At 49.7% G+C, this 144,179-nt stretch overlaps 1 protein-coding gene across 1 annotated transcript; it reads left to right on the top strand.

Moving 5' to 3' along the window:
- The first annotated feature begins 44,297 nt into the window (after positions 1–44,297).
- On the top strand, positions 44,298–105,665 carry LOC144269612 (antigen WC1.1-like). Its single transcript, XM_077825430.1, has 15 exons — positions 44,298–44,382; positions 51,605–51,916; positions 85,309–85,626; positions 91,774–92,091; positions 92,171–92,485; positions 95,066–95,380; positions 95,954–96,016; positions 96,092–96,406; positions 96,829–96,863; positions 97,169–97,370; positions 99,666–99,761; positions 102,227–102,310; positions 103,427–103,516; positions 104,155–104,298; positions 105,517–105,665. The coding sequence occupies exons 1-15, from the start codon at positions 44,319–44,321 to the stop codon at positions 105,663–105,665; spliced, it is 2,820 nt and encodes a 939-aa protein (XP_077681556.1). The 5' UTR covers positions 44,298–44,318.
- Positions 105,666–144,179: the final 38,514 nt, after the last annotated feature.

The following is a 144,179-nucleotide window of genomic DNA, read 5'->3' on the forward strand; positions in this document are numbered from 1 at the left end:
AACTTTGCCAGATGTTACAGAGTCAAACCCCTGACGGAGCTGAACGCAGGAGATCGGGTGTGGCTGAAAGGCTCTGCAGAAGAAGGAATAGTACAGGCACAGCTGAACACCCCTCGATCTTACCCTGTTCTAGTTCCGGGGTAGCAGTTGCCATCAGTTTGTTTCAGCAGCTAACTCTCTGGAGCACTCAGATCCCTACCTGCAAGCTAAACCTCTGAGTAATGATCCCCCTGATCATACAGTTGGTGTTGGTCCTGCTTTGAGCAGGGGGTTGGACTGATGACCTCCTGAGGTATCTTTCAACCCTAATATTCTATGATATACACCAGCCACCATCTCCTCCACACCTGACAGGCAGGGGAACCCGGCTGGGTCTAACAGCCTCTCTCCTTCCTGAAAGGCTAGGTCAGATCTTGGGAACCTGAGGAACTCAGGGATTTAGTAGCCAAGTGTTTTCCCCGGGCAGAACAATCCCCTGGCACGAGACTGACGGGTCAGGCAGTCTGCCCAGCCTTCAGTGGGCTGTTTTGAGTAGTCTGTGCTGATGTTTAGAGAATGGTTGGAGGAATGTTTTACTATCATTTCTGCCTCACAAAAGAGGATTTTGTCTAGGGACACTTTTTAGACAGGCCACTAGGGGGCCTTACAGAAGAAGTACACAGCTGCAGGCAAGGAGGAAATTAAGGTTGTTCTGTTATTCACCCTCCCCTTAGTGTCCTCTGTAAATTCAGTCAGCTGGGCTGGAAGGCTGCACAGCACCAATGAGATTGATTCAGGTCACTGGGATCAGGCAGGTGTTGAGATGCTAATGGCTCACGCTGCTGAAACTCATGCACAGGGGTGGCAGGTTTGTAGAAATTTTGGTGCTGCCCAGAACACCCGGAACCCCCCCCCCCCACACACACACACACACACCTGCCTAAGGCTCTGGGAGGGAGTTTGGGTGGGGGAAGGGGTCTTGGGTTCAGGTGATTGGGCTGCACAAGGTGGTGGGGGTGCAGGCTCTTGGAGGGGGGTTGGGTGCAGGAGGTGTGAGGGGTCGGGCTCTGGAAGGGAGTTTGGCGGGGGACGGGGTCTGGGGTGCAGGCTCTGGGCTGGGGCAGGGGATTGGGGTGCAGGAGGGGTACAGGGTGCAGGCTCTGGAAGGGAATTTGGGTGCAGAAGGGGTGAGAGGTCAGGCTCTGGGAGGGAGTTTGGGTGAGGGAGGGGGTCTAGAGTGCAGGCTCTGGGAGGGAGTTTGGGGACAAAAGTAGGTGCAGTGGAGGGGTGGGAGTACAAGAGGGAGTTACGGGGGGAGGGGAGGCGGAGTGCAGGCTCTGGAAGTGGATGGGGGTTCGATGCTTACCCGAGGCACCCCCTCCGGCAGCGGCTCTTAGGCAGGGCAGGGAGGCGGCGGGGGGTGGGTGTCTCCAGGCACCACCCCTGCAGCTTCCCATTGGCCGCAGGGGCATTTGGGGTGGGGGCAGCGCGCCAGGGGAAGCGTGGAGGGAGTGGTGGGGGGAAGGTGGGAACTTTGCTGGAGCTGGGCCCGTGGGACAGGAATATTCCTGGTGCCTGGGCGGCACAGGCCCATAGAACTCGCCACCCATGCTCACGCAGGAGGCTTTAGCTGTCTGCCACATCAGCCATCTCTCCTGCAGGAAGCTGAGACCCTGCATTCACTATGGTACTAACCAGCTGTTGGCATCAGCACATCTGTGACACTGGACTAACACTGTGAACTTCCTGAGCCCAGCCTGGATCTGTGCTGTTGGTCACATGCACAGAAGGCGAGGAGTTCACCAAGTGCAGCTGGGGAAAGAAAATCATTATAAATGTAACCCTTCTGCCAGGTGGAGCTGGCAGCAACCAGAGCCAGGTTCAATGCAACACAGAACAGGCTCAAGACCCCACCCAGTAACCTGGGAAAATTACACACCACCCTTGGGAGCCTCTGAGAGGCAATACTTCCCCACTCGCAAGCAGAGTCTGAGTGTAGAAAAGAAACTTTTAATGAAAGGAGGGAAATCACCAGACATTAATTAGGGAAAATGCCAGAAGCAGGAGTCATAAACATAAAACTATTAGCAGGAGACCCACCCCAGCATGCGTGGGGCAGTGCCTTCCACCTCATGTTCTTGAGTTCTACAACCAAAAGTTCCTTTTCTGTGCCCCTCTCTGCTCTCTTACCACACCCCACTCACAGTAGTTGTCCTTGGTCAGTGAGGACTCAGGGCTCAGACACGCATCTGTGTGAGTTCACCTCCCACCCAAGGAAGAAGGCACCTTGCTTCCGCTTGCTCAGCTGGCCACCACACCAACTACCTGGCCGCCTTGCCAACCGCGGTTCCTTGCTGCAGCAGAGAAGATGGAGCTATGGCCTTTGTGTGTATTTACTACTGTGTCAGTGACAGGGAAGGGAAGGGAGAGCTGTCCCTGGCCAACAGACACAAAAACACCCAAGCCCCCAAATCAATGTCACCAACATAACCCCTACGGAGTGTCAAAGGGTAGAAGGAGGATAAGGCGAAGAGGCTGGGAAGTGGAGTTATGATAAATGAGGTGGGGGGGTAGCTCTCCTTTATGAACAGCCAGTTATCTATAAAATCCCTATTAGTAGCTGTACTCTACTTGCTTTCCTGTAAAGGGTTAAAAAAGTCCATAGGAAAAAGAAAGGGAGCGGGCACCTGACCAAAAGAGACAATGGGAAGGCTAGAACTTTTTAAAATTGAGAAAAAACTTTCCCTTTGTCTTTCTCCAGAGAGAGGGGACAGAGCAGAGTCATGACTATGCTGTAAAAAGCTTTTTGCCAGGTATGCAAATCATCAGATCATACCTAGAACTACCCAGATATGTAAGCAAATTAGAAAATGTCTAAAAAGACGCTATTAGGTTTATTTCTTTTATTTCCTTATGGCATGCGGACTCCTCTGTGCTAACCCTAAATGCTTTTGTTTTGCTTGTTTTGCTCCTTTAAGCTGGACCTCAAGGTTATTCTTGAAGTTTAATTTTTGTAAGTGGATTTCTTTAAATCTAGCAAAAGCCGAAGTTCCAGATGTATTTTCTTTCTTTTTGTTTTTAATAAAATTTACCTTTTTTACTAACAGGATTTGGATTTTTGTGTCTTAAGAGGTTTGTGCACGTTTTTTTAGTTAGCTGGTGGCAACAGCTGATTTCTTTATTTTCCTTTTTTAACTCTTCCCTGGATGGGGGGTGAAACGGCTTGAAGGTATCCCACAGGAAGGAATTCCCAAGTGCGCCATCCTGGGTTCCAAGGGGTTTTCCATTTGGATCTACCCAGGCAAGATCAGAGAAAAGCTGTAACCTTGGGAGTTTAATACAAGCCTGGAGTGGCCAGTATTAATTTTTAAAGTCCTTGCAGGCCCCCACCTTCTGCACTCAAAGTGCCAAAGTGGGGAATCAGCCTTAACAGGAGTGCAGCCCAGCCACCCTGCAGGGAACCAAAATAGCAGGTGCCCAGCTCCACAATGTACAAGGCCTGCGCAGGACCCTTATGTAATGGAAAGGCCAGCCAGGTAGCTGCAAATTGCAATGGTCAGGGAGACAATCACCAGCCCCAAATCATTTCCCTATGCCCAAAGATGTCAGGGGGAGGCAGCTGCAGCTCAGCTGCTCTATTGGGAACCTCAGAAGCAGATGGTCAGTCTTGTACTGTTTTTTGGCCTAGTGCCAATGCTCATCACAGCCAGAGCAACAGTTCACCCTGTGTGACATGCAGGTCAGCTAAGGCAATCACACGTTCTCCCAGTGTGTGTGGGAACACTCACCAAGCATGGAAAACCTCCTGGGAACATGGGATAAAATTTGCTCAGCAAACTAGAAACAGAGAGGGAAAAAAATATGAAATTAAAAATAATCAAACATTTGAAAAGAGGAATGTTTAAAAAACACCAATATTTTTATGTTTGAAATGTTGTCACAAAAAGGAAATTTCTTCCATATTTGCTTTCTTCACAACAGCTATTTTGATGTATCTTTTTCATTAGAAAAGTATTTCACCAGCTCTCCCTGACATGCTCAGCTCTTGCAAAAGTTAATACTTTTCTGACTCTCCATAGAAATGTATGAAATGGACTCTTTGGTGCATACAGGAAAGCACACGCAGACACACAGATCCAGAGAGATTTGTCCCAAGGTGCGTGTTTAAAAAAAAATGTGTCCCAACATTCGCTCATTTGAGGTACAGAGATGAATCCTAGGGCTGTCAAGCAACTAAAAAATGAATCGTGGTTAATCATGCGATTAATTGTGCTGTTAAACAATAATAGAATACCATTTATTTAAATATTTTTAGATGTCTTCTACATTTTCAAATGTATTAATTTCAACTACAACACAGAATAGAAAATGTACAGTGCTCACTTTATATTTATTTTTATTGCAAATATTTGCACTAGAAAACAAAAGAAATATTATTTTTCAATTCACCTAATACAAGTTGTCACAGACTCACATGTCATGCCCACTGTTGGCCCCATATAGTCCCTGGGGGGAACCCACTTCAGTGTGACAGCCCTTCTCGGGGGTCCACTCTCTCTCCGGGATTAAGCCCCTCTGCCTCCTGGAACCACACCTCTCTGAGCCTTAGCACACCTGTCTGTCGCCATGGGCCCCCTCAGGGAGTCCACTCGCTCTGGACCCCAGGGGCCTCCACTCCCAGAGGGAATAATGTAATCCCGTTCTCTAGACCGGAGTGACTCTCAGCCAGCGTAAAGCAGGAAGGTTTATTGCATGTCTGAACACAGCATAGGAAACTCTCAGGGCCCTGAGGCCTGGTCTCCCTCAGCACAGTACATCTAAGTCTCTCCTGCATCCTGGTGACCTCTGCTTGCTCTCTCTCTCCAGTTCAGAGACCCTGCACTTTCCAGCTGGGCATCCGATATCACTGTCCCCAACAGCTCCTCCCCTCTCCTTTGTGTCCCATCCCAGGTAAACAGGTTGCTGGGGCCCTCTCTCTTCCGTCCTTTGTTCCCCTCTGGCTGGAACTGGTTGGTCAGGTCATCGGGGTCCCCTCTCCTCAGCCCTCTGTCCTCCCACTGGCCAGAACCAGCTGACGGCCAAGCTGGGGTGGGTCTCTTAGTCACCAGGTCACCAGTTGTTAGGGTTCCCCATCTCCAGGCCATTGTCCAGGGGTCGCGGGTGTGACATTGCACACCATAATGCTTTATGGAAATATGCTTATGAATATAAATATGATATAACTGGAATATGTTTTATGCTACATATGCCATGTAACATATCTCTGTAAAGGTTATGATCTACTGAATATATTCATTTTATTTGTATGCATGTATCAGTTTTGTATTCGAAGTTATGAATATTGGCTGTGTACTTGTTTGCGTTTAGGTAGCCTTAGTAAAACATTTGGTCAGCTTCTTGAGAAAAGAATGTGCAAATTAAGTGCCCAGTCAAGAAACACTTAACTAACAATGGCTCTTGGAAGACTCCAATCCACATAAGATGTCCTCCTGGGGACATTCAAGATAGCATGTGAGCAATGACTGCTGTCTGTAAAAACTGAGTCATATATGGACATGTGACTTGCCCATGTGTCTCCAAAACTCCATCTTGCAGCTGGATTTTGCATAGGAGAGGGGAGGGGGTCTCCACCCACAAGAGAAAGTCTATTTAAGCCCCTGGGAGACCCCTGCATTTTGTCTTCAGCTGGCTCAAGAAATAGCTTCTCCACCCCCAAAGGATACCTGAAAGTAACTGGAACAAAGGACAGTAACTACGGGGGTGTGAGTGATTGCTGGACCCAGACTAGGAGACTAGTCTGTAAAAGAAGTTTACAGACAATCCCCAATTTACACAAGCATTCCATTCTGGAACGCCTTGTGTAAGTTGAAATTTGCGTAAGTTGGAAACATATCTCTGGCCATTAGGCAAAAAAAAAAAAAACCCTCCTATTTCTAGCTTATGGAAGTTTTTCTGTAAACTCGGATTTGTGTAAGTCAGGTTTGCGTAACCCGCCGAGCGTCTGTGCTGGAACATCTCTGAGGGTGAGATTTCATCTGTAATCACTTTCTTACTGTATTAGGTGTAGACTTACGTGTTTTATTTTATTTTGCTTGGTAATTCAATTTGTTCTGTCTGTTATTACTTGGAACCACTTAAATCCTACTTTTTGTAGTTAATAAAATCACTTTTTACTTATTAATTAACCCAGAGTCTGTATTAATACCTGCGGGGGGGAGACAGCTGTGCATATCTCTCTATCAGTGTTACAGAGGCCGAACAATTTATGAGTAAAATTGATTTATTTGGGGTTTGGACCCCATTGGGAGCTGGGCATCTGAGTGTTACAGACAGGAACACTTCTTAAGCTGCTTTCAGTTAAGCCTGCAGCTGTTGGGGGATGTAGTTCAGACCTGTGTCTGGGTTTGTAACAGGCTAGCATGTCTGGCTCAAACTGGTAAGGTTCTGGAGTCCCAAGCTGGCAGGGAAAACGGATAAGAAGTAATCTCAGCACATCAGTTGGCAGTTCCCAAGGGGTTTTTCCAACCCATCACACCGGCCATTAGGCAAGGTCACACCTGGTCCTCTGCAACAACAAACCCTCTCCCACCACCTTGTTAAACATGCAGCACACAGGGAAACTGAGGTGCGCACATGCTATTCATGTAAAACAATACAAAAATCCCCAACTTTGTCACACAAGTACTGTAGTGCAATCTCTTTATCATGAAAGTTGAACTTAAAAATATAGAATTATGTACAAAAATACCCCTGCATTCAAAAATAAAACAGTGTAAAACTTTAGAGCCTATAAGTCCAAACAGTCCTGCTTCCTGTTCAGCCAATTGCTCAGACAAACAAGTTTGTTTACATTTGCAGAAGATAATGCTGCCTGCTTCTTGTTTACAATGTAACCTGAAAGTGAGAACAGGCATTTGCATGGCATTGTTGTAGCCGGCGTTGCAAGATATTTACATGCCAGATGCGTTAAAGATTTGTATGTCCCTTAATGCTTCAACCACGATTCCAGAGGACATGCATCCCAGTTGATGACTGGTGCTGCTTGATAACAATCCAAATTAATGCAGACCGACGCATGTTCATTTTCATCATCTGAGTCAGAGGCCACCAGCAGAAGGTTGATTTTCTTTTTTGGTGGTTTGGGTTCTGTAGTGTCCGCATCAGTGTTGCTCTTTTAAGACTTCTGAAAGCATGCTCCACACCTCATTCCTCTGAGAGTTTGGAAGGCACTTCAGATTCTTAAATCTTGGGTCGAGTGCTGTAGCTATCTTTTGAAATTTCTCATTGGTATCTTCTTTGCATTTTGTCAATTTTGCAGTGAAAGTGTTCTTAAAACAAACAACATGTGCTGGGTCACCATCCAAGACGGCTACAACATGAAATATATGGCAGAATGTGGGTAAAACAGAACAGGAGACGTACAATTCTCCCTCCAAGGAGTTCAGTCACAAATTTAATTAAGGCATTATTTTTTTAATGAACGTCATCAGCATGGAAGCATGTCCTCTGGAACGATGGCCGAAGCAGGAAGAGGCATATGAATCTTTAGTGCATCCGGCACGTAAATATCTTATGACACCAGCTACAACAGTGCCATGCGAATGCCTGTTCTCACTTTCAGGTAACACTGTAGTTAAGAAATGGGCAGCAAATGTAAACAAATGTGTTTGTCTTCACGATTGGCTGAACAAGAAGTAGGACTGAATCGACTTGTAGGCTCTAAAGTTTTACATTGTTTTGTTTTTGAGTGCAGTTATGTAACAAAAAAAACTACATTTGTAAGTTGAACTTTCATGACAAAGAGATTGCACTACAGTACTTGTATGAGGTGAATTTAAAAATACTATTTATTTTGTTTATCATTTTTATAGTGCAAATATTTGTAATAAAAATAATATAAAGTGAGCACTGTGCACTTTGTATTCTGTGTTGTAATTGAAATTGATATATTTGAAAATGTAGAAAAACATCAAAATATTTAATAAATGTCAGTTGATATTCTATTGTTTAACAGTGTGATTAATCATGATTAATTTTTTGAGTTAATTGTGTGAGTTAACTGCGATTAATCGACAGCCCTACTTTTTATCACAAAGTGAGTCTCATGTACCATTTCCAGCATGTTTAAGGATTTTTCGCATAAATCATACACATTGTACATTTTTACAGATTTTGACTTCAACATTGCATTCATACCAAGACTTATTAGTATCAATATTAATATTGAACCTATCACAGGTGTGCTTTCACAAGAATGTTTGTCAGTTTGCTCAGTGCCCTTCTGGGATATTTGCACACAATTAATCAGCTTCTTTTTTACTTTAGTGTTTCCTTTAGTATAATTTTTTAGGTTGTTTACATCCTTGGGTCTTGGTATTTTAGGGCAAAGTGGGGTAAGACTGTAAGGGCATTCTGGCTTTCAAGGGTTAACTTGCCTTCCTTCTTTCCCCTTCCTAGAGAGTTGAAATTACAGCTTTTAGATTCAACAGAATCTATAGGCTGGCCAGCTGCATTCTCACTGTCGACAGCTACAGGCAAATTTGTTCCTCCCTTGTCAGCTGGGTAACTTGCATGGATACCAGGACTTAAAGAGACACAACCAATCCCTAGCATCATGTCTGAACTACAGTCCTTCTGATTTACAATGACAAATTTTTGCACCCATAAGGCATCTGATGCATTAGAGTTCACCAAGAGATCACAAGACATATCCAAAGTGTCTATGGGTCTATTAACAAGGCTGCTCTGCTGTGTAAAGGCAGGAATCCAGCCTTTCTGCTGAACCTAAGACACTAACTGTTTATATATATATATATATATATATATATATATATATAAGCTATCTAGGCTTTTCTCTGTTCCCCTCTCACCCTCACTCAGATTCCTTCCTTCCCTATTTGACAGCCAAAATTCCCTTTTAGACAGCCAAAATTCCCCTTCTCTTTCAAATATATATACACACTGCTCCTTTGCTCCCTGTATTTGTAAACAGACCTTCCCTTTTAGAGGCCCCCCGAGCTTCTTCGTGCTCCCCCCACCCCCCCGTGAGGAGCTGCCTTGACCCCAAGTTCCTTTGTTTGGCAAAACTGGGCATTTGCTCCCTTTGCTCTTGCCTGCTGATGATGGACAAATGCCAAATTTTGCCAAAAAAGTCAGGATGTCCAGGTGAGGGCTTAAAAAGGGGACTGTCCTGGCCAAAATGGGATGTATGGTCATCCTAGTCTGTACTAAGAGCCACCCGGGTAGCTGTGGGGAGCCCCGGACCCTCCACCTGAACTGGGTGAGGAGCCGGGGTGCGTGAGAGAAGCCCCCAGCCCGTGTCCCTGCTCCCAAGGGTGCACCACCCTGGGCAGGTGGAGGGTCTGGGGCTCCACACAGCAGCCCAGGCTCCCTGAGCATCTCTAACAATGGCCTGACTTCCAGCTAGACCAGGAGGCAGGGCCATGAGGGGAAGGAGAGGAGCAGGGGGTGGGGCCCAGTGGTGGGGGTGGGGACCGGGGGCCATTGTTCTTTGTGCCCAGGGCCCCAATAAAACGTAATCCACCTCTGCTCAGCTGAGACACCCCGGTGGCCAGGTCCCTCTCCTCCTCCATCCCCCTCCCCTGAGACACGTGCCGCATCCCTTCCCTCCTCCACTCCTGCTGCTTCTGCTCAGGCACAGCCTCTGTCTCCATCCTGAGCCTGACCCCCGCTGATCCATTTCACCTTCATCTTGTCCCTCTTTATTAAGTACAGTTCAATATGATGTCTGGTTACAGGGGCTGAGGCTTTGTGAAAAACACGTGGCAGGCGACAGGCACCTGAGGGGAGGAGAGGAGGGACTCAGCCAGCGGCGAGCAGCAGGTGCCTTGGGAGAGGGGAAGAGCAGGGAGGAAGAGGAGGTGTGCGAGCAGGGCCATGGTGGAAAAGCAGGAGGTGACCCTAGCCTGGCCTGGCCTGGCCTATGGTTGGAGGAATGTTTTACTATCATTCCCTCCTCACAGAGGAGGATTTTGTCTAGGGACACTTTTTAGACAGGCCACTAGGGGGCCTTACAGAAGAAGTACACAGCTGGAGGCAAGAAGGAAATTAAGGTTATTCTGTTATTCACCCTCCCCGTAGTGTCCTCTGTGAATTCAGCCCGCTGGGCTGGAAGGCTGCACAGCAGCAATGAGATGTCACTGGGATCAGGCAGGTGTTAAGATGCTAATGGCTCACACTGCTGAAACTCATGCAGGAGGCTCTAGCTGTCTGCCACATCAGCCATCTCTCCTGCAGGGAGCTGAGACCCTGTATTCACTATGGCACTAACCAGCTGTTGGCATCAGCACATCTGTGACACTGGACTAACACTGTGAACTTCCTGAGCCCAGCCTGGCTCTGTGCTGTTGGTCACATGCACAGGAGGGGAGGGGATCACCAAGGGCAGCTGGAGAAAGAAAGTCATAAAAAAGGCTCGCAAATGCTGAGTACTCACGGGAATTAGTTGGGCAGTGATGTAGTGGTAAAAAAAGAAGGGCGTAACTTCCAAACTAAACTCCATATCCCCCAAATGAGACTTTGGTAAACTCTATTTACCCTCGTTTACTCCCAACTACACGACTGTAGTTGCCGAAGGATGGACTTCAGAAGACTAACTCAGGCTGCTATTGTTGAAAATCAGGGACTGAGCGTGTTCCTCACAGCTCTCGCTGGTGCCATCATTTACCATTGGGTTAATTAACAACCGGTTGTTTATGGCAAGACTGGCAAGTGTATCTGCCAGATGAGCAGCTCTTAGACTCTATCACCATGAGATGTGGGGCAGTGGACAAAGCACCAGGCTGCTAGACAGGAAACCGACTTTCTAATTCAGGCTCTGTCACCCAGTTCCTGTGTGGACTTAGCTTCACCTTTCTGTGCCTCAGTTTCCCTGCCTCTTGAAATGGGAAATTTCAAAAGCTTTTTTATTCTAACATAGAACAAAATGTTGAAATTTCCCATAAAATGTAAAATTCAGACAGTTTTGAACTGAAAACTAGAGAGGAAAAGTTTGGATATTTTCAGTTTGAAGCTAATGTAACATTGAAATCTCAGGTCAGCAGAGGAGATGGAGTTGTGGCCCTTTGTGTGTATTTTCCAATGTGTCAGTGATGGGGAAGGAAAGGGTGGGCTGTCCCTGGCTGCTAGACACACAGACACAAAAACTCCCAAGCCCCCAAAACAATGTCACCAAGATAACCCCTACAGAGTGTGAAAGGTGGGGTGAGGGTGGGAGAGAAGAAAGAGGTGGAGGGGGAGGATAAGGAGGAGAGGATGGGAAGGGGTGTGCAGCCCAGACACCCTGCAGGGAACCCTGCCAGCAGGTGATCAGTTCCACAGTGTACAAGGCCTGCACAGGACTCCTATGTAATGGAAATCCCAGCCAAGCAGCTGCAAATTGCAATGGTCAGTGAGACAATCACCAGCCCGAAATCATTTTCCTCCGCCCAAAGATGTCAGGGGAGGCAGCTGCAGCTCCATAGGGAACCCCAGAAGCAGACAGTCAGTCTTGTACTGTGTTTCGGCCTAGTATCAATGCTCATCATAGACAGAGCAACTGTTCACCCTGTGGGACATGCAGGTCAGCTGAGCCAATCATACATTCTCCTAGTACATGTGGGCACACTCAGAAAGCATGGAAAACCTGGCAAGATAGGACAAAATTTGGTCAGCAAACAAAAGAAACAGAGAGAAAAAAGTGTGAAATTAAAAAATAATCAAACATTTGAAAAGCGGAATTTAAAGAAACAACACCAATATTTTTGTATTTGACATTTTTTCACCAAAAGGAAATTTCTTCCAAATTTGCTTTCTACAAACCAGAAGTTTTGATGAATTTTTTTCATTAGAAAAGTATTTTACCAGCTCTCCCCTGACACGATTGGTTCTTGCAAAAGTTAATACATCTCTGACTCAGGGCTGTCCTTACCCACAGGCAAAGTACGCAGCTGTGTAGGACACGGTGCCCTATGCAGCTGCATGCTGCTCCAGCCCCTGCTCTACCTCTTCCCCATGGCTTTCCCCACCCCTGCTCAACCCCAGCCCCGCCCCCATTCCACCCCTTCCCCAAATCCCACACCCAGCCCCCACCCTGACTCTTCCTGCCCCTGCTTTGCCCCAGCCCCACCCCTACTTCACCCCTTCCTCTGAGGACCGAAGCAGGGGTCGGGTGCGCCCTGCACTCACCGGGCAGAGGTAAGAGAAGCGACCCGGCCCCAGCCCACTCCAAGCCGCCGGCTCCCAGCCACGCCGCTGGTAAGTGCTGGTGGGGGCGGTTCCTGCACTCCTCTGTTCTTTCCTCTCATGTTGGAATCATGATCGTAGCTGACAAGAGAGGTCAGGACTATCTCAATTCCCGTATCTTCCAGCTTTTTAAGAAGCACATTTGTCATACCAGCTCCTGTAGTATCATCACTGTCAATAAATTCTAGAAAATGCTCTCTGACAGTCACCATTGCAGGGACGTTTTCAGTAGGTTCTATTGTTGTTACAAAACTCACCATTAAAGTCATTTGTTCCGTATGGCTGATGTCAGGTGTGCAGTCCAGAATAACAGTCATATCTTGCTGACTTCAGATCTGCCACAATCTTCTGTTTGACTTTTGTTGCCGGTAACTGTATGATCTCATTTTGAATTGTTTTTCCAAGGTAGTGGTGTGTGTACATTTCTTGGGTGGTGACTCTTCTTTGATGCTCCTGGAGTACAGCATCAAACTCAGCCATCAGCTCCACAGTTTGAGGGAAGTTTCCATTGTTTGGCACATACAGCTAAACTGAAGTGCCACCCAGTGCTAGGTTTTGGGTAGCAAGCATTCTCACAATGGCAATGAGCCTTTTCAGAACATTTTGCCAATAAAGAGACTCTAATGCAATCTTCTCTTGATGCTGATCATCTATGGTGTCCTTTAACCTTAGCCTCATCTCAACCTCTTTCCTCCTGTGGAATGCTCTCTGGTGATTTGCTGCCTTCTCATGGCATGCCAGATTTCTAGCCAGATTTTTCCAGTCCTTTGTTCCTGTAGAACCCAGTGTGGCTGGAACATTAGACTGGAAGCGTTTGCAATAAAAACAGTATGCAGCATTCTGGGTTTTTGAGTACATAAGCCATGGCCTCTCCACTTTCTCACCATTGGGGATTTCACGCTAGCAATGTGTTGGATGGAAACTTCTGTTTTCATTGTCTTTGGGGAACATGAAGTTTTTCACTTGCTGTGGCCCATGCAGTAGAAGGAAGTCCCTCAGGCTACTGCTCAAGTGGGTCCACAGTCCTGGATCATCTAGACTTAAGGAACTAAGCTCAGCAGCTGCTGTTTCTTGTGCCTCCATCACACTCTTCTCTGATCTACACTTTTCTTCAGGAATGTGCATGGTTACATCCATCTGAGATGGAGATATGGGTGCTGCAGTAGCTGCCAGGTCATCTGCACTCTGACGAACTGCAAGATCAGGCACCTCCTCACCACTCACTTCCTCACTGGGGCCGGAAGGCTCACCCTGAACATTTGTGTCTATGTATCTCAGGAGAGCTCCTTCCGGCTTAGATAGAAAAGCTTCCTTTGCTTTCTTTCTTTTTCTGAATGCTGCCCCAGAGGGGCGTTTTCTTCTTTCACTCATGATTGCTGTTCTGTGCCAGCTATAGTGGCTCTCAACACTCAATTGAAGGGGACAAATAAGCAGGCTGGAAGCAGGGCCTGAGTGTGGGAAAATATCAGCGTCTTAAGGGCCTAACTGGCTCCTACTACTTCAGTTGACTGCCTGTTCTCCTCCAGTGGGTTCAGGGAAGCAGCAGGAAACAGGAAGCTCCCCGAGAAGCTGGTTTTAATCAGTCCAGGCTCCTGGGGGTGCTAGAGAGGTACATAAGAGGTTCCTCCTTCTCTCTCTCCCTGCAGCTCCTGCTGCTTTCTGTTATTCCCTCTCACCTTTTCTCCTGCCTGCCTGTTATGTCTCTTGTGCCCTCCTTCCTCCAGCACAGCACTCCACCATCTCTGTGCATCTGGAGCAGAGAGAATACATACGCACCAGCAGCAGACACAATTTTCTACACTCTGGGTCCTAGTGGTGCCCCTCCATAGTCTGGCACCTGAGGTGGCCGCCTCAGTTGGCCTCATGGTAAGGCTAGCCCTGACTGTGACAGGGGGATGGGTGGGACATGCAGATTTTACATGCAAAGGCCCATGTCCACCCTTATTAGCTGGCTCAGCTCCCAGTGGTGTCGGTACGTTGGAGACTGATGGCAGTTTATGGGGTAAACTTTATCAGGAGAACACGTAACTATTGTAACAAAATGCCTTTGTGGAGCAATCCCTCTCGGCTAGATCCCAGTCACCTCTTTCTAGAACTCCCCCTCCTCATCTGGGAGCTCTAGGATCCTCTCAACTGGCTCTTGAAATGTATCAAATCAATGTGATATGTGAAATGCCCCGTCGGAGGGTTCCAGAGAGGGCTCCTCTCACTGCCCTGAGAGATCCCCAGGGACCAGTGAAGCTAGTGCATCTGCAGCTTGTAGTTTAACTCTATCTCCACTGTGACTATTCTCTTAATTACTTCACATCTTCACATCAGATGCCCCTGCCCTGCCTGGAGATGTCCCAGGGGCTGTTTACGATGATGTCAGAGAAGTGTCTGTCCCTGAAGGTGACCCTGCTTCAGGGCAGAATGATGAGCAAGGCACTGGGGCGAGGGACAGACACAGGGATTCACAGACAGGTGAGTGGAGAACTATTTACACTTTGCACTGTCTCTGCAGAGTGGGAGGGCTGGGAATGTGGGGTACACAGCAAGGGAACAGCTCTGGACAAATCAATGCCTGTGAGAAAATCTCTCCTCTCGTCTCTCCATTCCCTGAATGCCTGCCATGGGGGGAGGAACAGCAGGGTCCCTGCTGGGTGGTACTTCATGGTCAGACCAGCAAGATACCTAGGATCCTTCTGCCTCTAGGTTCCAATCCTTGTGTGGCTGCCACGCCCTGGATGTGCTGGATTCCCACCACTTCACTGCACGTGTATCTTTTGAGCGGAATCCTATGAACCAAAGTCCTGTTACTGCTACGCAAATGTTAAAGAGCCCATGACACCTCCTGTAAAAGTTGGGCTTTGCCTATTGTCCTTGGCGAAAATCTCCCCTCCCCTCCTGATTTTTCCGTGAGCAGGGAGACCATCGGCCACCCCAGAAGAGGTGCAGTGCTGATGAAATGTGCATTGCTTAGTACTTGATAAGAAGAATGTTCTTATGTTCATTGTTAAGGCAGAGTGAGTTATGATCTTCTTAACTAAGCGCTCCTGGCTGATAAGTACTTGGGTTTTCTACATGAAGTAACAGGTAAATAGAGTTCTCACTGGGCAGTGTTAGCTGGTCTGGAAACCAAAGGTTTTAATTTCCAGACTATTTACAGAGATGATGGATTAGAACTTGTCATAGACCCGCCAGAAGACTGAAGGGGGAACAATTCCTAACCATTACTGTAGAGCAGAGATTCTCAGCTGTGGTGCACGAAATGTATTCTGGGACGGCATGAGAAGCCAGAGCAGAGAGCGGTGACTCCTTTCCGGGCACCCAGCTTTGAAGGCAGCTCCGCCACCAGCAGCAGCGCAGAAGTAAGGATGGCAGCATATGGTGTTGCCACTCTTACTTCTCCACTGCTGCTGGCGGTAGTGCTGCCTTCAGAGCTGGGTGGATGGAGAGCTATGTACTTAAATGGCTCTTTGTGATTCAATGCCCGACTGCTGTTCATATTTAGTGAGAGTTGCATGTTGATTTTTTTTAAATCGGTGTATGTACTTGTGTGGTGGGGGTGGGGGGTATCAACTATAATGGACACAAAGAAGGGGGGTGATCAAATAAGTTAGAGAACCACTGCTATAAACTCCACCTTGCTCTGTTCCTGCCGATCACCACAGAGTGGATCCTCTGACTATGTGTCTCCCTTGGTATTTTCAGGTGGGAGTCTGCACTCACTAAAGAGTGAAGTTGTCTCTGGGATGGACAGAGAAACCCCATTCCCGCTTCCTGGAGACACAGGTTACGATGATGTGGAACATGGTGACTCTGGGGGATCAATATCAGAATGATTTGATTGGGAAAAAAATAACCTTGTGATGATATAAATGCTTTGCCTTTTTCTCTCAGAAATGCTCCCTCTGCTATGATGCCTAGAGACAGTCCCTGTCTGGTAGACAGACAAAGCAGGTGTTTTTATAAGATTTGTGTGAAGTTGCAGGAAATACTAGTGGGAGTTGGAAAAGGTTCATAAACTTTCTTTGTGTAATTTTCCACCATTTGAAGGGGGGTTGAATTTTCCTGCTTTTTTATGCCTATAATTTCTTCATCTTGTATTTTGCCTTTTTCATATTAAATCCTTTCTGAAAGTCTTCTCCATAGTGGAAGTTTTTCTTGCCAGATGAATTGTGCAGTTTCCAGAGTTCATCACAGGGAGGGGCTGAGATACAAAAACCAAGAGACAAAGGCGGGCCACCTCTGGGTATAGCAGGTTGTTTGACGGTGTTGGGGGGTTTACACTGAATGTTCTATCAGGCATGTAGTAAAAGTGAGACACCAGCAAGAGAACATTCTGAGATGAGCAACAAGGTTGTTCCTAAACCTAATTCAGATTTGTAACTTTCATTGAATCCAAGGAGATAAATGAGAAATTCTCCCTCATAATTCACACCTGAAATTAAACAAAGAGTGAAAAGAATTCCCCATTAGCAATAAATGTGCAGGATGAATATTTCTGCGAGGACAATAAATGAATTTTATAGAAAATAATGAAAACCAAACTGCTTTAAAACCAACTTTTAAAATCTATTTTAGTTTGAAACGCATCAAACCAATAGTTTGCAGCCATATACTTTTTTAAAAAAACACACTGATGTTTTGCACACACACACACACACACCCTAGCAGTTTAAAACACCAAACCAACAGTTTGCAACAAAATACTTTTTTAAACACCCACACTTATATCTAGCTTAGTCCCCTGAATCACTAACAATTTAAACGTTAAAGCCAACTCTTTTAAGAAGACAAACAACCCCTTTTTAATTTTTTTTGCAGAATAAAAACCAAACTGCTTTTAAAAAACAACTTTTAAAAACCATTTTAAGGCCCCCTCCCTAACATTCCCTTTTGTGATCTGGGGTGGGGGAATTAAGTTGTCTGCACAACAGGGCTGCTTTTGGCTTTTTTTTTTTTTTTTTAGTTAAAATACATTTTTCTTTGGGGCCTTCTTACAGTATTAAGCAGTAAATCACCATACACAACAATCCTTAACGTTACTGTACCCATTCCCAAGTGTGGGGCCCCTTGCAGATATCAGTGAATGTCTTGGGGCTTGTTTGTTTGTTTTTTAACCATGTTTCTTTCATGCTTAAAGTCTGGGGGTTGTTTTTGAAATAAAATGGGTGTACCACAACCATAGTAAGCACCCTAGAAATACCCAGAGCTTTTAAATGTTTGATTGTCTATAGTGCAAATGTTTGTTCTAAAGTATGGTGGAGGTTTGTGAACCCTTGAAACATTTCAGTTTTGGGTTAGACCCATTTTTAGTTTTGTAAATATATTATTTTAATGACTTTAAGTTGCTAGAAAGAGTGACCCATAACGTTCAATGAACTCCTGGTTTATATTTAAACTGTCCAATAGCATTCTACCAACTGCTGGGTTATATTTAAACTGTCCAATAGAATTCTACCAACTTCTGGGGTCATATTTTTAACTGTCTAATAGCGTCTATCAACTCCTGAGGTTTTATTTCCTTTCATATTAAATCTCGCCATCCTCACCCACCCTCCTCCCTTACTGTGGGTGTACCCCCGTCAAATTTAATTTCTAATACGATTACCCCTGATGGCAACAAGGGTGGGTAATGTCAGTCACCCTGGCTATTCAGTGGGGGTGTGGTTAAAACCATTCAGTTCAACAGGATGGGTCAACTCTATTGTACTCAAACACATGTCTGAACCATCCCTGGGGTTTTTTTTAATTGTAAACACATTTTTAGGGTTCCCCCCACCACATGATTCTACAACTACATTTCAGTTTTTTGCTGTAAATGGGTCTCTTTTACACAAAGACATAAGAGCTAGGTTCTCACAAACTATTTTTTTTTATTAACAGACATACAGCTCCTTGAAAACAAACCAAGATGCTCCTTTAAAACTTTTAGCTCACTTAAGGGCCACTGAGACCTTCGAACAGAAACACAGATAGTCACAAAGCCCTTTTCAATAGATTTTTTTTACAATTGACAACTACCAAGTTTTATATCACCAAGATGATCAGGGCCTGCAACCCCATACTCTGCATGTCCCTAAACCTCCAACTAACAGAAGCTGGGACTGGATGACAGGGGATGGATCATTCAAAATTTCCCTGTTCAGTTCTTTCCCTCTGGAGCATGAAGCACACTGGCCACTATCAGAAGACATAATATTGGGCTAGATGAACCATTGGTCTGACTCAGTATGTCCATTCTTATGTAAGTTATGAAGAGTAGAATATGGATAAGGGAAGCTAAAGACATTAGGGGAAACTCCGTGGCTTGCAGGACTAAGGATAATAAGGAGGGGGTTTTTTTAAGTGTATTAGGAACAAAAGAAATCCTAGCAATGGTGTAGACTCATTACTAGATGGAGACTGTTTAAAAGGATGCAGTAAAGGCGGAAGTGTTCCTTTAATATGTTTTCTGTCTTTGGAAACCCCATGTCAGTGTATTTAGAAAGGACAAGGGTCTCCAGTGCTCTTACATTTTTGCCGCAGCATGAAGGAGTAGAGGTGGTGAAGTCCATCCACAACCCATCGGAAGATCTGCTGCTCCTGCTCAGCACAGCACAGAGTGGGACACCCCACCAGCTGGCCCAGGACTCTGAACTCCTCCACTCCCTGACGGAGAGAGGGAGCAAAGGGAGTCACTTGCTCCTGTAGGACTGGTGCAGTGTGTCCCCCTGCCGTTGCACTAGCGATGGGTTAGAACCAGGGGAGGCAGAGCCCAGCGTAGAGAGACCGGGGACAATGAGAGCAGGAGGAGCCATGGGGCTCAACACCGGGGGCTGAGGAAAGCTCAGCAGGGACAGGAAATCTGGGTAGCAAAGTCAGCAAACGTTGCCCCCAAGTGAGAACCCTGATAATGAATGAACTAACATCCAGTCTCCATCTCAAGGGCAAGCTCCTCAACCCAGCCCCTTCTGTCATCCCCCTCCCTCCACTGACCTCAGGCCCAGGAGCTTGGGGTCACCTTGGACTCCGCTGCTCTGCATCCTTCCTCTCTCACTCCATCCTGAAGCTCCCCAAAGCCCCCACTTTCTGCACCGTGCCCAGCTTGCTGGCTCTCTCCTGCAGCCTTGTCCTCTCATCTCCCCCTCCTGCCAGACCTTCCCTTGCCCCTCCTGCAGCCCCTGCGCTGGCTCCCTGCTCTTCCCCACATCGCACCAAGCCCCTTGCGCTCCTCTCTTGCTGTCTGCACAGCCTCCTCACACCCACTCCCCATTGCTCTGGCTCCTTTGGCTCCTCCCATCCCTTTCACTCTGCCCCCCCCACCTCCCTCCTTCTGTTCCGCTGCCCCAGCCTCTGGGGGCACATCATCCAAGCGCCCCCTTCCAGCTGCCAGAGGGGAGGCCCTGCCACAGAGGGGATGGAGCAGCTGGAGCAGCAAAATGGCCCTGAGCACCCAGAGCAGGGGGCATTCATCTAGCAGCCTGGCAGAAGCTGATGCCAAAGTATCTTGGGGACAACTGACAAAGGGGGTGAACAGACACTTGGTTTCGGAGGGTGCTCTCAGGGTGATCCTGTGTAAATGTACTGACCCTGTGGAGCAGACTTTGGTCCTAGGGGAACAGCGGAGAGAGTCCTTGGAGATAGAATTATGGGACTCAATCCAAAGCACACTGGAGTCAGAGGACAGACCTGTCGACATCAGTGCTCATTAGACTGAACTTCTACCGAGGATCTTGCTGAATCACTAGTCTAGACCCGGGTTTTCCCTGCCAGGAAGCGCTGCACCATGAGGCTGCTCAATGCAGTTAGGAGGCGGCCAGGGTCAAAGGCTGCTCACCTTGAATTTGTGATGCCCAGCAATGAGTTTGATCAGCCAGCTGATCCTTACCACTGCCCTCAGCTGCCCATGCACCTCCTTGGACGTGGTCCCGGGGAGCAGGAACTGAGAGAAACAAATTGGGACAAATTGCTAAGGAGAAGTACCAAAAAATAGCACAAGCACATAGGGTGAAAATCAGAACAGCTAAGGCAAAAATGAGTTCTATCTGGCAAGTGACATAAAAGGCAATCAGAAGCAGTTCTATAAATGCATTAGGAGAACGAGAAAGACAAAGGAAAGTGTGGGGCCACTACTCAGCAGGGAAGGAGAGCAAATAATGGATGACACAGACAAAGCCAAGGTGTTTAATGCCTTTTTTCCTTCAGTTTTTGCTAAAAAGGTTAATGGCGACAAGATGCTTAACACAATATTAACAACAAAGGGGAGGAATACAGGCCAGACTAGGGAGAGAACAGGTAAAAGACAATTTAGGTCAGTTAGATGTATTTAAGTTGGCAGAGCCTCATGATATTCACCCTAGATGTAGCTAGGCTAAGTAATGTCTGAACCTTTAGGAGGGCTGTGGTCCCAGAGGACTGGAAAAGGGCAGACCCAGAACCTATCTTCAGAAAGGGGAATATCTTCAGAAAGGAGGCCCCAAGGAATTAGAGATCAGTCAGCCTAACTTTGGTACCCAGAAAGATACTGAACAAATTATTAAAGAGTTTGTAAGAACCTAGAGGAGATAATAGGGTGATAAGGAATAGCCACCCAGGATTTGTACAGAACAAACCATACCAAACAAATCTAATTTCCTTCTTTGACAGGATTACTTGCCTAGTGGATGCAGGGAGGCAGTATATGATGATGGATGTGAAGTTCAGTAAGGCTTTTGACACAGTTCCACCAGACATTCTCATAAGCAAACTAAGCCAATATGATTCAGATGAGATTACTATAAGGTGGGCGCACAACTTATTGAAAGACCGTACTCAAAGAGGGGTTGTCACTGACTCGCTTGCAACCTGGGAGGGTGTCTCAAGTGGGCTCCCCCAGGGGTGTGCCGGATCCAGTACTAGTCAATATTTTCATTAACAACTTGGTTAACAGAGAGGAGAGTACGTTTTTAAAGTTTACGGATGACACCAAGCTGGGAGGGGTTGCAAGCACTTTGGAGGATAGATTAGAATTCAAAATAAGCTTGCTAAATTGGAGAGTTGGTCTGAAGTCAACAAGATGAACTTCAGTCAAAACAAATGTGACGTAATGCACGTGGGAAGGAAAAATCAAATGCATAGAAACAAAGTGGGGGATAACTGGCTAGGTGGCACTGCTGCAGAAAAGGATCCGGGGGTTATCATGGGTCTCACACTGAATAGGAATCAACAGTGTGATGCTGTTGTGAAAAAGGGAAATGTCATTCTGAGGTGTATTAGCTTGGAGCACTGTGTCCAATTCTGGGCACCACGCTTTAAAAAAGATATGAACAAACTGGAGCCAGTTCGGAGGAGAGCAGCAAAAATGATCAGTGGTTTAGAAAACATGACCTCTGAAGAAAGGTTGAACGAACTGGGCATGTTTCCTCTTGAGAGGACAGATGGGGCACCTGTATCAGTCTTCAAATACGTTAAGGGCTGTTACACAGAGGATGGTGACCAATTGTTCTCCATGTCCCCTGAAGGTAGGACAAAAAGTAATGGGCTTAATCTGCAGCAAGGGAGATTTAGGTTAGATATTAGGAAAAACTCTAAGGGTGGCTGAGCACTGGAACAGGTGACCTAGGGAATCACAGAATCTCAGCGTTGGAAGGGATCTCAGGAAGTCATGTAGTCCAACCCCCGGTTCAAAACAGGACCAATCCCCAAGTAAATCAGTGGGGGAAGTGGTGGACTCCTCATCATGGAGGTTTTAAAAAACAGGCTGGACAAACACTCCTCAGGGATGGTCTAGGAATGCTTGGCCCTGCTTCAGTGCAGGGGGTGGAGTAGATGACCTCTTGAGATCCCTTCGAGCCCGGGTCTTCTGTGATTCCCTCTTCCCAGGTTCCAGGATCGAGGAGACCAAGTCTCTGCCAAGAACATTTCCCTCTTTTTGGACCACAAACCACCCACAGAATCTACTTCCTGTGGCCCCAGAACTAGAACGTTGGGGGAAATCTAGATCTGGGCTCTGGCCAGGTGGGTGGGCCCATGAGTGATGCTCCGGGCCCACAGCCCAGGGATCCCAGTGTGATTGCTGAGAAGGGCTGCAAGAGATTTGCCATCACTCTGCAACCCCACCCCACCCCCAGGCAGCTCAGCTGTCGTGTTGATGGGCTCTGGAGGCAAGGCCCCGCGCTCAGCCAAGGGCAGGGCGTGAATGCCAGGGTCAGATGGCGGCTCAGTGCAGATCACAGCAGATCCCGCACCCTTCCACCCTCCATGCAGACGTCTCCCAGATATAGCAGGGGCACTTGGTTCTCCAGCCCAAGAACCTTTATATAGAACGTACTCTCAGGAACAGAAGGCACGGGGGTGTCCCATGCTTGGGATTAAATGGAGCCTTGGTCCCCGAGCCCCACCCCAGCTACAGGTCTAGTCCCCTTCCTCCCCAATGCCTCCAGATCTTCAAGATGTTCTGCAGCACCACAAGGTTGGGCTTCTGATCCTCGCACACCAAGGCCTTTTGCATCTCATCCATGACTTTCAGAGTCTGCGTGCAGAGCAGAGGAGAAACCAGAGCAAGTGGCATTACTCAGCCAGGCGATGAACCAATGCCCTGGCATGTGACATGCCCCAGGTCAGGGCAGCCCCTGGTATTCCACCTCACGCACTCACTTGTACCCGCAGGGGACCTACTGCAAACTCCTCCTGGCAACAGGACCCCACCTGCCTTTGCTGTCCCCAGGAAGGCCACTGCACACAGTCTAACCCACTGGAAGAGTCCAGAAGGACTCCGCATTTGGAGGGGGAGGAAAGATTTCCAGCCAAGCTTCAGTTCCCCTGGCTTGTGTGGGTCTGAAGCAGCCGATCTCAGGCCTGTGCCCCCAGCCACGCACTGGGGATGAATGTGCTTGTGAAGGGAGTGTCTGTTCCCCACTAATTGCCGGTGCATGTGAAGGATAAATGCCTACTAGTGCTACCCCATGAGGGAGTTACTCCTTTTTCTGCGGCCGTGGGGCCTGTGCTTTGCTGCCGCAGTTCCTGAGCTGAAGTCCTGCCAAGGAGCTGTGATCATTACACTCTTATGCCAGTGCCAGGTAACCCAGGGGGCAGGTACACGAGCGACTGGCAGGATTCCCACTCGGTTTGGGGCGGCTCCTCACAGCCGGTTTGGGGCTTACCTTGGTGTACAGAGCAGCCTCCATGCCCTGGATGGTCTGTGCTGGAGGCAGGGAGAAGATGCTGGAGAAGCAGGCGGCGAGCAGGTTGGATTGTTCCATTCCCCACGCGGTGCCTTCACTTTGCTAAGAGAAGAGACACGTGCGGATTGGAGGGCTGAGGCGAGACTGACGCACGAACGTTGGCCTCAGGCTTCCAGGACATGGAAACACCTGCGGGGGCCCTAGCTGGGGGGTGGAGGATGAGAATAGGCCAGGGGGCAGTGGAGGGAGCTGGTACTGTCTTCTCTCATACCAGCAGGCTGAGGTGGAGATCACTGTGCTTTGCCGTAAAACAACATCCCGTAAACGGCATGGACGGGAGACTAGAATCTACTGGCACAAAAGCGCCTCTGAACCCAGCGGCCACAGTGCAAAGGAGTCTGCCAGTCCTGCCCCGCTGGGGGCAAGGGACCCTCCCTCCACAGCCGTCTGGACTGCAGCTGCACAGTCCGGGCCAGCAGAGAGATGCTGCATCAGCCCTCAGCAGGGCAGAATCCAGGCAGGGATCCAAGACCTGCCCCTGCCTATTAACTCTCAGCACGGTGGACAGGGCACAGGGAGGCAGGAAGGTGGGGACCACCCAGACGGCATTAACCCCTTCACCTCCACTGCCAGAGCATGGCCCCAGCACATGCCATGAGGTGCCAGGTGACTACTCGAGCTGCCCCCTGCAGGACACAGCCGCGCCTCTCATGGCGGGTGGCAGCCAGTGAGGAACAGCTAGGCCCACTGCTGACGCAAATCACCACCACCCCTGTCGACCCCGGCAGAGACGGGATCATGGCCAATGCTGTTGCCTGCTCCGATCTCAGGAAGCCCGTGCCCAGTGGGGAGAGCCACTCCAGCACCTGCCCCGCCTCCCCTTCCCTTTCCTGGGGAACCTATTGAGCCAACTGCGAGAGCCAAGCTCCAGCCCGCAGCATCCGCCACCCTCCGGATGCCTGAAAGGCAGGCTTCTGGGAAGCTCAGAGCAGGATGCCAGCGGCACTGAGAGAGAGCCCCCCATGACACAGACAGTGCCACGTGCCAGGGCTCAGCCTGCCCAGCCTCTCAGCCACAGGGAGTCGCTGAGCTGCCGGTGTGATGCAGCTGGCACAGCTGGTGGCGATTCCGGTCGCTCCACTTCAGTAGCACCCAACTGCCCCTCTCCCCACAGAGCCATCGCCTACGGGGTCCCAGAGGGGACCGGTCTGAACCCCCTCACTCCCTCCCCCACATCTTCATAAGGCCACTTGGAGAGGTCGCCAGGCACTGAAGGATCCTCCACCACCAACCCACTTCTGCCAGCGCCCATGCACCAGCGCCATCACCTGGTGCCACGTGCCCGGGGGAATCAGAAGACGGGGGAGGAGCAGAGGGGAGAACGCCCTGGAGAACTGGCCATGCCAAGAGGCTGGCCTGTCTGGCTGCACACAGCACTGGCTGGGGCTGGGAGGGCAGGCCGGGTACCTCAGCTCCATGATGGCGAGCATCACTTGCTGACGCACCATGCCGGTCACGGAGTCGACGGACTCGTGATCAATTAAGTCCTGGAGAGACAACGTGATGAAATGCCAGCCGGGCTCCGAGCTCCTGCCAGGCTCCGACTGGGGAGCAAAGTGCAGGGCCTGCAACACGTGGGCTCGACATCCAGGTCGTCCTACTGTGGACTTGATGGCGTGCAGGGCTCCAGCCGGGGAGTGCAGTGCAGGGCCTGTGGTCAGTGCCCCAGCGTCATGCACCAGTGCACTGCAAAGGCTCCATCAGCATTAGTACCCAGGGACTCCACCTGAGATCAGGCCCCCTTGTGCCAGGTGCTGCACACACACACACAGAGTGAGAGCCGGTCCCTGCCCCAGAGAACTCACGAGCTAACTAGATGAGACAAGGCATGGGAGGGAAACTGAGGCACAGAGGGGGAAGTGACTTGCCCAAGGTCTCACTGCAGAACCGAGCCCTAGCCCACTGGACCACTCACCAGCCCACACTGTCCCACGTTCAGGGAAGGGAGGTAAGCTCTGGAAAACTTTCTGCAGTGATGGAGAGCAAACACTTTCCAAATCTACAGAACAGATTTGTTGCTAGTTCCCTAGTGGGCACTGACTGCGCAGTGTTGGGGCTCTGTGCAGGGAAACTGGCATATACAGAGCAACCTGGTGACTTGGGAAGCTGGGTGCAAGGGAACAATATATGTTTCGATACAGTTCTATGTTTAGGAATAAAGAATGCAGGCCACACTCACAGCATGGGGGGCTCTAACCTGGGAAGCGGTGACTCTGGAAAAGACTTGGCAGTCATGGGAATCAGCTGCACATGAGCGCCCAGTGCGATGCTTAGGCCAAAAGGGCTAATGTCATCCTGGGATGTATAAACAGGGCAATCTCCAGTTGTTAGAGAGGTTATTTTCTCTCTGTGTTTGGCACTGGTGCGTCTGCTGCTGGGATCCTGTGTCCAGGTCTGGTGCCCACAAATCAAGGAGAATGTTGATAAATTGGAGAGGGGTCAGAGAAGAGCCACAAGAGTGATTGAAGGACTGGAAAACACCCCTTATAGTGAGAGATTCAAGGAGCTCAATCAGTTCAGCTTAATGAAGAGAAGCTTACAGGGTGAATTGATGACAGTCTGTAAGTACATCATGGGGAGCAAATACTTGATAATGGGCTCATCAGTCTAACAGACGATCCAATGATTGGCAGTTGAAGTTAGACAAATCTGCAGAGATCTCCAGGACAATCACTAAACCCGTCAAGTAACACAGCCCCAGTGTGTGTTTTACTCACCTTTATCTTCTCCACAAGGAGGGCTTTGCTGAGAAAAGCAGCCAGGTTTCTCTCTGGGCTCCTAGTGAGGACGGCTCTGCTGAAGGTGCTGACGCAATCCAGGAACTTAAGTTTCTTGGCCTCGTCCTATGCCCCGCAGAGATTAGACACAAACACGAAGGTTAGCGTGGAAAGGAGCTGTCAATGGGAGAGATGTCAGAAATCCTCCCCCCTAGCGCTGCTCAGGCTTTAATATGCCGAATACCAGAAGGCCATTCATCTGGCAACAGGAGTGACTATCTGGGGAGGGCAGGGCAGTGCTGTGTGGTACCAGACCAGAGAGGGAGCAGATCTCAGGGGTAGGTGTCCAAAGAGGAACTGCAACATGGGGGCTAAGCAGCCAGAGAGCCTTACTGGGGATGTGATAGTGTGGGAGGAACATCTGGGTGTGATACCCTGACACCCCAATATTTGCTACTGTCATGTAATTAGGATATGTTTGGTACAAGGTATGTCTTTTGCCATATCATTCTAAAAGTCTTGATCTGCTAGACATTAATGTCTCATTGGATTGTATGTGCTATCGTTGTATGTGACGTTATGAACTTCAGCTATGCATGCATTCCTGAAACACATTGTGAGGTTCAAAACAGCCTTTCAGGTACAACAGTAAAAAAGCCAAACACTGGCTTATTGAGGAAATGCACACAAGCACCAGGGTTACCCCAATAGAAACCTCTCCGAGATAACGTGACACAATGGGACCTGTTGGACCCAGGTCACAGCAAAAGAGTTTTCCAGCAGGTGGGAAGAGGAGATAAAAGGGGAACAATGACATCGGTGGGTGCGGGGGAAGACCCTCACACTCCCTGCAATAAGATACCTGGAAACACCTGAGGGACAAAGATTGAACTATGAGAAGTGATGGTTCCAGGCTGGAGAGAGATTCCTAGCCTGTGTAAGAAAACATGGGAAATCCAAGCTGCAAAGCCAAGGCAGCTTGTGCCTTTAGAATCTGCCAACCTGTTTATCACTCAGGGGGAGAATCTGCAAATGTATATCCTATCTATCTAGTGTGTAAAGCTTCGTTTGCGTGGTTTGTTTATTGACTAAGGTAATCTGCTTTGGTCTGTTTGCTATCTCTTATAACCACTTCAAATCTACCTCTTGAAGTTAATAATCTTATTTCTTCTTTATACCACAATCCAGTTAGTGCAATTAGTAACCGGTGGGGAAAGGCAAAGAGTTGTTCATACCTCTCTCCACATCGAGGGAGGGGGTGAATTTCATAAAACCTTTGGGTCTGTACTCCAGAGGAGGTGGGCAGCACAATACTGGGACAAGCCCCTTCAGCTGAGTCTTCCCACAGCTGATCTCAGTGTCTGTGTCTTTCTGCAGCTGGGCATGGCCCTGCCTGTGTGCATGGCTGGAAGAAGCTTGTGAGCCTAGCCCAGCAAGACAAGGTAAAGGGGGCCCAGGCTGACAGAACAGGCGGGCTCAGTGGAATTCCAGTACATCAGGTGGCACCTCAAACGGGGGCAACCCGTCACACTGGGGACTGGCCAAATCCAGTGTGCACAAGTGGCTGCAAATTGAAGCAAGACACATTGAAACTGGAAATATACATTTTTAACAGAGAAAGTAATAGACCATTGGAACAACTGAGCAAGGGGCATGGTGCGTGATCTTTTGTAACTCAAGGTGGGACATTTTTAAGATGCGCTAGTTTAAACAGGAAGTATTTGGGGGCAGGTCTCTGGCCTGTGTTATACAGCAGGTCACAGTGGTCCCGTCAGGCCTTAGAGTCCATGTATCATCCGGAGAAGGCCGGATGGTGCATGTGCACAGGACACTAGCTGACAGATCAGAGGAGGGCTCTCGGTACCTGTTCATTGCCCTTGAGAAAGCCGTCGACGTAGTTCAGGGCCTCTTTCTCCTCCGAGTCTGGCCCCATAAAGCAGGAGGTGTTAACAGGTGTTAGTGAATCTGATCGAAGACAGAGCGGTGGTAATACCTGGGGCTGCCAAGCTGCAGGCTGGGTGACAGAGATCTTAGAGGAAACTCTTGCCCCCTGCTCCTGCCCCAGCAGGGTAACAGCCCTGAGGCACAACAGGGTCTGGCACAGCGATCTCTGGCTTCCCCACCTCATTGCTGCCCAGCCCAGCAAAGATCCAGTTGCAGCCCTGGTTCCCAGTGGCCACCTCACTTCCCCGCCCAGCATGCAGGCTCAGCCTGGGGATTGGGGGAGAGCCACACTTGGAAGGAAGGATGATGTCAGGCTATGAGTGGTGTCCCCGCTCTCCGGGCCATTGCTGGAAGGGGCAGAGGAACTGGCAGTGAATCAGTCTACTCCCCGCTGCGGGAGAGGGAAGAGCTGCCCAGTCTGCGTGGGATATGGGGACCCAGGGCCTGCCCGTTCTGCTTGTTCCAACTGCCTCTCCTGCCATCGACAGCCAGCCAGAGCCACCGGGTGTAATCTGGGCAGGCCCTGGGCTCCGATCATCAACCACCCCCCAAACGCCCTGTGCTGCGACATGCGTGGCCCCCCTGCAAAGGAGCCAGCAGATGGGGCTGCAACATCACGGGGCATCTCATGCTCTGACCGGCGCACTGCAATCCTAGACTTAACAACCCACCATGCACCGAGCATTCCCTTCGACTGGTGGAAAACATCCTCCGACCCTGCAGAGTGACGGATCGGGGTGGGCAATTCAGTCAGTCTCCACCTGATGCTTCTGCTGCTGCCCCTAATGCCCCGATCAGCTGTAGAGGCTGCAGCTGCTGCCAGCAGGAGGAGCCATTACCCCTCTGCCTGGGTTTGGCTGTCTCTCCATCCCGTGGTAGCCCAGAGTAGTAGAAGGTCTATGGAGTCTTCTCCCCCAGTGACACCCTGGTCTTACAACCCCAACCCCCAGAGGGGCCAAACCCCACTGCAATGCAGGGCTATGGCCCCTGCCATTTTTACAGTCCCCTCCACCCACCGACCCAGGAGGCACCCACTCACCAGCATGGAAGGGCTGAGGCACACACAGCTCTTCCTGCTGCTGTGGGCTCTTCCGCTTACTTCCCTATGGGAAGTTTCGTCTCCTCCCAGGCTCAGATGGGCTTCGAGGGGCCCTTGGGAACTTCCTCAGCCATCCTGCAAGAAGCCAGGACAAGGCATTGCTTGTGAGTGATGAGAGGCAACTGCCCTGTTCAGCATCAGGGCCAGCCCAGTTATTTCTGTTCCACCAGCGCCTACAGATGCCAGCTGAGATCAGGGCCCTGTTGCACCAGGTGCTGCAGACAATCCCTGGGCCGTAGGGCTCAGACTCTAACTTGCCAAGGCAGCCAGCAGGGAAACAAGGGAATGGATGTGCTCAATGTCACCCAGTCGGTCAGCAGTACAGGCAGGATTAGAACCTAGGTCTCTGGACTCCCAGGCCAGCACCACATCCCGCAGGCCAAACGGCCTCCCCTGGGTCACTCCCGCCTCTCCTTCTGCTGGTTCACAAGCTGCACAGCAGACAGGCTGAATCCAACCACTCAGGATTCTTCCTTCCCAGGGAAATTACCCTGATCCCTTCTCCCAGGAATATGGGGGTTGTGGCAGATCCCAGGTGGGGGAGGCCTGCGGGGTGGGGGAGCTGGAGGCGGGCTTGTGAGCAGCAGGAGTTGCTCAGACACCACCGTGAAGGGGAAGGAGCAGAAGGCAAGAGAGCCGCAGGCAGGCTGGTACCTTTTCTTCCAACCTCCTGCCTCCTTCGTCCCTAGTTCACTGTGAACTGTGGGAGCTCTCTGGGGCACAGGAGCTGGCTGGTGCCCAGATGGAACGACGTTGCTTATTGCACAGATCTCGTTTTTCCCGAACACTGAAAATGCTGCTACAATCATACCAGGGCCCGCCAGGATCCTTGCAGCTGGTCAGTGCTAAATTGTGAACTGTGCCCTGGCCTCCCCGAGGGGGGCAGTGGGAGAGGGTGGGGCTGGCCGAAGGCCCTGCTGGATTGCAGCTGACGCGTACGGGGTCCCAGTGCTACAGAGCTCTGTGCCAGGGGCCCTGCTTTGTGGGGGTTTCACAGCTCATCTCTCGAAGGCCTGTGTGGCAGCAGCTACTGCAGAGAATCCCAGGCCTGATTCCCCCCACACTGGGTCTCCTGAATGGCTCCTGCCCTGCGGGGCTCCATTCCTCACCCAATGTCTCCTGCTGACTCTCCAGCAGCTCCACGGCAGGTGTCCTAATGCAGCTCTAGCCCCCTCCAGCACTCAGGGGGACTGTCATGGTAAATAGAACAATGGTTCCTAACAACCTGAGAATGCCTCTTCCCCCGTCAACCTCAGTGCCATTCCCGATGGAAGGGATGGTGTCAGCAGAGGTGATGGAGGTGGTCAGGCCTAGTGGTTGGAGCTGGACTCAGGAGGCCAGGGCGTGGGTGGAGCAAGGCTGGAGGGAGACCAGGGCTGGAGTAGGACTAGGAGCAGGGCTGGAGCAGGCTAAGACTGTTGCCAGTGTCAGGCAGGAGCAAGTTCCTGGCCCTGGAGTCATACTGAGCAGACTGAGCTGCTGCTGTGAAATTGATATACCTGCTCTGGGAGTCACGGGTCCAGTTCCTGGCTTGTGAATTGGATGGAGCCAAGCACAGGAGGGACTCAGCGCCTTACAGATGGCTCTAGGGGATGCTTGGCTCCCGGCCTCGCTGGGTACTGACATGCCAGGTGCAGGGGGTGAGGTGCAGCACCAGGGAAGAAATTGGGGAGGCAGGAGTGGCATTGTGTGATCTGGCACAGGCGGGAGCTTGCTCCCCACATCTGAAAGCTCCGCAGCGCCGGTGGATTCAGATCCAAACCCGGATCTGGCTCCAAATTCACAGCTGGTCCCTCTCCCAGATCTGGAGCAGCTGAGACTCCAGCCCTCTGAGGAAGAGGCCAACAAACGCCGGCTCCTGGGGTGTGCTTCCCCCGCCAAGGCAATCTCATGCTGGGAAGGAAGATTCCCAGAGCTGGCAGCTCCACTACTCACACTCCCAGCTTCCTGGGAATGAGCCAGGATTAGCGCTCGGGGTAGCCAGGGGTCTCCAGACCCCCAAATGCAAGAATAAGTTCCATCCCGGATCCTCCTTCTCGTGACAGTGCAGAACGGGGATTCACAAACTCTCCCCACCGCCACCTCCCAGCCCAAGCGGGCGGCTCTTTTCACCTGCCCAAGCTGCTGGGTGCCTTGGCCGTGGGATGTACAACGGTCCCGTCTCTGCTTCCTCTCCCACCACTGCAACTACGCAGAAGCTGCTTTAATAGCAGTCGCCCCGCAAAACTGAGTCTCAGGCCTTGCTAGCCTCTCAGTGCCATGGCAGCCCCAGGAGATGATTGCTGTGGGGGTCTCGGCCCTGGGGACGCAGTAACTTCTAGAAGCAGGGAGAGCAGCACCACCATAGATCAGGGAGGTCTGGCAATGCCAGTGGCTGGCTGGGGTCTCACAGCCTAAGAACTCAGAGCAGATTGTCAAAGGCCAAACCCCTGTCACCACTGGCTCTGTAGCTCCCCCTTGCTTTCGGTCTGTCTTAGGCACCATCCTGGTCCTCATCCCCCTTGCATCTGAGCACTGCCCAACCTCTATTGCATATATTCTAACCGCCCCCTGCGGGGCAGGAACTGGCTGCTACCCCCACTGTACAGACAGGGAACTGCAGCACAGAGGGAATGAGGGACTTGCCCGAGGCCACGCAGAGCATCTGTGGCAGAGCTGGGAAATGACTATGGGTCTCGTGGGTCCCAGGCTGGCACCTTCTCTTCCAACCTCCTGCCCCCTTCGTCCCTGGTTCAGTGTGAGGTGTGAGCTGGCTGGTGCCCGGATGGAACTATGTTGCCGATTGCACAGATCTTGCTTTTCCCAAACATTGAGTCTCCTGCTATAACCATACCAAGGCCCGCCAGGATCCTTGCAGTTGGTCAGGTCTAAGCTGTGACCTGTGCGACGTAGGGAAGACGAAACAGATCTTCCATCACTACTGCAGCTCTGTGTTACATGGGACTCACTGCTGGCTCAAACCAACCAGCCCTCCTAAAATGGAGCCTGTAAATCCTCCAGCCCTGCTGTTCTCCTTTGTATTTCTGTAGTGCCCAGAGGCCTCGGTCCCAGATCAAGGCCCCATGGTGCTAGACATTGTACAGACACAGCCCAGTTCCCCTCACGCGGGGTCTCCTGGGCAGAGGGGCTCCATTTCTCGCCCAGTGTCTCCTGCCAGCAGAGATGTTCTGAGAGACGTCTATGCTCTGGGCTTCCCGGGCTGGGAGGCAAGTGTGGCTGTCACTGGGCGATTCTGCTGACTCTCCAGCAGCTGCACTTCAGGTGTCCTAATGCAGCTCTAGTCCTCTCCAGCGCTCAGGGGGCCTGTCCTGGCATCAGGCTGCCCTGGTAAATAGAACAACAGCTCCTGGCAACCTGAGAATGCCTCTTCCCCCAGCAACCTCAGTGCCATTCCCGATGGAAGGGATGGTGTCAGCAAAGGTGATGGAGGTGGTCAGGCCTAGTGGTTGGAGCTGGACTCAGGAGGCCAGGGCGTGGGTGGAGCAAGGCTGGAGGGAGACCAGGGCTGGAGTAGGACTAGGAGCAGGGCTGGAGCAGGCTAAGACTGTTGCCAGTGTCAGGCAGGAGCGAGTTCCTGGCCCTGGAGTCATGTTAAGCAGACTGAGCTGCTGCTGTGAAATTGATATACCTGCTCTGGGAGTCACGGGTCCAGTTCCTGGCTTGTGGATTGGCTGGAGCCCAGCACAGGACGGACTCGGGGCCTGACAGATGGCTAGAGGGGGCGCTTGGCTCCCGGCCCAGCTGGGTACTGACATGCCAGGCACCCCAGGGCATTATCACCAGCCCGTTCCCAGTCTTGGCATGGCAGTATGTTTCCTTCCCAGTTGCCGTCCCCTGGCATTAAACCAGGAACTCTGCACTGGGGATGTGCACCTGGCAGCATGCAGCCTCCTGAGAACAGACAGGCCAGGGTGCAGGGCGAGGGCTCCCAGAGAGAAACAGCAGGAGGGTAATGCTGGGAACCCCCAGGCCATCTTCAGCTACAGCATGAGGGTGCCCCGGCCCCCTGGAGAGCATGAATCTAGCTTCAGCTCAGCCTTTGTGTCCCCCCGTTCTCTGCGCTAGATGGGTCGGTCTCCTGGAGGGACAAAGTGACGATCAGGAGTTCCTGGCTTATCCAATGTCAGTTTCCAGCTCTTGTAAAAAAACGGTGACTTCCCGAACACAGGAGCTGGCCTTCTTCAGGCTGTGCTCTGCCTGTACACGTTCCACTGTAGGGGCGTGTGTACCCAGGGCACGCGAGTCACAGACGTTTGCCAACAGTACCACGGAGCGGTGCCTATGCCCCTGCTCTCCCCGTGTGCTCGGGCTCGGGCATCAAAAGGGCACATCTGCCACCTCCCTCTCAAGGCCTTCGCACCTGCGTGCTGCCAGGTGAACATCCCCATTTCTACTGAGGCCTCAGGGACAAGGTTTATGAGGAACTGGCTGGAGTTGATCCCCCACTGTGTTGCACCCCAACGGCTAGCTGGGGATCCAAACTGACACTCACGGGTTTGAGCCCCTGCCTAACCAGGCCCTGTTCCATCCCGCCAGGCAGTTGCTGGCCCTGAACTCCTGCAGGCAGCCATGACACCCAGGCACTCGGGGCTCGAGAGAAGGGCTATCGCCGGCTGAATGACCCCTGCCCGTACGGTGGGGATTGAGGCCACTTTGCCGGCAGGTGCCCCCCAAGTCCTGTGCTATGCTGAGAGATGAGTGAATATGTACGGTACAGCGCGCAGCACCCCCTAACGCTGGGCAGGAGGACTGGGAGATGCGTAGGATACAGAGCACAGTGTCCTCTAACCCCTGGCAGGGGGGCTGAGAGGTGTGGGGTGTAGGGTACAGAGCACAAGGGCATGGTCTCCTGCCCTGACAGGCTGGGAGGGAGCCACAAACACCCCTGGTGAGCAGAACCGGGACACCCATGGCCGCCCTGCCAGAAGCAGAAGGGCAGGACAGGAAGCAGAACTGTGCAAGGCCGGCCCTCCAGCTCAGATGGGAGAGAGCTGCCAGATGAGCAGGATGTCTCTTCCCCGCTGCGGGAGCCCAGACCTGACTGAGAGCACTCTCCTGACAGAGACCCAGAGGGGCTGCCGGAGCTGCCAGATGCCGGGGACTCCGAGGAGCTGGTGGGGCTGCCACTAGCCATCTGCCCAGTGAAGCGAACAACCCTGGAACCCATGTACACACGGAATGGGCATGTAGGAAGGAGCCCAGGGCAGCCGAATAGGGTTCAGCCGTGTTATTGACTACAAGCCGGCCAGTGTGTTGCCGTCAGATTTTCCCTGCTGCCCCAGTGGCGGACCACTCCACCGCTGTTAGGGCCCTGGGCTGGGACACAGTGGAGCGGGAAGGCCTGGGTTCCCCTGCCCCCGCCACCCCACTGTCAGGAGTGGCAGCCTCCCCACCTGGTTGTCAGGAGGCCTGCATTGGTCTGGCACCTGCCTGAATCAGGATGCCAGATGGTTGTGCTGACTCTCCCACCAGAGAGCTAACCTCCCCTAGATTGCAACGGCTCTGCCGGACTGCAGGCCAGAACCCCCCTACTGGATTGCTGCCCAGCCCTGATCAAGGGCTTTGCAAATGGACCTCCTGCTGTTCTGTTTGTAGGCCAGAGCTCCTTCTCGATTGCAGTTCTGCCCTGATTGAGGGCCCCAGGCAAACAGACTCTCTACCATTGCTTGGCCTGACTGCAGGCCAGAACCATTAATACTGAGATAATTTTCCCCTGAACCAAGGTACCCCGGAAGTATCGTAGTGAGTGGAGTGGTCTCCCACCCAGACGGATGGGGAGGGAGCTGCAAACCCCTTACAGCCTCTTTCTACTCGTTCATACCTTTCCTCTAAATATGTCAAAACACAAGCACGCAACCTTCTCCTGGCCAGACACAGAAAAATAATACAAGATAAATTTTCAAAATGTCCAACACCACCAAAAACGTACACGGCCGGAAACGGGAATGGAGGGTGGAACATAAACCCTACACGGGGCACGGAAAACTGTCAAAAAGTACATGGTGATAAAAGCTATCAAGCAGTTAAATACTCCCATGGCTGGGGAGGGCAGGCGGCCAATGGGGAAGAAGCCATGGTCTGGCACGAAGTGCTCCACCCTGCTCCAGGCAGGCTCTGGTTCTCCAAGCCCCCAAAGAAGGGAGGTTGGCTTTAACCAGAGCTAGGGCAGCTGGGCAGCTCCAATGACCGGGCTCTCCCTAGTGCACATCACTGTCATCCTGTGGAACAACGTCCATAGGCTGGAGCGGGCTGGAAGTTGGTTCTTGAAAGTATCCGGGATGAGGATGGTTTGCGAAGCCAGACATCGGACCAAGGACTTGCTGTCCTGTCCTGAAGGAAATGGAGGTCAGAGCCACGGCACTCTGGAAAGCCCCGGCAGACCAAGCCAGCGCTGTACCTCTCGGCCTGCGACAAGGAGGCAGCAGGCTAGAGGCAGGGGACTAGCGGGAACAACCAGCAACCCTCACTAAACATCCCCGCCGCCCTCCACAGCTGGTGGAGCCTCCAGACACAGGGAAGAAGTCACAATGAATCCCATTCACTCACTATTTCTAGGACTGCCCCATCCCTGCAGTATCTGAGTGCCTCATCCCTGCCTGTATTTACCCTCCCCCTTCCCCCCAATGCACAGATGGGCACTTAGGCCCAGAGAGGGGAAGATTCACAAAGGGGGCTTGGGCACTGTTAGGCTACGCCTAACTTCAGGTGCCCTGCTACCCTCCAGGAGGGAGCTCAGCCATTCTCTAGCTCCAGTTGGGAGGCCCAGCTGTGAACCTGCTCTGGGAGTGAGGAGCCTGAGCTATGTCACCCCTTCTCCCCCTTTTCCCCCCAAAAATGTGGAGGAGACACTGCTCTGCCCTGCGCTGGCCCAGGGGTCCGGGCATGCAGCAGGGAGGTAGATGACCAGACATCACCTCAGCTTCATTTGGAGCAGTGGCTTGACCCCAGGCACCCCATGTGGAGGTGACTGCCCCAGACACTGGGCTAGTGAGTGCAAGGGGGGGAGGCAAGACCCCACCTTGGCTGTGTTTTGGGGTGGGGGGGCAATCATCTGTGAAGGCCAGGCAGCTCAGGCCCAGTTTGGGGATCTGCCAGGCCGCAGCTCTGAGGTCAGGGCTAAGTGCCTGGGCACGTGCCAACCAGCAGACACAACAGGGTGAGCGGACAGCTGATCAGGGGTTGGGGGATCTACATTTTGCATCCCTTTGTGGTTCTTGCTCATGATCACATTGCTGGCATTGGAGATTGAACCCAGCCCGCGGCTCTGGGCCATTCGTCCCCCTAACGCTCAGGGCTCAAAGCAGTTACCACTCACCATTGCAAATGGCATCCAGCTTGTCCTGGCTCCTCTGGTCCAGCTGCCAGGCAGTGAGCCCTCCACACACACACACAGCTCGTCACCTCCCTACATCCCCAGCGAGGGTGTCAAAGCGTCTGTCACCCTCCAAGCAGTGGGGCTTTCCCCTGCCCCTTGCTGACCAGGATGTGCTCCTGAGTCCCCAGAGAAAGGGAGAGGCCCCAGAGATGGCTGTGGGGCTGGTTGCCAAAGGAGAGCATAGCACCTTGAGGTTCCACTACCAAGAGCCCATGGCGGGCCGTGGGGGGACGGGTACTGCATGGGAAGCAAGGGGGTTAGAGGGGGCCCATCCGCCAATCAGGGCAGTTTGGGTTGAGCTTGCTCCTGCGGGTTTCTGATACCCCTGAGCCTTCATTCAGCAATCAGGAGCCCAGGGGTTACTTCTCACTGCCGGCAGGGATTGAGCAGAGCCTGGGACCGGATCCAGCCCCCCTGCTAAGGGGAGCCCTCTGCTCTGTGCTTACCTAGGAACCTGATGGCCACATCTCTAACTGGAGCCTGCGTGTTCTCCAGAAAGGCCATAGTCTGACACAGGAAGGTTTCTGCTCTCCCCTTGTAGTGCACCACCGAGGAGCCAGAACAAGGGAGCACCAGGTTATGAAAGGCCTTTCCGTCCCGCAGGCCGGGTTCCAGGTCTGTGCAGTGTCCTGCTTTTGCTCCTCCTTCCTGTGCCGGGGGATCACGGAGAGGGACTACACCCCGGGCCAGGTGTGGTCCCGGGGCTGGGGCTCGGTGTGGGCACAGAGCCGGGCAATGGGGGGTGCCCTATCCACCGATTCCTCCACTCCTGCCTGCAAGGGCTGAGCAGTGAATTACCCGAGGGCTCCCTCACCCGGCAGTCACAGCTTTGCCACCGCTACTTTTGCTGGATGAGGGCACCGAGCTGGTGCCACCTCAGGAATTGCGCAGCACTGCTGAGGGTGTCCCAACACACCTGCAAAACAAGAGGGGCCGGAGCGAGCCGGCCACGATTACGGGAGCTGGAAGCCAGGGCCGCCCCTAGGCATACGCAGCTGCGTAGGGCACCTTGAAACTTGCGGCACCAAATTGCTCCAAATTTCATGGTGCCCCTAGGCAGCTGCGTGCTGCATACGGAGCAGCCCGAGCCCCAGTGACCAGCCCCATCCCTCGGCCAGCCCCACGCAGGCTGCGCCCACTACAAAGGGCAGGGCAGTCCCGGGGGGGGCAGGGGAGAGGGTCCCAGACAACTCCCTCCACCCTGCCTCTTACCCTTCCCCCTGCTCTGCCCCTGGCCCACCCCCATTCCACCTCTTCTCTGCAAGCCTCTTCCCCCAGCGACCCCACACTCACCAGCAGTGGCAGGAAGTGGAGCAACCTGGTCCCAGCCTGCTGTACTCCGCCAGCTCCCAGCCGCGGTGCTCCACTTCCCTGCGCTGGTGAGTGCGGGAAAATGATCGCCCCCCACACTCACCCAGAGCGGGAAGCGGAGCAACATGGGCCCATCCTGCTCCACTTCCCTTGCCCCGGCCTCAGCCACGTCACTCAGGTGGGGAAAGGACTGCCCCCCAGCTCTCACCAGTGGCGGGAAGTGGAGCGCCACAGCAGGGAGCTGGCGCAGTAGAGCGGGCTGGGACCGGGCTGCTCTGCTTCCCGCTGCTGTCAGTGAGTGGGGGCGGGTAGGATCCCTTTCCCGAAACCTCTTCCCCCAAGTGACATGGCTGGAGCTCGGGCGAGGGAAGCAGAGCGGGCTGCTCCCGGCTCCCCGCTAATTCCCCGGGCCACTCTGGGCCTGTAGGGCCCCCAAAAGTGGCCCCCCACAGCTCCTGCCTCCCAGACCCTGGTGGGGGGTGGAGGGGGAGGCCTGGGGCTTCACACATCCCCACCTCAGGTGGGCTGCATAGGGCACCCAAATGGCTAGGGACAGCCCATCTCTGCTGGACTAACCCTCCTCAGTCTCTTTGGGACAGGACTCTTAGTCCGCAAGGAAAAAGGAAGAGGGTCAGGGATGAGATGTTCAGCAACATGCTCTACAGCACTGATGACCCGCTGGAGTAGCGGAAGGAGAAGGAGGAATGGGACGCCCAGCAGGAGGAAGGAATACTGGCTCAATTCCTCAAGCATGAAGAGATCAACTGGGACCAGGACCAGTTGCTGATGGAGCAGTTGATCGACCTGGTGGCCATTGGGTACAACCTCCACCTCCAGTACCAGGGCACAGCCCACTACAGCACCAACTCCATGAGTACAAACTTCCACTCCAGGGCTGCACTGTTCTGCAGGGTACCACGTCCTGCAGCCAGAACAGGCCCTGGAAAATCTGCGGATGGGTGGTCAGTGAACAGCTGTATGCGCTGGTATGGACAGATGTTCCCTGTGCACACCACCTGCATCGCCTGTACAGCTATGCGCAACATGGGCAACACATTCTGTTGGGGGCAGGAGAGCAGGGGCCAGACTTCTGACAGATTTAGTGCAACAGTATGAAACCTTCCTGCATCACATTCCCCCAACACATGCGCCATTACTGCATTACAGGCTCCTCATCCCTGCGTTGCCAGGACGTGGGCACACAAGGCATCCCTCATTTCCCTTGCTTGCCTGGATCCAGCCCCAATGACGATAGGAGCACTGTCTGGTTGCTAGTTGACTGGGCAGGTGAATCAACTGGAAGCTCCCAGCTCAGTCAAGGAGGAGCTCAGCTGCTGGGAGGCCAGAGAGCAGAAGAACTCAGCTAGCGCACAGCCCCTAGGAGGAGGGCCACGAACCCTGATCTAAAGGGGTGAAATTACAGGCTGGACATGATTTGAACCACAGAGCCCCAGAAGGCAGATTGTGGAAACCGTGACCTGAGGGGCTCACTTTGGGGAGCTGAACTCGGTTGAATATATTAGACCCCAAGAGAGGAGGAATACTGCTTTGAAGACTTCTTGCTGTGAGTGGATTATTTTTGGGAAGCTAATGGGAAACTGATGGGCCACCCCAGACCACGAAGCGTTGCCCTGGGACACCACCTGTCTACAGTCCCAATTTGGGATGGGATCTCCATTTTATCTTTTGAAAATTTGAAAACCATCCCTCCCCCAGCTCTACTATTTAGGTTTGCTTCTTTCCTGTGTCCCTGTAACGGGATTGCTGCTTCTGAGCAGCGATCATGGCTGGGGATGTCTCTGCAGGTGCCTTTGCCTCAGTTTCTCCTCACCAGGCTTTTCCATCTCTCCCAAGAATTCACATTGCTCAGCCCTCCGGCCAGGTCACTCCCAGAGTTCAGCCCCTTTCAGGGTACTCAAAATACAAAATAAACGTGACCTGTGGCAATAGTCTCAAGTTAACATGAGGTGACGTTATGAGTGTAATACAATATCTCATTGAAAGGTGACAGGGCCAGAAAGAGTTAATTAACTCCCAGATTGACCTGACCCATGGTGGAACTTCAGAGACTGGTTAGGAAGAAATGTAAATGAATAGAGCTTTGAAATGCAGCCTGTACTGTTAGAGATAGAAGAGTTGCTTACATCACAAGACCTGAGCAAACAGCTAACAAGTCTTGTCTATGGCTATAGCTTTGATTCAAAGATCAAAAAAGTAATATTAACATTTAGGAAGACACTTGAGTGAAATAGTATTATTGTCTATATGTCTCTTTGTGATATATGTGATAACCTGTATCTGAACTGTTTAATGGATAAATTATCCTGTGCTAATTGCCATGATGTTGAGAAGAAGAAAAGTTAAGCCTATCATTTTCTCAGGCCAAAAGGCTGCTGGAAATGTATAAAAATCTTGGGACACAATCCTTCATCTCAGATCCGCTTTGGGTTTCAAGAAGGGGAAACCTTAAGCCATAAGGATTGAGATCCCCAGTCACTGACTGGAGTCACCCTGAATATGGACATTGGACTATAACCTATGGGCTATTTCTAAAAGGACTTTTGGAAACTACAAGCTCATCTCTGCTGTGTATCTGGACCTCAAGAATTGAATTCAAGTCTGTCTGGATATTGATTTTTTAACCAACACTCTTTTCTTCTTTAATACATTTTAGTTTAGTTAATAACAATTGACTGTAAGCGTGTATTTGGGGTAAGATCTAAGTTATTATTTGACCTGGGTCTGGGGCTTGGTCCTTTGGGGTCAGGAGAACCTTTTCTTTTATATGAGGAAATAAGAGTTTCAGACTTTATCATCATACATTGGACATGTGTGCCTAGATGGAGGCCTGAGGCTGGGTACTTCAAGGGAACTGCATTGTTTGGACTTCTGAGTAACCAGTGAGATAATACAGAAGTTGTTTTGTGCTGGCTTGGCAAATCTAAGTATTGGAATATCCACCAGCGTTTGGCGTTTGTCTGCTCCGTTTTGTTTGTAGTTCACCCTATTTGAGTGACCTCAGCTGACTCCCACGGGCAGCACCGTCACACATGAATTAAAGGTTTGCCATCCCTCCTGTCATGGAGTCCCCAGGCGATGCTCTGGAACTGCTCTCTATGAAGCCAGGCAGGACTCTGGGGAAGTCTCCTTTCTGTGAGCAGACTGTCTTCAGGACACACAGCTCACACAACTTCCACCTTCCTGAGTCTGACCTCAGAGCATTCAGCATTCTCTGCCCCTCCGTGCGCTTCCCACGTCAAGTCCGCCCAGCTGGGGTCCTGGGGAAGCCAGAGGGTCCTGCACCCCAACTTCGCAGTCAGACGTGACTCTCAGCCAGCCAGTAAAATAGAAGGTTTATTAGAGGAGAGGAACATGGTCTAAACCAGAGCTTGTAGGTGCAGAGAACAGGACCCCTCAGCTAGGTCTATTTTGGGGGTCAGTGAGCCAGACAACCACATCTGCACTTCACTCCAGGTCCCCAGCCAGCCCCAAACTGAAACTCTCTCCAGTCCCTCCTCCTCTGGGCTTTGTCCCTTTCCCGGGCCAGGAGGTCACCTAATTCCTTTGTTCTCCAACCCTTTAGCTCTCACCTTGCAGGGGGGGAAGGGACAGGTGCCAGGAAACAGGGTGTTGGCCATTCTGTGTGTCCAGACCCCTTCACACACCTGCACTCTAGGGCTCTGCAATGATCATACATCCTTATCCCACCACCTAGATACTTAAGAACTGCATAGGGGAAATTGAGGCACCTCCACAATATTCAGAGGAAACATTAAGAACAGTCCCATTTCGTCACACCTCCTGAGCTCAACTCACAGTTCTTCTCTCTCTCATGGGAGCACTTTCTGGGGTTTCCTACTGGGAGTGCAAGTACAACACAAACAGAAACAGCCTCCTGCACCCTCCTAGGCTTCACACTCTTCTTAAACAAACTTGGTCTTAAACCTTACCAGAGCGCTGACTCCCAGAGCTTTTCCTGGGGCCTGGCCTCTTCTCTGCCTTGGCAGGTCACTCCCAGCCGTACCTACCTGGAGACCTTTTCTCCCCTGCAGCCTCAGGGTCTCCTGCAGGAGCCTTCTTCCTTTCTGCAACTTCTGCAGCCATCTGCCACTGCCCCCTTCTGCCCAAACTGCTAGGCTAACTAAGGCCAGATTGTGTCATGTGACCCACTGTCATTCTCCCCACATGGAGAGAGTCACGGGTGGGGCTGGGCCCATTTCCCCTTAAAGGGGCCAGTCACTCTGCAATAAATCCCTTTTCCTTGCCACCTCTTGCTTTCAGGGAGAGGAGGTAGGAAATATGACAAGCAGCTTCTTCCCAGAACCTCACTGCTTATAGACATTGGTGTCCTGGGAGGCAAAAGTGGAGCAAATTTCCATTGATCATGTCGGTTGATGGCTGACCCACAACACAGAGACTCAGAGATTGTAAGGCCAGAAAGGACCATTGTGATCATCTAGCCCAGGGGTGGGCAAACTTTTTGGCCCGAGGACCACATCAGGTTGCGAAACTGTGTGGAGGGCTGGGTAGGGAAGGCTGTGCCTCCCCAAACAGCCTGGTCCCTGCCTCAGCCCCCTATGTGCCCCCTCCCACTTCCCGCCCCCTGACTGCCCCCCTCAGAACACCCGACCCATCCAACCCCTGCTGCTCCTTGTCCCCTGACTGCCCCCTCCCAGGACACCCACACGTAACCGCCTCCCATGCGAAAAAGAGCAGCCCCTAAAGTCCTTTTCCACAGCTCAGCGCCAGATGTCAGGGTAGAGCTCATTCTGGCTCTGCTTACATATATATGTTTTCGTATAATTACACTTATGCTTGGATTTATTTGGATTTTAAATAAATTTAAACAAAGTCTTCCTGTTCCTATTTGTGTGATTCACCAGTCTCACTTGATAACAATCTTAGGTCGCTCCCTGAGTAAGGAACCTGTTATTAGTGACCCATTCAACTTGCACCCTAAATTTATCAAAGGCTACACCTGTCAGGTAGCCACTTTTTAATCCATAACCAAATTGAACATTATTTATCAACAAAATTTGTAATCTCACCAAAAAGGGACGTCTAGTTAATTTGACAGGATCCATTTTCCATAAACCCATGTTGTTTGGCATTAATTAAATTATACTCATTTAATTCTCTATTGATTGAGTCCCATATCAGAAGTTCTATTATTTTCCCTGGAACCAATAACATAAAATAACATAAAAGCAAATTCACATGGTGATGATTGGTACAATTTCCTGTTTTGTCGTTACTGTTGTTTAAGTAGCAGTAGGGCTGAGTGAGGGGGAATGGCAGGATTGGGGAGTGGAGGTTGTTTAAAATAAGGAGAGGGAAGGAAGGGCAAAAGGCACACCCAGAGCTCCTCACCTGCCAAGCTAGTCACTGTCAAATCTTTTTCCGGAATCACAACAGAGGGAGGAATCTCAAGAAGGGATTCAAAGGAGGATCAGGTGTTGGCTGCACAGATTTTTTCGGGGAGTTTTCTCCATAAAGAAAGGGCAGCATGGTAGAAAAGGGAGAGGTAAAGAGTTAAAGATGTTTCCCTTAATCCAAGTATTTGTAACATTTCTCTTTAGGAAGAGCCTGAGGTGATGTGATGCCAGCCAGTCATTATTCTGAGCTTTCTATGTCCCTTGCCTTGTGCTTGTTCCATTAATTGTCTGTGTCCCAAGAATCAAGTAAACTTCTTTCCAAGGAGTCATCCCCCTACTGACAGCACTGATGGGCATAATGTGTGCCAAACATCCTGCTACCGCAAGAGAGGGTCATGGCCTACTCAGGAAGCCCTAAGATCTGCCTCTGCCACTAATGATCATGGTCTTGGCAGGATACCCCAAGGTCTATTAGTTGGACAACTGTCAATATTACAGGTGGTGCTGGGTAATTTATCTTGTACAACAGCTGATCTGAGTGACACAAACTGGTTGTAGTAACATGTCCTTGTCTACAATTGGGCATGTCCTATACTGGGAATTGGTCTTGTAATGATCACCTTTGGCACAGGGGATTTCTTCCCTAGTTTATAAAATAACCTGCCTCTAATCTCTCTCAACTGATGTCTAATACAATATAGAATCTATGAGGGTGAGAAACAGCTTAGATACATACAATTTGTACAGCAGTTTTTCTTCCCGCACCAGAGATGGGGTTAGCCGATGATCTGAGGCTGTGGTAAACCTGACGTCAGGAGGGGGCTCATCACTCATATATGGTGATGTTTGTTGCTTTTGAGTTTTATTGGATGTTTTAGCTTCATACATTCACAGATAAAACCACTGATAATAACTAAAAAGGCAGATGGGTTTGCTATTGGTTCCTTCGCACAGCTGATGCCAGACTCTGAATCTATATATTTCCCTTCCACTGCTTTGTTGTCACTTGTCAGACACAGAGGAGCCCTGGCAGGTGTTTAGGTGCAGCCAGTGCAGTGAATGAGGGGACAGCAAGTCAGGCTGGCAATGAAGGGACATCTCTCCACTCCGGTGCTGTGGCTTCTTCTCCTCACAATTCAGGACATAGCAGGTAAGTCTCCTCTGTGTTTCACCAGGGGAGCTGGGTTAACTGGAACTAGGGTGGTAACTTTTACAGTCTGCTTTTTACCATCCATGTCTGGCTTGGAGGTTGTGACTTTTCCTTTTGGGATTGGACCTTGCCACTGTTACCGAGGCTTTTACTACTTTGAGATTGAACTAATACAATGACCTCTGTGTGGGGCTGCACCTTAAAACCATTCAGAGAACAAAGCTGGTGCAAATGGCAGCGACTCACTGAGCAGCGCATCTGGCTGGGAGCATGTTACAGCCATTCTGCAGGGTCTGCACTGGCTGCCCAGCTCTGGGTGGAGGTTAAGGCGTTGGTGATGATTTATAAAGTCCTAAATAAATAAAGTCCTGGGACCAGCCTCTCTGAGGGATCACCTCTCTCCCTGTGCCGTATGGCCAGAGCTGTGGTCAGCAGGGTACCCGAGCTTGTTCCCCCTTTTATAAAGGAGAGGGGTGGCTGGCAGGGTGCTCTCTGTGGGGGCTCCAGGACTCTAGAACTTGCTCGCCCTTTGGGCCAAAATAGTGCAAATTTGGTGATGACCTTTTGGGCACACTGCAAAATACACTTGTTTGAGGGGTGGGGGTTGGGAAGGACACAGGCTGTGCATCACATAATGAGAAAGGGGTGGAAGGAGTTTCTGTAGGTGTCTGGCTAGCTGAGTTCCTATTGAAATGGTCACTTATGCTGCTGGAATTTGTGTGTTATCCATGCCATCCGGGTGCCTAGAGCCTTGGCTAGGTGTCACTTTAGTGTTTTAAATCCCAAGAAATACATCAATAATTTGGGATCCAACAGAAATGTCTGTTGGTCCAGAATCCAACAGCTCCAAGGGCCAAGTCCTGGCTCCTCACTCCCCTATTCACTCACTGAAGCCAGGAGAAGTTTTGCATGTGTGAGATGAGCAGGATTTTCCCAAATAAACCCAGAGCTGATTCCTGCCACAGAGGGAGTGAGGTGGTGTGAGGTAGGGTGCAGTGTGCAATACCCTGTGTGCGTGAGGGTACTGGAAGTTCTGCCAGCGGGAAGATTTATGCTGTGGGACCCCTGCTTCCCTCCCTCCCTCCCTCAGGGTTTCTGCTGGCACACAGAAGCTTTGAATCCGAGCTGGAGTCTAGAGAAGCCCGACCAGCACAAGCTGATGGCAGAGGTGCTGTATCAGTGCCTCTGTCATAAATATAAAGGGAAGGGTGAACCTCTTTAAAATCCCTCCTGGCCAGAGGAAAAAATCCTCTCACCTGTAAAGGGTTAAGAAGCTAAAGGTAACCTCACTGGCACCTGACCAAAATGACCAATGAGGAGACTTTGAAAGATACTTTCAAAAGATGGGAAGAGGGAGAAAAACAAAGGGTCTGTGTCTGTCTGGGTGATGCTTTTGCTGGGGACAGAACAGGAATGGAGTCTTCGAACTTAGTAAGTAATCTAGCTAGATATGCCTTAGATAATGATTTCTTTAAATGGCTGAGAAAATAAGCTGTGCTGAATAGAATGAATATTCCTCTCTGTGTGTCTTTTTGTAACGTAAGGTTTTGCCTAGAGGGATTCTCTATGTTTTGAATCGAATTACGCTGTAAGATATTTACCATCCCGATTTTACAGAGGTGATTCTTTTACTTCTATTAAAATTCTTCTTTTAAGAACCTGATTGCTTTTTTTCATTGTTCTTAAGATCCAAGGGTTTGTTCTGTGGTCACCTATGCAAATTGGTGAGGATTTTTATCAAACCTTCCCCAGGAAGTGGGGTGCCAGGGTTGGGAGGATTTTTGGGAGAAAGATTTTTCCAGACAACACTTTCCTAATAAAATAAACCCAGATAAACATTTGGTGGTGACAGTGGAAGTCCAAGGGCAAAGGGTAAAATAGTTTGTAGCTTGGGGAAGTTTTAACGTAAGCTGGTAAAAGTAAGCTTAGGAGGTTTTCATGCAGGTCCCCACATCTATACCCTAGAGTTCAGAGTGGGGAAGGAACCTTGACAGCCTCTCACGGCCACATTGGTTTCATTCCCTCAAGGCTGCCCCGCCCAGGGCTGCTCTCCTTCCTCCAGCACAGAGGGGGCTGCAGGCTCTTTGCCAAGCTGTTTCCCAGCTCCAGGCAGACTTAACACTAATGGGGGGCCTAGACAATGTGTTACAGCAGCATGTGCTCGTCAAATGCAGGGAGTGAATCTGGCCCAAAGATTCCAGAAATGATTAAATATAGGATTAAAATCAAATGTGAGACCCAGATATAATTTAAATAATACAGTGATTGGAACCTGTTGGGCTGGTATTAATAGCATGAGAATGATCCAGGTGTTTGGCAGGGGAGCGAACGCCTCAGCAGTAGCTGTTTCATGGGAACCCGATGTGCTGCTGCACCAGCTTGAGAAACTGAAGTTGAAGCTGATAATGAGAAATTTCATTCTCAATTATTGCATTAGAGTAAAAACAGCCCAAATGTATATTTCACAGACAGCTCAGTAACTGTGTGGTGATTAGGGACCTTAGACCCTGAAAATCCTGAGCAAACCAAACCATCTAGCAGGTTACTTGGCGTTTATATTTCAAATTCCCAAGAAGCTGAAATATAATGTGCTGGGGCTAGAGCCCATGACAGAGCTGTACATGACCAGAAAGCAGAGAATTTTGTGGTGACTCCTGGGCGATCACACTGGCATTGCAGGAGGTGGACAATTGTTGCTTTGTGAGGAATAAATTACGACATGATGGTGGGACAGTGTCATATAGTGATGCCAAGCACATGTTCAGCTCAATGCATTTTTGTTGGATTTATAAGCAAATGTGCATCATCCCGTAGAAATTTTTTATTTTCTATGGGAAATTTGAGTTTGCTTCGCATGACGCAAACACAGTGTTGCAGGGGAGTATACAGGATAGGGGATATCACCATGTAGCTATTTTCCCTTTTCCTCAGTGCCCCAATCCCCCTCCATTAGCTCTGAACAGAGGCTTGGACAGTCTTTGCCAGAAGATCATTGTGCAATGCACCCCATATTTGTTACAGTGATATTATTATGATCTGATTATGACATAATTATGATGGATTTTATCCTACATAAGTCATGTGAGGTGTCGTTGGAAAAGTTATCATTTGCTGAATATGATTATCCTATTTGCATGCATTTATTCTTTTTTGTATCTAAAGTTATGAATACTGACTATGTATCTATACTTCACATGTAGTTACACCTGGGTAACACCCACTAGACAAGATGCTTTCAGTCTAGATAGTGGGTGGGAAAGGGCCTATTCAGGTTAATGGGCCATTCGGAAAAACAATAGGACTTAGGAGAAGCTTATTCTCCAGCTGGTGAGCCCTTCTGAGAATGCTCCAGACAGACTGTAAGTAATGGCTGCTATGACTCTACAAAGACATGTGACCAGGCCACATGATGCTGGACTCCATCTTGGGATGTCAGTATTTTTCCATAAACTGGTCTGGGAACCAAGCTTTGAAACAAAGGGTTTGCACCATAAGCAAAAGCTATATAAGGCAGGGAGTGACATCATTTGTGGTCTTCACTCCCCACACAATAAGACTCCTGGAAACTCCTGAGGACCAAAGACTGAACTGCGGGAAGTGCTGGACCCATGCTAAAGAGATTTCTAGCCTGTGTATGAAACACCTGGGGATTCCAAGCTGCAAAGCAAGTGTAGCTTGTGCCTTAAGACTCTGCAGCCTGTTTGTATCATCTCTTAGGGTAAGAATCTGCTAATTCATATCGAATCTATCTAGTATATTAAACTTAGGTAGCATTTTTGTTTATTTGCTAGGTAATCTACTTTGATCTTTTTGCTATCACTTATAATCACTTAAAAGCTATCTTTCGTAGTTAATAAACTTGTTTTTGTTTTCATCTAAACCAGTGAGCTTTGACTGGAGTGCTTGAGGAAAATCTCAGCTTGGGTACTACAAGTGTGCATTGTTCTCTTCACATTGAGGGAGAGGTGGACCAGGTGTTAAACCCATATACTGGTCAGATTTGACCAGGGCAGGATGGTGCTGCTCTGGGATCCTAGGCTGGGAAGCTGGTGATTAGAGAGCCTGTATGTGACTACAGCTGGGTGTGTCCCTACCTGTATGAAAGCTGGTGAAAGCGCAGGCTGGAGGGCTTTGCAGTTTGTCACCGCAGTACAGTGTGAGAGGGAGCCCAAGCTGGTGCATCAGGGGGCTCAGTGATACCCTAGTTCCAGGTGGCACCCCGCGGGGAACCCATCACAATAGTGATTCACCATTATTGATCCACCCCAAATATGTGGGCTCCAGGCAAACATTATACAATTCTTTGGGATCCAGGCAAACAAATAAGAAAATATCAGGGATGGACAAAAGCCACAGATTTCACTCCCAGACCGGGATCTGAATTTACCCAATGTTCAGAATGCTGGGTGGGGACATTATTCCAAGTTGGGCCCAAGTGGTGCAAGCAAGCATACGATAGCAGTATGTAAATGTAACTGTTATCCTGAAAGGTGCTAATGGCTGCCATCACGGGGTCTTGGATCAGAAACGAATCACAGACATCATGACAGCTAATGGCTGGACCAAGCACACTCTATTAGGCTCATTAGACAGAACCATCAAAATCCTTTATGTAGTAAAAAAATCTCCAGACACTGGGGGCTATTGCCCAAGTCACTGGCCACATGGTCAGGGCAGAGCTAGCCAGGGGTTTCCCTTGTTGCCAATGCAGGGGCCAGGATATTGGTGTTGGACTATGTCTGTTGGAGGGAGAAGCCAGTAGAAGGAGTTGTGACTGCGATCCTAGAAGGGAGCAAAGAACCAAAGCCTGTTGGAGCTCGCTGGAGGTGCAGGCTGGGGATTTCTGAGCATTGAAACTGCTGGCTGTTGTTAGGTTCAACTCTATTTAGGGAAACAGAACTCTGTGTGCACTTAGCCTTGGGTCCTACCACAAGTGAACGTCACTGAGTTAACTCGATTGAAAAAAGCCCCTTTTTTCCTAGTGCAGACCAGGCCCAAGGGGTTTTCTTTGTGACTCGACTGAACAGAGCAGCTCCTAATAACCTTCCCTATGGATTGCAGCAAAGTGACTGTTTTGTATTTACTTGGCATTGAAGGAGCAGGATGGTCTGGCCACGTACTGGTGTGAACTGCACCGTTCTCTGAGCTCCATGGAGGCTCCTTAAACATGGTGTCCCCAGCTCAGCCATCCACTGCTGCAACCAGCCTGTTCCATGGCTCACAGTGGAACTCTGCATGTAGCTGTAGCTTCTAGGAGTAGTAATGATGCCTGGACTTGCTCCCAGTCTCAGGAACAGTCCAGGGTCGTCAAACCCTGTCCTGGGGGCCAGTTCTCCCAGGCAATATCTGAGGACTGTGTGGCAGGCAGTGGCCCCACCTCACACTCCTAGTAAACTGTCTCTCTTCCAGCAGCCAGCTTTGCCTCTCCACAACCCCCAGAAATGCAAAGAGGCCTAGAGACAACTGAGGGCAGGGGGTGAAACTCAGAGCAACTGGGAGAAAAGCAGCTTGCAGGGAGTGGGGGCAGAGTCTGCTCCTCATCTGGGGAAGGAGCAGCCTGTACGTGCAGGGCAGAGAGGCCAGGTAGAAAGGGGAGAAGAGGAGGGGGAAGAGCCCAGGGGAGGAGGGTGGGAAGAGACCAGTGGAAGAGGGAAATGTGTGGGGCAGGTGGGGAGAGGAAGCTCCATTAGGGAGCACAAGGCTGTAATGCCAAGCGCCACAGAACAAAAATTGCAAGGTTAAAAAAAACATCCAGTCTCATTTTTCCATCTGTCTTTGGACTTTAGAATCCCCGTCTACACCTCTGCCAGCGCTGGGGTGAGAATCGCAGGCTGAAAAGTCACCCTTTGTGCACCCGAACTGCACGACTCCCCCTGGCTGCTCAGCTGGAGACTGCACTTACCCTCCCCTCACCCCTGAGACGGGGAACTGCCCTCCATTGCCCAGCACTGCCTTCGCTCTCCCCTCCTGCTTCAGTTCCTCTGACAGAAGAAGGGCTGGCTGGGAAATAGCTTGACAGCCACTGAGCTAATTGATGCAGCATGGTTCATGCTCGCACACAGAACTTCTGTCACTGGTCAGGGGTGAGTTACAGACAGAGATACTGGAGACCTTCACACTGACATCAACCATTCACATCAGCTATAATGTCACCGTATCACAATGGGATTGGTTTAGCCTTTTGCAAATAGCAACACTTCTCTGAATCCCCCCACCCCACCTGCACAACTTCTCTGTCTGAGGCTGTTAAGCACTCTCCTCACTCTAGAGGCCCCTCCTCTTCCCTTGCCTCCTTCCAGCCTCCTCTTCCAGACCCCCTCTTCCCCTCTCCACCCTCCCTCCTGCCCCCTACTACAGTCCAGATTCTTCACCCCACTACTCCCTCATATCCCTCTGCTCCAGACCCCCACCTCCCTGCCCCTCCACTCCCCTCACCTCCCTCCTTCCTGCCTCCTTCTCCAGACCCCTCCGCACCCTCCCCAGCTCTCCCTCCTACCTCGCTCTAGACCCCCTCCTCTCCCTTCCTCCTGACCCAACTTTCCAGGCCCCCTCCCTTCCCCTGGTCCCCTGCTCCAGACCCCCCACCCTACACTTTCCACTCCTCCTTTCTGCTGACATAGCACCTGCACCCCATTCCCTTGCAACCCCCGAATCTGCCTCCAGCCCCCAAGTGCCCTGCTCCCCTCACTCTTCCCCTCCTCCTTGCACAGGGTCTCTGCTGCTCATCACAGTCCATGGGTTCTGTCCAGTCCCCTGAGCCATTCAGGGGAAGCCACGTACCCTGTGGGCTAAAGTCTCACTGAAAACAGTGGTAGGTGGCAGCCAGCTTTACTCAGGGAGGCCTCACTCCCACATGCTGACAGACTGTAGGGAGATGGCGGCACCTCGCTGACTTCAGCCCCAGTGACAGTGACAGGAGATGGCGCCATTTGGAATAAGGGAAACTCAGTGAGTTGGCGCCTTTCATCGTGTTCTCACGAGACATGTAAAAACACCCCAAATTGCCAGAGTGGGGATAAAATGGCGAGAGCTACAGCAGTGACAGCCCCGAGTGGGAGGCCCTGAGACAGGATCAGGTGGAGTCATGAGGCAGCTCTGGGCATGTCCCATTCTCCTGGCTCTGGGCGCGGATCCCCTGCTGCCGGGCATGGACTCTGCTGTGATAACGCTGGGGAGGGGGTTCCCTGCTCACTCTGACCCTGCTCTGTGTCTCTCTTTGAAGGTGCCGACCAGCTGAGGCTGGCGGATGGACGCAGCCACTGTGCCGGGAGAGTGGAGGTTAAACACCAGGATCAGTGGGGGACGGTGTGTGACACCAGCTGGGACATGGAAGATGCTGAGGTGGTTTGTAAGCAGCTGGGATGTGGATCTGCTGTCAGTGCCCCTGGCCGGACTCATTTTGGAGAAGGATCTGGACCAACTTGGCTGATTCTAGTTGATTGTGGTGGTGACGAGTCAGCTCTCTGGGACTGCAATCATGTAGGATGGGCTGCATTCCAGTGCTCTCATTCTCTTGATACTGGAGTGATCTGCTCAGGTAAGAACTCGGCCAACTTGCCCCTGTAGGAAACTCCCCATGAGGGAGAAGGGACTGAACACAGTGAGTGACATTCCTGGTGACTCAGAACTGGACTGTGCCCTGCACTGGGGTCAGGGTGGAACTGACCAGTCTCTCCCTGAGCTCCCTTGGGCAGACTGGGGATGAGCAGGCTGCGCCATCCTCTGTGCCACTAGCAGGGGGCAGCTGGGGCAGTTGTTGTGGGGTGTGGTGTTGGCCCCATTAGCAGGTTTGTGCTGATACATGCCTGGGTACAGCCGCCCAGAGTCTCCCCAGGGCTTCAGCAGCAGCTGCAACCCTGCCTGTGGCTGTGGGAGCTGGGACTGGAGCCGGGGGGGGCGAGTGCTGTGGATTTTTCCCCAGAGTTCCCTGAGGCAGCAGGAGAGGAGCCCTGAGCCTGCACTTGGCAAGGGGGAGGGGCCAAAACAGCTGGGGTAGGTGCAGGGGGCAAAAACTGGCTATACTGCTCCACATGTCTACGCTCCTTCCCCGAATCCCCCTGCAGGGAACTCCCACATGATGCGTAGCTCTTTGCTCCACAGCCTGCCTAGCTGTCTTCCCATGCAGGGCGGGCTAGATTTACCCCCCAGCGCAATGTCATGGAGACTGCACCTTGATCCCTCTGCATTTGGGAATTAATGTGTATGCATAACCTGGCTTCATCAAAGCGTGTGCAAGTAAAATGCCTGGGGACAGGGGTTTGCACAGCGTGACGAATGCACTGAGAGAAACAGCCCCTGAAGCAGGTAAGACTTAGGGTAAGACCATGGATCGCTACATCTGGCTGAACAGCAATAACGCCTCTTTGTTCTGATTAGCTCAGTTTGCACCTTGCTTCTAGTCCCTGATCACCACCATTGGTGAGGTCACACCTGAGCGCGGGGGTCAGTGCTCTGTGTGTCTCCCCCTCACATCCTGCCACTCACTTACTATCCTCATTGTAGGATCTCCAGAAACTGTCGAGAGTGTTCACCCCAGCTCTGTACCTTCTGGGCCCTGGCTGTGTCAGCACAAAGGAGCCACAGTCACCGTAAGCCCCAACCCTTCCCGGGGAAATATGCCTGGCACGGTGGTGGCCTCCTCAACGGGCTCTAAACGGGAGTAAACCCCAGCACGTGGAGGTGCATTTGTAACATTGACAGACCCTGATTGTTGGCAGGCAGGAATGACCCTGGGACCTCTGAAGCTTAGTGCTATGGGCCTCTACTGCATAAGCTAAAAAAGCACCTGCCTATTAACCAAGGCTGTAGCAAACTCATAAAAATCTAGGTGATTTCGGTGCCACTAGAGGGAGACCGAGCACCACACCCATCAGGCATGGGTTACGCATTGGCTCCCCTCTCAGTCCCTATGCCACTGGATGCTTGTAATTTCTTTGAGTTGCTTGGTGATTGTTTTTTTGGGCTTTCTGGCTCTTTAAGTGGCTTGTTGCTTGTTGGAGTTGTTGCTTGTTTGGGCTTCCCAAGTGGCTGCTGCTTTTTAAAAATTTTCTGCCAGAGAGCGTGATTGGCTCCCGGTGGCACCATCCCTCCAACCAAAAGAAAGGATCTGGAGGAGACTGTAGAGTGACAGTCCCAGGGCCAATGGGGAGAGGCCAATGCTCCAGGTGAGCCCGATTGACAAGGCACTACAGGTGAATGAGGGAAGGGAGTCAGGGAACCAAGAGCCAGGGCCAGCAGGTTCAGCACTGATGCAAGGAGCTACCAGGGCCGAGGGTCTCTTTCTGGGCTTCATTCTGGGTTTCCCACATAAAGTGAGTCCTGCAGCCGCAGTCTCTTAGCTGATCCTGGTGTAAGTGACTGAGCTGCACCGTCCTTATTTCCACTGTTTCTGTACCAGAAATGCACAAGCGCAGAGAGGAGCCAATTTGCATAATGGGAGGAGCCAAAAGCAGTAACCTGGCAGCCAAAACCCCCATTCCCTGCTGGGCCAGTTCTTGTCTCTTCAGCAGCTCTAGGATCAGAGGGTGTGTGTGTGTGTGTGTGTGTGTGTGTGTGTGTGTTGGAGGGGGAAAGGCACATGACCCAGATTTCTGCCACAGTTTCCCAGCCCAGCTCAGTCACATGGTGCAGCCAGGCCCCTACTCCCTGCATGGCGGCTACCAGAACCTGTGAGCTGCAAGCTGTGCCCCACGGGGAGAGGCAGGAGCAACAGATGGGAGCTGCAGGGAGGTGGGCAGTGCTTTCTGGGAGGGGAGACTGAGGGCCAGGAGGGGGCCTGTCTGGAGGAGGGGGAATAACTTGAGCTGTTCTGGGGGTGGTCAAAAGTTTAAATTGTGCCCCTCCACCCCAGGGTGACCAGATAGCAAGTAAGAAAAATCAGGACAGAGGTGGGGGGGGAGAGAAATAGGCGCCTATTTAAGAAAAAGGCCCGAATATCGGGACTGTCCCAATAAAATCGGGACATGTGGTCACCCTACTCCACCCCCACACTATCAGCAGTTATGGGTCGTCTCTGCCTGGGATGGTAAACCCTGAACTTCTGGACTGTTTCCTGCTGCTTGGGGGATTTGGGAAGTATTCAGAGCGTGCAAAGGAACTTGACCGACTGTCTGGGAATTAGGCAGGCACAAGCAGTTCCCAAGGTAAATGCAGAATACACAAAAAGTGGAAACCTACATGTCTGAGAAACCCTCACTCCAACCATCCCAGTTACCCGGTTTTGAATACGTAACTCATCTTGGTACCAAAGCGACCGATGAGCCATATAAATGGAGTGTCCCTTCATGTTTAGTATTAATGACACTAAGCTGGGGGGAGAGGTAGATAGTGTCCAGAGTGACCTAGAAAAATTGGAGGATTGGGCCAAAAGAAATCTGATGAGGTTCAACAAGGACAAGTGCAGAGTCCTGCACTTAGGATAGAAGAATCCCATGCACCGCTACAGGCTGGGAACTGACTGGCTAAGAGGCAGTTCTGCAGAAAAGGACCTGGGGATTACAGTGGACGAGAAACTGGATATGAGTCAGCAGTGAGCCTTCTTGGCCACAATAGGAAACGGCATATTCGGCTGCATTAGTAGGAGCATTGCCGCAGATTGAGGGAAGTGATTATTCCCCTCTATTCAGCACTGATGAGACCACATCTGGAGTATTGTGTCCAGTTTCAGGGGCCCCAATACAGAAAAGATGTGGACAAATTGGAGAGAGTCCAGTGGAGGGCAACGAAAATTATCAGATTGCTGGGGTACATGATTTATGAGGAGCGGCTGAGGGAACTGGACTTGTGTAGTCTGCAGAAGAGAAGAGTGAGGGGGGATGTGATAGCAGCCTTCAACTACCTGAATGGGGGTTCCAAAGAGGATGGAGCTGGGCTATTCTCAGTGGTGGCAGATGACAGAACAAGGAGCAATGGTCTCAAGTTGCAGTGCGGGAGGTCTAGGTTGGATATTAGGAAACACTATTTCACTAGGAGGGTGGTGAAGCACTGGAATGGGTTACCTAGGGAGGTGGCGGAATCTCCATCCTTAGAGGTTTTTAAGGCCTGTCTTGACAAAGCCCTGGCTGGGATGATTTAGTTGGTGTTGGTCCTGCTTTGAGCAGGGGGTTGGACGAGATGACCTCCTGAGGTCTCTTTCAACCCTAATCTTCTATGATTAAAAACTATTTACCTCATAAATAAAGTATTCTTGCCCTGAACTTAGAGACATTTACACTTAACGAAAAAATTCCTCAGCACTTTAAATTTCATGCATGAATGCTCAGTGTGTGTTGTTCATTTGAAGTCTTTATCACATGTTGGCACCTGTCACGGAGTGTGGGGAGGTCAGGGTCCTGCACCCCACTCTTCCTGCGATTCACCGTGACTCTCATCCAGCCAGTAAAACGGAAGATTTATTAGACAACAGGAACACAGTCCCAAGCAGAGCTTGTAGGTAAAACTAGGACCCTTCAGTCAGGTCCCTCTTGGGGGCAGAGAGCTTAGACCCCAACCCTGGGGTTCCCTCCATTTCCCCAGCCAGCTTCAAACTGAAGCTCCACTGCAGCCCTCTCCTTCCAGCCTCCCCAGTCTCCTCCTCCAGCCTTTGTCCGTTTCCTGGGCAGAAGGTGTCACCTGTCCCCATCCCCCTCCCGGCTCAGGGTACAGACTCAGGTATCCTCCCTCAAGTAAAGTCACCGCCTGCTATCTCATCCCCCATGCAGATAGTCCCAGTAAAACTAAACGACATTCCCAGGTCAGTCCGCCCCGCTCCCTACAGGTACAGCGTCACAGCACCACACCTGGGCCTTGGCAAGTGTCATAGATTTACAGGATCTGTGCTATGCCCCAGCTTTTAAACAGTCCCTTGGAGGAACGCCTTCAGTGTGCCAGACCCCCAAGGGCCGCTCTCTTTCTTAAGGTGGATCACATGGCCTCAATCCCTCTGTGGCAGGGCAGGGGCATAAACCCGTTGGATGCCCTGATAAAGGGATGACTCCTCCCCTGTTTCCCAGCAGGGCAGCCGGATGCAGGGGCCCAGACACTCAGCAAGGAGCTCAGCTGCAGACCCTAACGAGGGCAGGCTCAGGGGAATCAGCTGAGCCAAGTGGAGCCAGCTGGGCTGGTGCCTGGGAGGAGATATAAGCCCAGAGATAGGCTCAGTGGGAGGCTAGCTAGGGGAGCAGATAGAGGGACTGCAGCTCTGTCTCTACCAACTACAGAAAGCCTTGAGGCCGGAAGACCCAGGGAAGGGTCAGTGTGGGGGATCGGTGTTGGGGGAATTGGGGCTGCGCTAAGCATTGTAAATGAAAAGACACCGGTGAAACAACTGAAAGAGGCGTTGGGACCCCTTCTTTGACCAGCCTAAGCACAAGAGCACAGGGATGCGAGGCCAGGAACTTGTGCAGACCCTGTGACCGCCTCCAAGACTGAGCCTCTGTGCTCCAGCACTCCTGTTTCACACTGTGAGCTCTGCCCAATGAGTCCAACTGAGTTAGACCTCTGCTCAGAGACTTTTCCATTCATCAGGAACCAGTGTACCTCAGCAAGTATCTGCAGTGACTCCAGGCAGCCTTTTCAAAACACAGCAGGATTTATTCGTCAACTGGAATACGGCAGCGGGAAGTCCTATGGTTAAGGTTACCATGTGTCTGGGTTTTCCCAGACATGACCTCTTTTTCTGGTCTGCCAACATCTGTCCGGGTGGATTTTCCAAATAAGAGAAAATGTCCAGGATTTTTCCAGATGTTGCAGCTCAGAAAGAGCCATCTCCACACCCTGGTTGGTCCCTCCCCTGAGCATCTGCACCTGCTGGATCCTGCCAGGCCCCGTGCAGCTTGGCCCACCAGGTAAGCGGAGCCACCAAGCACCTCTCAGCCTGGCTGCCTGCCCCACCACAGGACCTCAGAACCTGACCAGGAGCGGTGAGAGAGTCAGGCCCCAGCTCCCAGCCCAGGGAAGGGGGAGAAGCCAGCAGGGAGACCTTGACTGATGGGCTGGCTCTGCGTCCCAGGCATGCACCAGCTGGCCTGCCACCATGACAGGAAGCGCGGCACTGACCCCCACCTCGAGAGTGAGACTTCAGGTACTCCCTCCATCACTCCCCAAATACTCCCTCCCAGTGCACACACCCCTCCAGCATCCTCCAAATACTCTCTCCCAGTACACACACACACACACACCCCTCCAGGACCCCCCAAACATCTCCTCCAGCACACCTGACCTGTAACCCCTCTCCAGTGCCCCTCCCCCACTGTATACTCTATTTGGAAACTTGAAATAGGGTAACAATACCATGGATTAGCACAGAGAAGAAGCAAAGGTTAAGATATGGTCCATACTCGCCAAGTCCGGGCTGCCGTGAGCCATGCTGCTGTGGACCCATCTTGGTTTCCACTTTGTCTCTTTGTCTCTCAGTCCCAGGTGAGCTCTCATGTCTCCCCAAAGGCCAGCTCTTATCTGAGACTCCTGTCGCTGCTCAGTCCATGGTCCTCCTCCTGCCGATTATGGCCAATTATCCATATTGCACCAAAGCAAACACATCACAATTCCCATAGTCTACATGCCAAGCAGCAATCCTGTACCTACAAGGCAGTACCAGGAGGGGAGCATGAAAATGGACATGCCCCAGGTGAGAACAGCAGAGAGGCCAGCACAGAGCAGATTGAGTACGGTCCCTGTACACCAGCTTTGCACGTACAACAGCCACTTACACCGAATTTGCCCAGGCTTGCACTGGAGAATATGCACAATATAGATTTTGCTGAACACTCCCTTTTTTGCGGAGCCACTGTCCAAATTCTCTTTTGGAGCGTGCCTCTTGTCTCACCGAGCCAGCGGGTCTAGTTGCAGCTACAGCGACTTCACTCAGCCACCAATCACCTCAGAGGTGGCAAATGGGTGCAGGGCACTCGTGGTGATGGTAAAGGCCCACTTCACACCAATGCAGCTGCCCACACATAGCGCTATGGAGACCTGAGCCCCCTGCGTGCACGTAGCCCTGCAGTCACTACTAGAGTGAAACTTTTCTCACACTGGTGAGCTATCTATCGTCACTGGAGCTCTACGAGTCCTGCCCGAGACAGGAAGCCTTTGTTCATTCATTGCAATGAAGGCCAGACTCTCCTTACTGCCTCTGGACAGACAGCTGCACATGTCAGAGGCTGTGGAGTTAAGTTTAAATTCGCTGACAAAAAACTTAATTAACACAGAGTTCATGTTGCCTGGAGGTATCTCGTGCCCTTCTAGGATATCGAGTTGGGAAAACTCAGACCCCTGAAAACCAGGCAATAGAGAGTTATGGTAAATGCCAAGTCAGCCTTAACTCTGCCCCCTGGAGCTGGCACTAGCCACTGGCACTGGGAATTATTTGCCTGTGCTCCAGCTGCAGTCCCTGTGTTAGGTGTAGCTGTACTGAATGGTGGAGGCATGAGTGGGAGCACTTTGGCAGAGCTGTGACTGTGATGTGAGGAGGTCTGGGTCTAAGCCACCCTGTGATCAAAGGGAAGAGGTGCCTGTGTACCCTGGGGGATCCCACATACCTCATTTCAGCGCTGTGTTCTGCAGGGTGTGTCAGTGGTGGAGCACAGGCATCTTCTTGCTGTGGGGATTGCAGCCGTGAGGTGAGAGATGGACGCAGTCTGTGTGTTTAACGATGGGTAGGTGAAAGGACAGTGTTCGCTGGAACCCTGTGAGTACGGTTGAAGGGGTTGTAAGGGGGGCAAAGGGGCTGTAAAATGTAACAAGTGTGGGGTTGTTTCTGACTGGGAAGTAGAGTCAGTGTTTGGAGGGCACTGGCCACTGAGGACCCCCCTCTGTGATTGTTAAATGTTTTCATTGTCTTGTTTGCAGATGCTCCTGTCCCAGGCCTTTCCTTTCCCTTGCAATGGCTCCCATTTTACAGTTTGTTTTCTGAATGTGGGTCAGTGTCATGGAGGGTCTCAGCCCAGCTATGGGACCCATGGCTGGGGTGGAGGCTTAGGTGGGAGGAATCTCTGATCCGTCCAGGAGTTAGCCTGCTCTGTGGGCTGGAAGGTTTCGTGTTGATGCCGTCGTTCGTCAAGGCAGTAGTGATGCTGGTGCTGTCTGCCCCACGGGGCCCTGGGACTGGGGCTGCCAGTTGCCACTATTGGGGGAAAATATTTGGGAAACTTAGTCATGGTCATAGAAACATTTAATGAAAATCATTGAATTAGTGAATTTTCCTGTTGGCAAATAATGTTTATAACCGTTAACTTCTTTTCAAAAAATTGCATATGAATTTACATTGGGATTGCCAAAGAGGCTAATGGGAGTTCAGTGACACGTTTAGTGAGACGAGGGATCCTATGTGCACAAGGTCCACGTTTTAAAAGATATTTAGGTTTCTATAAATGCAGATAGGTGCTCAGTGGGATTTTCAGTTGTGCCTGGTGCTGAACACTGAGGAGATTTGGAAAGTCCCAGTAGATGCCTGTCTGCACTCCTAGGGCCTGAATGTCCTTTAAAATCTGGCCCTGAGTCACTTTTGAAAATGACACATAGACTCCTAGGTCACTGAGGCACATCTGAAATGTTTCCCCTTAGGCTAAAATCCCGACCCAGGCACCCAGCCAGAGTAGCTTAGGAGATGCACAGGAGACAGGGTGTTTATGGGGTCCCTTTCCCACCCTCATAGGATGACCAGGCAATGGGTTGATTGTTCCAGCTCTCTGATACCCTGTAGACCTGGTGTAGCATAGAGGGATCAGCCAAAAGCATATCTCAGCCTTACAGAGCACAAAAAATATCATATTATGGAGGAATTTCCTGTGACTCCATAGTTAACGTAACAACTATGGGCCCATTATATGTTTTATTTTTAACTCTTCACTTTTAACAGTTAGTAGGAGTAATAAATTCCTATGCAAAAGACACAAGGAAGAGTAGAATATTTTCCTTTTGAATTTCAAATGTTTTAACAGCTTCCCCTGGCAATGGGAACTAAAGGTAAGTGTTTAATCTTAACCCTCTCTGGATTGTGAGCGGTTCTATGCAAAATCTCACCATCCTTTTAACATGGGGGACGCGAGGGCAGGGGGGCGTGATATGCATTTCCTAGCATTGTTAAAAAATAAAGATGATGGGCAGGACTTTATAAAAATGAGTTTCATTGCCAATACTTTGAAATTCGGCAGAAAACAGACTGGCCCTTGCAGATATAAATTCTCTAGTAACAACAGAAACAGCCTAGACTCCACTAGTTGGGCATTCACGGTGCCATTTGTGTTGAGTTCCCTTCATCAATAGCACTGCAGTTCCCATGCAACAGTCTGTGTACAGTATCCTCTGTGTTTTTGGCCCTCTCGTCAGGACCTGAGGGAAAGAAAGATTTCTCTTCCCTAAGACCTTTCTGAGACTGGGCTCAGCTCGCCCTGTTCCTCTCTCTTTCCCTACCAGGGGCATCCTTCCTGTGCTTCTTTATCAGATTTGGTCTGATGGGCTGCTTGGCTCTTTATCCACCCAGCCTGCGAACCTTCTTATCTAATTACCTCAGTCAGCTTTCTTTGGGGGACTAACTGACATCTAAAAGATCAGTGTCACACTGTCCGGAGGGGGCATGACTGTGAGTTCCTACCTCAGGGCAGATTGTCAGAAAACAGGGTAGACGCTGCAAACGGATGGTGTGTTCTATAATTAGATTTCACCAGGTCAGTAACAAATGTGAACTCCTGGATTCATAGGCACTGACTTCATGGAACAAATTAGCAGGACTTAGCACCCACCAGAAGCCAAGCTCCCCCAGCACCTCCTGCCTGCCGGTGGCTCTGGCGATCAACTCCTCCCCCTCCCTCCCTGTGCCTCCCACCCACCACGATCAGTTGTTCAGCGGCATGCAGGAGGTGCTGAGTGGGAGGGGGAGGAGCAGGGATGGGGCGCGCTTAGATGGGGGAGGGGTAGAAAGAGGCTGGGCGGGGGGCATTGGGGAAGGGGTGGAGTGGGGGCAGGTCTGGGGGTAGAGCGGGAGTTGAGCACGCCCTGGGGCAATTGGAAGATAACTATAACAGTCTTACCGTGGAGTCACAGACCCTTAGACCAGTAGTGGGCAACCTGCACCCTGCAGGCCGCACACAACTGCCTTAGACTCCCCAGAAAAGCTGGACTATGTGATCAAATGGTTACTTACACCAAAAATCACACCACATTCACTTTGCTCCCAAGAGACCAGTCACTTACCCTAGATCAGTTGGTACCCTAGATCTTACACCAAAGACAACTTTGGTAGCCAATTGTATAGTAAACGAACTAAAGATTTATTACCTAAGAAAAGGAAATAAGAATTATTAGAGGTTAGAGCAGTAAAATATATGTACAGGTGAGTCACAGTCTATAATTCCAAATGATAGCAGAGATGTAGTCATCTGCCAGTTTCCCAAAAGTCTCTCAGGGCTACCCAGAATAACTCTGGGGATCTCCATCTTTTCATTCACTTATTCCATCCTGTTAGAATCCAGACAGTCCAGAGATGAAGGATCTTTACATAAAACTGTACTTATGGCTTCTTCTTACAGAAAACAAGCTGACAGGATCACTACCCAGGTGGACTCTTCCTCTGATGACAGAGAGTGAGGAATGCATTTAGAGTATTTGCCTCTGATCATCACACACAATGACCACTTGCTTTGAAATTAGTACTTTTCTGTGAAAGTTCTTCATTTGCATTCCACAAGGCTTCTTTCTCATTCGATAGGTTATTTAGTGACAGGGCTATAAACAGTGTAAATGTTTGCTATTGCATTATAACGGGATACAGATAAGTGAGAACAATGCAAATAACATACTGTTGGTTTTCTTGAAGATTAAACACTCTTATACATTTACACATTTAATAATCACTTTTATCAATACAAGTACACACATGAATTGGCCAGGCTGTGCATTTGTAAGCATTCAATGAGACCTGAGGCTTTGGCATGAGCTGGCACCTGGTCTGCTATATCACAATCAGACCAGATTACAGACTCTTCTGTTCACTCCCCGCACTCTGTCCCAGGGAGACTGTCTTCCTCTATCAGGCCCAGGCAGTGCAGAAAGGAAGCCACCTGAATTGAATGGTGAGGAGACAAGAATCAGACCTGAATGAGAGGAGGAGGGTAGATTGGGACAAGGAGCCTGTGGGGTGGCCGGGGGACAGACGGACATTCTGAGACTGGATACTGGTGGGAAGCGAGAAACTGGGACTGGGAGAGAAAGGGGGAGATGGGAACTGGCAGGGCAAGGGGACTGGGACTAGGAGGAGGGAGGGGGAGAAGACTATTACAGGCTAGGCAGGGTAAATAGAACAAGAGTTGGGGGACAGAGACTGTGACTTGCTGAGCAAGGAGGCTGGGAGCTGGGGGAGACTGGGACTGACTGGAGAAGGAGTCTGGGACTGGGAACTAGTGGGAAGGGACTGGGGGCTGGAGCTGCACGTTTGCAGTGGGAATAAAGTTTGGGTTTGTAACAGGGCGCGTGAAGGCCTGCGCTGCCTAGTGGTTGGTGCCCCTGACCTCCAGCCCTTTGTTTTCAAGGTCAATTTGTCTCAGTCTTTGGATCTTTGGTGGCACTGTGCTGCAGTCCCAAAGTTTTTCAGATGGGGCAGCCACAAGTTTGGTGAGACTGAACCCCACAATGTCTCTGGGCTTCAGGGAGCCAGTTACCTCAGTTGCCGGAGGCTCCTAGGTCTCCTCCACAGTCCCCCTTGGCTGGGGAGACAGTGATTACTCCCTGGTGGCTGCCTCCGCTGGTAGGCTAGTGACCCTTCCCCCTCAGGTAGGGAGGCGGATAGCTCCCGCCTCTTCGCCAGTCAGCCCTCAACTGAGCCAGGCTCTCTCCTTTTCTCCCCCCAGGCCTGGCATTGGCTGCAGGTACAGCGGGGTGGGGCTAGTCGGGCCCAAAGGCTCCCTTTAACCCCTGCCATGCTGGCAGAGTAGTTCCACATGCCTGTGCTGAAGGTTGGACAGGAAGATGAGTCTTTCCATGGTCCTTATAGTTATGGCCATTCTTGGCACTAATCCCTGTCTTCCCTGGATAGAGGCGCAGGGCCAGCTCATAGGCCAAACCCAGGGTTACTTCCTCAGGCAGTCAGCTATTGACTGTAATGTGAGTTTGCTTTGTCCAGACTGAGTAGAAACAGACTAAAGGACTCAGGATTGGGCCCATTCAGAATTATTCCAGAAATAACCAGTCAGCTGTCTACAAACTGCCCTGTGCACTGGATATCACTGAGAATAAACTCATGTGGTAACCGTGATTCTGCACCAAGCGATTTTTGAGAGATGCTGTCTTGACTGAATACTCGAAAACTTTCCAAAAACTGACAGTCATCTTCTGATATGCAGTATTGTTGAAGGTGTGTTAGTCCCAGGATATTAGAGAGACAAGGTGGGTGAGGTAATATCTTTTATTGGACCCGTTTCTGTTGGAAAGAGACAAACGTTTGATCTGACAGAGAAGAGCTGTGTGTAAGCTCAGAAGCTTGTCTCTTTCACCAACAGGAGTGGGTCCAATAAAAGCTATTACCTCAGCCACCTTGTCTCTCTCAACCCCTTCTCGTCCAGCTTTCACTTCTCATTTCTGGTTGGATTAATACCAAACTTTGCCAAAACATTCTCCTCTGCCAAGGTCCCTGCCTCAGTCAGTGCACGGGCTGGACGGTGACAAGGGAGTGAATCAGGGATGCACAGTGACAGAGGCTGTGATCTGTATGCCCACAGCCTCATTGGCTGCAGCAGCAGCATCGCCATCTTCGGCAATCCCTCCATTCGAGGATGATCTCTACCACAGATTTACATCTGGGTCCTGAGACGACTCAGGAATCCGATCCTGGAATCATACATCTGCACGCAGTAGGTACAGACGTTGCCTGATGGGTCAGCTGCCTGCTGGGAGAAAGTTCTTTCTTTTTCCTTCCTTCCCTCTCTCTTTTCAACTTTGAGGGCAAGGCACTTCTTCTTGAAGCTGGCCACTGCCTGCTGGAGGATGTTACATCATTGAGATTGGTTGGTTGCTTGCTCCTCCCAGCTTGTGATGTCCACATGAGTTTTCTTGTGTGGAAGAAAACGAACTCCACTCTCAGGTTGGAAGCAACAAAATCAGAGACAGCTTTTTTCAAGCAATTGCAAGGGAAGAATACAGCTGGCAGAGAGCATCTCTGCCTCAGTTTCTTCAAAGTACAAGCAAAATCAAACAAGCATTTATACCTCTTTGTGACATGCATAAATTAAAAATGTCTACGTTTTATTTAGGCTATTTACTATCTATTCCAGTATTTTCTCACTTTCTCTTCTCAAAACATCGTTATCTCAAGGCTAGGTCACACTGACTATTCTACTGTTTCCCACTTGCTTCTGACATGAGCCCTGCTTCTACAGGTCTCGCGATATTAGGCTAAGACTTAGCTCAACTGTTGCTCTGTCTCTGACACTTAAATGACTGTGCTTAAACCCTCTCTTTCTTTCCCTGCTTCCACGCTCCCCACTTTTGTGCTTCCTTTAGCACAAATAACATTCTTAAACCTCCAATTGCATGAAGCCTTGTATTTCTGTTTCTAGCTCAGGAGGATCAGAATCAGCCCTAAAAGTCTTAACTGGATATAACGATAATGCATGGTTAGTATGAACATGAAAGACATTTTTGTTAGTACATCCCTTACAACAACAATTACATATTCCTAGACTAAACAAAAGCAATACAAGCATTAATGTCCCCATTGTAATAATATGCTGGGGTTGTTTCATTGCCTTAGTTACATAGCACATTACATCATAATTAGTACACAAAGTAGACACTCTATAGGCTGTATGAAAAGCATGTTTTTCAATTTGATATATATTCTGAAGCACATGGATTTGACCCTGTAAGTCAGAAATTTTCCGAACCTCTGGTAGGAGTGAGCATAAATTTTGAAACTGGTCGGGTATCAAAGTGGTCCAATTAAAAGAAATCTGATACTCGAGGTCCAATTGTAGGGTTTTGTCTGCAGGCCAAGAAATAATGTGATTTCCTGCGGCCGTAGTGAGATTAAAATATAAGTTGTCAAGGTTCCTCCCCCACTCTGAACTCTAGGGTACAGATGTGGGGACCTGCATGAAAAACCTCCTAAGCTTATCTTTACCAGCTTAGGTCAAAACTTCCCCAAGGTACAAAATATTCCACCCGTTGTCCTTGGACTGGCCGCTACCACCACCAAACTAATACTGGTTACTGGGGAAGAGCTGTTTGGACGCGTCCTTCCCCCCAAAATACTTCCCAAAACCTTGCACGCCACTTCCTGGACAAGGTTTGGTAAAAAGCCTCACCAATTTGCCTAGGTGACTACAGACCCAGACCCTTGGATCTTAAGAACAATGAACAATCCTCCCAACACTTGCACCCCCCCCCCCTTTCCTGGGAAATGTTGGATAAAAAGCCTCACCAATTTGCATAGGTGACCACAGACCCAAACCCTTGGATCTGAGAACAATGAAAAAGCATTCAGTTTTCTTACAAGAAGACTTTTAATAAAAATAGAAGTAAATAGAAATAAAGAAATCCCCCGTATAAAATCAGGATGGTAGATATCTTGCAGGGTAATTAGATTCAAAAACATAGAGAACCCTTCTAGGCAAAACCTTAAGTTACAAAAAAGATACACAGACAGAAATAGTTATTCTATTCAGCACAATTCTTTTCTCAGCCATTTAAAGAAATCATAATCTAACACATACCTAGCTAGATAACTTACTAAAAGTTCTAAGACTCCATTCCTGGTCTATCCCCGGTAAAGACCAGCATATAGACAGACACACAGACCCTTTGTTTCTCTCCCTCCTCCCAGCTTTTGAAAGTATCTTGTCTCCTCATTGGTCATTTTGGTCAGGTGCCAGGGAGGTTACCTTTAGCTTCTTAACCCTTTACAGATGAGAGGAGCTTTCCCCTGGCCAGGAAGGATTTCAAAGGGGTTTACCCTTCCCTTTATATTTATGACATAAGTCTTGCAAAGTGGCAACCTTAACATATATACAGCTATCATTAGCTTGGAAAATTAACTTTCCTTTCAGGGTAGTTCCTTGTCCCATACCTTCCCAACAAACTTTGTCAAATACTGTGACAACTTCCCTTGCTTCAATTTCCTTACGCACTGAAGCTGCAGGGTTTCTAAGGGACATAATGTCCACTGATTCCCTATTCCAATCCAAATATCGGGTGTTATTCCAGGAGCACTAACAACAAATCAACTAGACATACCAGGTAGTCTAATCGCCCAGACGTCATGGTGAATAATCGAGTCCCACATGCATCCTCCCCATGGACCAGGCAGGATTCGGTATGTAGGAGCACACACCCCTCCTACCAGCCCATATGCCTGGAAAGAGCACTGCGAGTACTTGCAACTCCATCCTGAAGATCTCCAAGTATGTCTCCATGGCCACAAATCAGATGGTACTGCTGAAGCACTAGTAAGGGCAGTGGGCCAAGCCTGATGCTCAAGATCACTCCAATGGCCATTAGCTGGTCATTCAGGAAATCCTGCAGCTCTGAACATGCTACATCCCACTGCAATTCCTTTCCTGCCTCAGTGATATTCAACACCATTCCTGTCAACAGCTCCTGGGTCATGGAACTAAGGCGGAAATAATATGTAAATTCACCAACTCCAGCTTGCACCTGTGTCAGTTGTGCTCCAGTAATAAGACCAGTGGTTTTCTCTAGTTGTCCAAATTTCTCATCATGTTGTTGGCCCTTAAGAATATTCCAAATTGCTGCTGCACTATTTGCACCATCCCTAAGTGTCCAGCTAAGCCTCTTTTCTTCCTAGAGGAGACCCATGTTCTTTGCTGTTCTAGCTGGATAGCAGCTCCCTTGGAAAAATTGGGATACATGGAAGTGATTTGAAAGCTGGATAGGGACAGGGTGAATTTCACAGTCCCAAATGTGGCATTAATTATGGTTATTTGATGTCCTAGTACATCTCTTTCGGGGATAGCATTATACCACATCTGTTGTTTAACTATTTTCAAATACTTCTGAGCAGCATTAACATCAATAGCATAAGAAGGGGTATATTGCAAGATGGTACAGGTTAAATTGTTAGTTACTGGGATCATTTCAGTACAGGTAAAATTTCCAGTGGCAGAACATACTCTCTGAGTATGAGTCTGGTTATTTACTAAATAACTAAATAACAAGGGCCCCTTTCTCCCAATACACTACAGACCCTTGGAATGGCCATCATATCAACCCCTTCATAAAACCCATCTATCTCAAATTCAAATTCCCTAGAGTCATTTGTGGTAATGTCATATATGTCTATTTCTACTGATCCATTTGTTCTCCATTCATTTGTTCGCTCATATGATATGTCCTGAACCTTAAAAAATAAATTTTCCAAACAATACTGAAATAAATCACTAACATGTGAAGGCCTTGGCCATTGAGTTTCATCAGAATAGATAGTATTGTCTGTATCTGGCTATGTTTCAGGAGTGGTAGTGGTAATGGAGATAATGGCAGGGGTAGTGGTTGTGGCAATAAGGTGCTTTTGATATTCTTCATCTGAAAGCCAATTAGGGAGAGCAGTGCATTCCCAGGGTACTTGTCCAACAGCACAGGTCACAGTCGATGGAATAAACCCCAAAATCCAATGAACACCACACTCCCAAGACTAGTCACAGTTTCTTCCCTGCCAGCCTACAATACTCTGTTTCTTTCATGAGGGCCAGTTCTTAATGTCCTTTGTAGTCAGGAACTCCTGGGCTTTGGCAGGTTCGGCGGCGCGAGCGTATCTTTTTCTTCTTTCCTGGAGCAGTCGTGTTCCAGCATCATACAGGGGAGACATTACCAGCACATCACCCTGTAGTGCTGTGGTTTCTGTAGCAAATGCTGACGACACAATGATTTCATCAGCGGACAAGGGAAAGGTTACTAGCACTTCACCTTGTCCTTTTCTCCTGCCATTCGGGAGGAGGAACAGAAGTAGAAACAAGCTGATCAGCAGTTGATGTCGAATCATCTCACGGCAGAGGGGTCTTTTTGCAGTGAGAAGCATGGGTCCAGGCAGTCAGTCCTTGGCACTTCACAGAGGTGTTGGCAGTCAGCAGGACTTGGTAAGGGCCTTTCCAGCGTGGAGCCAGAGCATTCTTTCGCTGGTGGACCTTTACATAGACCCAATCTCCTGATTCCAAGGAGTGGCAAGGCTGTTCAGGGTCCTTGGGTAATGCTTCCTTCACCTGTGAGTAAAAAGACTTAACACATTTCATTAGTGCCTGGCAGTAATTAACATCATATCATCCATCAAATGAATGTCCATCTGAGCAAGGGCCAGTGGGGGCGCAACTGGAAGTCGCATCGGGCACCCTTGTCAAAATCTCATGTGGGCTAAGTCCAGTCTTTTGGTTGGGAGTGGCCCTCATGCTCATCAATGCTAATGGCAAGGCATCTGGCCATTTGAGGTTTGTCTCTGCACAAATCTTAGCCAGTTTGTTTTTCATAATCCCATTGTGACGTTCCACTGACCCAGCAGATTGTGGATGGTGAGGGCAGTGGAGGTTGTGTTGAATCTGCAAGGCTGCACATAATTCCTTTACAATCTGTCCAGTAAAATGAGTGCCACGGTCACTGTTGATACACCCAGGTATACCAAATCTTGGTACAAAGTCTTTGAGCGAAATTTTCACAACAGACTTGGCATCTGCCCTCCTGCAGGGGAAGGCCTCAACCCAGCTTGAAAAAACATCAACTAATACATATTCATAATGACAACATTTAGACATTTGAATACAATCAATCTGAATATTTACAAATGGTCCCCACAGAGGGGGATGGGCTGCTTGTCTGGTTTTAACATCTTTACCAACATTGTGTTGCAGGCAGATTGAACATTGTTGGCAGTAGTGCTGGGCCACAGAAGGAAAACCTGGGGCATACCAATTGCGTCCCACTGCAGAGGGCATCCCCTCTTTGCTCACATGCGATATCCCATGATGCAGGTGAGCAAGATAGGGCAACAGCATCCATGATGCAACCAGCCGTCCGTCCTGGAAGCGCCAAAAATGGTCAGGGTGTAAAAAGCACCCAGCAACACTCCAAGAACGTTTTTTGGTCTCTGATGCCATCTCTTGAATCCTAGCAAGGTCGTCGAGGGAAGCCAGTGGAGACTGCTCAACTATGGCAAAAATAAAAGCAGCCTGAGGGGCAGAAAGGACTGCCTCCTTGGCGGGTGAATCAGCCGAAGCTTTTCCACAAGTAACTTCATCCTGAGGGGTTTGATGAGCAATGCATTTTACAATAGCAACAGCTTCGGGCAACAAAAGAGCATCCAAAAGAGCAGATACATACTGACTATTCTTAATAGGGGAACCAGAGGATGTAAGGAAACCTCTGTGTTTCCAAAGTACACCATAATCATGAGCCACTCCAAAAGCATAGTGAGAGTCAGTGTAAATAGTAATGGTTTGATCCTGTGCCAGAATACATGCTCCTGTCAAGGCTATAAGCTCAGCCACCTGAGCTGAAAAGACAGAGGGAAGGAAAGCACTTTCAACAACAGAATATAAAGAACAAACAGCATAAGCAGCAACCAATTTTCCTTCAGAATTTCGCAAACAAGAACCATCCACAAAATAAATAAGATCAGGATTCTGCAAAGGCACATCAGTAAGATCTTCCCTTGGGTGGGTAAGAAGAGAAGTAACAGACACACAACCATGGGGCTCTCCATCCTGAGGTCCCAGTAACAGGGAAGCAGGATTCAGAATGGGGCAACGAGCCAAAGTAATATGAGACGAAGATAACAGAATAAGCTCATATTTGGTAAGTCGAGAAGTAGATAAATGGTGTGTCTTAGATTTTAACAGAAGAGCTGCTACAGCATGAGGTACTGAAACAGTTAAGGGTGAGCCTAAAACAATAGATTCAGATAATTGCACAGCCAGGGCAGCTGCAGCAACTGCCCTAAGGCATGGTGGAAAGCCAGTTGCTACTGGATCCAATGCAGTCCTGTAATAAGCCAGTGGACGGTATTTATCTCCATGTTTCTGTGTTAGCACAGCCAAAGCAAATCCATTCCGCTCATGACAGAAAAGAATACATGGTTTAACATAATCAGGGAGTCCTAGGGCAGGCGCACTAGAAAGAGCTTGTTTAATAATTACGGAGGCTTGTTCCACCTCCTGAGACCACAAAAGTGGCTCAGAGGTGCCCAGTTTCGTTAACTCCTAAAGTGGTTTGATTATTGTAGCATAACCCAAAATCCACTGTCTGCAATATCCAGTCATGCCAAGAAAGGTTTGCATTTGAGATATAGTAACAGGCCTAGGCATTTTTAGAATAGCTGTAATACGAGAGTCGGACAAATGACGAGACCCAGATGAAATATCATGACCTAGGTAGTGCATTCTAGATTGGCATAGCTGAAGCTTTTCCCAGGAGGCCTTGTGATCTTTTAAAGCAAGAGCAGTTAAGAGAACCATAGTATCAGTTTTACACGAATCAAAGGAAGGAGACGCGAGCAAAGGATCATCCACATATTGTATAAGTACAGATTTTCCTGGAAAGACCACATCATTCAGATCCTTTTTTAGGATCTGAGAAAACAGGGAGCGTGATTCTGTATACCCTTGGGGTAAAGGAGTCCAGATATATTGGCGTCCCTTATAGGTAAAGACAAACAAATACTGGCTAACAGGGTGAATAGGAATAGAAAAGAAAGCTGAACAAAGATCCACAACAGTAAAATAAGTGGCTGTAGAAGAAATACAAGATAAAATAGTTGCCGGGCTTGGAACCACAGGAAAAGATGGCAACACAACGGCATTAATCGCACAGAGATCCTGAACAAAGTGATAAGTATGTTCCCCCGGTTTCTTTACAGGGAAAATAGGAGTATTACAAGAACTAATATCAGGAACAACAATACCTTGCTGTAAAAAAGAATCTATTACTGGGGCTATACCCTTCTCTGCATCAGGGCGCAGTGGGTACTGTGGTACCCTTGGAAGAGGCTCAGAAGGGTCAACCAGGATTTTAACTGGTTCTGCAGTTTGAATCTGCCCCACTTTGTTTGCATGCTGAGACCAAAGGCAAGCAGGCACTTGCGATAACAAGTTAGCAACGTCACTGCTAAGGGCTGAGTTTACTTGAGCTGGCTCCTGCATTTGCAGAGTGGCCAGTACCAGATTGGTATTCTCATCAGGAACTTCTAAGAATATGCCATCTGGTGTACAATAGATGGTACAACTCAATTTACATAATAGATCTCTTCCTAACAGGTTAACAGGAGAAGATGGACTAAGCAAAAAGGCATGTTGATCCAAAATAGGTCCCACAGAAATAGAAAGAGGTTTGGTAACAGGATGAGGAACAGGTTGATTTGAAATACCAACTGCATTAACAGAAGAAGATGACAAGGGAACAGAGGAAAACTCAGCAGACCATAAAGCAGATCTGCTAGCACCTGTATCTACAAGCCAAGCTACAGATTGTCCTGCAATTTCACAATTTATGTACGGGCCTTCTTGATTGATAGGAAGCAAAGAATTCATGATGCATTTATGTTCCCTCAGGCTGTCCTAATAAGGATTATTTTGTGGAACAAAGGTAGGCGCATCAGGGTCTGGGAATGTGGGTAGGGGTTCAGAGGAGGTCAGTTCGGGCATTCGTTTCTCCAATGTCCTTCCTGGCCACAGAAGTGGCATGCGGTGTTCGCTGATGGGGGAAGATATGAGGGACCTCTCCATCTCCCTCTTCCCCTTCCTCGCCCACCCCTCAGTATCCCACGGCCTCTAGGCTGATAAGTTTGCAGCTGTAGGGCCAAAAGTTTTGTTTCCATGTTTTCCTTTTTCTGTTCTATACAGGCAATACAGTGGTTGGCAAATATCACCAATTCAGAAAGAGGTTAGTTTGCCAGCCGATGCAGATTAATTTCAACTGCCGCTGAACCTTTGGCAAGAGTCCCTGAACAAAAACAGCCCCTACTGCTTCTTTAGCATTGCTAGCTGGTTGGTTCATCCCCAAATGTTGTTCAAACACTTTTGTCAGTCTATCTAAATAGTCAGCGGGGGACTCGCCCTTGTTCTGTTTACAGTTGTTAATCTTTGTCCAATCTGTCTTCCTGGGACAAATGTCAGGAATGGCGGTCACTAAGCTTTCCCTAGCCTGAGTCAGGGCATCCCCCATTCCAGGATTGGTATTGGGCCATCAGGCCTTATCAAATAGTTAATAGTTGTCAGACCTCAGAAGCTGTAACTACTCACAAGAGTTGGTTGATGTCAGCCCATGATGGACTGTAATATTGAATCACTGTCCGGAGTTCCTCTCTAAATTTCTCTGGCTCGTCTCTAATATTAGGGAACTCCTTAACCAGGTTTCTAAGATTGCCCGGTGTCCAAGGGGCATGCACTGTGATCAAGTCCCCTCCTCTCCCTGGCAATTGTCTTAAGGGAGCCTGGAGTAATGCTGACTGGTCCTGTTGTCTCCTAGCGCAGCTGGAGATTGGGGGAGAGAAGTCAAGTGGGGCACTGGTAGAATCAGAAACAGCCCCTGACCCTTGAGGAAGATAGGGTAGCAGACGGGTTTCCTCTCTAGAAGGAATGATCTCTGCAGCAGACACATTTGCCGGTGAGTCTGCTGTTGCTACTGGAAAATCATTAAACGGCGCAGCCTGTGGAGGGGGAAGTGGGGAAGGAGGCACCGCGGGCTGCTAAGCAGCACTGAAAAAGTCCACAATGTCCTCAGCTGCTTCCTCTTCACTCTCAGTCTTAACTAATTGGGGATACAAAGGAGCTGAGGGAGGTAATGAGATTGCTCTGGCTGGAAAGCATACAGTTGCCTTACACCTGGTTTTTAACTCCTGCATCTGAGTTTTTAATTTCTCCTGGGAATCTTTTAAACTTCGCACCCGAGACTCATGGAGTCTCTTTGTAGCTTCCTCCCACCAATAAACAAACTGTTCCCACTGCCCATCAGGGATTTTAGGTGACACAAGAGTGCCTCTGAGGCGGACAATCTTATTTAAATCGAAGGTACCTTCTAGTGGGAATTGTTTAGATAAATCAGCACGCATGTAAAAATTCCAGTACTTACAGGTCCCGGGACTATAATGCACATACATAAAATAAGCAGGCGTGCCCTTCGGTGGAGCAGGAGTAGTCTTGGACTGATTTCCACCCATTTTCTAAGCGTGTGGGGGTGCCCTGTCCACTGCAGCGGCTCATAAACTAAGACACGTCTCTATCCTGTCCGCTGAGTCAGCGCCTCATAAAGCTAAAATTACCACACCACTCCTCAGGCACTCACACAGGAAAGATTTATTGAGCATGTCCATGACCCTCCTACACCTCCCCTTAGCAAAGAGCGTCGGCTAGTCTCAGAGAGAACAATACCGCTTACTCGGATTGCTTTCGGTGAGATGGTCAGACCAGTCAGTGGCTCATAACCCTCCTTCAGGTGGGGAGGAGAGAAGGAGGAAAGAGGTCAAGGGAATGGACATGGACCGTCTGAGGACGGGAAAAGGATAGGGTCACACAACCCTAGACCCAGGCAGGCCCCACGGTCAGTCCTCCTCTGATACCCTATAGAGATTTCAAAAGGTCTCTTAGGTTTGAGTTGGTGCTGGGGTTCGAAGGGGGACGGTCCATAGTAGTGGTTGCTGCCTCAGATGGGCGTAGCTTTCTGAGTCACGACACCAAATATTGTGGAAGAAAATGAACTCCACTCTCAGGTTGGAAGCAACAAAATCAGAGACAGCTTTATTCAAGCAATTGCAAGGGAAGAATACAGCTGGCAGAGAGCATCTCTGCCTCAGTTTCTTCAAAGTACAAGCAAAATCACACAAGCATTTATACCTCTTTGTGACATGTATAAATTAAAAATATCTACATTTTATTTAGGCTATTTACTATCTATTCCAGTATTTTCTCACTTTCTCTTCTCAAAACATCGTTATCTCAAGGCTACGTCACACTGACTATTCTGCTGTTTCCCACTCGCTTCTGACATGAGCACTGCTTCTACAGGTCTCGCAATATTAGGCTAAGACTTAGCTCAATTGTTGCTCTGTCTCTGACACTTAAATGGCTGCACTTAAACCCTCTCTTTCTTTCCCTGCTTCCACACTTGAGATACGCTTTCAGCGTGTCTTTGTAGAGTTTCCTCTGACTACCATGGGATCTCCGACCATGGGTGAGCTGAGAGTAGACGGGTTGTTTTGGGAGGTGAGAGTCTGGCATCCGCACACAATGTCCAGCCCAGCGGAGTTGGTGAGTGAGGCTCATTGCTTCAATGCTGGTGACATTCGCTTCAATGAGGATGCTGGTGTTAGTGCAGCGATCTTCCCACTTGATGCAAAGGTTCTTCCATTGGCATCGTGGGTGGTACCTCTCCAGACTCTTGAGGTGCTGTCGATAGGTCACCCAGGTTTTGCATCTATAAAGGAGTATAGGAATAACAATTGTTTCATAGACCTAGATCTTAGTAAAAAGAAAAGGAGTACTTGTGGCACCTTAGAGACTAACCAATTTATTTGAGCATGAGCTTTCGTGAGCTACTGTAGCTCACGAAAGCTCATGCTCAAATAAATTGGTTAGTCTCTAAGGTGCCACAAGTACTCCTTTTCTTTTTGCGAATACAGACTAACACGGCTGTTAATCTGAAACCTAGATCTTAGTGTCCTTCCATAGGTCATGGTCTGTGAAAATGCACCAGAGCAGTTTCCCAAAGGAAGCACTTGCGCACTGGATTCTGTGCTGGATCTCACTGTCAATTTTTGCATGTTAAGAAAGTTGGCTACCGAGGTAACAGAAGTCCTCAACTCTCTCAAAAGTTTGTCCCTTGATGGTGATTTGTGGTGGTTCATGTGGCAGCCCTGAAGCAGGCTGATGGAGCACTTTAGTTTTTCTGATAGTGAGTAAGAGTCACAGGCTTCGGTAAGCTTGTGCAAAAAAATCTAGTATGGACCGAAGGTCATTCTCAGTGTGTGTGATGATGAAACAGTCATCAGCGTACTGGAGGTCAGTAAGGGATGTCCTGAGGACTTTAGGCTTCGAGCGGAAACATCAAATATTAATAAGCTTCCTATCCATTCTGTATTGAATGTCAACTCCAGTGGGGAGGAGGTCTTTATCAAGGACCAAAATGACTGCTAAATACATGGAGAACAGGGTTGCTGCAATAACACATCCTTGCTTAACTCCAGTTTTGATGATGAAAGGATCCATCTCCAGGCCATTACAGAGAACGGTGGCAGTCATCTCATCATGAAGAAGCCTTAGGCCCTCAATAAATTTTGGAGGGCAGCCAAATGTGGCCAGCACCTTCCACAGGGCTTTGCAATTGACAGAGTCGAAGGTCTTTGTCGAATCGATGAAGGCCATGTACGGGTCCTGATTTTGCTCCTGAGATTTTTCCTGGATGTGGTGGGCAATGAAGATCATGTCGGTTGTCCTACAGGACGGTCTGAAACTGCACTGAGATTGCGGCAATATTTCCTCAGCAAGGGGAAGTAATCAGTTTAAGAGGATACGGGCAAGAATTTTCCCTGCTGCAGATAGCAAGTCAATGCCATGATAATTTCCACAATCCAACTTATCTCCGCTTTTAAAGATGGTAACAATGTTAGCATTTCTCAAGTCTTCTGGAATCTTCTCAATATAACAAATTTGAAGAAAAATGAAGCTCCTGACAGCTTAGCTCTGAGGATCATTGGAGCACACAAGCCCCTTCACTGCAACAAGGTGATGGTCCCCAAAGAGGGGTTGCAGCCATGGCAAGATGTGTAACCAATAAAATTATGCTGAAATTATGCTCCTGGCTGCTCTGGGCCAGAGTGGCACCAGGCACTAGAACGGAGATGAGGGAGACTGTATCCACCTATTGGGCCCAGGCAGTGTGAGGAGGAAGCTACCTGAATTGAACACAGACCGGGGTGAGAGGGGAAAATAGATGAGGATAAGGATGCAGGGGAACTATTCTGAGCCTGGAGGCTGGTGGATGGAGAGAAACTGGGACTGGGAGAGAAAGCGGGAGATGGGGACTGGATGGGCAAGAAGACTGGGACTGGGAGGAGGGGAAAAGAGACTAGGACTGGCTAGGCAGGGTGATTAGGACAGGGAGTGGGTGGGGAGAGACTGTGACTTTCTGATCAAGGAGAGTGGGAGCTGGGGCGACTGGGACTGACTTGGTGTGATGTTCTCCTCTGGTGTTATCCGTACCGGTGATCTGCTAGGTCACGCCAATCCTTGAGTCTGGGATCCAGCCTTAGCCTGCTCTGCTGTGAGAACCCCCACTCCTGGCCTGTTCATGCACAGCATCTGGCATGTAAGCTGCTCTTTGGATCGTGCAACCCAATGTCACTACCCAATGAGTTCATCAATTTAACAAAGAAATTGATATGTATCAGGCTTGTTGTCCCCAGGGGAGTCTCTGACACACTTCAAACAAAACACACTGCTTCAGAAAGAATAAACAAACAAATTTATTAACTATAAAGATAGATTTTAAGTGATTATAAGTCAAAACGTAACAGGTTAGATTTGGTCAAATGAAATAAAAGCAAAACCTAAGCTGATCTTAACACTTTCAGTGCCCTTTCAAACTTAGATGTTTCTCACCCCAGGCTGGCTGGTTGCTCTTCAGCCAGGCTCTCCCCTTTGATCAGCCCTTCAGTTGCTTGTTGTGGTGTCTGTAGATATAGGCGGAAGAGAGAGGAAGAGCTTGGCAAACATCTCTTCCTTTTATCATGTCCTTTTCTCCCACTTCCTGGACAATGGCTATTGATGGGTTGTTTGACACTCCGCCCGGGCGTTGGTTACTTTCCTTGCTCTTGCCTCTGGGGAGCTAATATCTGGCTGATTCCCCCAACTTACAGCATGTTTTAGTGACAACCGTACTACACAATTCTCGTAACTTCATATGCATTAATGATCTACATATGTGGATAGAGATATGACTTTCAGCAGATATAACCTTTCCCCTGATACCTTACAAGGCATGCTTCATAGGTAAGACCAGAATTATATGAAAATGAGGAATATGGGGGTTACAACATGCTCCCCCAAGGTGTAGAATGTCATACTGGGTGAGAAGTCTGGGAGTGGGAACCAGTAGGGAGGAACTGGAGGTGGGTGAGGAAACAGATAGATCAGGAACCAGGATGTCGAGGGAGTCTAAGACTAACAGGGTGACGAGACTGGAATAAGCAGCCAGGGTGGGGTGGGGGAGACCGAGAGTAGATCTGCATGAACATTTACTTTGTGGCAAGCTGGGTTGTAAATCTACCCTGCATTGTCCTGCCATGCACCGAGTGTCCATGTGGACGTGCAGTGAAGCCTTGTCTACACTAGTGCTTACATTGATGTAAGTTACGTCACTCAGGTTTGTGAAAACAACCCCCCTTCCCCGAGCAATGTAACTTACATCGACTTAAAGCAATGTCTCCATCGCACTATGTCAGTGGGAGACGCTCTCCTGCCAGCAGAGCTTCTGCCTCTCAATGAGGTGGACTAATTATCTGGACAGGAGAGCGCTCGCCCATCGATGTAATGCGTCTTCACCAGACACGGTTAAATCGGCGCCGCTGCATGGATACAGTGACACTGATTTAGTGTGGGAGCGAAGAGAAGCCCTAGCAGTTCCCTTGTGTGCTTTGATCTCTCCCAGTTCCCAGCACTAGGAAACTGTTAGTGCGCAGCAGCAGGCTCCACACGGACACTCAGTGTGCAGAAGGCTACTATGAGGTAAATTTACACCCCAGTTTTCCACAAGCTAAGTGTCTGTAGAGAGAAACCCTGAGAGTGGATGAGGCATCCAGGGAGGGGAACAGGGGCTTGGGGCAGACAGGACAACCCAAGGCAAGGGTAAGAGTGAAAAACAGATCAGCTGAGGACCCCAGAAGGGAAGGACAGCACAGAGAACAGGGGGGAAATTGGGACTTGGCTGGGGAAGCCAGAGGTGAAGTCTAGGACTAGTTTGGCAAGGAGACTGGGACTGCGGATGAGAAGCTTGAGGAGTGGAGACAGGAATTGGGTAGAGAAGAAGAATGGGACTGGGACACAGAGCAAGGGATGGGGAAAAGACAGCACTGGGACAGGTTGGAGGGGTGGGCACAGAAGGAGTTAGGCTTGAGAGAACAGGGGAAGAGGAGTCTGTGACCAGTAGAGGACACACCTCTCCAGACCTGGAATGGAACCCAGAATCCCTGAGTTTTGCCACTCCCCTGCTGTCAGCAAATATTTGTCAACCCCCCCCCCCAAAAAAATCTTTTGATCTCTGTCTAGTGATGGTCCACAAAGAGGATGACAACCTACTACTGCTGTCAGTTACGCCATTAGCTCAAGTGGCAGAGGTTTGGGTGGCAAATCTAAAGGTTCCAACCCTGCTGACGATCCGTGTGGGTGTCAACATGATTCCGCATCTTGGAATTTCTGTTTTTTTCAGTTTGTTTTTTTTTAAAACCGAGGAAAGTATGCACAAAACATTACTTTTAAGGAACGTTAAGTTTGCAAACTTGAGCTGTAAAAAATAAGGAAATGGCAGAAAGTTGTCTTTGCACCTCTCTTTTGGCCCACTTGTGCGTATGCATTAAGATACAGTCTTTCATTACATGATAACATGCTATTTTCTTCACAGAGTAGACAGTGATCTGAATCAGGGCCGTGGCGTGAAGGAGGTGGTTGTCTGTAGGATCCCTGTCTCACTTGCTGCAGAAACTGTGAAGTGTGCTGTGTGTGAGTGTGGGAATTGCAGGAAGAGAAAGGAGGGTCTCTTGTTAAGGCAGAAAGAAAAGGAGTACTTGTGGCACCTTAGAGACTAACCAATTTATTTGAGCGTAAGCTTTTGTGAGCTACAGCTCACTTCATCACGAAAGCTTATGCTCAAATAAATTGGTTAGTCTCTAAGGTGCCACAAGTACTCCTTTTCTTTTTGTGAATACAGACTAACATGGCTGTTACTCTGAAACCTGTTGTTAAGGCAGGTGAATGCTGCCCTGGGGAATTGGATTCTATCCCTGCCTTTGCCACAGAGCTCCTATGTGATGCCTGGCAAGTCGCTGAAACCAAGTGTTTCACAGGTGGTCATTAATTGTGTGTTCCTCATTTTATGGGTGGCCCCCTTGAGAACATGAGCGTCTGAATTGCAGAAGAGCTGAACACTCCCTGTTGTAAACTAAAGTCAGTGGGAGCCGTGCTGCACAAACCTAAGTCCCCTCAAAAGCCAGGACGTGGGTATCTCAAGTTGGGCACCCAAAATCAGTGGACGCTCTTGATACTTTTGGCCATAGAGTGTCTCTGGGCTTTGGTTCTCCATGTGTAAAATGGAGATAATAACAGTTCCCTACCTCCCAGGTGTTGTCAGCTGTTGGCTGTGCGTGTTTTCTCTCTGTGTGTGTTTTCAGCTCTGCGCAGATAGCTGACGCAGCAGGCCTCGATCGAGCTGCCCAAGAAGACCACAGACTCGGTTCAGTGGTGAAGGCGCTCATCAGGGTTATTGCTGACAAAGCACGGTACTAGCTCCCCGGATCAATGTCTACAGTTACACTGGCACGTCTATGCCCCTTACAATGGACTAGCTCAGTGAGTGGTGAGACTTTCCACTCCCTCCCCTCACCCAAGGCCAGAAAAAGACACACCCCCCTGTGACCTGTCTTTTATACTGTGATAAAATCAAGTTACCCTCTGAAATAACTAGTTACCACCCTTTACCATGTCCATGTTGATTTGATCAAAGCATCTCTATCCATCACCCTGTCATCCTGACCTTATCTTTGGAGGGGTCATTTTTTCCCTTTCATCATCTTTGGGGAGTGTGTTTACACCATAACCCTGTGTCAGAGTGTTCTGGTCCCACCCTTCTGGAAGGTGTTTATGCACATGCCAGTGCCGAGCACTTCTCATGAGCGTTTGTGTTTTTGCAACACCAACCATGCCTTTGCCAGGTTCATGCTCTGGACAATGGACCCGCACGCACAGTCACAAAAGGGGCTAATGAAGGTTTCACAGGCAAGTACAAGTCTGGCATTCTGAATGTTTGAGTGCTTCACTTTGTAAACATTAACTTATTTTCTGATTCATAGCTGTATAGATTTTAAGGCCAGAAGGGAGAATTAGATCTAGTCTGACCTCCTCGGTAACAAAGGCCGTAGAATTTAAACCAATTACTACTGTACGTCATCTGAACTTGTGTTTGGACAAAGCATATCTTCCAGAAAGGCACCCAATTTTGTTCTGAATATTTCAGGAGGTGGCGAATCTTCTGCTTCCCTTGGTAATTTGTTCCAGTGTTTCATCAGTATTCTGATGAGGTTCAACAAGGACAAGTGCAGAGTCCTGCACTTAGGATGGGAGAATCCAATGCACCGCTACAGACTAGGGACCCAATGGCTCAGAAGCAGTTCTGCAGAAAAGGACCTAGGGGTTACAGTGGACGAGAAGCTGGATATGAGTCAACAGTGTGCCCTTGTTGCCAAGAAGGCCAATGGCATTTTGGGATGTATATGTAGGGGCATTGCCAGCAGATCGAGGGATGTGATCGTTCCCCTCTATTCAACACTGGTGAGGCCTCATCTGGAGTACTGTGTCCAGTTTTGAGCCCCACACTACAAGAAGGATGTGGAAAAATTGGAAAGAGTCCAGTGGAGGGCAACAAAAATGATTAGGGGACTGGAACACATGACTTATGAGGAGAGGCTGAGGGAATGTGGGATGTTTAGTCTATTGAAGAGAAGAATGAGGGGGGATTTGATAGCTGCTTTCAACTACCTGAAAGGGGGTTCCAAAGAGGATGGCTCTAGACTGTTCTCAGTGGTAGCAGATGACAGAACAAGGAGTAATGGTCTCAAGTTGCAGTGGGGGAGATTTAGGTTGGATATTAGGAAAAACTTTTTCACTAGGAGGGTGGTGAAACACTGGAATGCGTTACCTAGGGAGGTGGTGGAATCTCCTTCCTTCGAAGTTTTTAAGGTCAGGCTTGACAAAGCCCTGGCTGGGGTGATTTAGTTGGGGATTGGTCCTGTTTTGAGCATGGAGTTGGACTAGATGACCTCCTGAGGTCCCTTCCAACCCTGATATTCTATGATTTTATGATTCTATTACTGTGAAAAATGTATGCCTTGCTTCGAATAGGAATTAATCTGTCTTTAACTTCCATCCATTGGTTCTTGTTATGCCTTTCCCCACTAGATTAAGAAGGCCTTTAGTATGCAGTGTATTGTTCATGTGAAAGTATCTATACACTGAAATCAAGACACATCTAGATCATCTTTTTGATAAGCTAAACAGATTGACCTCCTTTAATCTCTCACTGCAGGGCACAATTTCAAGCCCTGGAATTTTTTAACATCCTTCTGACAATGTGGACACTAAAAGCAGATGCAGTATCTGTCTCCCTGGTGCTGTACACAGAGGAAAAATCACCTCCCTACTTGAGCTGGTTGGAAATTATCTGGGAAACCAGAGTTTCATTGGAAAATGCCAGTTTGTTGAACTCAACATTTATCATGAAAGTGAATTGGGGTTTAATGAACTTTCTTGAAACCACAAGCAGGGTCTGGTGGAAATATCCATGGTTCCCTGCCAGGTTCCCTGGGGGCTTCTGTTAGTCCTGCCGTGCAGATTGTCCTGGGGCTGGGTACCCCAGTCGTCTAGGATCTGCAGCTCTGGGGCAGCCCCACCATACAGATTGATCCAGAATTGGAGACCCTAGTCTTTCTAGGGTGTGGGCTCCAGGGCAGCCCTGCCAGTGCTTTCAGGCTCTCTACCATGGGATAGGAACCTGGAAGCCCTGGGAGCCCCAGCTCTAACCAAGGCTCAGCTCCAGGGTCTGCATCAGGGATCCTGGAAGTCCTGGGATGGGTTCAGGTGTCCCAGGGTCTTTGGCTCTGGGGCAGCCCCGCCTTGCAGAATGTCCTGGACTGGGCTATTTGCCTATTTCGGCTGCCAGCTGGCCAAGGAGTCTGGAAGCCCAGGGGTCCCCAGTCCAGGGCAAGCCACATGATGAGGCTGCCCCAGAGCCCCAGCAGTGGCTCTGAGAAATTGACATGCTTGTCCTGACGTTAACAGTGGTGAAACTCTGCATCTGTTGGGGTTCCTGGGAGCAAATTTCATTTTGGATACACCGTGGGCTGGAGTGTCCAAAACAAACTTTTAGCCGGATTTCCAACTCACAGGAAATTTTAAAATAGTGACATTTCCTGTACACTGGAAATCCTGCATTTCAGCCAGCTGTCCTCATTGCTCCCCTCTTTATACATCCAAGGATCACCTTCGCCATTTTTCAGCAGCATCACACTGGGAGCTCACGTTCAGTTCTTTGTCTACTATGACCCCTGCAAACAACATGGGCTATTTCTGTACTTTTGTGAATATTACGTGCACCTCAGTTCCTTTTACTGCTATTTTCACATTTCCTTCAGGGGTTCAAAGGGCAAACCCCGTCTGAGCTCCCCACATGTCCCAGGACGGCAGACAATGGCTTCATAGAACCCAGTTACTGGTACTTAACTGACAATACAGGTGTCAGGGCTTTTGAGCTTTTGCATCTGCCCAAGCTGAGCCCAAGCCCCCTTCCTTGGGATGGGCCCCTGAGGTGGGAAATCTTAAACAGAGAGCCTGGGAATTGTTAACAGGGGAGCCCTGAGGAACAGAGGGGGTGAGGCAGGGTCTGCAGGGAAGGAGACTGAAACACAATCCCCAGAGGCAGGGGTTGCTGGGATAAGCTGAGTCAGACCAGGTTTTGAGGGAAAAGGTGAGCTTTAGGCAAGACATAGACCTGTAGGCCGTCAGTTGCTTTCTTCTTTTCCCTGTGGTTGCTGTGTTCCTGTGGATAAATAAAAAATAACACTGCCCTGCATCTGGCACTATTTAATATTTTCATAAATGACTTGGATGATGGAGTAGAGAATACACTGACACAATTTGTGGATGACATGAAGCTGAGAGGGGGGTCACAAGCTCTTTGGAAGGCAGGGTTAAAATTCAAAATCATAGAATCATAGGTTCATAGTATATCAGGGTTGGAAGGGACCTAAGGAGGTCATCTAGTCCAATCCCCTGCTCAAAGCAGGAGCAATCCCCAACTAAATCTAAAATTAAAATGATCTAGATAAAATGGACAATTGGTCTGAAATCAGTAAATTGAATTTCACGAAAAACAAGTGCAAAGCATTAGACTTAGGAAGGAAAAAGCAAATGCAAAAACCCCCAAAATATGGAATAACTGAGTAGGCAGCAGTTCTGCAGAAAATGATCTCGGGGTAAAAGTGGATCACAGACTGAAATGGGTGATGCTGTTGTGAAAAAGGGAAATGTCATTCTGAATTGTATTAACAAGAACGTCATATGTAAGACACAGGAGGTAATTTTCCCATTCTACTTAGAATGATGTGGCCTCAGCTGGAGTACTGTGTCCAGTTTTGCTCATCACTATTTAAGAAAGATAAGGACAAATTGAAGAATGCCCAGAGGAGAGCAACAAACAGAGTAAGAGGTTTAGAAAACATGATCTGTGAGGAAATGTTGAAAGAATTGGACATTGTAAGTTTACAGAAGAGAAGACTGAGAGGTGACCTGATAACAGCCTTGAAATAACTGAAAGATTGTTTGTCAATTGTTGTCCATATCCACCAAGGGTAGGACTAGACAATCATCTTAGATTTCAGCAAATGAGATTCAAATTAGATATTAAAAATAACCTTTCTAACTATAGGGATAATTAAGGACTGGAACAGGGTATGTAGGGAGGTTGTGTAATCCCCATCACTGGTGACTTTGCAAAACAAGTTAGACAAACGTCTGTCCGGGTGGCCTTAGTATACTTAAACCTCCCTTGATGTGAGGAGATGGACTAGATCACCTCTTGAGGTTCCTTCCAACCCTACATTTCTATTATTCTGTGGTTTTATCAGCTATTCAGGCCTGCTGATGTGAAAAAAATGTTGATCCCTGAAAAATGCCATTTAACATGTTCCTTGGGTACCAATAGATTGGAGAGAGATTGATCCTCTTCAGAGATATGAATAGACATCCTGCTGCTGTCTAAAACCAGAAATGTGTACTGAACACCTCTGCCTTTTCTGCCTCATTATTAACAATTTTACCATCTCCATTTCTAATGGGCCTATAGCATTGTTAGGATTTGTTTGTTTGTTTGTTCCTAATATACTTAAGAAACTCCTTATTTGTCATAGTTCTCCCAGTCACGGATTTTATCCTGATATCTTTAGCTTCCCTTACCAGTTTTCTTCATATAATAACTTCTGATGTCTATTGATTTGCTCTAATTCCCACTATTTCCATTTTTTTAAATATATTGCCTTTTTATTTGTATTGCTGCCTTCACTTTGCCACTGACCCAGAATGAGCTTCTAGGTAATGTTTTATACCAGTGGAGCACTCCAACTCCCAAAGCCCCCTTTATAATTTTCAGCCTTCATTGACTTTCTAGGACACATTAAGCCCCAGCTGGTTGGAGGAGACGGTGCCTGCTCAGGACGTGTGGAGATAAAACATGGAAACACATGGACCACAGTCTGTGATGCACACTTTGATCTCCAAGTTGCCAATGTTATCTGTAATGAACTACAGTGTGGAATAGCTGTATCTACCCCAGGAGGAGGTCACTTTGGAGAAGGACAAGGGTTGATCTTAACTGAAGAATTTTGGTGTGTGGGGAATGAGTCTCTCCTGTTCTCCTGTCCCAGGATATCACAGCTGAATCAGACATGCTCACACACAAATGATGCTGGTGTCATATGCTCACGTAAGAATTCAACACAATGTCTTTAAAATCCCAATTCTGTGTATTCTAGATTATAGTGAAACAATGTACTGATCTAACTGTGTAGGGATCTGGGTTTGATAGGGTTGTATCAAAACTCCAGACAAGCCAAGATAATGAGAAAGGGATCAAGTGCCCCTGACTTTCCTTTCTTTTACTATTTGCTATAAAATATCTTAAATGCTCCCTCTCTAAACCCCTTCTCCCCTGGGCACACAGGGTTCCGGCTGGTAAACGGCAGCACAGCGTGCTCAGGGAGGGTGGAGATCCAGGTTCTTGGTGCCTGGGGAACCCTCTGTGACTCACGCTGGGATTTACCAGACGCCAACGTTCTCTGTCGTCAGCTAGACTGCGGATTCGCTGTATCAGCCCCAGGAGGAGGGTATTTTGGGAAAGGAACTGGCTCTGTCTGGACAGACACATTTCACTGCAAAGGGACTGAAACCCATTTGAGCCATTGCTCTGTTACTGCCCTGGGGGCCTCTCAGTGCTCACACGACAATGATGCCGGTGTGATTTGCTCAGGTAAGTGCAAGAGAGATGCTGGATTAAGGACACCTGCCCCTCAGTGTGTGATGCTGCCCCAGAGCAGGGGAACCTCAGGACACAGCAAGGGGAGGGGGAGCTAGATCCTAAAGCACAGAAAACAACAGTAAATATATTAAAGATAACATTTAAGTCAATAATATCATCACAAAAGAACAGTTGTGAGTGGGGAAAGCCTTGGATTCTCCAGTAAAAACATCAGCAACCCTGTCCTGACGCAGGGCAGCGGAGCAGGGGCAGCACTTTGCCCTTCGGGTTACATCAATGTCACCGATTCATTGTCCCCAGCCTTCTCCAATAGTAATTAGAGGGGGAGCTGGTAGTGACTCCTAATATGGAGCTTGCTTCACACTTTCTATGATAAAATATTCTCGGCACTTTCTTGAGAAGCTCTCGCACCTTCCTTGATGGCTGGAGCCTTTGCAATTTGGGAAGGGGTCAGTGCTGGGGCCAGGGAGGTACCTTCTCCTAGTGCAGTCATATTCCTTCCTGGTTTGGCTGAATTATAAACTGCTGAAAATCAGCATTTCCCTTCTCTCACGTGAGTTGCTGGGGGTATTTTTGGTAGCCCACCACAGAGAAAGTAGTGTTTTCACTCACTTAGTTTTTTTTTTACATTTTTCACACCTTTCCAATTGAAAAAACTCCAAAGATTTTTTTCCCCTGCTTTCTTACTTTCTTATACATTTTTACCTTTTTCTAACTTTTTACAGTGGAAGAAAAGATGAGCAGGGGATTGGACTAGATGACCTCCTCAGGTCTCTTCCAATCCTAATAGTCTGATTGTGTGAAAAAATAGAAAGGGGGTGGAAGTGGCAAACCTGTACATCAAAAACTGGAAAGGAAAATGGAATGTTTCATTTTCCAAAAGTTGAAATGAATCAATATTTTAGTTAGAGTCTAAACAAAAATTTTCATTCAATTTCCACATCCCAGTATCTCAGATCTGTTTAAAAATTGAAATACTGCACTCAAAAAACATCACAGGAAAAATTTTGGGTTGTTGACCCACTCTAATGTTTAGCTTTTATAAAAATAAATAAAAAAATAAACAGCATTATTTAGTTCATTTAGTCAAAGCCAAAGGCACAAGAATTAGAAAATACCAGAATTAAGGTTATCTATGTAATGTTAATTCAGTCCCCCACCCTCCCTTCTGCATATATATTATGATACAGTCCAATTGCATGCACATATTCTATTATTCTCACCTACCCCCAGCTCCTGCCTCCTTCAGTGCACAGGGAGGATGGTGCTCAGGGGATGGAGGAGCTGTAAAATATTTCTTTTTATCCTCATCATTCAAGCTGTGACCCAGGGCCTTATTCACTCTACAGACCGTACAAACACTGCACTGAATACAGAATTATTCATTTCTTCATTGGCTTTTCTATTGTGCTCATTACAGTAGTTTGAGAATGCACCACAAACATTAACGAATTTGTCTTCATAACACCGCAGGAGATAGCAGACTCTTATGAGGTCCATTTCAAAAGTGACTTAGGCACTTAGAAGCCCAAGAATAACATTTTCAAAAGGCCTAAGTGACTTAGAGACTTAAATCCTATTTTCTCTAGTAACGTAGGAGCCCAAGAACCATACAGACTTCTCCCTCTTGCTGCCTAAGTCACTTATGAAAATGGCACTTAGGCTCCTACATCATTTAGCTGCCTTTGAAAATTGTACTTACAATGATTAAAGCCAAAATTCCCAACCTGCTACTTAATTGGGGTGATTGGGCAGCAACCTGAGACCCTCCGGGCCTGATTCTGCAGAGTACTCACCATTTCTGCAGCACTTTATGTGTTCAAAGTACTCTCCAGACATGAATAAACCCTCACCAAACTCCAGGGAAGTAGGTGGGGAAGTATTATTAGCTCCTGTGACAGGTTGGATCACAGAAACCCCTTGAGGGCTGCCACCTGATGTGCCAAGACTACTTCTGCCTCTGCTTTCCCTGCCAGCGTAGGACTCCAGCACCCTGTCTCGCTGAGCCAGACATGCCAGTCTGCTCCAGCACAGACCCAGGGTCTGAAGCACGTGCCCCAAAGCTGCAGACTTAACTGAAAGCAATTTAGGAAGTGTTCTTGTTTTTAATACTCAGATGTCCAACTCCCAATGGGGTCCAAACCCCAAATAAATCCTTTTTACCTTGTATAAAGCTTATACAGGGTAAGCTCATAAATTGTCCGCCCCCTATAACACTCGGAGAGACATATGCACAGCTGTTTAACCCCCCCCCCCCCGGTATTAATACATACTCTGTGTTAATTAATAAGTAAAATGTGATTTTATTAAATACATAAAGTAGGATTTAAGTGGTTCCAAGTCGTATCAGACAGAACAAAGTGAATTACCAAGTAAAATACAATAAAACACGCAAATCTAAGCCGAATACAGATAAAATCTCACCCTCAGAGATGTTTCAATAAGTTTCTTTCACAGACTGGATGCCTACCTAGTCTGGGCACAATCCTTTCCCTGGTACAGCCCTTGTTCCAGCTCAGGTGGTCGCAAGGGGATTTCTCATGATGGCTGCCCATTTTGTTCTGTTCCACTCACTTATATATCTTTTGCAGAAGGTGGGAATCCTTTGTCCCTCTCTGGGTTCCCACCCCTCCTTTTCAATGGAAAAGCACCAGGTTAAAGATGGATTCGAGTTCAGGTGCCAAGATCACATGTCACTGTAAGACTTCATTACCCACTTGCCAGCATACAGAAAGATTTAGAAGTAAAACAGAGCCATCTACAGTGGATTGTCCTGGTTAATGGGAGCCATTAAGATTCCAAACCACCATGAATGGCCCACACTGTGCATAACTACAATCGGACCTCAGAGTTATATTTCAAATTTCTAGTTTCAGATACACGAGTGATACATTTATACAAATAGGATGACCACACTCAGTAGATTATAAACTTTGTAATGATACCTTACAAAAGACATTTTGCATGAAGCATATTTCAGTTACATTATATACACACTCATCAGCATACTTTCATAAAATCCTACAGAGTGCAATGTCACAGCTCCATTTTACAAACGGTGAAATGGAGAGAGAAAAGCAAAGTGACTTGCCCAAGGCCACTGAGTGAGTCAGCAGCAGAGACAGGATAAAACTCAGTGTTTTGACTCGCAGCCCTGTGCTCGTTCCACCCGACCATGCTGCCTGACTGCAGAAGAGCTGAGCAGCCACATCTTGTCTTGAGCCTAGCGGCAGTTGTGAATACTCAATACTTCTGCAAATCAGACCCCATAAAAACTGGCTTCAGAGACCTGCTCAGTATCACCTGTGAAGTCTGTAGCAGAGGCAGGAACAGAACTGAGCTCTACTGAATGACGGTCACTGCTCTTAACAAGAGCATCCTAGTTCTTCCTGCGCTCCCCTGCTCGTTCTCCACAGGTCTTCCAGTTTCTAAAGTGAATGAGGCAGGGGTCATACAAGCAACAGCCTCACGCTGCAGAACCCCGATTTATCCATCCTGGGCACTGAAAGTGGCCAGGGCCCTGCGGGAAAATAATTCACTAGAAAATTAATTTTAATGGCCAGCCAACCTGGTTCCCTTGTGCCTAAATGGAGCCCGTCTTATGGGTCTATAGATCCACAGAGTTTTAAGACCCAAAAAGGCCATTGTGATCATCTGCTTCTCTCCTCACCACAGGGACCCCTCCTGCTTAATGAAGTTTCAGCTCCCCTCTCTGCCCCATCTTCAGATCCATGTACAGAGTCTCCACAGGGCTTCTTGCCTGGCTGGAACTGGGATCTTTACAGAGAAACCTACTGCAGAAGCCCTGGATTTCAACCTTCTTCCTAATAATGGACACGTAACTTCCAGGACTGTCTCCCACAGAGCCCAGGGTCACTGGTGCCGTTACACACCATGACTAAGCCTATGTGGCCCTGCCCAGAATTCTCAACAGACGTCTACTCTCCTCTTTACAACTGATACCTTTGTACCTTGGGGGCAATTCACCTTGCAGTTCTCCTGCTTCTCACAGAGGCTGCTACCAGCATTCCTAACTGAATTCCCTGCAGCCCTGCCCTGCCTCTCCTAACTAGCTACCCAGCCCAGACCCTGGTTCTCGGAGGGAACTCCTCAGCACATGAAGATGCTGATTTCTCCCTACAATTGCTGGAAGGAGAATCCCTTCTAAGGAAAAACACCTGGTCCCTTCCATACGACCTCCATATGCCATGATCCCATCCGGCCTTCCTGAGGGCTGTGGTACCCTGTTATACCCATGAGCCTCCTTGGGAAGCCCCAGATCTACTCTCTGCCCTCACACTACACTAGTGGCATACCTAGGACAGGAAACTTGGGTGGGCCCCAGCTTTCGGGGGGTGGGCAGTGACGGGAGGAGCAGAGGTTGGGGTGCAGGACGAATCCGGTGCCCTGGGAAGGGGACAGGAGGGAGGGGGGCTCTCCTCCCTCCACCCCTTCCAGCCAGCCCTTACTGCTCAGCAGGCACCCAAAGCTGAGGCGGCCCGGGGCACACAGGCTGCAGGGCGTGCCTAGGGAAACCAGATAGGAAATGTGAAAAATTGGACAGGTGGTGGGAAGTAATAGGCACCTATATGAGAAAAAGCCCCAAATATCAGGACTGTCCCTATAAAATCGGGACATCTGGTCACCTAGGCGTGCCTTTTGGGCAAAGCGGGGTCCCACTAGGGCTCGAGCTCTACTCACCCGTCCTGACCCTGGCTCAGTGTCCGTCAGCCCAGCCACGTCCCTTTCCCGCCGGTGCCGGAAGCTGCTGCTCCGGTATCTGGCCCCAGCACTAGCCCCACGCAGACCTGCCCTCACGAGGCACACCCCCTGCGGGGCTAGTGCTGGGTTCAGAGACCAGGGAAGCAGTGCACGGCGCCGGCAGGAGAAAGATGCAGCCAGGCTGACGGACACCGAGCTGGGGGTGGGAGTCCCAGCCTGTGGATTCGGGGGGCTCCGGCCCTGATTTGGGTGGGCCTGGATGATAACTGGGTAGGCCACAGCCCACCCATGGCTACACCCCTGCACTACACTAGCTGCATGCAGGCAGTCTCCTGGTTCAGTCTTAGGGTGAACTCCTGGCTCCGTTGAAGTCAATGGAGGTTTTACCATTGCCTTCAGTGGGGCCAGGATTTCACTCTTTGCCTTGAAATGTTATTTGGCTACCAAGATCCTTGAGCTGTTTGGATCCAGTGCGCACACACTGCACCTGTCAGGTTGCCATAGTAGTACATACTGTACCCGGCACAGCCAGTGGGTGTGCCCTGTACTGACTCTGCTGTTGTCTTTTAACATTGCCAGTCTCTCCTGGCTGCACCTGAGTCTGAACTCGGTGAGTAATTCCTAACTTACCACCTTGTAATCAGAGTCTCTGATTCTGAGACACACGCAAAGACTGAGATTCACATCCCAACGGAGTCACAATATTCACCAACAAAGCACATCCCCTTCCCCACCCCACACACAACCTGCTTCTTGTGCTATGAATTGATCAGCTGGAATCTCACATTAGACTCAGAGATGACACCATACGTCAGGTGACAGCTCAAGTCAGAACCACCAGTGCCAGGAACTATCTAACACTGGACCCAGGTGAACCAAGAAAGTTGCCACCTACTGAGAAAAGATCAGAGGGAACTAAGGGAATTTACCAACAATAACCTGTTCCTGACCTCCATGAACCCTGCTCTTCCATTGGCCAAACTCCCTCAAGGCAAACTTGCCTAAATCATTCAAGACCCACCTGCTAAGTGTTTGTGCAGACACCATTCACTGGCTTCCAGGCATTTAAACCTGGATAAAGTCACTACAAACCTCAGCAGTCATTCCGCCACCACACAAAGAGACTATTTTCCCAATGAGTAATCTGCAGGAATTCCCTCGCTCACTCATTTAGAGAGTCCGTTGGCAAGCCCTTGTGTCAAGATCAGAGTTTTACAATCCTTACAGCACCTTCCACTTATAGATTCACAGGAATAAGTGTCTTCTGACAGAGGTTGTTCCCTTTAACACTGTGACACACTCTGAACATTGGCTTATACCTTCTTATTGAGAAATAGTCCACAATTTCATGTGCAGTATTTCTAGTGTGTAAGAAAGAGTGTTATTCAGTGAATTTCCCATCTCTCCTGAGCCCAGGTCACTCTGAATCACTCAGACTGCTGAATGGAGAGAGCCGGTGCGATGGGAGAGTTGAGATTTCCCTCCGTGGTGTATGGGGCAGAGTGCTGGATGACCAGTGGGACATGAATGATGCCAGCGTGGTGTGCAGGGAGCTCCAGTGCGGAGTTGCTGAGAAAGCTTTTAACCCCCCGAAGTCTGAGAATGGAACGGGCCCTGTGGGGCTGAGAATGGTCCAGTGTGAAGGAAATGAGACTCGTCTGACTCTCTGTGACATCTCCACATCTGAGACAGCCCAGGCAGGAATTGCTGAGGACGTTGGTGTCTTTTGCTCAGGTGATTCATTTCCAAATCTCACAAACATTTTCTGTTCAGTAGGAAAATACATATTAACAGCTGCGATCTATCCCTGCAGGGAGCCGGCGGATCAGACTGGTGAATGGGACAGGTCGCTGTGCCGGGAGAGTGGAGATTTATTACAATGGCAGCTGGGGGACAGTCTGTGATGATTCCTGGGATCTGTCAGATTCCGATGTCGTCTGCAAACAACTGGGATGTGGACGCGCCATCAATGCAAGTGTCTCTGCTCATTATGGGCAAGGATCCGGGCAGATCTGGCTGGACGATGTGAACTGCTCTGGGAAGGAATCCGATCTCTGGGAGTGTCCTTCCGGGGGCTGGGGCCAGCACAACTGCAGACACAAAGAGGACGCGGGAGTTCTCTGCTCAGGTCTGTTCTGGGAATGCTCACATGAGCATGGTTACCAGCGTATTAAATGGAGGGGGCAGATGTTTAAGGAGATTGCTGAGAATGACACTCTTCCTGACTGTCTCTGCCTCCCTTTCCCTTGTGTAACCACCTACCAGGGTCACCATTAGAAAGTCCTCAGCTCCCACCCAGAGGTGTTGGAGATATTGAAAGATTTCCCTAATGCTAGAAGGCTGCATCTCAGGTATCTGAAGGGGATTGTATCATGGAAGGCAGTGACTGAAAAGGATGTAGGGTCCTAGTGGAGAAACAACTGAACATGAGCTCCCAGTGCCATGTGTGGCAAAACGGGCTCAGGCGAACCTTGGATGTATAAACAGGGGAGTAGTGAGTAGGAGTAGGGACTAAATTTTACTGTTATACATGGTGCTGGTGAGACAGATACTGGAATACTGTGTCCAGTTCTTATGTCCACAAAAATTGGAGCAGAGAAGAGCCACAAAAGTGATCTGATGAATAAAATTTTTGCCTCACGGTGAGAGATTTCAGATGCTGAATCTGTTTAGCTTATCAAAACGACCAAGAGGTAACTTGATTACAGGGCATAAGACCCTTCAGAAGGAGAACATACCACTTCCTAAAGGGCTCTTTAATCTAATGAAGAAAGGCAGAACAAGAGTCAATGGCTAGAAGCTGAAACCAGACAAATTCAAATCAGAAATAAGGCCCAGGTTTTTAACAGGGAGGGTGATTAACCATCGGAACAAACTACCGGAGAAATGGTGCATTCTGCGTCTCTTGAAGTCTTCCTGTCTAGACTGGATGCCTTTCTGGAAGCTATGCTTACATCAAACTCAAGTTATTAGGCTCTATGCAGCTGTTTTACAGACGGTCAAATTATTTGATCTCATGATCCCTGTCACACTGTCTGGAGAGACTCACGGCACTAAGTGCCCACCTCAGGGCAGATGGTGAGAAACAAGGCAATACCCCAAACTGCTGGTGTGTTCTATAAGTAGATTTCACCAAGCCTGTAACAGATGTGAACTACTGAACCAATGTTCCCTCTACTTTTTACATCCATGTGCGGAATTAATTTTGTTATGTGCACCAGTCTAGAGGTGATGTGTGGTGGGGTTGGGGCTGAGGGGTTCAGAGTGTGGGAGGCGGCTCAGGGCTGGGGCAGAGGGTGGCTGTGCACAGGGTGAGGGCTCTGGCTGGGGGTGCGAGCCCTGGGGTGGGGCCAGGGATGAGGGGTTTGTAGTTCTGGCTGCCCTGGGGCTGCAGCGGGAAGAGAGGACTCCCCCAAGGCCTCTCTTGCTGCAGCAGCCTGGGGCCAGGGGAGAGGCACCTCTCCCCACTGCGGCAGCTCCAGGGCTGAGGAAGAGGTGCCTCTCCAGTCTAGGCCCCTGTGGCTGCGTGCCTATGCAGCCTTTGATAGCCTTCTGTGTGTCCATATGGCCATGCAGCTAAGAGGGAACTTTGTCCTGGATCACTGTATCTATCTTACCATGGAGTCACAGACCGTCCCCTTAGACTCTCCAGTCTATTGTCACCCAAACAAACTGGACTTAGTGATAAGTTCTCACTTACACCGAAAATCACATCACATTCAGGTTTCTTCCAATCCCAAGAGACCAGCCACTTACTCAGATCACTTGGTACCCTGGATCTTACACCAAAGACAATGCCTGTAGCCAATCCTGTAATAAAGTATGTACAGGTTTATTCATTAGGAAAAATAAATAAAAGGGTTGTTTACACGGTTAAAGCAAGCAATCATCTACACACAAATGAGTTACCATTTATATACTCGGAGTGACAGAGTTGTAGTGATCTGTCAAGTCCAAATGTCCTTCAGCGCTGACCCAGGGGTAACCCCTTGGAGTCTCGGGCTTCAGTTTGGTTTCTTTAGCCCTGTCACAGTTCAAACAGATGAAAAAAAGATGAAAACTCTTCCCATCTATTATTTTTATTTCCCTCTTCCAGCCTTCAAAGCAATGGGATAAGACCTTCTGCATGTACTACATGCAGGGGATGGGCGGCGGGGATCATTCTCGTGCCTGAGTTCACAAGTTCAGAGCAAACATTTTCAGTTATAAAGCAAAATTTACATATGTTCTTGTAGCATGGACCACAAACATTACAAGTGAGATTAATGCCCACAGCAACTAACCAGTATTTCATAAAGTCTAAACACTCAATACATTCTTCCAAGACTAATACCTGTTTTCAGCAAAACTACCATACATGTGACCCTGCCTGGTCTCTAGCTATGAGATTGTAAGTTTTCAGCCAAGGCCTGCAGCCTGGGCAAGAGCTGGCATCTGGACTGCCAATGTCACAATCCTTCCCGGCCTTTATCTGTTACAATCTGTATATAGCTGCTGGTAAATGGTGGCCATCCAGAGATGCCCACTGTATTTGTAAGGGGCCTGTAGTGTCTAAAAGAGTCTCTTACTCTTGGAGTGGTTCTCTAGCCATTGCTCCTGCAGAATGATGCACAGGATCGTTAGCAATCGCTGGGATTTCACTCTTCACACCCCAGTTCATTTCAGAATCAAATGATTTAAATTCCCCTTTTTCTGCATTTCCTTCTAGAGTTCACAGATCTGAGGCTGGTGAGCAACAGTGACTGTGCTGGGCGGCTGGAGGTTTTCTACAACGGGACGTGGGGCAGCGTTTGCTCCAATGCGATGTCTGGAGTCACCCCAGCAATTGTCTGCAAACAGCTGAACTGCGGGGACGGAGGGCAGATTGCAAGTGACTTTGAATATGGACCAGGTTCTGGTCCCACATGGCTGGACCACGTTGCATGCAGTGAGCAGCACAGCTCCCTCTGGCAGTGCCCGTCAGAGCCCTGGGATCCCAGGTCATGTGATAACCGAGCAGAAGAGACCCATATTTCTTGCACTGGTAATTCTGAAACTACCTGCATGCGTGTATGCAAACCCACATGTAAACGATGAGTTTAATTAATTGAAAGGTTAGGATAGAACTTTTGTTGTTGTTCACATCTCAGTGTAGGCAGATTTAAATTCTCAACACAAGATACAAACATATTTTCATGATGTTTTATAGGAACAAGCATTTGTCTGATTAACAACAAACATGGAAGTTAATCAATTAATTTTAAAAGAGACTGGTGTTGGACACTGCGATAAGGTAGTCTGAGAGCCAAGAAAAGCCTCTCCCTAGAGACCGTCATGAGGCAGCTCTGTGGTTATTAATCCTTTTGGGATGAACAATCAGAGCTGGGCCCAGGCTGTGCAGTTTGGGTCAGAACTGGAATCCCCCACAAGTCTGGGTGAATGTCGGCCTGTGTGTCTGAGTAACAGCTGAATAGCAAATTAATTAGGTATTAAATGACCCAGAGTTCACATTTCAGTTCACACAGTGCTGAAATTAGGGGTTTAAAATACAGATAAATTCTACTCCCACATCACACACACAACCCAGTGCCTTCACCTCAGCTTTTTCTCTCCATAGGGAAAAAACCAAAACCAACTCAGACCCTGTTTGCCGAATGCCCGAACTCTCCCAGCTGCACAGGTATCTCTGTTTCTCACTGTCTCCCTCTTGGTCCCTAAGTTGTCCCAGTAACATGTGAGGTTTCTGCATTTCTAGACCAGGACAAGTTACGCGTCGTGGGAGGAGAGGACAGATGCTCGGGGAGAGTGGAGGTTTGGTACCGTGGCTCCTGGGGAACAGTTTGTGATGACTCCTGGGACATGGCGGATGCTAATGTATTGTGTAAACAACTGGGCTGTGGATCTGCTCTGTCTGCCCCGGACAAGGCTGCATTCGGCGAGGGGACTGGTCCCATCTGGGTGGAGACTTTGAATTGCAGAGGGACAGAGTCATCTCTCTGGGACTGTCCTGCCAGGCCCTGGGGTGAGAGCAACTGTGGACATAAGGAAGATGCTGCCGTGAATTGCTCAGGTGAGTGACAGGAGATGTTTCTGCTACATGCTGTAATATTCAGGGAAAAGGATGGTTTAGCCCACCCATCCCCTTTGGTCCCAGACCAGGCCCTCCCATCTCCTGTGTGCCGGAGCATTCTGGATGTTGAGGGGTGGAACCTTTGTGGGGTCAGACTGGCTCAGGCATCAGCCCACATAGCCCCTGCATCCATCACAGGCCCCACTGTGCTGGTTTGTTTTGAGAGTCCTCATTGCTGCACAGAGCACAAGGGACTTGGGCTCTAAATCACTAACAAACAGGTCCTGTGCTGCTGTGAGGGAGTTTGTGGAGATGACAGCTGGAGACAACCAGGGACTCTCAGAGGTGAGGATCCCCCCGGGAACAAACACGTCACCTCCCCCTTACTACAGGTTCCAAGTTTCCTCCCTTTAATTTTGCAGGTCTGACAGAGAGGACAGATTTTCCAAATACCCCAGTTAAAGCATCCCCCTCCTCCCATCAAGGGTTAAATTTCCCTGGGGCTGGGTCAAGGCTGAGGAGCTGCAGGCTGCAGCCTGAGGGAAGGAGCTCCTTTCCATGGCTTGTGACATCTGAGGGCGAATGACACCGGGGTGGGAGCTGCAGGCCGTGCTGAGCCAGAGGATTCCTGTCTTCTGGCTCCAGCTGATCGGGCAGGGCCCATGATTTAAACAGCATCCTGTGAGCTGCCCCCACGGTGCACAGACTGTGTCCCAGCCCATTACCCTGCTGTCCTGGGCCCTGCAATGAGTGACTGGGGAGCTCCCTGGGCTCCCAGGACTCTCACAGGCTAATCTCTCCCTGTCGCATGTTCATTTCCATCCAGCTCCCCCACGCCGCCCTCCGACCGACAGTGGGAGAGTCACGGTGCCCGTGGTCATCTGCATTATCCTGGGGGCCCTGCTCTGCCTGGTCTTAATCATCCTGGGGGCGCAGGTGCGAAGTGCCAGGGCACAGCTCAGAGGTGGGTCCTGATTGGTGTCACTGTGTGAAATGCTTCTGCAATAGCAGGGGGGCTGCAGGGTGTCAGGGTGAGGGGCGATACCAGGCTGGGTGGAGTGGCCAAGGGTGCCTGTTAACTCCTCTCTCATTGAATATTTCATTAACTGTCTGGCAGTGGAACAGCCAAGCCATGAAATCTGGAGATGATACTGGCTAGGGACCTTTACAGTTTCAGAGAAGCGGCATCTGTATTCCTACCCGCCCGCACTCTCCGGTGATCCACTCCAGGAATGCCTACTCAGGCCTCCAGCCGTCACCTGTCTCTGGGTGGGAAATCCCTGTCCCATCTCCTTGCGGCCAGGGGTTTTTAAGACTGCACAGCCCCCTGCCTTCCACTGTGATACCCCCAGCAAACCAGTCTGCCTACAGGCCAGCCCCCATGCTGTGCTTTCTCCCCAAGGGCTATGAGCAGGGCATTGCCAGCAGTTACAAGTTACCACCCAGCTCTCTCTCAGCAGATTACACCTTATTCCTAGGATAAAAGTGTGACAGAGAAAACATTAAAAACTATAAAAATTCCTCCACACTTGCTGAACATACCAGAATTCACCCATCTTCCTCATGGGCAGCCTGGTAGACCAACATCCTTCCAACGATTCAGTGTTGGGATCCCCATGGACAGAAGGTCCTGCCCATTTGCAGAATCAAAATGAAGGCCCTGAGTCTTTTTAAACTCAGCCTTTCATATCAGAAGTCCTCCTTTGTCTCTTGGTCTCTGGTAACCCAGTTGGAACCAGTCTGTGTGAACCACACCGAAGGCTGTTAACTTTCTGGAGTTGTTTACAATCTCAGTGATTCACCTTAATCATCCACCCCCCCACCCCCCCACACAAACACACTCACTCAGTGTTTTTTCTTCCTGGAGGAGCTGTGGTAACCGTCCCACTTGCAGTAGAACATAAACCATTCATAGCTTTAATCTAGTGATTCCCAAAGATACTGCCTGGAGCCACAGTATCTGCCACAGGGAGGGGATCTGAATATCATGAGGAGAGACATCATGGAAAAGGGACCTAGAGAAATTGGAAATATTGTCAAGGAAAAAAGATGTATAAAAATAGAGCTGTGGTAAATAGTTGTGAAGAGAGTGATCCAGTAGAAAAGACAATCTTAGGAAGGAAAAATGTGGGAAAGGAGCATTTTACTGTCTTGTACTCAAAGCTGACACTTGTAGGGGATTTTACGTCTATAACACACTTTATACAAACATTAGCGACCAGGTCCTTGGCAAGAAGGTAGAGGACGGGACTGCCATCAACATACATGTAACAGTCACAACTTTGCAGTAAGACAATGACTATAATCAGATCTCATGCTTCAGGGCTTCATCCAGTCTCCTGCAGGGGTCAGGAAGGAATTCTGGGAAGCCCCCATCTTTGTGTTTTGTTTTGCTTCGTTTTGTTTCTTGCCCTCCTCTGAAGCATCAGACTTTAGCTACAGAGGGAGCTGTGACACTGGATGGGCTGGACCAGTCCTTTGAGGTGATACAGAGAAACCTCTTTCAAAGATATCTGGCTGGTGTGTCTTTTCCACATGTTCAGGGTCAAACCAATTGTCAGATTTGGGGTCAGGAAGGAATTTCCCCCCAGGTCAGATTGGCAAAAAGGGACCTTGGGGGATTTTCCTCTTCCTCTGAAGCATGGAGCGTGGATCACGTGCCAGGATTATCAAGGTACCTCTTGAGTAATCGGTTCCCTGCCACTGCGGGGCCCTTGGGCATTGGTGGTGTCTTACTCACTCCTGCTTTCTGCCTGTGGCACACAAGAGTTTATTCTCCTGAGGACTGAAATGCTTTACTCTAAGTGCATCTTTGGGCTCAAACCTACGAGTATCTGGGTGAAATGCAGTGGCCCGTGTTATACAGGAGGTCAGACTAGATGTTCAAATGGTCCCTTCTGGCTTTAAACTCGATGGAAAAAAAAAGATGTTCTCACCATTTTGCAGATAAACACCTGCGTGGGGGAAGAATTATTTAAACTGCTCCAAAGGGGAATAGCCAGAAATAATGAGATGAGATTAAAAAACATTTAAGATGAATGTGAGGAAGCTTCCTGACAGCGAATTAGCCCTGGGAACCATCATCAAAGGGCTGTTGTGGAAAGAAACCCGGTCACCTGGCTCATTTAAATTCCAGCACTGGGAATGTGCGGTCAGGTTCAGGCTTGCACTGGGCCCACGGGGAGGGGCTGGATGATCCCTCAGTGTTTCCCATCTCTGGTTTCAATGACCTTGTACAAACCCTGCCCTTTGTTTTCAGGCTCCAGAAGACCCTTGGATCCCTTCTCTGAGGCTGTGTACGAGGAGATTGATTATAACCTGATGAGAAAAAAGCAGGAGATGTTCAGTCGCTCAGGTCTGTGGGTCTGACTCTTAACAGGCAGCAGCTATCTAATGTCCTGTCCATCTGAGGCCCTGACCCAGAGTTAAATCACTGCAGCTTCAGCCCTGTGAGCTTGTCACTGGAGCTGGGCACAAGTCTCCATTGCGAAATGTTTTGGTGAAAAATGCAGATTCAGAGACACCGAAACATTTCAGAAATTCCTGTCAATTTCACCCAATTGTTCCAAATACACACAGAACAATTCATTTCATTTCAACACTTTCTAAAGAAAACATTTTGTTTTTTTCAATTGGATATTACTTTTCCATTAGAAATTTCCTTTAATATTATCGGAAAAAAAACAAATAAACAAAAATTAACGAATGTCCAAAAGAACACCAAATGGTTTCATTCAACAATAAACTTTTTTTTTTACTTTTGCATTTCCTAAAAATTGCCCAAAAAAGTCATTTTTGGCTCAACTCAAAACAATCTTATGTTTTGCTTTCTCCCCCCAATGGTCAGAAAACCAAAGCATCTGGTTTTTTTTGCCAAGCTGTAGCTGTGGGAGCTGGGTCTGTGGTAGCTGTGGGAGCATGAGTAACTGCTGAGACCAGCAGTTACTCATGTAGACTGAGAGAGATGGGTTTCCTTCCCAGCATACACTGAGTGTCCCAGTTCTAGGGACAATTAATTTCCCATCTGCCCGTCCTGCAGCCTTGGCGTGTAACCAGTGAGGGGTCAGGAAAGCAACTGTCTGGGGCAGGCTAAACTATCATTTGAAAACTTCTTTGGAGCATTGGAGCAGGGGATGTTCTGTGCCCCCCTCCCACCGCAGCCACTGGTCTGCTGTGTCAGCTCCCTCCTGCCCCCGTAGCAGAGAGATCAGCCCAGGAGAGCCTCATGACTTTGAGTCCTGGCCCTTTTATCCTTTGTGTCATTTTGTCTCAATGTCTGATGGGAACATCCTGCCCAAGGGCTCTGCTGTGGTGGGGCTCTGAGAACATGCTCAGGGCATCTCCCAGCACCACTGCTGTTAGGGGGCTTATTCCTTCACCCACTCACTTCCCTGGTCCTTCTCGCATGAACAGAGAGCAACAATACCCGAAGTCCAAAGGTGCAAACAATTCAATGTTTATTGGGGTGAACTTCCAGCAAGCATGATTCCAGTTTTCTTCCTTAGTATCCTCCTTCCCAGCTCTGACACCACAGAGCCTTACACCTGTGTCCCTGTTCCCATTCCTGCCCTTAGCCAAACATGATTCCAATTTCCCCAGCCCCATTCCCTGTTCCCATTTCCCCCACCCGCATGCCCACCCCCACACCCCTACTTCCTTGATTATCTGCAGACTATATAGTAAAACTCGAGTTCTGCTTTGCTATACCTTAACCAATCATGTTCCTGAAATTTAACTAACCAATCCTAACATGATTACGTACCCAATTATATCCCACCACCTTAATTAGTTTACACCCAGCAAAATTAATTATACAGCAGACAGAAACAATCACAGAACGAGACAGAGATTATACAGACAAACAATAGCAAAGTGGGACTATAATGACAAAACAATACAGAAGTGAGGATTTCACATGCCAGCTATTGATAAGTGAGTTCTTGCCAGACAGGATGCTATCAAACTAAGTTTCCTTTTACATTTTCTGGGCACTTCCCTTTCTCTGGAGGTGATAGGCACTATCAGGACAGGATTGTATTCCTAACAGCCCAATAGCACCTTATTTCAATGTGACTAGTTTGGAATGTGAGGATGTGACCGTTCACTTCCCAGCTTATGGCTGCCTCGGTTGCTTAGGCAAAGGCCTTAGCCTAAGAACAGGGCCTCAGACTGTCACAGTAAGAGAAGGCCCTTACATTGGCACACAGTGATTTTGATTATTTCTTTTATACCTCTATAACTGGCCAAGTAATAAGAATACACCTAAATTCTTAGAGTACAGGCCTTTACCGACAGGCCTGAATATCTATATCCTAACAACTGCCAAGAAGCTTACAGTGAATCACAAAAAGAAAAGGGGTACTTGTGGCACCGTAGAGATTAACAAATTTATGAATCACAGACTCTGCTCTGGGCGTTCCTTGGTTTAATCTGGAAACACCACGGAGACCTGATTGACTGATTCATGGGGGAGGTGGGTATTTACCCTTACGAAGGAGGAGTCCCCTCTGTGGCTGAGGAGGCCAGGACAATTGTGGAACTTCCCTGGACCAGCAGCCAGAGACGGGCCCTTCACTCACCACAGCGTCTTTCGGGTCAGATTGTATCATCCCCTCAGTCACATTTACCACAGTAACATGCAGATTTCTCTTGGGGAGTCTGTGTCAGCCTCTCACTGCTCAGAGTTGCTGTGAGTCACCATGTCCTGTAGAAGAAGGTATAGACTGAGACTGGAAATCCTGCTCCAGGCCCCGGATGTGTTCCCAGTCCCACAGTTCTGCTGTTCTCACTGTGATGAATTTCTGGTGCTCGTCTCTCCAGTCTCCTATTCAGATGACTCAGTGACAAAGCTGCAGTATTACACCGGGGACAGCGAGGGGGAAAACGATCCTGGATCAGAACAAGGTAACGGGGGAGGGGCAGACTCAGGTCGAGAGACCCAAATCTGGGCAGAGAAATAAATTTCTATGACACTTTCTGAAATCGCAGCCATACCCCTCACATGGTTCCCATTTTACACAGTCGGGTCTGATCCCATTCAACAGGATTTCTGTCAGAATCTCAGGATGGGAAAATGTGACCATCTCCTGAGCACACACCTCTGGGAGTGGCTCCCAGTGACCTCCCCAGGTGAGGAGCTGGAGGAGACGGGTCAGTCTCTTTGGGTGGAAGGCGTCAGTGCCCAGCAGGGCTCATCTCTTGTCCCCAAGAGAGAGAGGAAGATTGTCCTTTGTTATAATTACAGATGGGCTCAGCCCAACTCACTGATCCGAACCCACCAGAACTTTGGGGGGCAGAGGGATTTGCAGTTTCTGACCCCAGCTCTGGATCTCCGTTTTGGGGCTGGCACCTGTCGCTATAACAGGCTGAAGCAAAATCCTGGACCTGAACTTCCTGGCCTGGTCCCATCTCTAATCATAAACAGGGCGGCATTTCTACCCCAGCTGCTCTCAAGGGAGCCCATTATTTGGACCCTTTGGGAGTTCAGCCTGTGGCTGGGTGGGGGAGACACTGAGCAGATGAGCCAGTTCTGCTGAGAAGCTGGAGCGCTGCCAAGCTGAGCCCTGGGCTGCCTGAGAGTCTAGTGGAGAGCAGGAGCTCACAAAGGATCAGGCCATCAACCCTCCAGCGGGAGCTTTAATTCCTGCAGAGGGGAGGTTCCCCCTCCCCACTGTAACAGGAAAATTCAAACCTGTCTGCAGAGATCAGCTGGATTCACACAGGCCGGCTCTAGCCTGGTAGCGCCCATGTTCCACCCTGTTATCTCAGCACAGGCCCAGATCCTGCTCCCATGGAAACATGTAAAAGAGCTGCTGTTGGATTCTGCAGGGACAGGATTAGCCCCAAGTTATTTCTGGCACTCCTGTTTTACTGTAGTTCTCTGACTTGTGCCCTTCTCACCCTGGGTGCCTGCGACTTCCCCTCTCACGTACCATGATACACAGCTCTAGTTATAAGGGTCACCTGCGCTGAAGAGACACTGCTGGTGCCCTGGGCTGAGTGTGGTGTTTGCTGTTCCAGAGGGAGCTTCCCCGAGGGGGTCTCAGTTGAATTACGATAACGTGGAGGAGCCTGCCTTGAACGACGTCCCCCAGACTCCAGACGGCCGAGGTGAGCAGTGAATCCGCCTCCTGGAAGCAACGTCACCCTGACGAAAAACTAACTGTATTTCCCAGTAGGGACAATAGTGGTTTGTTAAGAAAACCAGGAAGTTCTCCCACCAATATTGTCTATTGGCGTAATGCTGGGGGCGCTGACCAGGTGCATGACAAGAGCTGTGTGGAGGCCCAGGTGTAGGGAAGCATGTGATGTCCAAAGGCATAATAAAGGCCCATTGCAGGGACTGAAGGAGCAGTTCACTCAGGAGCTGCCCACGCTATACTTGGCTCAGGTCACTGTCCCAGCTTATATACATCTGTGTCAGACACGCTGTGCTGGGGGGGACATAGAGATTTTACACCCAAGGACCCATGTCCCAACCTTATTAGCTGGCTCCACGCCCCCCGACGCTTGTAATCTGGGAGCTCTAGGATCCTCTCAATTAGCTCCTGAAATATATCAAATCAGTGTGATATGTGAAATCCCCCAGGCTGAGGGTTCCAGAGGAGGGCTTCTCTTAATGCCCTGAAGGTGGAAGTTAAGTGCTGAGAGATCCCCAGGGACCAGTGAGGCTGGTGCATCTGCAGCTTGTAGTTTATTTTTGTCTTCACTTTGAATATTCTCTTAATTACTTTCCATCTTCACGTCAGATGCCCCTGCCCTGCCTGTAGATGTCCCAGGGGCTGTTTATGATGATGCCAGAGAAGTGTCTGTCCCTGAAGGTGACCCTGGCTTAGGGCAGAATGATGACAAAGGCACTGGGGCGAGTGACAGGGACAGGGATGCACAGACAGGTGAGTGGAAAACTGTTTGCACTTCAGAGTGTCTCTGTACAGTGGGGTAGCTGGAAATGTGGGGTACACAGCAAGGGAACAGCCCTGGCCAACCCAATGCCTGTGAGAAAAACTCTCCTTCTCTCATCTTTCCATTCCCTCAAGGAAGAGGCTTCAGTGCCTGAAATAGAGAGAGGAAAAGTAGGATCTGTGCTGGGTGGCACTTCGTGGTCAAACCAGCAAGATAGCTCGGATTCCCTCAAGCTCTAGGTTCAAATGCTTGTGTGGCTGCCCTACTCTTGATGTACTGGATTCCTACCTATTTACTGAACGTGTATCTTTTGGGCAGAATCTTATAAACCAAAGTCATGTTACTGCTGCACAAATGCTAAAGAGCCCATGACACTTCCTGTAAAAGTCGGGCTTAGCCCATTATCCTTGGCCTAAGTTTCCACTCCCCTCCCTGTTGTGCCACGAGCAGAGGAGGTGCAGTGGTGATGAAATGTGCATTGCTTAGTACTTGATGCTTATCTTCATTGTTAGGGAAGAGTGAAAGTTCTGATGTCCTTAAGTGCTCCTGGCTGGTAAGTGCTTGGGATTTTTTTCACCAATGTACAGGTAGCTATAGCTGGCACTGGGCAGTGTTAGCTGTTCTGGAAACCAAAGGTTTTAATTTCTAGACTGTGTATCGAGATGATGGATTAGAACTTGTTCTAGACCAAGCCAGAAGACTGAAGGGGGAACAATTCCTAGCCCACACCATAGAGCAAAGGTTCTTAATCCGTGGAGCATAGAATATATTCTGGGGCAGCATGAGAAGCCAGAGCAGAGAGCAGCGGCTACTTTCCAGGTGCCCAGCTTCGAAGGCAGCGCTGCCACCAGCAGCAGCGCAGAAGTAAGGATGGCAGAGAATGGTGTTGCCACTCTTACTTCTCTGCTGCTGCTGGCGGTAGTTCTGCCTTCAGAGCTGGGTGGATGGAGAGCTATATACTTAAATGGCTCTTTTTGACTCAATGCCCGACTGCTTTTCATATTTAGTGAGAGTTGCACGTTGATTTTTGTAAATCGGTAGATGTACTTGTGTGGTGAGGGTGGGGGGTGTCAACTACAATGGACACAAAGAAGGGGGGTGATCAGATAAGTTTGAGAACCACTGCTGTAAATGCCGCCTTGCTCTGCTGCTGCCCATCACCATAGGGTGGATCCACTGACTGTATATGTTTCCCTTGGTATTTTCAGGTGGGAGTCTGCACTCGCAAAGGAGTGAAGGTGTATCTGGGATGGAGAAGGAAACCCTGTTCCTGCCTCTGGGAGATACTGGTTATGATGATGTGGAACATTGTGACTCTGGGGGATCAATATCAGAACAATGTGATTGGACAAAATAACCTTGTGCTGATGTAAACGCTTTGCCTCTTTCTCTTAGAAATGCTCCCTCTGTTATGACGGTCCAGAGACAGTCCCTTCCAGTTTGATAGACAAAGCAGGTGTTTTTATAAGATTTGTGTGAAGTTGCAAGAACTACAAGTGTGAGAGGGAAAAGATTCATAAACTTTCTTTGTATAATTTTCCATTGTTTAAAGGGGTGGAATTTTCCTGCTTTTTTATGCCTGTAATTTCTTCATCTTGAATTTGTGCCTTTTTGCATATTAAATCCTTTCTGAAAGTCTTCCTTGTTGTGAAAGTGTTTCTTGCCAGATGAGTTGTGCAGTTTCCAGGGTTCATCACAGGGAGAGGCTGAGATACAACAAACCAGGAGACCAGGGTGGGCCACCTCTGGGTATGGCCAGCTGTTTGATGGGAGGTGAGTTTACACTGAATGTTCTATCAGGCATGTGGTAAAAGTGAGATACAAGCAAGAGAACATTCTGAGATGAGCAACATGGTTGTTCCTAAACCTAATTCAGATCTGAAACTTTGCCTGAATCCAAGGAGATAAATGGGAAATTCTCTCTGGGTAATTCACACCTGAACTTAAGGAAACGGTAAAAAGAATTCCTCATTAGCGATAAATACAGAGGATGAATATTTCTGCTAGGACAAAAAATAAATTGAAAAGAAAATAATGACAAGAGGCGGGTTAATAAGAATCTGGGTTTCCACTGAAGCTATAAGGCTAAAACAAGTTACAAGTCACTGAGTTGTTACTAGAAACCCCAGTAAAATCGATCGTTTTCGCACAGTGGAATATTTATTTCCATGACAATCTACTAATACAGTTTAAAGTCCATGCTGAGCTGAGTACTGACTAGTGGAGAAGCCAGAAGTATTCTCTGGATGAACCCTCAGTGAAATCAATACCAGAATACCCACAGAGTACATCGCTATATCACAGAAATATCTTTCTTTCCTTCACCACCAATACTGCGTGCAGTTTGGTCACTTCATCTGTGGAAGGATAGAATGGAAATAGAAATGATGAGAGAAGGAGTTTCCAATCATCTGCATTCAACAGGGTCAGGAGTCACATGAAGACACAGAAATACAGCAATTTACTTTCGAAAAGAGAAAAATTAAAAAGACATGACTGAGACATGTCACTGACCCGTGGAGACTGAGGAGGGAAATCTCAGGGGCTGTGCTACCCTGTTCCAGGGCAAAGAGAGGAGGAGAACTCCCCCCAAAACGACACACGCAGATCTTGGAGAAAAGGAAAGAGAACAGGGACAGCAGCAGGTGAAGGTGACTGAGTAGGCGATCCCCTTGTATAAGTGGGGGATGTTACGGAGATATTGTGATCTGGATCATAGAATCATAGAATATCAGGGTCGGAAGGGACCTCAGGAGGTCATCTAGTCCAACCCCCTGCTCAAAGCAGGACCGATTCCCGACTAAATCATCCCAGCCAGTGCTTTGTCAAGCCTGACCTTAAAAACTTCTAGGGAAGGAGATTCCACCACCTCCCTAGGTAACGCATTCCAGTGTTTCACCACTCTCATAGTGAAAAAGTTTTTCCTAATATCCAACCTAAATCTCCCCCGCTGCAACTTGAGACCATTACTCCTTGTTGTGTCATCTGCTACCACTGAGAACAGTCTAGAGCCATCCTCTTTGGAACCCCCTTTCAGGTAGTTGAAAGTAGCTATCAAATCCCCCCTCATTCTTCTCTTCTGAAGACTAAACATCCCCAGTTCCCTCAGCCTCTCCTCATAAATCATGTGTTCCAGTCCCCTAATCATTTTTGTTGCCCTCCGCTGGACTCTTTCCAATTTTTCCACATCCTTCTTGTAGTGTGGGGCCCAAAACTGGACACAGTACTCCAGATGAGGCCTCACCAATGTCGAATAGAGGGGAACGATCACGTCCCTCGATCTGCTGACAATGTCCCTACTTATACATCCCAAAATGCCATTGGCCTTCTTGGCAACAAGGGCACACTGTTGACTCATATCCAACTTCTCATCCACTGTAACCCCTAGGTCCTTTTCCGCAGAATTGCTGACGAGCCATTTGGTCCCTAGTCTGTAGCGGTGCATTGGATTCTCCCGTCCTAAGTGCAGGACTCTGCACTTGTCCTTGTTGAACCTCATCAGATTTCTTTTGGCCCAATCCTCCAATTTGTCGAGGTCCCTCTGTATCTTATCCCTACCCTCCAGCGTATCTACCACTCCTCCCAGTTTAGTGTCATCTGCAAACTTGCTGAGGGTGCAATCCACACAATCCTCCAGATCATTTATGAAGATATTGAACAAAACCGGCCCCAGGACCGACCCCTGGGGCACTCCACTTGATACCGGCTGCCAACTAGACATGGTGCCATTGATCACTATCCGTTGAGCCCGACAATCTAGCCAGCTTTCTATCCACCTTATCGTCCATTCATCCAGCCCATACTTCTTTAACTTGCTGGCAAGAATACTGTGGGACACTGTATCAAAAGCTTTGCTAAAGTCAAGGAACAACACATCCACTGCTTTCCCTTCATCCACAGAGCCAGTTATCTCGTCATAGAAGGCAATTAGATTAGTCAGGCATGACTTGCCCTTGGTGAATCCATACTGACTGTTCCTGATCACTTTCCTGTAGGATTCATAGAAGGTTTATGCGCTTGGCAACATTCAGGGCACACCCGGAGTGTTGTGCAGGTGCTGTGTACACACAGCTCCTTTCAAGGGCATGAACCTTGGAATCTCGCCCAGATGATATGAACCGTGGGAAGCCTCCCAGGACTGGGCTCAAGGCCCGAGAGCAAGGAATGCGGTAGATAGAAATTGGTAAATAAGAATGTTAAACAAAGCCAGTGTATTCCTTTTATCTGTTGGAGAATGTAATGCGCGGGGGGAGAGAAAGAATAAAGGGGAAGGTGGAAAGCTGACAGGCAGAAGCCTGTTAGCAGACCAGCCGCTTGCTTGCTAAAAGCTGTGTTCTGTCTTGTCATTGAACCGCCACACTTTCCTCTCCTCTAAGTGCTTCAGAATTGATTCCTTGAGGACCTGCTCCATGATCACTTGGATCACTTGGTAAGCTGGGTCCATTCAAACACTGAGCTTTAATAAAATGCAAGGTCATATTTCTGTGACTCGGAAGAGGATTTTGGCGTCATAGCAGACAAACAACTCAGCATGAAATCCGAGTGCCATGCTGTGGCCAAAAGGACCAACACCATCTTTGGATATTTTCACAGGGTCAACTCACTGCACGTGATGCCTCCTCCTGGCAGCTCTGGGGATTAGCTCTTGACAGGCACTACCCTTCTCTGATGGTGTCTCTACCCATCATCTCTTTCACCCTATGGCCCCTCTCACTCTTAGAGCGGCAGCTTCCTTTTAGTGACCTGGCTAGAGGGCTGGGCCACAAAGGTTCTCCCCTTCCAGGGAATTCAAAGTCCTTGTGGACGAGCTGTCCAGCTGGCATCCCCAGCACCCTGGGCCACTTCCCAGTGGCTAATACGAAACCCGGACCTGCCTCTACACTGGCTTCCAGCCATGCAACCCTCACACAAGCATCCAAGGGCTGTATAGTCCTACTCCGTGCTGCAGTTGCCCTGGGCTTCTTCCTAACTATCTGGATTCCCCATTTCTGGCTCCTACGCGTAGGGGCAGCTAGGGGGCTCTGCACACTGCCCCCGCCCCAAGCACCACCCCCGCAGCTCAACATTGGCTGGGGACTGTGGCCAACGGGAGCTGCGGGGGCAGTGCTCCCTGGCTGCTCCTATGCACAGGAGCCAGAGGAAGGACATGTCGCTGTTTCTGGAAGCTGCTTTAGGTAAGAGTGGCTCAGAGCCTGCACCCCTGACCCCCTCCCCTGCCCCAACCCCCTGGCCCAGCCCTGGTCCCCCTCCCACCCTCTGAAGCCCTCAGACCCAACCAAGAGCCCCTTGACCCGGCGGGGAGGGGCACCCGAGACCCCCGAAACCCGGCAGGACATCGGCTCCATCGTTGTCGATGCCCCTGGCCGCCCGGCACCTGAAACCACCTCTCCTCCTGCTCGATCCACTGCTACTCCCACCCAGGCCCAAGGAACACCTCCCCTACAACGCCTAGACGAGCGAGAGAGCCCCGCCCTCGCTTCTAACAATCTGGCAGAGCCTATGGAGGAGGGTGCAGCAAAGGTACTACCGGGCATGGGAGAGGGCCCGCCCCAACGGGAACCCTCCCTCCCTCATGCTGCCTCACCGTTACCCCCCAGAGCCCCTGAGCCACCGCCTCTGCCCCTCCGACACGACCCCTGCTAACCAGCCGCCAGACGATGCTATGGAGGGCTGGAACCTAGTCCAGGGGAAGCAAGGCAAGCGGAAGGCTCGAGCTCCGCTTTATCCATCTGATGCGGAGGCCCTGCGGAAAACCAGGAAGGAGGGCACTGACACTGAGCCTTCCGCTCTGCCCACGAGTGAGATCCATCTGCCGGTGTCGGGTGGGGAAGACACGATAGCACTGGAAGGTAGGATCTCCCCTCCACGGGAGACCCTCCCCTCCGAGACCCCTGAGGAAGCCCCTTCTGCCCGGACATCACCCAAAACCTCCGCAAACCCCGAGGTGACCGTTGAGGCGGGCGCCAGAGTGGAGACCCCTAGGGTGGCGGAAGGCGACCTCTCCTCCATGTATGAGGAGATCGAGGCCCTAGGTCTGACCTCGATCACCCAGGGAGAGGATGACCTTCTGCCGGCTGGCCTCGATCTGGGCAACCTCACTCCAGTCCCCCTTTCCCCATGCTCCCTCCCCCTAACCGCCTTCCCGGGCGGGGACCCTACAGAAGGTAGTCCACCACCTGATGCTGTCACTGCCAAATCCACCACAGAGCCTGCGCCTGGCATCACTGGGAGCCCCCTCCCCACCCCCTTAACCCTCGAATCTGATCGGGAGACGCCACCTTTCAGCTGCTTGCCTCCCGAAGCCCAGAACCTCGCCTCTGCCCCTGCCCCTACCCCGTCCCTGCCCAATCCACCTCCTCCTGTAATGCTATTAGAAAAGGAGTACTTGTGGCACCTTAGAGACTAACCAATTTATTTGAGCATAAGCTTTCGTGAGCTACAGCTCACTTCATCGGATGCATACTGTGGAAAATACAGAAGATGTTTGTTTTTATACACTCAAATCATGAAAAAATGGGTGTTTAGAGTGGGGTGGGGGGAGAGAAAACCTTTTGTAGTGATAAACACCCATTTTTTCATGATTTGAGTGTATAAAAACAAACATCTTCTGTATTTTCCACAGTATGCATCCGACGAAGTGAGCTGTAGCTCACGAAAGCTTATGCTCAAATAAATTGGTTAGTCTCTAAGGTGCCACAAGTACTCCTTTTCTTTTTGCGAATACAGACTAACACAGCTGTTACTCTGAAACCTGTAATGCTATTGCCGCCCCTGGGGTTATTTCCTTCCCTTTTTTAGCAGATCCCCCCCAAGGAGCAGCCTTTCCATTCTCCTGCCACGACCCATTAGGAGCTGCAATTTTACCTCTGCCACCCCCTCTTACTCCAAAGCTTGAGATGGACCTAATAACTTTAGCCTGTCAGATGCCTCGTCGGTGGTCCGCACCCTGCCTGCCCGCCTCAGTGGACCACGAGGCTGCACCAAGGGCCCCTCCAGGGAATAACCGAGAAATCGCAACCCCACCCCCCCATGAGCTGCGAAAAGCGTGGTGGGAGTTTTTAGAAGACGCCCGTGGCTCCTGCAACAAGGTACAGCTAGCTCTCCAGCGATGGGGAGACTTTGACCAAATCCTCCAAGCCACAAGGGCCCTCATAAGGGAGGGTAGAGGGACAGGAAGGCAAGGTGCTGCGGCTTATGGGCGGGTCCACAGCTTCTGTGATCATTTATTCACTTACAGGACGGGTCACGGATTTATGTGCGACCCTCTGGGGGCTGCGAACACCCCTGCCAACAAGGAAACCCCACCCCCCAGCCCTCCTCATGACGCCTCTCATTATCGCACCTTTGAACACCTGGGGCAGTAGGATGGCTCTCCGCAGGCCCCAGGTGCTCTCTTTCCTTCGGGAGGGGGGGTACTCTGTGGTTTTCCTGCAGGAGACCCATACGGATCCGACCACCGAGGACAGCTGGCGGCTGGAGTGGAGGGATAGGGTCTACTTTAGCCATTTCATGATTCAACAGGCTGGAGTGGCGACCCTGTTCTCCACAGACCTACAGCCCAAGGTGCTAGGGGTCACTAAGGCCATGCCGGGCCACCTGCTGCATCTCAGGGTCCGAATGGAGGGACTCGTGATAAACCTCATTAACATCTATGCCCCGACAATGAGCCTGAAGAGGCCACAATTCCATCAGCAGGTATCCGCCTTCCTCAGCACCCTAGATTCTCAAGAGTGCCTAGTCCTGGAAGGGGACTATAACACCACCCTCGAGGAGCAGGACCACTCGGGGGCCGAGCTGAGCCAGGCCGCAGCGAACATTCTCCAAGAAATAGTCGACCATCACTCCCTAGTGGATGTCTGGCATGACCACCACTCGGATGACACTTCCTCGTTCACCTTTGCCCGGGTGGAGGCCCATCGGTCACACCACTCCCGGTTAGACAGTATTTATTTATCAGGTTTCCATCTTTCATGAGCCCAACATTCGGCTGGCCCCATTCTCTGACCATCATCTAGCCACCATCACAGCCTCCCTCCGTGCAGAGAGGCTGGGGCCGGCCTATTGGCATTTTAACAACACCCTGGTGCAGGATGAGGGCTTCGTGACGTCTTTCTGGGAGTTCTGGCTGGCCTGGTGTCAAGGTTCCTTCCCCACTCTCAACTCTAGGGTACAGATGTGGGGACCTGCATGAAAACCTCCTAAGCTTACTTTTACCAGCTTAGGTTAAAACTTCCCCAAGGTACACATTATTTTTCCCTTTGCCCTTGGATTTCCACTGCCACCACCAAACTTTATCTGGGTTCCTGAAAAAACGGAGTTTCGAGACGTCTTTCCCCCCCAAAAGCCTCGCAACCCTTGCACCCCACTTCCTGGGGAAGGTTTGGTAAAAATCCTTACCAATTTGCATAGGTGACCACAGACCCAAACCCTTGGATCTTAGAACAATGAAAAAGCATTCAATTTTCTTACAAGAAGACTTTTAATAGAAGTAAAGGAATCACCTCTGTAAAATCAGGATGGTAGATACCTTACAGGGTAATTAGATTCAAAACATAGAGAATCCCTCTAGGCAAAACCTTAAGTTACAAAAAAGACACACAGACAGGAATAGTCATTCTATTCAGCACAGCTATTTTCTCAGCCATTTAAAGAAATCGTAATCTAACACATACCGAGCTAGATTACTTACTAAGTTCTAAGACTCTATTCCTGTTCTGTCCCTCGCAAAAGCATCACACAGACAGACACAGACCCTTTGTTTGTCTCCCTCCTCCCAGCTTTTGAAAGTATCTTGTCTCCTCATTGGTCATTTTGGTCAGGTGTCAGCAAGGTTACCTTTAGCTTCTTAACCCTTTACAGGTGAGAGGATTTTTCCTCTGGCCAGGAGGGATTTTAAAGAGGTTTACCCTTCTCTTTATATTTATGACACACACCCCAAATCTCAGCTAGGGTGAAACGCTGGCTGGAATTTCTTCCTGGAGCTCTAGGAAAAAACAGAGTTAAAAAGACACATGCACCTCTAAATATACTACCAAGTACATAAAGACTAACAATATTTTCCACATCTCAAGGACGATTTTAGCCAGTTGATTCTGGGAAACTTTCATGGGAGAGTGCATCAGCCACTTTGTTAGAAGCTCCTGAGATATATTGGATGTTGAAATCAAAAACTTGGAGAGGTAAACTCCACCGAATAAGTTTTTTGTTATTTCCCATGGCGGTATGAAGCCACCGTAGCGCAGCATGGTCGGTTTGCAGGTGGAAACACTGTCCCCAGACATATGGGCGTTGCTTTTCCAGAGCGTAGACAATGACTTAACATTCTTTTTCACTGACTGACCAGTGGCTTTCCCTTTCAGACAGTGTTTTGCTGAGAAACACGACAGGGTGGAATTCTTGATCTGGTCCTTTCTGCATTAAAACTGATCCCACACCACACTCGGACGCATCTGTGGTTACTAGGAACAGTTTGTCCAAGTCTGGGGCCCTTAGTACAGGGTCAGACATGAGTGTTGCTTTAAGCTGGTTAAAGGCCTTCTGACACTCTTTGGTCCACTGAACGGCATTTGGCTGTTTCTTTTTGGTTAGGTCTGTCAGTGGGGTGGCGATTTGGCTGTATTGCGGTACAAATCGTCTGTAATAACCTGCCAAGCCTAAGAAGGATTGAACCTTTTTCTTTGACTTTGGGACAGGCCACTTTTGGATAGCATCCACTTTGGCCGGGAGGGGGCTGATAGTTCCTTGACCCACCTGTTGTCCAAGGTAAGTCACTCTGTTTAGGCCTATTTGACACTTCTTAGCCTTAACAGTTAGTCCTGCCTCCCTTATGCGCTCAAGGAGTCATAAATATAAAGGGAAGGGTAAACCCCTTTGAAATCCCTCCTGGCCAGGGGAAAGCTCCTCTCACCTGTAAAGGGTTAAGAAGCTAAAGGTAACCTCGCTGGCACCTGACCAAAATGACCAATGAGGAGACAAGATACTTTCAAAAGCTGGGAGGAGGGAGAGAAACAAAGGGTCTGTGTGTCTGGCTATATGCAGTTTTCTGCCAGGGATAGACCAGGAATGGAGTCTTAGAACTTTTAGTAAGTAATCTAGCTAGGCATGTGTTAGATTATGATTTCTTTAAATGGCTGAGAAAAGAATTGTGCTGAATAGAATAACTATTTCTGTCTGTGTATCTTTTTTGTAACTTAAGGTTTTGCCTAGAGGGGTTCTCTATGTTTTTGAATCTAATTACCCTGTAAGATATCTACCATCCTGATTTTACAGGGGGAATTTCTTTATTTCTATTTACTTCTATTTTTATTAAAAGTCTTCTTGTAAGAAAACTGAATGCTTTTTCATTGTTCTCAGATCCAAGGGTTTGGGTCTGTGGTCACCTATGCAAATTGGTGAGGCTTTTTATCCAACATTTCCCAGGAAAGGGGGGGTGCAAGTGTTGGGAGGATTGTTCATTGTTCTTAAGATCCAAGGGTCTGGGTCTGTAGTCACCTAGGCAAATTGGTGAGGCTTTTTACCAAACCTTGTCCAGGAAGTGGAGTGCAAGGTTTTGGGAAGTATTTTAGGGGGAAAGACGCATCCAAACAGCTCTTCCCCAGTAACCAGTATTAGTTTGGTGGTGGTAGCGGCCACTCCAAGGACAACGGGTGGAATATTTTGTACCTTGGGGAAGTTTTGACCTAAGCTGGTAAAGATAAGTTTAGGAGGTTTTTCATGCAGGTCCCCACATCTGTACCCTAGAGTTCAGAGTGGGGGAGGAACCTTGACAGCCTATTTGACACTTCTTAGCCTTAACAGTTATTCCTGCCTCCCTTATGCGCTCAAGGACTTTCTGTAGATGTTCCAGCTGTTCTGCCCAGGAATCCGAAAATATGGCCACATCGTCAAGGTAGGCGACTGCATATTCTCCTAATCCCGCGAGGAGACCATCAACAAGTCTTTGGAAGGTGGCGGGTGCATTTCGCAGCCCGAAAGGGAGGACATTAAATTCATACAGCCCAAGATGTGTGGTGAAGGATGACCTTTCCTTGGCAGATTCATCTAGCGGTACCTGCCAGTATCCCTTGGTTAAGTCCAAGGTAGAGATGAACTGGGCCCATCTCAGTTTCTCTAATAGTTCGTCTGTGTGTGGCATTGGATAGTTGTCTGGGCGAGTTCCAGCATTTAGCTTATGGTAGTCCACACAAAAACGTATCTCCCCATCTGGTTTGGGAACTAGAACCACTGGAGATGCCCATGCACTTCCAGAGGGGCGGATTACACCCATCTGTAACATATCCTGGATCTCCCGGTCTATAGCAGTTTTAGCTTGAGGAGACACCCGATAAGGTCGGACTTTAATTGGGTGAGCATTACCTGTGTCAATGGAGTGGGATGCCCATCAGTCAGTCCTGGGGTGGCTGAGAATGTTGGTGCGTAGCTAGTGCACAGCTTCTTGATGTGCTGTCGCTGCATTCGCCCAAGGGTCATGGAGAGGTTCACCTCTCCCACATCACCAGCACTTTTCCCTTCATAGTAGACACCTTCAGGCCACTCAGCGTCATCTCCTCCCTGGGCTGTAAACTGACAAACCTTTAATTCTCTGGAATAAAAGGGCTTTAGAGAATTAATATGGTATACCTTAGGCTTTCGGTTGGAGGTGGGGAATGCTAAGAGATAATTAACAGCCCCCAGGAGCTCCTGGACCATTAATGGCCCTTCCCACGATGCTTCCATTTTATGGGCCTGGAGCGCCTTTAAGACCATGACCTGGTCCCCTACTTTGAAGGATTGCTCTCTGGCATGTTTATCATACCAGGCTTTTTGCTCTTTTTGAGCATCCTGTAAGTTTTCTTTAGCAAGGTCTAAAGAGGTTCGGAGGGTGTTTTGTAGGTTGGTTATAAAGTCCAGAATGTTAGTTCCTGGAGAAGGTGTAAATCCCTCCCATTGATGCTTCACCAACTGTAATGGCCCCTTAACCTCACGGCCATATACAAGTTCAAATGGGAAAAACCCTAAACTGGGATGTGGTACAGCTCTGTAGGCAAAAAGCAACTACTGCAACACTAGGTTCCAATCATTGGAGTGCTCCTTTATGAATTTACGTATCATGGCCCCCAAAGTTCCATTAAACTTCTCCACCATGCCATTTGTTTGATGGTGGTAAGGAGTGGCAACCAAGTGATTTACCCCATGAGCTTCCCAGAGGTTTTCCATAGTTCCTGCCAGGAAATTAGTCCCTGCATCTGTGAGGATGTCGGAGGGCCAACCTACCCTGGCCAAAATGTCTGCTAGTGCCTGGCACACACTTTTAGCCCTGGTGTTGCTTCGAGCTACTGCTTCCGGCCATCGGGTGGCAAAATCCATGAAAGTCAGTATGTACTGCTTTCCTCTGGCTCTCTTTTTTGGAAAAGGACCCAGAATATCCACAGCTACTGGCTGAAATGGAACTTCAATGATGGGGAGTGGCTGGAGAGGGGCTTTGACCTGGTCTTGGGGTTTTCCCACTCTTTGGCATACTTCACAAGATCGGACATAGGTAGAAACATCCTTGCCCATTCCCTCCCAGTGGAATGACCCCCCCAAACAGTCTTTGGTCCTGTTCACCCCAGCATGGCCACTAGGATGATCATGGGCTAAGCTCAAGAGCTTGGCCCGGTATTTAGTTGGAACTACCAACTGTCTCTGAGGATGTCAGTCTTCCTAGTGTCCACCAGAAAGAGTTTCCTTGTATAAAAGTACTCTTTCTACAACAAACCTGGATCGATTAGAAGAGCTGAGAGGTGGTGGGTTGCTCCGTGCCACCGTCCAAGCTCTCTGGAGGCTTTCATCTGCTTCCTGTTCAGTCTGGAACTGTTCCCTTGATGCTGGAGACACCAGTTCCTCATTGGATTGTGGACCTATGCTTGGTCCCTCTGGAAGCGATGTAGGGGATGGGGCTGTTTCCGTTGACTGTGAACCGCTCTCCCCTGGGACACTATGTTGGGGTTCAGGCTCCAGCTGAGCCTTTTGTGTAGGATTATGGGCTGCTGCCGGTTCAGGTTCGGTGGGGCCTTCTGTTGTTGAGGTTGCAAGTACTGGATTCAGTGCTGGCAATGGGTCCGGTGCTGGTTGTTCCGCTGGTTCCGGTTCTGGGACTGGTTCCATCTGGGTCTCTGGGACTGGATCCACTACTGCTGTTGCAGACATTAGCCTGGGGTCCGGGTCCATCACCTCTGACCGGGTCCTGATAGAAGTTTCCGGAACAGAGCTAGGCCTCACGGCTTGTTTAACCTGGCTGCGGGTGACCATTCCCACCCTCTTGGCCCACTTCACGTGATTGGCCAAGTCTTCCCCCAACAGCATGGGGATGGGATAATCATCATAGACTGCAAAAGTCCATGTTCCTGACCAGCCCTGGTACTGGACAGGCAACTTGGCTGTAGGCAAATCAAAAGAGTTGGACTTGAAGGATTGAATCATCACTTGGATCTCTGGGTTGATTAAATTGGGGTCCACTAAGGAAGCATGGATAGCTGACACTTGTGCTCCGGTGTCCCTCCATGTGGTGACCTTCTTCTCACCCACACTCACAGTTTCCCTCCGCTCCAAAGGTATCTGGGAGGTATCTGGGCCTGCGGACCTCTGGTGTGATTCCGGTGCAATGAACTGTAATCTGTTGGGGTTCTTGGGGCAGTTGGCCTTTACATGCCCCAGCTCGTTACATTTAAAACATCGTCCAGCTGACGGGTCACTGGGGGCGAGGTGGGTTGCTGGAGAACGTGGTGGTGGGACGATAAGGGGTCTGGAGGGTTCTTTGGGAGGTAGGTGGGGCTTTGGACGGCCCCCGGTAATAGGGTGTGGTTTGGGGTTGTCCCTTCTGGTCTCTGCTCCAACTGCGACCAGTTTTCTTCTTCTCTGCCACCTCTACCCATCTGGCTCCAGTCTCTCCTGCCTCGATTACAGCTTTGGGCTTCCCATCTAGGATGTATCTTTTTTATTTCCTCAGGAACACCTTCTAAGAATTGTTCCATTTGCATTAGGAAGGGCAAATTTACTGGAGATTCAACACTTGCTCCTGATATCCAGGCATTCCAATGTTTCAGAATGTGGTAGGCATGTCGTGTTTCCACCTTAGGGCTCTGAACCTCCGACGAGAATGCTCGGGTGTTAGCCCCATTCTGACTCTCGTTCATACTTGTTCATGTGTTCTTTAGGCATTTCAGCCGCCACCTCAGCTAAGGGTCCTCTGAGCTGTGGCCTCAGCTCTACCATGTATTGGCTGGTAGAGATGCTGTACCCAAGGCAGGCTCTTCCGAAGTTTTCTAAGAAGGCCTCAGTATCATCCCCTGCCTTGTAGGTGGGGAACTTTTTGGGCTGGGAAGTGGTACATGGAGAAGGATTGCTAGGGTTTGTTGGTCTATTCTTCTGAGCCTTTACCTTCTCCATCTACAGTTCATGCTTCCTCTCTTTTTCCTTCTCCTCCTCCACATGCTTCCTTGCCTCCATTTCCCTCCTGTGGGCAGCCTCCTGTACCTCCTTCTCCAGCCGCATGAGTTCTATCTGTCTTTCATGTTCCTTTTGTTTTTCAGCAGCCTCAAATCTGGCTAATGCCAGCTTTTGTTGAGCCATGGAGTCTGTCATCCTAACCTCTCTGTTTTTAACTAACTTTACACCTGAGGTTTAGAAATAAAACAAACAAAACTTGGCTTGTAAAATTTTGCTGTGCTGGAATAGGATACCTATTCTCTGATAGTGATTGTCAGCCTACAGAAAAAGACAATTCCCTTTGTCTCTGCTCTGGCCCCAAATCAAAGCAAAACTCCCAACTACTTGGAAACCTGCTTTCCAGCAGCCCCAAAGGAAAAAAAATATATTTCCTTTTTAAAATCTGTTTTTCTGGTTCAAAAAATCTCAAATTGATCTCAAAAGGATTTCAGGTTACTCCCACTGCTCTGCCACCATGTCAAGGTTCCTTCCCCACTCTCAACTCTAGGGTACAGATGTGGGGACTTTCATGAAAACCTCCTAAGCGTATTTTTACCAGCTTAGGTTAAAACTTCCCCAAGGTACAAATTAATTTTACCTTTTGCCCTTGGATTTCCACTGCCACCAACAAACTTTATCTGGGTTTACTGGGAAACATAGTTTGGACACGTCTTTCCCCCCAAAATCCTCCCAACCCTTGCACCCCACTTCCTGGGGAAGGTTTGGTAAAAATCCTCACCAATTTGCATAGGTGACCACAGACTCAAACCCTTGGATCTTAGAACAATGAAAAAGCATTCAGTTTTCTTACAAGAAGACTTTTAATAGAAGTAAAGGAATCACCTCTGTAAAATCAGGATGGTAGATACCTTACAGGGTAATTAGATTCAAAACATAGAGAATCCCTCTAGGCAAAACCTTAAGTTACAAAAAAGACACACAGACAGGAATAGTCATTCTATTCAGCACAGCTATTTTCTCAGCCATTTAAAGAAATCATAATCTAACACATACCTAGCTAGATTACTTACTAAGTTCTAAGACTTCATTCCTGTTCTGTCTCCGGCAAAAGCATCACACAGACAGACACAGACCCTTTGTTTGTCTCCCTCCTCCCAGCTTTTGAAAGTATCTTGTCTCCTCATTGGTCATTTTGGTCAGGTGCCAGCAAGATTACCTTTAGCTTCTTAACCCTTTACAGGTGAGAAGATTTTTCCTCTGGCCAGGAGGGATTTTAAAGAGGTTTACCCTTCCCTTTATATTTATATACCATTGCGAGAGCCGCGGCGTGCCTTTCCCTTGGTGTGGTGATGGTGGGATCTAGGAAAGGTGCGCGCCAAGCTCTTCTGCCGTGACTACACCCAGTGCACCAGCCGACGGAGAAATGCAGTGATAGAGCAAGTTGGAACTGAAGGTCTTAGAGATGGAGAGGCATCTGGCCGCCAGCCCCGAGGACCCGTTCCTGTGTGGAGCATGCCAGGAGACGCGGGAGGAGATCCGGTCCCTCGAGGACCATCGGGCCCGAGGTGCCTTTGTTCGATTCCGCATCCGCCTCCTTCGGAAGATGGATCACGGCTCCCACTTCTTCTACGCCCTGGAGAAAATGAGGGGGGCCAAGAAACACGTCACCTGCCTTCTAGCAGAAGACGGCACCCCCCTCACAGATCTGGTGGAGATGTGTGGGAGGGCCAGTGACTCCAGCTAGAGCTGCCTCTCACCCTGGCCAAGTTCTCGGAAGCCCTCCGCCGCACGCCCACCAATAAATCTCTGGGTATGGACGGGCTGACCGTGGAGTTCTACTGCGTGTATTGGGACATCCTTGGCCCAGACCTAGCCACTGTCTGGGCCGAGTCTTTGCAGGACGGAGTCCTCCCTCTTTCGTGCAGGCGAGCGGTGCTTGCCTTGTTGCCGAAGAAGGGGGACCTCCGCGACTTATGAAATTGGCGTCCCGTCTCGCTCCTTAGCACGGACTACAAAATCGTAGTGAAAGCAATCTCGCTGTGGCTAGGGTCCATGCTGGCAGACGTGATCCACCCAGACCAGACCTACACTGTCCCGGGCCGCAGCATTTTTGACAACCTATTTCTAGTCCGAGACATTTTGGAACTCGGGAGTAGAGACGGTCTGTCTTTCGCCCTCCTGTCTCTTGATCAGGAGAAGGCGTTCGATAGAGAGGACCATGGGTACCTCCTGGGCACTCTGCAGGCTTTTGGATTCGGACCTTAGTTTTCTCCAGGTGCTGTACGCTTCTGCAGAGTGTCTGGTTAGGCTCAACTGGACCCTGACTGAACCAGTCAGCTTCGGGCGAGGAGTACGGCAGAGGTGCCCCCTCTCGGGCCAGCTGTACGCTCTGGCGATCGAGCCCTTCCTCTGTCTCCTCCGCAGGAGATTGACAGGGTTGGTGCTGCGGGATCTGGAGCTGCAGCTGGTCCTGTCGGCTTAGGCCGATGATGTGCTCCTCGTGGTCCAGAGCCCGGGCTACTTGGCATGGGTGGAGGCTTGCCAGGCCATCTATTCGGCAGCCTCCTCCACCCGAGTCAACTGGGTCAAGAGCTCTGGCTTGGCAGTAGGGGACTGGTGGCAGGTGAGCTCCCTCCCACCCGTGCTTCAGACCATCCGGTGGAACGCGCGTCCACTGCTCTACCTAGGTGTTTACCTTTCTGCCACGCACCCTTCTCCAAGGGAGAACTGGCAAAATTTAGAAGGCGGGATGATAGAGCGGATCCGGAAATGGACGAGGCTACTCCGATGTCTCTCCCTCTGAGGGAGAGCATTGGTGCTTAACCAACTAGTCCTGTCCATGCTCTGGTACTGGCTCAACACCCTGGTCCTGGCCCCGGGTTTTCTGACCAACCTCCGGACATCGATTCTAGAGTTCTTTTGGTCAAGAATGCACTGGTCCCGTGTAGGGGTTCTTCATCTACCCCTGAAGGAAGGAGAGCAGGGCCTGAAGTGTCTGCACACTCAGGTCCGTGTCTTCCACCTCCAGGCCCTGCAGAAGCTCCTCTATAGTGAAGGTAGTTCGACGTGGAGCATACTGGCGCATGTCTTCCTGCGCCACTTCCAAGGGCTCCGATACGACCAGCAGCTCTTTCTTCTCTGTCCGAGAGGTTTTCCGCGAGACCTCTCCGGGCTGCCGATCTTCTACCAGGACCTCCTCCGGACTTGGAAACTGTTTTCAGTGACCAGGTCCGTGACGGCCACTGTGGGAGCAAATCTCCTCATGGAGCCCCTGCTTCACAACCCCCAGCTCCGTGTGCAGGTGGCGGAGTCCCGCTCGGTGTGCCAGAGTTTGGTCCTGGCGGAAGTCACGAGAGTTGGAGACCTCCTGGACTACGACCGGGGAGACTGGCTGGATCCCCTGACGCTTGCTCGGCGCATGGGGCACTCCAGACCTCGTACCCCCCGGCGCGTACTTCAGGAGGTGAAGGCTGCTTTGACGCCCGCTGCTCGGGCTTATCTCAACCGAGCCCTGCGCGAGGGCGCACCCTGCTCACCCTCTACCCCAGGCCCGCCGGACCTTTCAATTGGGCCCCTACCCTGTAGATCCCAACAAACCCCTCACGCTTTCACTGTGAGCCAGCTGCATGAACTGCAACCAGTCAGCTTCCAAACCGCGCCAAGGAAACATCTATACACACTAATGCTTCATACCCTTCACGCCCTCACCCTGGTGTCCCACCCCGATACAAAGTGGCGGGACCTCCTGCCACCTTTGGAGGGTGAGCAGCCCTGGTGGGCCAGCCTGTATTGCACCTTGGTCCCGAGGCCCGTCGGGGACATTAGTTGGCCGCTCCTTCATGGAGCTGTGAGCACGGGCGTGTTTTTGATGCGGTTCACCCCCATTCCAGATACTTGCCCTTTTTGCAACGTGAGGAAACCCTGGCACATGTATATTTAGAGTGTGCCAGGCTGCAGCCCCTTTTCTGGCTCCTCATGAATATTTTATTACACTTTTGGCTGCATTTTTCCCCTCACCTTTTCATTTACACACTCCCCATCCATGGCCCCACAAAGTCGCGGGATCTCCTGATTAACCTCCTCCTAGCCCTAGCTAAAACAGCCATCTATAAAACCAGAGAGAGGAGGTTGGCCGATGAAGCTTCCTGCGACTGTAGGGCCGTTTTCTGATCCTCAGTACGCTCATGTATCCGGGCGGAGTTCTTCTGGGCAGCGTCCACCGACTCCCTTGACACCTTCGAGGAGTGGTGGGCACTGTCCGAGGTTCTCTGCTCAGTGACCCCATCCAGTTCCCTCCGTCTGACCATTTGATTGAGGGGAAGAGTGAGAGACCCCAGCCCCAGCCGTTGCCGCTGTGGATACCATCATCACCCACCACCTAGGAGGGGCCCTTTCACACGTGAGTGCACACCACCCCCCAAACTGCCCATCCCACAGCCTTGCCCATCTTGTTGGGCACACTCAGGAGAGGAATAGTTGATGACACTGGGCGTGGCACTAGGTAACTTGAGCGGGTGGAAGACCATGAGTGTCGAGGAAGCCCCCCGGCTCTGCGCCCAGGCAAGCCTGAACACTTCTCTCCCCTGAAGGCTGCTGTGCTATACATTGCATTTGCTCTTGTTTTCTTGTATAGTTTTGTTTTGTCTTCTTTGGTGATTTGTATAAGTGTGTTCCACAAATAATTCTTTCTGCTTTTTACAAAAAAAAAAAAAGCCCTGGGCTTTCCTTGCTTTTTGCCCCTGCTTTCGGCTCCCCCCCAACAGGGCCAGATGCTCTCCCCCCTTTCTTTTCTTTTTGTTTTTTTTTTTTCTTTCTCTGCTGGTGCTAGAGTGCTGGCCGGCTGCCAGCCGGCTGTTAGCCCCGCCCTGCCCGCCCTCGGATGCTACTGCCGCTTCAGCTGAAACCCCCCCGCCAAGAGAGGGGATGCCGGCCGGCCCACTTCCCCAGAGGGGGGGAGTGGAAGGACCCAGCCCCCAGACCCAGCCGCTTGCTGTTTGTCTGCGGACCCATCTTCAGTCGAGAGGACTCTTATCACTTGCTCAGGCATTTCTGGCATGCAAAAAAGAAAACCCGGAACAGACAGAGAAAAAGCTGTCCACCAGAGGAACACTGCCCGGGGAATCTACAAATCACCGTGGAGGGGGCCTAAGACTGAGTAACTTTCGAACTGTGCTCTTGTGTGGGGGGAGGCCATGACTGTGTCGTGACTGTGTTTGTAGGGACACAGGGGGTGTGGCACGGAGCTGCCCCCCGATCCATCTGTGTCCTCCCAACCCCCACGCTACCATCTTCACAACTTCCTCCTCCACCTTCTTTGTTGGCTGTCCAACATCTGCCTCTGGACTCAGCTGCTCACCCTGATTCCACCGCGTGGACCAGAAGCACCAGCTAACCAAACAGGACTCTCTGGACAAGCGTACGGTGGTTCATGTGCCGCCCCCCCCCCCCCGAATTGTCCACTCCACAGCTTGTCCCTTTTTACCTGACCTCAACTCCTGTTAATCACCTGCCACCACCCCCGCTGGGGCATCGGCAATGGAGGGCACTGGGGTGACCTCCACCGCTGCCATGCCCATTGCCTCCCCAGACTCTAGGGAAGCCCCTCCAGCCGGCGGGAAAGTCCAGGGCAAGAAGAAGGGGAAGGGCCCTGCTAAAACCACTGGGCCCTCCATGGCAGGGGCCACCCCCACTGGTGCAGCCCCGCCATCGACCACAGCATCCTCCCCCGCTGCCCCCTCTACCAGCTCTGTGGATGTCCCTCCCTCAGCCCCCAGGAAGTGTGGCCAGGCGACGGCAGCCCCCCTGTCCTGCCGCCTCATCATCTCGCCCACCCACCGCCTCCGCCACCAACAATAGCGGCCAGGGCCCCTTTCCCACCATGACAAGGAAGCATGGTGTCCGATGCCTCCTGGTTCCCACCTCGCCCCACGTGGAGACATACCTGAGGGCATTGGCGAGGGTGGTGGGGCCTTCGGCCATTGTGGCAGCCTCCAAAATGTACGGGAAGGTCGTTTTCTTCTTAGCATCGGAGGCTGCTGCCCAGGAAGTGATGGAGAGGGGCCTGGCGGTGGGGGGCTGTTTGTCCCCCTAGAGCCGCTAGAGGACCTGGGCGTCCTCCTGATCCTGACCTCTGTCCCTCCTTTTCTCCCCAAAGCTGCCCTGCTACCCGCCCTTTCCACCCTGGGGAAACCTGTTTCTGTTATCAGCCCTCTCCCGTTCGGCTGCAAGGACCCCACCCTCCATCACATTTTTTCCTTCTGCCGGCAAGAGCAACTTTTATTGTCGTTGGCGGCACGTGACAGAGGGGTGCTTGAAGGGTCCTTCCTAGTCCCCGACGAGGGGGCCCATTACCGGGTGTACTTTTCCACGGGGGAAGCCCGGTGCTACCTCTGCCGGGCGTCAGGGCATGTCCGGAGGGACTGCCCCTTAGCCCGGCAAGGAGGGGCACCTGGGATCCCCGAGACCCGTCAGGACATCGGCCCCATCATTGCCGACGCCCCTGGCTGCTCAGTACACGAATCTGGCCCCCGTCCTCTTCGGACCACCGCTACTCCCGCTCAGGCCCAAGGGGCACCTCCTCTACAACGCCCAGATGAGTGAGAGAGCCCTGCCCTCGCTGCTGACAATCTAGCGGGGCCTGTGGAGGAGGGTGTGGCAGAGATACCACCAGGCATGGGAGAGAGCCTGCCCCAGGGAGAATCCTCCCTCCCTTATGCTGCCCCACCGTTCCCCCCCAAGTTCCTGAGCCATCGCCTTTACCCCCTGACACAACCCCTGCTAACCAGCCCCCAGATGATGCCATGGAGGGCTGGGCCCTAGTCCAGGGGAAGCGAGGCAAGTGGAAGGCTCGAGCTCCGCCTCATCTACCCGAGGCGGAGATGCTCTGGAAGACCAGGAAGGGGGGCACCGATGCCGAACCTTCCGCTTTGCCCACGAGTGCATCCCATCCACCGGTGTCAGCCGGGAAAGACGTGGCAGCACCGGAAGGTAGTGTCTCCCCTCCACGGGAGACCCTCCCCTCCGAGACCCTCGAGGAAGCCCCTTCTGTCCTGATGCTACCTGAAGCCCCCGTGAAACCCGAGGCAACCGTCGTGGCAGGTGCCAGAGGGGAGAGCCCCAGGGAGGCAGAAAGTGTCCTCTCCTCCATGTTCGAGGAGATCAAGACCTTAGATCTGACCCCGGTCGCCCAGGGGGAGGACGACCTGTTGCCAGGAAATCTTGATCTGGGCAACCTCACTCCACCCTTCTTTTCCCCATGCTCCCTCCCCTTAACTGCTGCTTCCGCTCCCATCTCCGAGGAGCCCCTGGACTTCTCCACCGACCCAGCCGCTGATGGCACCCCACTGACGACCACCGAGCCTGCTCAGGTGACAGCCGGCGCCATGCGGCCGGGGCACGAGTCGCCAGGGGCACCCCCTGTTGGTACAGAGCAATCGATTTCCTTCCCAGGCGGGGGCCCTACAGAAAATAATCCACCTCCTGATGCTGTGGCCGCTACATCCACCACAGAGCGTGCACCCAGTGTCACTGAGAGCTCCCTCCCCAGCACCTTAATCCTTGAGCCTGATCGGGATGTGCCACCATCCAGATTCTTGTCTCCCAAAACCCAGAACCTCGCCTCTGCCCCTGCCCCTACCCCTACACAATTTGCCTCGTGCAATGTCATTGCCCGCCCCCCCCGGGGCTGTCTCCTTCCCTTTCCCAACTGATGACCCCCAGGGAGCGGCCTTTTTCCCTCCACCACCCCCTATCGCCCCAGAGCTTGAGGCGGGCCTAGAAGCTACAGCCCATCAGGCACCCCGTCGGGGGTCCGCACCCTACTTGTCCGTTTTAGTGGACCACGGGGCCGCACCAAGGGCCCCGCTGGAGAACAACCGGGAAACCGTAACCCCATGAGCTGCGAGAAGAGCTGCGGAAGTTTTTAGAGGATGTCTGTGGCTCTTACAACAAGGTACAATTTGCTCTCCAGTGATGGGGGAAATTTTCTCAAATCCTCCGGGCCACAAGGGGCCTCATGGGGGAAGGTAAAGGGACGGGGAAGCAGGATGCCGCGGCCTACTGGCGGGTCCCAGGTGCTCTCCTTCCTTCGGGAGGGAGGGTACTCTGTGGTTTTCCTGCAGGAGACCCATACAGACCCGACCGCCGAAGACAGTTGAAGGCTGGAGCGGGGGGACAGGGTCTACTTTAGCCATGCCATGGTTCGACAGGCTGGTGTGGCGACCTTGTTCTCCCCCGACCTGCGGCCCGAGGTGCTAGGGGTCACCGAGGCCGTGCCGGGTCGCCTGCTGCATCTCCAGATCCGTATAGAGGGGCTCGTGGTTAATCTCGTTAACGCCTATGCCCCGACATCGGGCCCGGAGCGGCTGCAATTCTACCAATGGGCATCCGCCTTCCTCGGCACCTTAGATTCTCATGAGTGCCTGGTCCTGGGAGGGGACTTTAATACCACCCTTGAGGAACAGGACCATTCGGGGACTGAGAAGAGCCCGGTCGCCGCGGACACCCTCTGGGAGATAGTCGAACATCACTCCCTAGTGGACATCTGGCACGACCACCACCCGGATGACACTTCCACGTTCACCTTTGTCCGGGTGGAAGACCATCGGTCGAGCCACTCCCGGTTGGACTGCATTTATTTATCATGCTTCCATCTCTCATGAGCCCACTCCTCCAGCATTCGGCTGGCCCCATTTTCTGACCATCATCTAGCCACCGTGACAGTCTCCCTCTGTGTGGAGAGGCAGGGGCTGGCCTACTGGCATTTTAACAACAGCCTGTTGGAGGATGAGGATTTTGTGACATCCTTCTGGGAATTCTGGCTAGCCTGGCGAGGGCAGCGGCATGCCTTTCCCTCGGCGTTGCAATGGTGGGACCTGGGGAAGGTGCGCGCCCGGCTTTTCTGCCGCAACTACATCCGGGGCACCAGCCGACGCAGAAATGTGGCGATATAGCAGTTGGAATGGGAGGTCTTAGAGATGGAGATGTGTCTGGCCGCCAGCCCCTAGGACCCGCTCCTCTGCGGAGCGTGCCGGGAGAAGCGGGAGGAGTCCCTCGAAGACCATCGGGCCTGGGGCGCCTTTGTTCGATCCCGCATCCACCACATTCAGGAGATGGATCGTGGCTCCCACTTCTTCTATGCCCTGGAGAAAACAAGGAGGGCCAAGAAACATGTCACCTGCCTCCTGGTAGAAGATGGCACCCTCCTCAAGGAACCGGTGGAGATGAGCAGGAGGGCTCGATCCTTCTACGCAAGTCTTTTCTTCCCGGAGCCAACCGACCCTGGCGCTTTTAGAGTACTGTGGGAGGAGCTCCCTATGGTCAGCGTGAGCGACCAAGACCAGCTAGAGTTGCCTCTCCCTCTGGCCGAGTTCTCGGAAGCCCTCCGTCACATGCCCACCAATAAATCTCCGGGCATGAATGGGCTGACCATGGAGTTCTACTGCGTGTTTTGGGACGTCCTCAGCCCAGACCGAGTCACTGTTTGGACCGAGTCACCGTCTGGGCCGAGTCTCTGCAGAGCGGGGTCCTCCCTCTTTCGTGCAGGAGAGCCGTGCTCGCCTTGTTGCCGAAGAAAGGGGACTTCCACGATTTAAAAAATTGGCGTCCCGTCTCGCTCCTCAGCACGGACTACAAAATTGTAGCGAAAGCAAGCTCGCTGCGGCTAGGGTCTGTGCTGGTGGAAGTGATCCACCCAGACCAGACCTACAACGTCCCGGACCGCAGTACCTTTGATAACCTATTTCTGGTTCGGGACCTTTTGGAACTCAGGCGTAGAGACGGTCTGTCGTTCGCTCTCCTGTTCCTACATCAGGAGAAGGCGTTCGATAGGGTGGATCACGGGTACCTCCTGAACACTATGCGAGCGTTCGGTTTTGGACCCCAGTTTGTGGGTTTTCTCCAGGTGCTGAACGCCTCTGCGGAGTGTCTGGTTAAGCTCAACTGGACCCTGACCGAACCTGTCAGCTTCAGGCGAGGAGTATGGCAGAAGTGCCCCCTCTCAGGCCAGCTGTACACTCTGGCGATCGAGCACTCCCTCTGCCTCTTCCGCAGGACGTTGACAGGGTTGGGTCTGCGGGAGCCGGAGCTGCGACTGGTCCTGCCAGTGTACGCTGATGACGTGCTCCTCGTGGTCCAGGACTCGGGCGACTTGGCGCAGGTGGAGGCTTCCCAGGCCATCTATTCGGCAGCCTCCTCTGCCTGGGTCAACTGGGTCAAGAGCTCTGGATTGGCGGTAGGAGACTGGCGGCAGACAAGCTCCCTCCAACCCACACTTCAGACCATCCAGTGGAGCGCAGGTCCATTGCTCTACCTCGGCATTTACCTTCCTGCCATGCATCCCTCTCCACTGGAGAACTGGGAAAATTTAGAGGGCGTGGTGATAGAGCGGCTCCGGAAATGGACGGGACTACTCCGATGTCTCTCCCTTTGGTGCGAGAGCTCTGGTGCTTAATCAACTAGTCCTGTCCAAGCTCTGGTACTAGATCAACACCCTGGTCCCAGCCCCGGGTTTCCTGACCAACCTCCGGACATCGATTCTGGGGTTCTTTTGGTCAGGAATGCACTGGGCCCCTGTAGGGGTTCTTCATCTACCCCTGAAGGAAGGAGGACAGGGCCTGAAGTGTCTGCACACTCAGGTCTGCGTCTTCTGCCTCCAGGCCCTACAGAGGCTCCTTTTTAGTGCAGGCAGTTCGGCATGGAGCATACTGGCACACGCCAACCTGCGCCGCAACCGAGGGCTCCGATATGACCGGCAGCTCTTTTATCTCCATCCAGGAGGTCTTCTGCGAGAACTCTCCGGGCTGCTGGTCTTCAACCAGGACCTCCTCCGGACTTGGAAATGATTTTTAACGATCAGGTCTGTGGTGGCCACCGAGGGTGTAGATCTCCTCGCGGAGCCCCTGCTACACAACCCCCAGCTCCGTGTGCAGGTGGAGGAGTCCCTCTCGGTGCGCCAGAGTTTGATCCTGTCAGAAGTCACGAGAGTCGGAAACCTCCTGGACTACGACCGGAGAGCCTGGCTGGATCCCCTGATGCTCGCTCGGTGCATGGGACTCTCCAGACCTCGTACCCCCCGGCGCGTACTTCAGGAGGTGAAGGCTGCTTTGCCACCCGCTGCTAGAGCTTACCTCGATCGGGTCCTGCTCGGGGGCATGCCCCACCCACCCTCTACCCCAGGCCCGCTGGACGTTTTATTTGGACCCCTGCCCCATAGACCCAATTGAGCCCCTCACCCCTCTACTCTGAGCTGGCTGCATGAACTGCAGCTGGTATGCTTCCAAACGGCGCCAAGGAAACATCTATACACGCTCGTGCTCCACACCCTTCACGCCCTCACCCTAGTGTCCTGCCCCGACACAAAGTGGCGAGACCTTCTGCCACCTTTGGAGGGTGAGCAGCCCCGGTGAGCCAGCCTATGTTCCACCTTGGTTCCAAGGACTGTCGGGGACATTAGTTGGCTGTGCCTTCACGGAGCTGTGAGCACGGGCATGTACTTGGCGTGGTTCAACCCCATCCCAGATACCTGTCCGTTTTGCGGTGTGAGGGAAACCCTGGCACATGTATATTTGGAGTGCATCAGGCTTTAGCCCCTGTTCCGGCTCCTCACAAACCTTGTATTATGTTTTTGGTTGCATTTTTCCCCTCGCCTTTTTATTTATGCACTCCCCATCCGTGGCCTCACAAAGTCGCGGGATCTCCTTGTTAACCCACATGGGGTTGGGGCTGAGAAAATACTCTGAAGTGGTATAGAAAATTATTTATTACATGTGCTTAAAATCATAGAATCATAGAAGATTAGGGTTGGAAGAGAACTCAGGAGGTCATCTAGTCCAATCCCCTGCTCAAAGCAGGACCCACCCCAGCTAAATCATCCCAGCCAGGGCTTTGTCAAGCCGGGTCTTAAAAATCTCTAAGGAATGGAGATTCCACCACCTCCCTAGGTAACCCATTCACCACGCTCCGAGTGAACTAGTGTTTCCTAATATCCAACCTAGACCTCCTGCACTGCTACTTGAGACCATTGCTCCTTGTTCTGTCATCTGCCACCACTCAGAACAGCCTAGCTCCATCCTCTATGGAACCCCCCTTCAGGTAGTTGAAGGCTGTTATCTCACTCTTCTCTTCTGCAGACTAAATAAGCCCAGTTCCCTCAGCCTCTCCTCATAAGTCATGTGCCCCAGCCCCCTAATAATTTTCATTGCCCTCCACTGGACTCTCTACAATTTGTCCACATCCTTACTGTCGGGCCCCAAACTGGACACAGTACTCCAGATGTGCCCTCATCAGTGCCAAATAGAGGGGAAGAATCAGTTCCCTCGATCTGCTGGCAACGCTCCGACTAATGCAGCCCAATATGCCATTAGCCTTCTTGTCAACAAGGGCACGCTGCTGACTCATTTCCAGCTTCTCGTCCACTGTAATCCCCAGGTTCTTTTCTGCAGAACTGCCTTTTAGCCAGTCAGTCCCCAGCCTCTAGCGGTGCATGGGATTCTTCTGTCCTAAGTGCAGGTCTCTGCACTTGTCCTTGTTGAACCTCATCAGATTTCATTTGGCCCAATCCTCCAATTTTCCTAGGTCACTCTGGACCCTATCCCTACCCTCCAGCGTATCTACCTCTCCCCCAATTTAGTGTCATCTGCAAATTTGCTGAGGGTGCAATTCATCCCATCATCCAGATCATTAATAAAGATGTTGAACAAAACCGGCCCCAAGACTGACCCCTGTAGCACTTCACTTGATACCGGCTGCCAACTAGACATTGAGAAGTTGATCACTACCCACTGAGCCTGACAATCTGGCCAGCTTTCTATCCACCTTATAGTCCATTCATGCAATTGATACTTCTTTAACTTGCTGGCAAGAATACTATGGGAGACCGTATCAAAAGCTTAGCTAAAGTCAAGGTATATCACATCCACCGCTTTCCCCATATCCACAGAGCCAATTATCTCATGATAGAAGACAATCAGCTTGGTCAGGCATGACTTGCCCTTGGTGAATCCATGTTGACTGTTCCTGTTTACCTTCTCTCCTCTACATGCTTCAGAATGGATTCCTTGAGGACCTGCTCCATGATTCCGGGGACTGAGGTGAAGCTGACCTGTCTGTAGTTCCCCGGATTCTCCTTCTTCCCTTTTTTAAAGATGGGAACTATATTTGCCTTTTCCCAATCGTCCCGGACCTCCCCTAATCACCACGAGTTTTTAAAGATAATGGCCAATGGCTCTGCAAGCACATCAGCCAACTCCCTCAACACTCTCAGGTGCATTGCATCCAGCCCCATGGACTTGTGCATGTTCAGCTTTTCTAAATAGTCCTTAACCTGTTCTTTCAACACGGAGGGCTGCTCACCTCCTCCCCATACTGTGCTGCCCAGTGCAGCAGTCTGGGAGATGACCTTGTCTGTAAAGACCGAGGCAAAAGAAGCATTGAGTACGTCAGCTTTTTCCATATCGTCTGTCACTAAGTTGCCTCCCCCATTCAGTAAGTTTCCCACACTTTCCATGACCTTCTTCTTTTTGTTAACATACCTGCAGAAACCCTTCTTGTTACCCTTTATATCCCTTGCTAGCTGCAACTCCAACTGTGCTTTGGCCTTCCTGATTACACCCCTGCAGGCTCGAGCAATATTTTTATACTCCTCCCTAGTCTTCTGTCCAAGTTTCCACTTCTTGTAAGCTTCCTTTTTGAGTTTAAGATCACCAAAGATTTCTCTGTTAAGCCAACCTGGTTGCCTGCCATATTTGCTATTCTTTCTGCACATAGGGATGGTTTGTTCCTGAGCCCTCAATAAGGCTTCTTTAAAATACAGCCAGCTCTCCTGGACACCCTGAGTGGAGGGGGCAGGGTAAGGAAGCACCTTACACCGCTCAGGCACTTGCTCATTGCCCCAACAGCCAATTGTCACACCTCTGTGGGGCTCTGCTCTGGCCCTCTCCACCAGCCACACCTCTCTGGCAGCTTCCCACTGACCAAGATGTCTTCAAGGCCCCCACACTTGACACAGCCCTCAATAATTTCAGCTGTTAGTGGGGGAGCTCACTGCTAGTGCACAGTCTCTTGCAAGAGAGACACTGTCCCAAAGCAGGTCTAATATTTAGACCCAGATATAACTGATTTCAGCTCTACAGCATGAAACAAGACTCTCAACAGAATCTAAAGTAGCTCTTTTATTAGACCCTGGGCAGATGAGAGGGAGAATCCAAATCCCTCTCTCAACCCATTGGCCTTTGGAACTATGTCCCCTGCCTAGCGAGTGCAGTCGGTTGAAGGTGAGTCCCTCCATCAGGGTATGCCAGGTACAGTTCTGCTGCCCACAGTTGGCGCAACAAGAAGAAGAAGGCTTTATTGCTCCTGCCCCAATAACAAGGAAACTTGGGATCCAACACCAGCCACAAGTGATCATTTGGGCAAGTAGTCCCATCATGCTGAGCACCTAGGTAGGGTGGGTGCATCCATGCGAACAAGATCAGTTTCTGAAGTCTTTTTCCACAGCTCACCACTAGATGACAAGGGCGAGCTCATTCGGACTCTGCTTACACAGGGGAGACTTTGGTGGCCAGTGATATGTGTTTTGGGGTTACACTGGATTATTTAGTCATTCCAACTGGCCTTAAAATCTGTGGACATATGTCAGTGGTGGGCATATTGACGGCTTTATTCACACCTAGAAGGTTTTGGAGGCTTTTGTTTCAGTGAAGTACTGCTCAGCAAATCATCTGCCTCTGAGCATTTCACAGGGAAAACGTCATAAGGGGTAAAGAGGTCCTCTGCCAAATGAATGATATTCCCATACACAGGTCAATGCAGAGCCAACATGGCCAATGTCTCTTCGCAGTAGTAAAGGGATTAGAGAAGTTAGGCCTAAAATTAATCAATAAGGGTGAGGTCTCAGAGAACAGGTCAAATCATTGATGGACAGAGGTCAGAGCAGACTCAGGAAATGTTCAAGCCATAACCCAGATGAGTGAGGCTCACAATGTCAGTGAAGTATAGATATGCATATGAACCTCCTGGAGAAATGTCCATGCTGCCTGGAGGAGAAGTCAAAACCAGCTCCCCACTCCAGGTTTCAACCTGGCACATGGGGTTGCAGCACCAATCAGGGTCTGGCCCTGCTGCTCCTCCATAATTATGGAGGGGAGGATGAGCCAAACCTGACAGGTCATGCAATCCCATGTGCCAGCTCACAACACCCAGAGCAGGGAGCCGAGCCCAGCCCCATGGAACAGCAGCTGCTGCTGGTGGGTGCGTGAGGTGCTGGCTCACTCTCCAACCCTGGGGCTGCCCCTCTGCACCGGGCCAGGATTCAGTGTTGTGGTGCTGGGGTGGAGGGTGCAGATAGGTCACGGTGGGTCACAAGAAAAGTAAAATGCTGTTACTGGGCAGTCTTAGGAAAAAGTGGGGGAACCGCTGCTCTAATCTACCTAGCTCGGGTACCAGAGCAGTGAAGCTACTTCAGCAGAAGCTTCAACACAGGCTCGTCCCAGGCTAGCACAGGGTTCTGGATGGGCTTGTGCAGAGCTGATGAGGCGCATGGTGCTGTGGTTTCACTGCTCTGATACCTGAGCTCGCTAGATTAAAGCTAGAGCCAGTGTGTCAGCTCAAGCTGTGATCACACCCTGCGATTACGGTGTAGACATACTCTCCAAAGTGAAAGAAAAACCAAAGGCAGATGAATTGCGAAGTTATGACCCACTGCAAAGAGGTCTGGACAAAAGGGCAACATCGGACTTCTCCAGGAAGCTGCACTGGGTGGTTTCAGGTGATCTTAGTCTACACCCCAGGCTGTTGTTGAAGGGGTCCAGACGAGTCATCCCCACATGGGTGTAAAAGGACATTCTCCAAAAACTGCACAGAGGTCACCAAGCCAGCCCCAAATGCACAGAAACAGCTCAACAGTCAGTTCAGTGGCCTTGCCTGAGGAACAAGTACCAGAGAGAGGAGAGAACTCTGAGATCTGCACTCACATGAGAACCAACCAACCACAACCATTGTTACCTTCCCTGCCCCAGACACACCAGGGTGGAAAGATCTTCTCCAGCTGGCTAATGGAACCTCTCTTCTAGTCATTGGTTGCTTTTCAAGATTTATTGAACTAGCCAAGCTGCTGACCACTACATCACAGACAGTGGGATCAGGATGAAATCCATATTTGGCTGCAATGGAATCCCACAGCAAGTCCTCTCTGAAAAGGATCCTCAGTTTGTATCGAACTGTTAAGTTTGCAAATCCCTGCAGTTTCACCCATGTGACATCCCAGTCTTTACAAAACCAAGGGGAAGCAGCTAATCGCGTGACCAGAGAGATTAAAGTGTTCTCCGACTGGTTTATCAATGTTATAATTCTTGACATCTGATTTGTGTCCATTTATTCTTTTATGTAGAGACTGTGCAGTTTGACCAATGTACATGGCAGAGGGGCATTGCTGGCACATGATGGCATATAACACATTGGTGGATGTGCAGGTGAACGAGCCTCTGATAGTGTGGCTGATGTCATTAGGCCCTGTGATGGTGTCCCCTGAATAGATATGTGGGCACAGTTGGCAATGGGCTTTGTTGCAAGGATAGGTTCCTGGGTTAGTGGTTCTGTTGTGTGGTAGGTGGTTGCTGCTGAGCATTTGCTTCAGGTTGGGGGGCTGTCTGTAGGCAAGAACTGGCCTGTCTCTCTGGTCACACGATTACAGACATGAAAGTTGCGATATTACAACAAAAAAACTTCAAATCCAGACTCCAGCGAGAAACTGTTGAATTGGAATTCATTTGCAAATTGGATACAATTAACTTAGGCTTGAATAGAGACTGGGAGTGGCTAAGTCATTATGCAAGGTAACCTATTTCCCCTTGTTTTTTCCTACCCCGCCCCTCCCCTCTCAGATGTTCTTGTTAAACCCTGGATTTGTGCTGGAAATGGCCCACCTTGATTATCATACACATTGTAAGGAGAGTGGTCACTTTAGATAAGCTATTACCAGCAGGAGAGTGGGGTGGGGGGAGGTATTTTTTCATGCTTTGTGTGTATAAAAAGTTCTTCTACACTTTCCACAGTATGCATCTGATGAAGTGAGCTGTAGCTCACGAAAGCTTATGCTCAAATAAATTGGTTAGTCTCTTAGGTGCCACAAGTACTCCTTTTCTTTTTGCAAATAGAGACTAACACGGCTGTTACTCTGAAACCTGTCATTATGCAAGGCACTGCATTTAGCTGTATGGAGTGGAAATCTATCAACTGCATGAAAAAACTTGTACAGATACAGACAGACATCATCTTCCTTTCCAAATGCAAACAGATGGACATTGTACCAAAAGGACTGAAGGTAAAAAATCCATTACAATCTACATACCACACAGACTATGCTGACAGCTTGTGCCACACGCTCTCAAAGAAACTGCAGAACCACCTGATCAACATCCTCTACAGCAAACAGGGAAAGATTAAGAATCAGCTCTCAAAAATGGATACTCTCATAAAAAAACAACCTTCCACACAAACTTCCTCGTGGCTGGACTTTACTAAAACTAGACAAGCCATTTACAACACACACTTTGCTTCTCTACAAAAGAAAAAGGACACTAACTTTCTAAACTACTACATGCTACAAGGGGCCACAGTAATGGTTCCCTCAACCCACGCAGCAATATTGCTAACCTATCCAACTATACTTTCAGCCCAGCAGAAGCAGCTGTCCTCTCTCGGGGCCTCTCCTTCTGCCCCTCCACCCCAATGAACATGATACAGTTCTGTGGTGACCTAGAATCCTATTTTTGACGTCTCCGACTCAAAGAATATTTCCAACATATCTCTGAACAACATACTAATCCACAGAGACCTCCCTACCAACACTATAAAAAGAAGGATTCTAGGTGGACTCCTCCTGAAGGTCGAAACAGCAGACTGGACTTCTACATAGAGTGCTTCTGCCGACGTGCACGGGCTGAAATTGTGGAAAAGCAGCATCACTTGCCCCATAACCTCAGCTGTGCGGAACACAATGCCACCCACAGCCTCAGAAACAACTCTGACATCATAATCAAAAAGACTGACAAAGGAGGTGCTGTTGTCATCATGAATAGGCCAGAATATGAACAAGAGGCTGCTCGGCAGCTCTCCAACACCACTTTCTACAAGCCATTACCCTATGATCCCACTCAGAGTTACCAAAAGAAACTACAGCATTTGCTCAAGAAACTCCCTGAAAAAGCACAAGATCAAATCCGCACAGACACACCCCTGGAACCGCGACCTGGGATATTCTATCTACTACCCAAGATCCATAAACCTGGAAATCCTGGGCGCCCCATCATCTCAGGCATTGGCACCCTGACAGCAGGATTGTCTGGCTATGTAGACTCCCTCCTCAGGCCCTACGCTACCAGCACTCCCAGCTACCTTCGAGACACCACTGACTTCCTGAGGAAACTACAATCCATCGGTGATCTTCCTGATAACACCATCCTGGCCACTATGAATTTAGAAGCCCTCTACACCAACATTCCACACAAAGATGGACTACAAGCCGTCAGGAACACTATCCCCGATAATGTCACGGCTAACCTGGTGGCTGAACTTTGTGACTTTGTCCTTACACATAACTCTTTTACATTTGGGGACAATGTATACCTTCAGATCAGCGGCACTGCTATGGATACCCGCATGGCCCCACAGTATGCCAACATTTTTATGGCTGACTTAGAACAATGCTTCCTCAGCTCTCGTTCCCTAACGCCCCTACTCTACTTGTGCTATATTGATGACATCTTCGTCATCTGGACCCATGGAAAAGAAGCCCTTGAGGAATTCCACCATGATTTCAACAATTTCCATCCCACCATCAACCTCAGCCTGGTCCAGTCCACACAAGAGATCCACTTCCTGGACACTACAGTGCTAATAAACAATGCTCACATAAACACCACCCTATACCGGAAACCTACTGACCGCTATTCCTACCTACATGCCTCCAGCTTTCGCCCTGACCACACCACACGATCCATCGTCTACAGCCAAGCTCTGCTACACAACCGCATTTGCTCTAACCCCTCAGACAGAGACAAACACCTACAAGATCTCTATCAAGCATTCTTAGAACTACAATACCAACCTGCGGAAGTGAAGAAACAGATTGATAGAGCCAGAAGAGTTCCCAGAAGTCACCTACTACAGGACAGGCCTAACAAAGAAAATAACAGAACGCCACTAGCCGTCACCTTCAGCCCCCAACTAAAACCCCTCCAATGCATTATTAAGGATCTACAACCAATCCTGAAGGATGACCCAACACTCTCACAAATCTTAAGAGATAGGCCAGTTCTTGCCTACAGACAGCCCCCCAACCTGAAGCAAATTCTCACCAGCAACCACATACCACACAACAGAACCACTAACCAGGAACCTATCCTTGCAACAAAACCCATTGCCAACTGTGCCCACATATCTATTCAGGGGACACCATCACAGGGCCTAATAACATCAGCCACACTATCAGAGGCTCATTCACCTGCACATCCACCAATGTGATATATGCCATCATGTGCCAGCAATGCCCCTCTGCCATGTACATTGGTCAAACTGCACAGTCTCTACGTAAAAGAATAAATGGACACAAATCAGATGTCAAGAATTATAACATTCATAAACCAGTCGGAGAACACTTCAATCTCTCTGGTCACGCAATTACAGACATGAAAGTTGCGATATTACAACAAAAAAACTTCAAATCCAGACTCCAGAGAGAAACTGTTGAATTGGAATTCATTTGCAAATTGGATACAATTAACTTAGGCTTGAACAGAGACTGGGAGTGGCTAAGTCATTGTGCAAGGTAACCTATTTCCCCTTGTTTTTTCCTACCCCGCCCCTCCCCCCTCAGACGTTCTTGTTAAACCCTGGATTTGTGCTGGAAATGGCCCAACTTGATTACCATACACATTGTAAGGAGAGTGATCACTTTAGATAAGCTATTACCAGCAGGAGAGTGGGGTGGGGGGGAGTATTTTTTCATGCTTTGTGTGTATAAAAAGATCTTCTACACTTTCCACAGTATGCATCCGATGAAGTGAGCTGTAGCTCACAAAAGCTTATGCTCAAATAAATCGGTTAGTCTCTAAGGTGCCACAAGTACTCCTTTTCTTTTTGTGAATACAGACTAACATGGCTGTTACTTTGAAACCTTCTCAATGTAGAAATACTACGCAGGACCCCTGGAATGGAAAGCCCAGCCAAGCAGCTGCAAATTGCAATGGTCAGAGAGACAATGACCAGCCCCAATCTTTTCCCTATGCCCAAAGATTGCGGCGGGGAGGGGAGGTGCAGCTCACCAGCACTATAGGGAACCCCACAAGCAGATGGTCAGTCATGTACTGTGTGTCAGCCTAGCTCCAGTCCTCATCACAGAGCAACAGTTCACACTGTGTGACATGGGGGTCAGCTGAGCCAATCACACGCTCTCCCACGATGTATGGGCACGTTCACCAAGCATGGAACACCAGCTGGAAGCACGGCACAAAATTCAGTCACCAATCAAAAGAAAGAGAGAGACCAAAAAAAAAAGTGTGAAATTTAAAACAAATGAAATATTTGAAAATAAAAATTAGAAAATGACACCAAAATTTCGTATCTGAAATTTTGTCATAAAAAGGAAAATTCCTCCAAATTTGCTTTCTTCAAAACAGGAATTTTATTATTATTGTTCTTTTGAAAAATATTTGATCAGCTCTCCCCAGAGATGCTTGGCTCTTGCAAAAGTTAAAACATTTCTGAATAACAATGGAAACTTCTGAAGCAGACTCTTTGGTGTATATGGGAAAGCACACACAGACACACACACAGATCCAGAGAGATTTCTCTCAGGTGTATGGTTGAAAAAAAATGTACCAACATTCTCTCATTGGAGAGACAGATTAATCCTTTCAAAAGCCAGACGTAACTGCAGAAACCACAGTCCACAGTAACTCATCTATAGGAGACTCCTATGCTCCCTCCAGCAGGCCTGGGTTAGGAAGAAATTGTTTTCTCTCCCACCACTCATTTCCACTCAGACAATATCACTTTTTCCTTTCGTGTCTGTAAATTCTGCTATTAGCTCCAGCTCTTACATAAACATCATTATAAAAGATAAGAGCAGCTGAAAATCACACATGTGCACTTATACAAACCATACCATTATAAACAGAACTGTGAATCCCCTGTAATTTGGGTCTTGGGGTGAGGGGGGCTCTCTGTCACTCAGACATTTCTTTACATTGCAAGAGTCTGCAGGACAGGGACTTTCATTACATATTTGTACAGGCTTCAATATACAATGGAACCCAAATCCTGACTGGGGCTGTTGTCCCTTTTCAACGAAAGAATCTAGTCAAATTCAGGTCCCTAGGGATGTTCCAGCTGGAAGCAGAATTTGATGGAGTCTGGTATTTTCTTTGGTGCTATCTTGGTTATTTTCAAGGAATGTACAAAGTCCTGCTACTCTGAACACAGAAGGGACGAAGAACAAAAGGAGCAGTTTTTTTTTGTTTACAGCCCTCAAGCTTCTTTAGCCAACAGCTCCAAAAGCTCTGTGTAGCAGGAGGAGCTGCCCCTTGTGTCTGCAGAGCAGGGAGCAGCAAGGCCTGACCTAAGGAGAAGCCCAGCAGCAGGTGTTGGGAACCAGCTGATCCAGTGAAGCAGCAGCTAATGAGTGGCTCTGGTTCCCAGCTGGAAGATGTAAGAGAGGATCCAGCTCTGGGGGTGAAGAAAGACAAACAGGTATTAGCAGCAGCAGCAGGAGAAGGCTACAACAGGACAGGCTGTCCCTGCGGCTCCCTGAGAGGGGGGTGGGAGGAATTTAGGCTGCAGGATCAGCCCAGGTCAGGACTATCACGTCTGTGACTTTTCCATATGCTTTGTCTTTGTGTAGAAGAGTTGGGTGAGGCTGGTTATTTTGTCCAAGTTGGAGGACAGGCCCACCTGACTCGTAGACATTGCCTGCATTCTCCACCACAGCCCAGGAGACCCATGGATCCTGAAGCCCCATTGAAATGGATGGGTGAACACCAACAGCTAGAACAGGAGCAGCGGCAGCAGATTGTGACCCAGCAGCTTCAGCTACAACAACCGTGCCAGCAAAAGAAGCAGGGAGCAGCAGCCATTTATGCTTTGCCTATTAACCCTGGAGAACTGGAGCCCTCAGGTGGGTGCGGGGCTGTGGTTACCTGTGTGGGAGGGAGGAGTCCTCGCCAAAATGGGGCTAGAAGATGTCCTTGAGGCTTTGATGGAGATTCTTCAGTGGGTGGCTGGGGAATACCAGTGGCCCCGGGAGGAATGGCCACAACGATTAAACTCTAAATGTCAGGAAAGGCCAAGCCAACATATTGTGCACCAGGGATAGAGGCAGCAAAGGCCTATAGGACACTCAAGTTACCATACTAGTCTGCCTAGGGCTTGGTGAAGCTGCTATTGTCAGCCATCCTGGCATGAACCATTGGCTCTGGCCTCCCAGCGGAGGGCAATAGAGCAACAACTCTGGGATTTGTGTTCTCTGTGGCTAAAATCAGAGACTTGTTCACCAATGGAAATGGTGACATTAGAACAGTTTTGCTGAGTTCTCCCAGCACAGACCGAGGAGTGGGTTTGTCACCACTAAGTAGGCAGTATGCTTCGTAGAGAACTTCCTGAGTCTGAAGTAGAGAATGAGCCTCTTGGGAAACTGGGGCAATCGAACATCCATGGTTCAGGTCCAATGGGAAAGGGGCCTCAGAAAGCCCCTTGTGAAGGGCTACATTGGGCCAAAGTGTGCACCTGTGGTATCCCTCGGGACTGAAACAGAGGCCAAGCCCTTACAATGGGCCAGCTGTAACAAATGAGGGCTGACCACTGAAGGAGACCCAGCTGAGAAGATGGGGGTGGGGGGTCCCTAGATTGTTCCATTTTGGGTCAAGATGGCCCTGGCCATTAAGATTGCCCTTATAGACAGTGTGTCTGTGGCTATTTCTGTTCCTCAGAAATGTGTGGAGAACTGCTTGGGCTGAAGGCTTATGTAGTCCCTGGTACAGGGAAGGAAATGAGGTGCTGGGCTTGTCTGACACAGATTGGGGCAGATGTTCCTCCAAGAGCAGTTAATAGCTCTACAGAACTCTAGATCTGTGCATGTAAGATGTATTCATGGGGACATTTGGCCCTATCCTAGGGGCAGGAGAGCAAAATATTGGTGGTCATGGCCCAACACCTAGCCTACCTGACAGTATTGGTGCAGGGCTAGAGACCTGTAACCAGTCGTGTGAGGGTGGATGGGAAGGCTGGGTTGGCACTCAACCTGAGGACCCAAGGAGCAATTAAGCTTAAAGAAATTTTCCCCTTTTCCAGCCCCGAGCTGTCCAGTTTCAAACCAAAGTCCTGCTGGGAACAGTGTCAAGCCCATAGGGTCGCGGTGCAGTGTAGTTTGAAGGTCCCTATGGAGAAGCCACTGGAACAGCCTCCTCCTAGGGACAACCCACTCGTCTTAGAGGAGGGGCCCAACTACATCCAAAATCAAAGGGAGGATCTAGTCTTCAGCCGGCTACATGGCCGGTTGACTAGGGCAAATGCGGTGCTGGTTGATCCTGACAATTATGTCCATTACTCCCATTTTGAACTCAAAGCGGAACTCTTTGTGAGGGTGATGTGGGAGAAAAAAAATGAGGCCCACCAAACACAAATCCTGATCCCAAAATTTTATCAGAATCAGGTGTTAAAACTGGCGCAAGATGTACTGTGGTCTGGTCACGTGGGAGTGGAGAAGACCCCAAAGAAGATACAGGCCCAGTTTTTTTTGCAAGGGGTTTATGGTGACATCAAAGATCATTGTGCTTCCTTTCCAGAATGCCAAGTGGTGGCCCCCTGCCAGCCCACGGGGCTCTGTCGGTCCTCCTCCATTGGTGAGCAAACCTTTTCACAGAATTGGGGTAGACCGCATGGGGTCACTGGACCCAACTCAAGCCACTGTTGGTTTATTCTGGTGATTGTTGATTATGGCAATTGGTACCCTGAAGCAGTAGCTCTGTGCTCAGCAATGTCACGGACAATAGCTACCCAATTAATGCAAGTATTTGCTAGAATAGGATTTCCAGCAATGCTCCTGACAGGTCAAGGCAAAGCCTTCACATCCCAGTTAACACACAAGGTCTGAGTTTTCCTGAAATTTCAGTTGGTTAAACCCTCTGTTACACACAAACAGATGGCCTGATAGAGCAGCTTAACCATCCATTCAAGAAGATGTTGCAAAAATGTGTAACTAGAGAGTCCCAAATTGTGACAAAATGCCCCTGTATTTGTTGCTCACAATCACCTCCGTAAGATCAGGATGGTAAATACCTTACAGGGTAATTAGATTCAATACATAGAGAATCCCTCTAGGCAAAACCTTAGGTTACAAAAAGACACACAGACAGGAATATTCATTCTATTCAGCACAACTTATTTTCTCAGCCATTTAAAGAAATCATAATCTAACGCATATCTAGCTAGATTACTTACTAAATTCTAAGACTCCATTCCTGTTGTGTCCCCGGCAAAAGCCTCATCCAGACAGACACAGACCCTTTGATGTTCTCCCTCTTCCCAGCTTTTGAAAGTATCTTGTCTCCTCATTGGTCATTTTGGTCAGGTGCCAGTGAGGTTATCCTAGCTTCTTAACCCTTTACAGGTGAAAGGGTTTTTTTCCTCTGGTCAGGAGGGATTTAAAGGTGGTTACCTTCCCTTTATATTTATGACATCTACCTTGCCATTTTCTGAGCCACCCCATGCATGTGCGCAGCTTGGCAGGTGAAGTCCTCTGTGTCTGGGGGCACCAGAGCTAGGCAGAGAGGGTGATGTCAGGAGAGAAGCTGGGCTAGCACAGACTGTCATTGCCCATCCACTCATAAGTCGGGGCCCACCCAAATTTCCACTCCTAACTACGCCACTGAGCCAGACTGTAATCCAGTGTGTCCTCAACTTGAGAGAGAGACTGGATTTGGTAGGGGGCTTTGCTAAGGAGAAGCTGAGAATGGCACAGCACTCCCAGGGTAAAAATTTAATAGAAACACCTGCCTCTGGGTCTACCAGCTGGCGTAAAAGGTTCTCTTGCTGCTACTCTCTGCTGAATGCAAACAGCTGGCAATGAAGGAAGAGCCTTTTGAGATCCTCCACCAAGTCAGGGAGTGGACTATGGGGTTAGATTGGTGGGCAAGCGACCGGTGTCACAGGTCTATCATGAAGCCCTGAAGCACCCAGGCGGTGTGTCTTGCCCATGTCCTGACTCTGGAGGCAAAATTTGCCCAGGGGTCAGAGACTAACTAGTGCACAGAGGTACTCATCAAAAAAACCCCTGCCCCTGGCCCACCAGGAGAAGGCCAGAGAATTGGTAAACTGTTACATGGACGTCCTTACTACTAAACCAGGGTGCACAAACATAATCGAACACCATGTACATCTGAAACCTGAGCACTGTGTCTTGTTCAGCATCTTGGTT

This window comes from Eretmochelys imbricata, chromosome 1, assembly GCF_965152235.1.
Source record: "Eretmochelys imbricata isolate rEreImb1 chromosome 1, rEreImb1.hap1, whole genome shotgun sequence".
NCBI classification, from domain to species: Eukaryota; Metazoa; Chordata; order Testudines; family Cheloniidae; genus Eretmochelys; species Eretmochelys imbricata.

Excerpts from the sequence above, each read along its gene's own strand:
- LOC144269612 (XM_077825430.1), top strand. The coding sequence starts at position 44,319 with ATGAAGGGACATCTCTCCACTCCGGTGCTGTGGCTTCTTCTCCTCACA. Across the intron at positions 44,383-51,604 it reads CACAATTCAGGACATAGCAG|GTGCCGACCAGCTGAGGCTG; the intron begins GTAAGTCTCCTC and ends CTCTCTTTGAAG. Across the intron at positions 99,762-102,226 it reads GGAGATGTTCAGTCGCTCAG|TCTCCTATTCAGATGACTCA; the intron begins GTCTGTGGGTCT and ends TCGTCTCTCCAG.